Source organism: Stylophora pistillata, chromosome 2, assembly GCF_964205215.1.
Source record: "Stylophora pistillata chromosome 2, jaStyPist1.2, whole genome shotgun sequence".
In the NCBI taxonomy this organism is placed as follows: domain Eukaryota; kingdom Metazoa; phylum Cnidaria; class Anthozoa; order Scleractinia; family Pocilloporidae; genus Stylophora; species Stylophora pistillata.
In genome coordinates this window covers 48,243,897-48,386,210 of record NC_142520.1, presented here as the reverse complement: position 1 = coordinate 48,386,210, position 142,314 = coordinate 48,243,897, and the positions used below count along the sequence as shown (strand labels likewise).

At 38.8% G+C, this 142,314-nt stretch overlaps 10 protein-coding genes, 1 long non-coding RNA gene and 1 pseudogene across 16 annotated transcripts in view; 8 read left to right on the top strand and 4 right to left on the bottom strand.

Moving 5' to 3' along the window:
* The first annotated feature begins 837 nt into the window (after positions 1-837).
* LOC111336378 (cartilage intermediate layer protein 1) lies at positions 838-23,219 on the top strand. The gene is made up of 9 exons (XM_088749622.1): positions 838-1,400; positions 1,817-1,879; positions 13,127-13,333; positions 13,819-13,992; positions 14,280-14,591; positions 14,741-14,846; positions 16,365-16,519; positions 16,764-18,831; positions 21,366-23,219. Exons 1-9 carry the CDS (start codon positions 1,154-1,156, stop codon positions 21,916-21,918), a joined length of 3,885 nt encoding a protein of 1,294 aa, XP_088605748.1. The 5' UTR covers positions 838-1,153; the 3' UTR covers positions 21,919-23,219.
* On the bottom strand, positions 8,803-10,578 carry LOC148739993 (uncharacterized; annotated as a pseudogene).
* An 8,735-nt stretch (positions 23,220-31,954) lies between the features above and the next one.
* Positions 31,955-41,323, top strand: LOC111336399 (cartilage intermediate layer protein 1). The gene is made up of 6 exons (XM_022942487.2): positions 31,955-32,297; positions 33,357-33,668; positions 34,436-34,541; positions 35,487-35,644; positions 36,238-38,226; positions 40,401-41,323. Exons 1-6 carry the CDS (start codon positions 31,955-31,957, stop codon positions 40,403-40,405), a joined length of 2,913 nt encoding a protein of 970 aa, XP_022798222.2. The 3' UTR covers positions 40,406-41,323.
* A 16,182-nt stretch (positions 41,324-57,505) lies between these two features.
* LOC111336395 (cartilage intermediate layer protein 1) lies at positions 57,506-77,501 on the top strand. 2 transcript variants are annotated; one of them, XM_088748830.1, is made up of 11 exons: positions 57,506-57,640; positions 59,880-60,084; positions 60,194-60,295; positions 60,577-60,708; positions 61,593-61,826; positions 69,821-70,009; positions 70,824-70,997; positions 72,052-72,363; positions 72,575-72,680; positions 73,030-73,184; positions 73,756-77,501. In XM_088748830.1, exons 2-11 carry the CDS (start codon positions 59,895-59,897, stop codon positions 75,753-75,755), a joined length of 3,594 nt encoding a protein of 1,197 aa, XP_088604956.1. In that variant the 5' UTR covers positions 57,506-57,640; positions 59,880-59,894; the 3' UTR covers positions 75,756-77,501. The 2 variants fall into 2 exon arrangements, with proteins under 2 accessions (XP_088604956.1, XP_088604957.1); XM_088748831.1 differs by lacking the exon at positions 57,506-57,640 and adding an exon at positions 57,677-58,932.
* Positions 77,502-78,534: 1,033 nt separating this feature from the next.
* LOC111336405 (protein phosphatase 1K, mitochondrial) lies at positions 78,535-82,225 on the bottom strand. Its single transcript, XM_022942499.2, has 2 exons — positions 81,644-82,225; positions 78,535-79,849 (listed from the first exon to the last, which is right to left on the bottom strand). The coding sequence occupies exons 1-2, from the start codon at positions 82,176-82,178 to the stop codon at positions 79,266-79,268; spliced, it is 1,119 nt and encodes a 372-aa protein (XP_022798234.2). The 5' UTR covers positions 82,179-82,225; the 3' UTR covers positions 78,535-79,265.
* A 1,042-nt stretch (positions 82,226-83,267) lies between these two features.
* Positions 83,268-92,021, top strand: LOC111336403 (uncharacterized). 4 transcript variants are annotated; one of them, XM_022942498.2, is made up of 4 exons: positions 83,268-83,523; positions 87,208-87,427; positions 90,406-90,705; positions 91,227-92,021. In XM_022942498.2, exons 1-4 carry the CDS (start codon positions 83,377-83,379, stop codon positions 91,346-91,348), a joined length of 789 nt encoding a protein of 262 aa, XP_022798233.1. In that variant the 5' UTR covers positions 83,268-83,376; the 3' UTR covers positions 91,349-92,021. The 4 variants fall into 4 exon arrangements, with proteins under 4 accessions (XP_022798233.1, XP_022798232.1, XP_022798231.1 ...); XM_022942497.2 differs by having other exon boundaries at positions 83,269-83,523; positions 91,224-92,021; XM_022942496.2 differs by having other exon boundaries at positions 83,269-83,523; positions 91,221-92,021.
* On the top strand, positions 84,836-86,802 carry LOC148739992 (uncharacterized). Its single transcript, XR_015996934.1, has 2 exons — positions 84,836-86,160; positions 86,603-86,802. It is a non-coding gene; the product is annotated as an uncharacterized LOC148739992 (long non-coding RNA).
* A 218-nt stretch (positions 92,022-92,239) lies between the features above and the next one.
* LOC111336402 (leucine-rich melanocyte differentiation-associated protein) lies at positions 92,240-98,927 on the top strand. Its single transcript, XM_022942495.2, has 6 exons — positions 92,240-92,379; positions 94,268-94,368; positions 95,226-95,352; positions 96,296-96,435; positions 96,666-96,795; positions 97,572-98,927. The coding sequence occupies exons 1-6, from the start codon at positions 92,338-92,340 to the stop codon at positions 97,731-97,733; spliced, it is 702 nt and encodes a 233-aa protein (XP_022798230.1). The 5' UTR covers positions 92,240-92,337; the 3' UTR covers positions 97,734-98,927.
* Positions 98,928-101,493: 2,566 nt separating this feature from the next.
* Positions 101,494-121,291, bottom strand: LOC148739991 (cartilage intermediate layer protein 1-like). Its single transcript, XM_088748040.1, has 10 exons — positions 121,090-121,291; positions 120,427-120,522; positions 120,144-120,281; positions 118,700-118,921; positions 117,945-118,118; positions 116,579-116,890; positions 115,186-115,291; positions 114,484-114,638; positions 111,568-113,599; positions 101,494-101,651 (listed from the first exon to the last, which is right to left on the bottom strand). Exons 1-10 carry the CDS (start codon positions 121,277-121,279, stop codon positions 101,636-101,638), a joined length of 3,441 nt encoding a protein of 1,146 aa, XP_088604166.1. The 5' UTR covers positions 121,280-121,291; the 3' UTR covers positions 101,494-101,635.
* LOC111336396 (leucine-rich melanocyte differentiation-associated protein) lies at positions 102,020-107,305 on the top strand. Its single transcript, XM_088748037.1, has 6 exons — positions 102,020-102,205; positions 103,955-104,055; positions 104,529-104,661; positions 105,067-105,200; positions 106,282-106,411; positions 106,708-107,305. The coding sequence occupies exons 1-6, from the start codon at positions 102,164-102,166 to the stop codon at positions 106,867-106,869; spliced, it is 702 nt and encodes a 233-aa protein (XP_088604163.1). The 5' UTR covers positions 102,020-102,163; the 3' UTR covers positions 106,870-107,305.
* A 5,775-nt stretch (positions 121,292-127,066) lies between the features above and the next one.
* LOC111336381 (cartilage intermediate layer protein 1) overlaps positions 127,067-142,314 on the bottom strand; it is a 20,279-nt gene continuing 5,031 nt past the window's right edge. The window contains exons 7-10 of the mRNA XM_088748041.1: positions 141,344-141,449; positions 140,643-140,797; positions 137,567-139,598; positions 127,067-127,224 (exon numbers count right to left, since the gene is read on the bottom strand). Of these exons, the coding sequence (XP_088604167.1) occupies positions 127,209-127,224; positions 137,567-139,598; positions 140,643-140,797; positions 141,344-141,449 (2,309 nt within the window). The 3' untranslated portion in view covers positions 127,067-127,208. The remainder of the gene's footprint in view (positions 127,225-137,566; positions 139,599-140,642; positions 140,798-141,343; positions 141,450-142,314) is intronic.
* On the top strand, positions 127,191-133,524 carry LOC148739990 (leucine-rich melanocyte differentiation-associated protein-like). 2 transcript variants are annotated; one of them, XM_088748039.1, is made up of 7 exons: positions 127,191-127,299; positions 128,136-128,181; positions 129,930-130,030; positions 130,506-130,638; positions 131,043-131,176; positions 132,261-132,390; positions 132,687-133,524. In XM_088748039.1, the coding sequence occupies exons 2-7, from the start codon at positions 128,140-128,142 to the stop codon at positions 132,846-132,848; spliced, it is 702 nt and encodes a 233-aa protein (XP_088604165.1). In that variant the 5' UTR covers positions 127,191-127,299; positions 128,136-128,139; the 3' UTR covers positions 132,849-133,524. The 2 variants fall into 2 exon arrangements, with proteins under 2 accessions (XP_088604165.1, XP_088604164.1); XM_088748038.1 differs by lacking the exon at positions 127,191-127,299 and having other exon boundaries at positions 128,012-128,181.

Below are 142,314 nucleotides of genomic sequence, written 5' to 3'. Positions count from 1 at the left end.
AACACTCGACATGGAGACTCATTACCAATCGGCATAATTTGTTTAGCCTGTTTACATAAAGAAAATGAAAGGGCTCAATCAGATCAAAAATAAGCGGTTAAGCTAGTAATGGGAGTTTTCTAAGCTCAACAAAATCTGTTCGACAGTATGGTAACTAATAACGGTCTAGAGGTCAATCCCCTAAAAAATGACTCGGTTTACATAAGAATTACTTTTCCGATTTTCCCAGACGGTTCTTAATCAGATAGAGTTACCCGAAAAGTAGAATCACATAAAAAAGATCAATAGCTATGTTCTTAAAGGGATGGCTAGCTCGATATACCGTATTAAGTTAGATAAATGACTTAATTCGACGTCTACTCTTTAATAAGCGTCTCAAATCAAGTAAACAATAACAGCACTCCAAAGAAATTCACTCTCTTAGCTAAGGGGCTGACCATTTACTCTTAAGGGAGGGGGTGGGTGATTTTGAAAAAAACTTCCTGCAAGCGCTTGTTGGAAGAAAAAAATTGCATGCAGCCCAAACGTAACAGAAAAAGTGTAGCAAAAAAAAAAAAAACCGAAAGAATATCCTGCCCAGCAGATTGCTACAAAAAAAAATTTCTTGATGACCAGAAATCACCCACAGCCCCCCCTCAAAAGTTCAATGGTCGGCCCCTAATGTTCCCTTAATTGATTGATAATGAGGTGAGACTCATTCAAACAATTAACATTTCTGTTTCGTTCTTAAAGCAACTTGCACTTACAATCAGTACGTGCTATGAGGTGTTGCTGCTGGTGAGAGAAAATGAGCCGAGTATCCTTTCCCGCTGAAACGCTTTTGTCACGTGACCTGACTCTTGAGGCTTAAAAGCGGTGCGTACATAGCAAATGCAATGGACAGTTAAAAGGCCAATTTCCTTTTTGTTTAAAGGAAAATAGGATGAAAGTTTTCAAGGTAAACAACTTTATTACCTTGAGAGAGACTGTCACTACTTTAATTAACTTCCACATATTTAAGATCAAATGTCTTTTCCAAGCAAAGCTGATGATTGGCTGATGCATATGATGGCGGTGGCTCTCTTATTTCACTCCGCTTCATGATCATATCAGAAATACTACACCCTGCATTGCAACGTTGCTGAGCGAACCGCCCATCTCTGAAAATTTACTGATGGAGTCATCAGAAAAGGAAATCATTCCTTTGAGTGATCTGCCCCCAAAACATGACTCGGAAAGCATCGCAGACAAACCTTCAACATCAGGCGCCACCGATCTGGTGCCTGCTAAGTTTCCATCCAGACCCAGGCGAAAAGTTGTGATCCTCGTCGTTGTCATCGCAGTGGTTGTTTTTGTTATTATTGCAGCAGCCCTCATGGGGAAATACATTCCTGAATATCTTGGCAACGCTAACAGCAAATGTAAGTATACTGATATGTGACTATTTAAGTGAGTAATGGGCCAAGAAAAAAAATATACGTCCAATTTCGAAATTTTAAAGTATATTGGATCGTGCACATATACCAAATCATTTTTTTGCCCTGATCATTATTACCGCCAGTCTCTCGTCAATTCTTAGTATAAGTGAAAAAAAAAACGGCTTAAGTATGTGTCGAGGTACACCCTGAAGAAAATGTTGACAAGAAGTTACCGTTAATTAAAGGGGTATTTCATGACTCGGCACGATAAAAGCGAGGAAGCTGATTTATTTGGATTCTATTTGGATCCGGAACCTCTTTTGTAGCCTACAAAGATGGCCGCTGATTTTCTGCTGTTATACTATAGTGAACTTTTTAGTCATCAATCAAGTTCTTTCTTATTTTTTTACATTAATTAGCTAAACAAGAGTCCGGAGACCCCGAAGGAACCACTTCCACTGGAATTCCCTCCTATTCTAAAGGTATATATATTTTTAGAATCAGAAATCTATATGTTGAAGTGATAAACTATAGTGGAATATGGGGAGTAGAGCATTACGTTACCTTTGAATGAGCATGCTGGCATTAATTTTTTCTAATCACATAAGACTCGCATGCTTTACGACTCATTGGAAAAATCCTAAAAGAGTCACCTCTAATTATCATGCAATAAATATCTACCCTTTGCAAATTTGCAAACAGTTGCGGTTGTAAATTGCATCGAGAATAGCAAATTTTACATCAATCCACGGTATTTTCCTAGATTCCGCCGTTAAGTTAAAAGAAACACTGAACGTAGAAGTTAGTATCTTTTTCTGTAAAGATCCCAGGTATATACATGCATAAGCTCTGGGTAACCATTTTATTTCGAGTGCAATTTGGAATAAGTAAGCACGAGTAAATTTTTTCAAAGACTAACAAAATTGTGGTCCTTGAAAAAATTTACAAGTGCTCATTTATTCGAAATTTCACGAGAAAAATCATATGATTATGTATTAATAATTTACCTGAGAAAATACGAGGTAGCTTATCGTAATTATGAAGAGGAAAAGCGTGCGCAACACGTGCAAAAATAATTTATACAAACCCTGTAAGTGACATTGTGCGTTCGGTCAAAACAACTGCGTACGATCAAAACCGCAATATATAAGACAAAATGAAATTGTCACATCTTAAGGTCGCAATGTCTGGTTTGTTACTTTCTTTGCACTGAATCAACTCTCTTCTGCACTGAATTACCTGAAAACTGCATTTATCTTATCAATCAGAACTGAGTAATTTTTCATGTATATTTTTAGAGATGAAACAATACACAAATATTACACTCTCCTGTTAGAGAGTGAGAGATAATCGACCAATGGGCTGCTTACTAGCTAGCCCTTTAGATCCATTATTCAAGCCTATTGCTCAGTAGAGTTAAATTATGATTGTAACCTCCAAAGGTTACTGGTATAGCGGAGAAGACAATTCGAATGCACAATGGAAATCACAGTTTAAATGCGGTAGGTAATCACAATTACGAATGAAAGTAAAGGGTGAATCACGGGTAAAAAGGACGAAGTAGAGACTGAAGATTGCGACTGAAGATTCCGAATTTGTGTAGCTGAATTTGCGTGGTTCGAACTAAAAGAAAATACAGCAGAAACTAATCTAAAGAAATATCCCTGAGAAATATAGCATTAGCCTAATCAACAATAAAGCAATTTGAAAGTGAACTGAAAGAGAGAAATAAACCAATGATACAGACCGAAAAATATTTAAAAAGTAAAATCAAGATAGACTTACTTTGGTCTAGCGCCTAAGTTCTTATTAAGATATCTCTTAATGACTTCCCTTTATATGCAATCGAGAACAAGGGTTTTTAAGATGTCATTTCCCTATCTGTATATTGTTGGGGTTTGGCAAAGCCGGATGAGATTGTGTTACAAGAGGCAATATTTTTCTTGTGCGCGCGCGCTATTTTCTCTGTTTAAGTAATATTTCTCTCATGCAGAGAATAACTTTAGAGATATTTTTCTAACTGTAAGTCTTGGAACACTTAGGTAGATGAATCACTAAGTTATGTCTGACTCACTATCAACAGAATGTGCCGCAGCATCACTATTTAGGTTACAGGCTAGTCATTATAACTAACAAAGGAATAATTGTTATTAATAGACCAGAACAAACATAAGAGGAAAGTAAACGAGCTACGCGTTTCGAAGAATAATGATAAACAAAAGGGGTTTATTCAGCTGTTGACAGCGGAGTGAGTTCTAATATTTCATGCATGCAAAACTTGCGGCATGAAGTTTTCTAGCTGATAAAAAGCGACGTGTTCTTCAGATTCTACTCTTTTTTCGTAGCTGCTTCGGTCAAGAGAATCGGGTTTCGTTTATTCTCAGTTTCAACTATGGAAAAGTGTCTACATTATTTCGCCAACAAGGACGACCTGAGGAAGTAGTGCAATTACGAGTTATAGATCTAGGCTGAAGCATGCCACATTTGAACTGAAAACTTAGGGCACAGAGAGGTATTCTAGTTTTAATAGAGAAGTATGGCATTCAATTCAGCGCGAAAGTGTAGTCGTCTTGGATCGCCGGCTGATTTTATGACCCTTTAACATTCAGTTTCTAGTGGCATTGTATTATACGTTTCATCCAGAATCAAACCGCATCTGGTTCAAACATTTGCTCTTATATACAAAGTGAATGGGAGCTGAAATCAAAATAAACAGCTCCCATCATTCCGCACATGTTTACGTTGTTAAGACCTTTGAGTGCGATCGACATCATCGATAGAGCAAATATTATGAAAGAAAAACTTTATCGCGAGCCGGGCTTTCAAACTTCATGTCTTCAATTGTAGAATGAATAACTGACCTGTGTTCAGTCGTCTCTGGTGAATTACAGACATGACGGATGAATTTCTTACTCTAGTTTAATCCCTTTTAAAAAGATTTGAGCCTGATATGATTACTTCCTGGCCCTTCCCGAATAACTCAGAAAAAGCAAAGAGAGCAAACTATTTGTCTGAAATAGAAGGCCATTATGGACCGTGACGACAGACGTACTTAAACTCATCCTCAACTGTTATTTTCCCCTGTTTTTTCCCTTTGTTACCCCTTACACTTCTTTCGTGCCCCTGAATTATCATCCTCTGGGACGGTGATAGGTTATAGGTTATAAAGATATTTAATAAAATTCTAATAAAACTTGATAAACTTGATAAAACTTTATTTAACACTTTAAGACGGTAGTAAGAAGATTTGATTAATAATTCTCCCCTCTAGCCGTTATACACTCGGCTGGTGTATTAATTTTGGGTATCGTTTAGAACTCCTTTTTTCGGATAAATTGTCTCTTAAATATTCTTCTATAAATTCATATCTCATTCGCCGGTGAAGAGAAAATTCAGTGATAATCTCGTTTGTCGGATATAAATTGTTTTCCCACGAAAATCAGTCTCATAAAAGTCACGTTACAGCATTTGGCACTGAATGACTGAGTTGCTGAAAGATTGACCGACAAATAACTATTCATCCTGACCGACCACCGACCGACTGGTCGATTGGCAGATCAACCTGCTTTCGGACTGACCAACCAACCAACATGCAGCTGACCAACTGACTAACTGACTGACCACCCAACAGAACAGCCGATCTTCCAACCGACTGACTGAGCGACCAGCTGCGTGATCGACTGATCGAAGGACTGATTAGTTGATTCGATGGACCGACATCAGAGGATCTGGATGGGGTTAACTAACAACTGACAGATGGCCAAAATTTTAACTGACAACCGACAAATCGCTGAAAATCTAACTGACAACTGACATTGGTGGGCTTTTACTGACAGCTGACAAAGACCGGATCACCCTAAATATCTTAAAATCTGGATGTAAAATAAGGATATAAACTTGATCTATCACTTTGTTAATAACAGTACGTTTTTTTTTACCTATCAGTTGGAATACGCCAGCAGAGTGTTATATTTCGTTAATAATTACCGCATGGACCATCCAATCAAGGTCATATGTCACATATCTCTTATATGATCTTTGATACTCAACTCGATCGTCAATTTAATTACGCGATGGCCGTCATGCTGGTATTTTAAAGGCTGTTGTAAGCTTTTATCGAATTGATTCGGAAAAGGTATTTGAGCGTCACAGAAGCTGCATTCGTATCAATGATGCAAATACCGTCCTGGCGATGAACAAGCACCTTATTTCGTTCCTTGGTCTAATAGGTCTGTCCAGTAAATATGGCCATGGAGGTGTGAGGTATTGAACTCTGTGCAATGTCATTATGATACGGAGCGCCAGGTGGTTAATTAATGATTTACTATGCTTGAAAGACCTTTATCCGATATATCAATTTTTAACTCGCCTTTGTACTGTTCCGACGTTGCCTTCTCCCACCCGCCCCTACCCGCGGACCGCATCAGGGGAAGGGGGTTTATTCAGCTTCTGCGCCTCTGCGCCTCTGCTACTCCCTTGGTGCGGATCCTCTCTTACCGCCAAACAACAAAGTTGATTTATGTTACATGTATGTATCACCTTTATTTATCGTCAAAATAAGATCATATTTTGTTTTATGAAACTTTATATAATTATCACATGGCTCCGAAATCAGGAGGGAAAAGCGAATTCGGAAACTCGAAGCTTATCCAAGTTCGCCCGCTTCAATCTATACTGCAAGTGAAACATTCTGTTGGGCGCAGACGATGCCCAGAGATCGAGGAATTAAACCAGTGGCATTACATTACAAAGGAGTTGGCATTGCTGGTACCGGAGTCAAACTCGTGACCTTCTGAGAATAACGTTAAAACCTTGATGGGCTATTGTCAGAAAGGAGCAAGTGATGGAACGGTTGAAATGTATTCTTTTGCGCAAGTTCATGACATCTGTTCGATGGAGAAGGTCCCATTCGTATCGGATGCTGCTACAGGTTGCATGAACCTAGCATCGAGGCTCAGTGGTACTGTGTCGCTCTTGCAAGTCCCTGGAAGTCTCTTTAACAGTTTTGGTATCAGAGCCCAATAGTTCCGAGACATAAACACTCTATTGTCTTTATTATTCACCACTAGTAAATTTTCTTCCGCGCGCCATTTAAAAAACAATCAAAACCCACTAAATGCAGATCAATCAAATATTTATTCATGTATACAGCCTGTCACAAATGTCAATAGTTCGCAACCGTACGTTGGCCAAATAATACGTTATACCTGTCAGAATTAAAAAGTCACTGTTTTTCCGATCTGCCTAACTTCGCGGCCGTCAAACCATTCCAAATTTTTCACGAATGAGTACTATCCATCGAGGTATTTTCCACGGAAGGGCTCTATCCAGCTGGGTATCATCCCGCGCACGGGCACTATGGGCTGATAGTGTCTCTTCACGGATGAACACTATCGCACCACGTGATCAAATTAAACCAATAAGAATAAGAGAAAATTTAGTGGTGAACTATAATGAGTTATGGATGCACTTGGGAGGTTCGCTAAGCACTCAAGAAGCTAGAATCGCGCTCGGCTATCGCCTCGCGTGGTCGACTCTTACGTTTTTTAGTGCTTAGCAACCTCCCGCGTGCATCCATAACTCAATAGTGTACGCAACAACAGCAACAACAAGGTTTATTTGAACTGTACATTACCTTAACTACAAGTTAAACGAGAAATAAATGAAATTACTCACAGTTGCTGGTCGCCCAATATAACTAAAGAGCTAAACTAGTTGGGTGACCACAATATATTAGTTATATATAAAGGAAAGGTCAGAAAAGAGGCATTATACACTCTACATTAATTTTAAACTCTTATCAAGTAAATAGATTACAGAACAAATAATTCTTAAACATATATACAATAAAAAAGGAAATGAAATAAATATCTAAATAACAAAAACACAAAAACATACCAATTAGCAATAAAACTTAATACAAGTTAATGAAATGCATAGATAATTCTCTTTTAAATAAACAAGGTGATAGAATCTTAAATCTCTCATCAGTTTCATTCCATAATCTAGGTCCATTAAATTGAATATTAAATTTACCATAGTTTGTTCGAATTTTTGGAACATGAAAAGTAGTCATAGTTGCAAAGCGAGTGTTGACAGTATGCTTATCTGAAGTTTTAATAAAAAATGAGTCAAATATCTTTGGTAATTTGCCGATAAAAAATTGATGCACGAAGGAAAGAGTTTAAAGTTTAATGTGATCCTGTAGTTTTAAAAGTTTAAGTTGAAAAAACAAAGGACTTGTATGGGTATCAAAATCAGAAAAAGTAAAGAGACGAATTACCTTCTTTTGCATTTTTTGGAGTGGTTTTGTATTATGATCATAGGTGTTACCTTAGACTATACAACAGTTTGAAAAAAAGGAAAAATAATGGCATGATATAATTGAACTAATGTTTTGATATTAACATAATGCCTAATTTTACAAAGAACACCTATACCTACGCTTTGGTGTTTACCATTTGTTCAGTAGAGAATCGATTCGCAGTTTCCCTATCCTAAGCATGAGACCTTCACTGCATTTTAGTATTCCCAAGACTTTGGAATAATTACCAAGGAGTCGCTGGTTTAAGAATCGCATTACAGTAGTCCAAGTTAGTGGTCACAAAAGCATGAATAATTACTTCAGCAGATTCACGATCCAAATATGTTCTGATCTTACTACTATTAGCTAGATGGAAATGACATGTTTTGCATATCTTTTTCATGTGGTCTTTCATATCAGCAGTGGGATCAAGTATCACTCCAAGATTACGAACAGAAGAGAACGGTTGAATAGTTTCCCCCCCAACACGAACGAATTCCAATGAAGGACTGGGCCGATACGTTAATGCAATCTTGTTGCGTCGTGTAGACGACCAGTGGTAAAGCCCCCCCTCCCTCTATCCTTGGTAGAGTCCTCCCGAACTGTCCTTAACCTCAACGGACCATACTTCTCCAAAAACTCTTTCATGGCACTTTCAGTCTCAGGTTGATCTCTTCTGAAGTTAGAGGTCGCATAAAAGTTGACATCTGCAAATTCCGTGCTGGTCTGAGGAACAGGATGGTAGGATTTTTCATGAGTAAAATACTTGGCTGCCCATTTTGTTACTGTCTTCAACGACTCTTTGGGAATTATTCCAAAGTCCTGGGAATACTGCATAATGCGGTGAAGGTCTCATGCTTAAAATGGGAAACTGCGTGTAGATTCTCCACAGCTGTTGTGAGTGATGTGCAAAGATCGATAGTAATAATAACAATAATAATAATTTAGCAATAATTTCCATAAAATCCTCTACAGTTAAAAATATTAACAGCGTAAAAAACGATCCATAATAATTCTCTTTCGGCTCCCATTTACTCCTTTTTTTATATATATCAAAGTGTCTGGAAAACCGTAAATAACGGAGTCAAATCTGAACAGATTCAAAGTCTAATAATCTGATAAGTAAAAGCATATTCTAAAACTACACAGAAAAGAGAAAGGTTAGTGGCAAATCCAGAACACTATGAACAAGGCTGCTAAGAAGCATTTAAACACTGTCAATGGCTCCCTCATCAGCTGCGATTTCAACGTCACAATTACTATAGTCAAACGTAGCGCGGCGCTTCACAAGCGATCCTCGAAGGCAAACTAAGGCCGACCGAAGAACGGCAAAGAATGTCTTTGCTCGGATCCAGGAAACTGTTTGCGAGTATCTTTCCCCTTTCTTGGCGGCTTTCCCCCACACGCACATACTGATGGAATGTCATCGAACGACCAATCATAGCGTATGTTAAAAGCATCACGGAACTCTCTCTTGCTGAGGTTGAAACTATGTTCTTGAAGGGGAAGAACTTTGACCAATACAGAGGAGCCTTTTTCTTGCGCTAGTTCTAGAGCTCGCTTGGTCTTCCTTGAAACAATTTGTTTTAGATTATCTGCGATCTCTGAGAGTTCTTCACCTTTTCCACGTTTGACAACCTGACGCCCTGACGAGGTAAGGGACTCGTAGGGTAGTTGATGAGTTTGAGCCATGATAAGTTCGACGAGAGAAGATGTCACCTGCATGAATAGATGAGGCATGTTCGCGTGCCGCCTCGTGACATGGGTTGCTCAAGCTTAGGCCGCCTAGGCGCACTGGTAGTGCTAGAACGTCTCTATCCAGTTTGCTACACTTGCGCCCTACGATTGCTGGTATAAGGACCTGGGAAATAGCCTCTTCAAATGGCTCTAGAAGATCTTGGACATCAGGGAGAGTTCTTAGGAAGTACGTCCAACGATGTTTTAAGCCAAACGGGTGGGCGGCATAACTGGCCTACGGTTGAAGCTGTGCAAATTCAGCAAGCTGAACAACTTCATTGATCCAGCTAGTTACTTTCTCGTTGACATAGTCCTGCAGATAATCTCTTGAGCAGCTCCAAGATGCTTCTGCCCCTCTACTGTCACGTTAATGACTGTTTCTTTAAAGGCTTCTCTAACAAGTGCCTCCTTTTCTGGCTTTGCAAAAATCCGGCACTTTTTTCCGTTTGGAAAGTAGCCAATGTCTGGATTGAATGCATTAAGACCATCCCACCATTGCTTAATTTCTGAGATTGTGCCAGCTCCACAAGTATCATCTGCTAACCAGCATTGCTTTGCATCTAACATGGCCTGTAAACTTGCTATTAAGAGCTGGGTGCTGAGGGCATATAGTCCCATAGCAAGTGGGTCGACTTGAGTTGTTCCCTCGACTGATGTTATTTCTTTACCACCGGTGATAAATAACCGGGAGAATTGGCGATAGGTGTTTCTGGCGTAGACTGCAATTACAGGACAGAGAACGCGGATATTGCGTAGAGCCGCTGCCCTATTAAGGGCATTAAATGCATTAGACGCATCTATCAGCAGGACCAAGTCGGTGTCATCTGCTTCGAAGATTCTATGCATAGCATGCATTGCAGCCTCGCTCCCTAATTTCTGCCCCGCGCACAATTGTAACGAGCCAGTTGCCTCAACAACGTCCCGCTTGACTATGTTCATGACGCACTTCCCGCATATTCTCGTGATCACTTCTCCGACTCCTATTGGCCTCAGAGCACCCTCTCCCTCATCTAGAGGAATGAGGCGACTCTCTACCAATGGCTCTATGGTCGAAGGATCTATGTAATGAGTACATAGAGTCTTTGCCATTGTAGCTATCGCCTCACACAGCTTCGTCGTTGACTGTATGAACGATTTACAAGCCAGCATTCGTCTGAAGCCGTTTGCGTCAACACCACAGGGAACCCCAAAACTTTATGTCCTTAAGCAGCTTGTCGACGTCTGATCGTCTCACCGTTGATCCCAGTGTAAACTGATTCGGGAAATTCGTCATCAATCGGCCCAAACAGGAGTGAGCCCAATTTGGCTGGTTGAGGATTGGGGTGTTTTTTGCTGTAGTCGCGCCATAACTTCATTGGTCAGCGGTTGTACGCCAGCACTGGTACTCTCGCTCAGGAAGCAAAGTGCTGAATTTATCTGACCCTCGAGCACAAGTTTGGTGAACACTTTCGATTTATCAGGTGGATCTGTAGACCTGAGTTTGCCAATACGATTTTGAATAATCCGACCTTCGCGCAGCAACTTGTTAATTTCCCCGTCTTTCCACTATACAAGACGGTTTGACAACAGCTCCTGGTGCTCTTTGGCTTTGGACTTGGGACCAGGCTTCTGAAGGCCTACTGCGAGGAGCACAAAGGCAGCTTTCAGAGCTATGTGTCGGCAGTTAGCACCGTTATTCCAGTCATTAATGTGCGACGTAACTTGATCTATGAATTCTCTCCGTGAGTTACCATAGGGGACGAGAAAAACATATTTTTCCAGGTCGCAATTTCATTGTAGGCATCCGTTATGACTGAAGTCTGCAAAGCAATCTCGCTGTCGTCTATCCACTTACCCCACCTTATGTTTTCTGGTCATGATAATGATAATAATAATAATAATAATAATAATAATAATAATAATGATAATAATAGAGTATAGGAAGCACCACGACAAGGTGGCCCTGCAGGTACACTGGGGGATGTGCAGAAAGTATGGAATAGAGTGTACTGACAAGTGGTATGATGACCACCAACCCTTGCCACTCGCAGAAAATGGAGAGGTGAGGATTAACTGGGACATGACTATCTACACAGACAAAGTGCAGAGGCATAATCGACCAGACATTACCCTAATTCATAAAGACACACAGAAGTGGACGCTTATTGATATGGCTGGGCCAGCAGATCAGAACATCACCCGGACCGAGGAGGAGAAGGTGGAAAAGTATGAGGAACTAGCATACGAAATCAGGAGTATTCATGGAGCCTCGAAAGTCACAATAATACCTATCGTGATTGGTGCTCTCGGAAGCATATCGAAAAGATCAAAGGCCTGGTTTTGCAAGCTAGGTGTACCTGACTTCCTTGGAAGTGTTCAATTATCGGCCATCCTTGGAACTGCTCATCTGTTGCGAAAAGTGTTGTGTCTCTGAGCTACGGGAAAATGCTGAGATACAAACAACGTTACCCAGTGGAATACCCGACAACTGGAGAGAATTGAAATATAATTGAAATATAATATACGCTAATTGAGGCTCCCCCATAGAGGCTTTTCAGCCACAATACAGTTTTAACTAAGTGCTAAAAAATCCCCACTGGAAAGAGAAATTCTGAGTGCTTATACATCGGTATATAACGGGTGTTCTGTACTACAGAGTAGGCTTTTAACTGATAACAAACCATTCCAATATATACTTTAAATTCGCTTCCTGTTCCAGCCACCATAGTCGGAAGCTCCACATTCCATTGCTCGCCCGTAGTTAAGGCAAAAGTGTCACCTTTTCCCTCCTGACCTCGGAGCCATGTGATAAAGTTTCACGACAAAATCTCTGAGGTCATATTTACTGGACAACTCGTTTCGACCAAGGAACGAGATAAGGTGCTTTTACGACGCTAGGTTTGTGTTTACATTAATGATAGCTAATGACGCTCAAATGCCCTTTTAGAATGAATTCGATAAAAGCTTAGAAAACGGAGTGACGATCGAGTTGGGTATCGAAGATCATATAACCGATATGTGACATATGAACTTGATGCGGATGGTCCATGCGGTAATTATTAACGAAATATATGTGGTACTCTGGCGTACTCCTACTGATAAGTAATCAAAAGCCTACTTTTGTTGGACGAAATAAGTCAACACTCCTTATTTTACATCCATTTTTCAGGATAATTAGGGTGTTACGGTCAGCTGTTAGTAAAAGCCCACCACAAATGTCAGTTGTCAGTTAGATTTTCAGTGATTTGTCAGTTATCAGCTAAAATTTTGGCCATTTGTCAGTTGTCAGTTAATCCCATTCAGACCCTCCGCTTAATGCGTAAAGGAAATCATATCACAAGGAGGTAAGATGAACAGCACTTCTTGATATGACTTGTAAGGTATCCAAAGTAATTCAATATGTGAACCTTTATAATTTTTTATCCCTTAACCATGACGCCCTCAAAAAGTAATGTAATACATTCTTCTTTGCGAATTATCAAATCCTGCATTATACAAAACACACAAAAGGTGGCATTATACGAAAGAGAATCAGGGAATAATAAGGGGTTGGTGATACTGGCCCAAAACTTAGTTTCTCGGTGACTGGCTTGATGTGGAAAAAAATCCGAATTTTTAGATAAACTAACTACTATTACATTAAAGGAAGCCAGAGGAATTTTGGCAAGAGTTGATCTTTGTCTTTACAAGTTTCGAATTTTTTTTATAGCAGCCACGACAAAACCTTCCCTAATTGCCACATCGGCAGACTACCAGCAGGGAAAAACATTTTCACTTCCGAATGCAGCAACGTTAAGCACAAATGCAGTTAAAGCGAGTGACTCGGCAATCATGCCGTCCTCATGGAGCAGCATCACTTCGGAGAGCAGCAAAGCTACCCATATGTCAATCATAGCAAATCTTGTTCTTAACACAGGTGAGGTCTTCCGTAGTCATTTGATATAAAAGAAACAGTACATTTTCCCCAGCACACGAATGTCTTGCTTCACCGGTGATACGTATTGAAATTTTTCGACGAAAACTGAAAATAAATCATGAAAATGGTGCCACTGACATAATCATCACGACTGAACCCTTACTCTTTAAATACACTGCACATCCTGAGAAAGTACCCCTTGAACCGTTTCGTGGGGCAGTGATCGTGGCTGATACTTCATGGACACAGCTGGAATAACAGATATATTTGTTGGGGTGATATACTTGTGTTATGAATGACTTGACTGAATACATCTCTTTCTGAACGTTATAACATGTTAGGTATTATGGACATTTTCCTTCTCACGTATCTTTTAACAAATTAAATCCACAACTTTTTAGCTAAAGTTCTACGTGATGATGGATAATTAGAGAAAACGTAACGTTTCTTCTTAAATCTTTATCTTTTCCGTTCTTGGCTGGCAGAATCCAAGTGGTCTCGTTGGAGTTCTTGGAATGACTGCTCCAAAACATGTGGTATTGGTTCACGATACAGAAACAGAACATGTTTGGCAATTAATCCAAGATCAGTTTTTGCTCCAATTACATGTGCTGGAAAACCTGATCAGATCAAACCATGTGCAGAGTGGAGCTGTCCAGGTATATACTTCAAAAACGGCCTCATTTTAGAAAAAAAATTCAATCAGCATTTATTAAAGAGGATGAAACCTTTTAATTAGAAGATATACAAGTGTACACTTTCCGAAGGTTCTTCTCTTATATCCTCTTTCATGATTTGTTAGCCCTTATCAAGCCCACTTTGCCCACCAAAAGAAAATTAAAAGTAGGATGATATGGGAACAAAGGACAGACTCAAAAAAACAATTGTGTAAAGTTTCCAAAGGTCTTCACATATGGCAACTTCCTCTGTTACATTATTTTTTCAGATTGTTCGCGAAATTGTACCATTGGAACACTGAATACCGCATGTGATGCATGTACATGTGATCATCACGTGCTCACTGGACGAGTTTTGACAGTAAATGACGCACCTCTGTCAGAAGTGAACATATCACTGGCAGAAACACCCTACAGAATTCTTGCACAAACAAATGTCAGCGGATATTTCACAGCACCTGGTGTCTGCGCGGATGTGCAAGAGCTATTAGTGACAAAAATAGGTTTTGTTCCCGTGACACAACGAGCCAATGTTCTGACTTCAACAACGGCCACTATTATCGCAAAGATGGAATTTGCAGGTATTTCCCTCTCACAAATGTAATTTTGGGGCATTTCCTCCACAGGCTGCTACTTCCCACCTCTCATCTTGCATAATGACCTTACCTCAGGTTTTCGTAAACATTTACTGCCTGTTAACCGACTTATCTCTGATGTTTTCATCTTCCAGTTCCGCCATTTGTGACAGTTCATCCAGAGAGCAAGATTCGTATGCCTGGCCAGAGTGTCACATTTTGTTGTGAGGGACAGGGAAACCCTCCACCAGAAATTGAATGGTAATTAGACATTTCGGAAAATTTCAGAGCTGAATGTAGAGTTTCCGGCAATATTAATGGTCGATTCCTTATATGATGCCATAACTACTACGCTAAGAGGCATCCGTGCCCCCCTAATTTCCTATTCCTTTCAGAGCAAATCAAAATTTCTGCCGGTAACTCCTGGGTTGTTCAAAGGTGGGTTAAGATAACCTAGGGATATTGTGAAATCTGATTTGCGATCTCAAAGCTTTAAAAGAAAATTCAATTTAATTCCACAATTCATCGATGGAGTGCTCTGAAAATATTTGGGAATTTTTTCCAAAAATGGCTTTTGAACAGAGAAAAATAAAAAGCTGGATTAAAATTTAACCCTGGGTTAGCGCTAATCGGCCTTTGAACAACTGGGCCCTGATGTTTGAAAGTGATTTAAAACTTCGTCTCGAGGATTGTTGGACAAAATTCACTTTGCCTTGATAATGAAATATTTGCACCCGTTGAAATATTTCCAGGGCTGTAGCCAGACTTCAGAAGAGGACGAGGCAACTTTCGGGTCAGTGATGCCTCCCCCCTCCCTTCAGAAAAGTTTGAAGTTGAAGTTGAAGTTCATTTATTTGTTTAAGCAGCTTGATTAATTCCCAGCTGTAATAGCTGATGTGGACCTGCTGTCCTAACCCACCCATCCCACCCCAGGGGAGGACATCCATCACACAGTAATCTCGTGTGTGTGAAATTAACGTCTCCTGCCCCAACCCTGCAGGAGACGGGACCTCCATTTATTCGTCCCTATCCGAGAAGACTAGAATATCTAACCATTTCTTGATGTTATAGAAAGGTAGCAAATTCTTCTCAATTATTTTAAGACTTTGAGTGTTGGTCCGGCCGGGGCTCGAACCCTCGACCTCCCGCACTACAGTCCAGCGCTCTATCCATTGAGCTAACCGGGAGGTTAGTGTAGAGGCTCACAAATGCTCTTTCAAGCATTTTCCGTGGCATTTTTCTTCTGAAAAGTCAATCTTGGGCAAGTGTAGAAGTTCACTTTTTTATACTGAGCGATACTGGTGCTAAAAAAATGGCCAAAATCAAGACGAGGCAATTGCTTCGTCTTGCCTCATACTAGCTACGGCCCTCATTTCAGTTAATATTTTACTGAATCTCTTGAAATGGACATGAGTAAACTAGACGTTAAGGACTAAGTTAATTTCCAAAATTTTTTTTCGGTATCTTTGCACAAATAAACTACTTTTTTTGCTTCTGCGTGGCTTTTAATGATAAAATATTTCATCCTAAAGAGGATGAGAGGAGAAATTTGCCTCGCTGCCATTATCTACCACTATTTTCTTTCGACTGGGTGAATGATTGTTAAATGTTCAGACTTCTTTTCTTTTTCGTCAAAAATTTAACTTATACTCGTCTAAAGGCTAAAGCCCCAATCACTTTGAGCATCATACGTTAAACAGATTGCACCTAAATTGTAGGTTTAGTTGCATATAGTTTCCTAGTTGAAAAGAAAAAACCTTTGTATTTTTTATCTCTTAGGTTAAAGGAAAACAACATTATCGACAAAGAAATTTTCAGTTACAACAACAACCTTGAAATCGTCGCTGACCATGGGCTCAATGGAAGTTATCGGTGCAGGGCAGTTAATAACTTTGGATCTGAATTCTCTGACACAGCTACCCTAACGATAGTTGGTGAGTATGTGCCATATGTACAACATTTCTGGACAATTATCGCGTAAACTGGGAACATTTTAAACAAATAAATGGTAAAAGCGTCAATAAAGAACTTATCAAGAAAAAGGTAATTCCGACCCAAATAATAACTCAAATGAATAGATCTCAAGTGGCTATGAAATATTTTCATCTCAAGCTAACAGCAATGTTACAATCACAAAACGAAGTTGAATATTAACATAGTTTATTTTTTTCTCTTCAGGGTTAGATGTCGATTCCTGTCCTTCGGCACCGAAATCCAAAATTGTTACTCTTCCTGAGGGATGTGTTGAAAATGCCACTGGCGGTAACCTCTTGGACGTTGGCGAATGTGAGCCTGTTGCATGCTTGAAAAATGACTCTTTGTTCAATTCTTCATGTCAAGATCCGACTTTCTGCTGTGGACCTGGAGATACCATAAGTGTTTTAGTTGACTGTAGAGGTATTCTGTCGTTTGATATCTCAAAAGTAATAAGTTGTTCATGTGGTAGTTGTTCTCAAACGGCAACGAATCTACAAGGCATTGTAGTCGGTGGTCCAGAGGAAGAACCCATGAGATATGGTGATGTTATTTATGATAACAAAATCGTCACTTACACTGACGAAGACGGAAAATTTTCCTTCGAAATCCCGAGAAAAGTTAACCGAGTTGCAGTGACCTTCAAGGATTCGTACTACAAAGAATTTGAGGAGAGAACCAAGGTTTTTCTATTCAATGAAGGAAGTACTGGCTTCTATAAAATCACACTAAAACGAACGCCCTCCCCGGTCTCATTTAATGCTTCAGAACCTCTTGAAATTCCTCTACGAAATGATCCAAATATCGAAAGTTTCGCCGACCTCGAACTCCCTGAGGAATCATTCCTCTCAGAGGATGGTTCTCTCTTTCAAGGAAATGCGAAGGCGATCGTAAGTGTTACTGATTCTCGTAACCTTTCAGATGTCATAAGTGCACCTGGAGATTTTACTACAACTGATGAAGAAGGCGAAGAAGAAATTTTAGAAACGTTCGGCATGATGAAGATGAAATTTGAAGATGATAATGGAAAGCAGTTAGCCTTGTCAAAACCGATGAAGGTCTATCTTGATCCCGAGAGACTCAATATAAGCGTTCCAAATGGACCAAGCGTCCCTATGAAGCTTTACTGGCTGGATAAGAAAACCCAGCGGTGGAGAGAAGCTGGGGACTTTAAGATTGAAGACGGAAATAAACGAAGAAGGAAGCGCTCCAACAGAGTATTTTTCGTCGGAACAATCACTCCCGTGTTGGCACAAGCCACAGACCTCAACTTTGACTGGCCTCATGTAAGAGTTGGTTTAAGAGTAACAACAGATCCCCCAAGAGCAGGTGTTATTGTTAGAGTAATTCGAAAAGAAGAAGGTGCTTACAGAGGGTTCACCGAAAAAACCACCACAAGCTCGGGTTCAACTTGCATTCCAATATGGCGCAATAAGCAATGTGTTCTACAAGCTGAATCCGGTGGTCGATATCTCATGCCAGTGCAAAGCAGTGTTAATAACCTTCCGAACTACACAGAAGCCCGCGTGGGTCAAAAAACTGATGAAAACACACGAGCAACAATCTGGTGGATTTCTTTTAAAAGTATATTATATGAAAATAGCGTAGAGAGAACTCCAATGTACAAAGTAAACGTTTCCACTGAACAGAACGCATGTCAATCTCCTCAATACCTGGAAGGAAGTTCTCAGTTCACTTTTCGAGATGCTGCAACATCAACTGATAATTCTTCCATTTTGGATACTACAAAATCTTGGATTCCAGGAGGCTGTTATATTAAGGTGAAAATTTATGGCGAAAATGCCATATTTGCCGCGGAAAGTTACCAGGAAAACAAATTGAATGAAAAAGGAAGGTCGGGTTTACACCTTTTAATGTCGAGAAATATTTCTGCAGGCGACACGAAGATTGCTTGCCTTCAGATCAGCTGCCCTAGCAAAAACCAGTTTACATATGTGAAGATCGCACCTCTTACTCAAACTTGCATATTTCGAAATGTCCACGAAGGATTGAAATACGTGCAGTATCCAGAGTGCCCAAAAGATTTCACAAGACCTGTGTGTGCAGCACCACCACCTGCTAGGCAAGGACAAGCAAAGTGGGTCTGGATACCAGTGAGTGGTAACGGTCAGACAATTTATAAGATTTTTCGTGGTGAAGGAAGGCTTGGAAAATACGGTGAAGCAAGATGCCTTGAAGGACAGCAGAGTGTTCAACATTCCAAAGCTAATACAATAACTGACGGCGGAGAGGCTCTGGAATACGACTGCAGGTAGTGCGTTCTGCTTAAAAATTACATATGGTATAGTTTAAAGGGTACAGTTATTTTCTATGTTTCAAACTTTTGAACTGTGTGGGAAACTCTCATTTGATTATAAAGACAAAACATCACAGCTAATTTTAAGAAACCAACGCTCTAGCGGTAGAATCGCGTCAGAACAAAGATAACACAGTAGGATCAAAGACGAAGGCTTTAACGTTAACCAGTTTACAATTAAATTGGTAATCAAATGGGTGTTTCAATCAGTTTGTAGGCCCTCATACTTAGATTGTGCTAGTAAAAGTAACTTATCGTGCTATTTTGTTAAAATTATGCAACTTTTTCTAAAAGTGTGCTTTTAAAAAAGAAACACGAAAACAGTCTAAATTTTATATTTTATGAATATCTTCATATTTTTATTTTTTTTTTTTTTTGCAAATTATTCAAAATGACCGCTCAATGCTAGATTTTTTCAGCCAAACCTTCGTCAGTTTTGAAAGGCTTTAAGTGTTAAGCGGAACTTCAATTTCAGGTTATAGTAAACTTCACAAATTAAAACATAGAGAAGAAGCTGTTATAATTTCTTGCGTTGGAGCCACTGTTTTTGTGCAACGTTGCCCTGAACGATCTTACCACCTCACTATAATTCTTTGATTGTCGTATGACTCATCTGATGGGCTCGTGCATTTCATGTGATGTTTGAGGTCGCCTTCATGTTTTCTAACTCTTCAAAATAGAGGTGGGTCTTCTAAAGGTGAAAAGTCAGTTTTATCTTCAGCTAAAATAACTCGTCATTGCTATTCTGACTTTGCTGCAGTTCGTACTGAGACCTGTATGTAAGCCGTCAGAAATGCAAATAAAATTTTTTCCCTTGTTGCACACATTACACATGTTCACGACACAAGTTGACGACACAATTTTGGCCCGTGTGACTCGCTAGGCTGCTGGCAAATTGGTTGTTAGTCTCGCTGAGTTTGCAATGGGCTAACATGACGGGCATGTTGAGGGGGTAGATTTTTCAAAACTACAGAATGATCTTGAAACTTATCGATGTATGTGTGTTTGACAAAGTATGGTGTGCAGCGCTTGTATTCGAGTAGGATCGAAGATGGAACTCGCATCTGCCGAGATCTTTGATACATTTGCATACAATATAGCGTCATAAAATTCACTCTGCTAAATTCGCAAATGGATAAGTTTTAAATGTTTCGAGTCGGACAAAGCTTTGTAATAATCTTCTTAAAGGTGTGGTGGAAAGTAGACAGAAATCTACCTTTGAATTTGAAAAAGTCTCATTTGCCGAAAAGGTTAAAAATCTCCCCTATATCTTTTCAGTAATGAGAAGATCAATTTCTCGGCTCGAAAAGGTGTCAAGTCTTATCTGCATATGTCGATTCGACCCTTCTGGCCAGCTGCGATGGATTGCGATGCAGTTTTGAGACAGTTCCTGAACCTTTTTTTCACAGTTGAACTGATTTTATCTTAACGCTACTAGAAATGGAAAACAGAACCAGTCTCTTTAGCTAGCACTTGATAACTGGCAATGCGTAGTAAGGAAATGGATTTATTTATCTGACCTGATAGGTACTGATAAAGAGCTACTAATACAGCTTGTCAGATCTGTACGGCTGTAACTGGTTAGATTCTAGAAGACTCCAAGTAAATAAAGCTTCATTGCGTTGAATCTCTTTCAGTCGATCAGCGGGAAACCAGTTTGCTGATCATGCAAACCGAAGCCCAAAATACTTGTTAAACCGAATGTCACGTTATTTACATTTCATAAGAACTATACAACCAAAAAAACATACCATCCATTTTAGCGTCGGGTTAGAAAGAGATGGAAAACTTTAGATCGCGGGCCTTGGATCTAGTACATCTCTTTGAGAGCTTTTGAAGTTATTAAGCGTCCACCCTGACTGACTCATGGGAAGCTACGTGACGTAATTTGGCATCAAGTTGGGCACAGTTGGCAGTAAGATGCCGCTGGGACTAATTGAACCGCCCTAGCTTCGCACCTATTGTTCTGATTTGGAAGTGTCAGCTAGATTATTAGCTATAACTTGGCGCAAAACAACGTATCCTATCAATAAAAGCGAGATTCCGGCTTGCGGAAAATTTACGAACTACTCGAAGTGTTCGCTGCTCGTCGTCTGTAATTTTCTAAAGTGCTCGCTGCTCACCATCTGTATTTTCTAAAGTGCTCGCTGCTCGCAAGAAAAATTTTTGTCAACTGCTCGTGCTCGCAAAAATAAACAGACTGCTCGCATGCTCGCAAATGCTCGCAAAGACCATTTGGTAGGCCTTAGCTTTGATTGGGGACTTTGTCAAAAGTGAGACTCGTGGCTGCATTTGTGGACTTCTTCGTCGTGTCCCAAATGCGAAAGCGTCACTTACCTTCCCCTTTTGTCAAGATTTGGCATTTTCATTGCCTATAGTTTACTATCTAAAACAAAGTCAGCGAATGCGACTTTTTTATAAAGAAGGGAGCCATATGTATTTTAGAATTTTAGGTAAATAATGTGTTTTTTTTGTTACAAATTCTGTAGGTTGAATGACGATGGTTTTAAGAGCACGGTAAGAGCATACAACTGGCCAAGTAATGGGGATAAGTGTTTTGTAAAAATTAAAGTCACCGGACGAAGAGCAATGTTCAGAGCTGAGAGTTATGCACCGAACAAGCGAGACCTTTATGGTAACAGCACTGATGTAACTCGACCGACTCTGCAGTACGGGGAGCCAGACGTTTCTGTCGCCTGCCTTGAGTTTAGATGCAGTGATGTACTTAGTAATGGATCTCTAATCAATAACACGTATATTGTAGTCAGGCCAATTTCGAATGACTGCAAATTCGTGAAATTAGGACGTAAGTTCAATTTTTATCAGAGCCAATGCCCATATTCCATGCCCCCTCAACAGGGAGAGGTCCGTTCTTTGTGTGACGTCCCAATACCGTATGGTAGCGATCCGTCTCCAGGTTTGTATAACAATCGGATCTTGTCGACGCCGGAGAGCAGTTGCAGAGTTGGATATCTGGGTTCGGGGATAACTCCCTCTGGCACATATTCTAAGGGATATGCTTTACATTTTCAGTGCTCTTAATATAAGCATTTAACTTACCTAACGGACTTTCTTCTTTTTTCTTCTTTTTTCTATTACCAAGAGAGGATTTCCTCTCTTGATAATACTTGGGAGGGGGGAGGGGTTACTTAAGGAAAGTTTGAGTAGAAATATTCAGCTGATGATGTCTTTGAATGGTCTTTATACTAAGCGCATGTGGCCTCTTAGACTAAATTAGTTTTCAGACGGACAAGTATAGTGTTTCTAAGAAAGCATTCAGAAAGCTTGTATGTACCAGGCTTAGAGCAGCTGCTATGTATTCAGCTAAAACTTAATTTGAACAATAGGAGTTTTCTATTCAATTAGCTTTTAGGGGGGAAAGAATATATAAGAAAACATACTCACAAGGTTTTTGCTCCTTTTGGAAGTTCATATACCTATGTACTGCCTTATAGAATGTTCATAACTTTAATGGCTTAATTTCTTTAATTTCTGTGGATTACTTAACTTCTTTGCGCTCTGCTGAAGGTCGGCGAAATTGTGACGCTTTGAATATGAAACAGTTGTCAGGAGGAAAAACAGCTTAACGGAGTGCAAAGATAGCAATTCAAAAGGGTGTCAATTATAACCCACATTCATTAATTTGGCTTTAAAGAATCAAGGAGGTAGAGTGCAAGGGGGTTCTTGAAACTTACCGTTTAAAATTTTTGCATACTAGAGGAAGTTGTTTTTCATTTATTTTGATTGTTTGGCAAAGAACAAGTCTGAGTCCCCCATGAGAAACGCGACTTCGAAGCTCACCAACTGAGCCTCAAGGAACTTAAGGACAGCGAGGCCATGACTGGGTAGTATGGGTTTATATGGGACAAGGAATCTGCATATATGTTACCCGTACTCCAAGAACCACAAAGAACTCTTAATAACTAACGCTTCTAGAAGAATATATTTCTTCTTTCTTATTTTTCAAAAACTACAACAACCGCTCTTTTTTAACTGTTCCGGATGTTGCCACGTCACAAGTCACATGTTGCCATTACGTTTACGCTCTAACATATAGCGCTAGAATCAGCAATGTCGTATTTGATTTACTCGCACAATGTTGTCGACATGACCAATTTTTCGCGGCGATATGAATATCAGCCATCTTTATCCAATAACGAGATCTTGAATTCCACCGTGTTTCCTTTTACATAGATGCCCCGGTACATTCTTTTACATATCATTACACTGAGTTAAATGATAAAATGCAACTTAGCAACACTTTGTGTTATTCACGAATAAAGGGAATTCCATTTTCCATGGCTTTCGCGAACTTTGCAGTACAATTTTCTGGACCAGTACCCTGGTCCAAGAGGTTCTCTTCTCTCTACCGGAGTACGAGAATTCGGCGCGAAGCGCCGACCAACGAGCTGCAAAGCAGCGAGCGGGAAGAACCTCTGGTCAGGACCGTCGAGAATCTCACTTTCATGCCACCAGGCTTCGGGTGACAGCCATCAATCACGCCCCTTTCCGACAGCTAATCAGAGGTATTTTACACTCAGAGGTATTTTAGTACTTTACTCTGATTGGTTGTCGGAAAGGGGCGTGATTGATGGCTGTCACCTGAAGCTTGGTGGCATGAAAGTGAGATTCTCGACGGTCCTGACCAGAGGTTCTCTCCGCTCGCTGCTTTGCAGTTCATTGGTCGGCGTTTCGCGCCGAATTCTCGTACTCCGGTAGAGAGAAGAGAACCTCTGGGACCAGGGTACTGGACCGGTCGATGTGTACTTAGAAAGAATGATAGAATTTTGTACGAGTGTTGACCTTCACGTTAAAGACTTCATTTCAAAGATTGCTTACGCACTCATCAGACAGATTTAAAACATTAAATCTGTCTGGTGAGTGGAAAACTGGAAACTCCGAGTAACAGAAACCATGTGTCGTCTTTTTTAATCGCTATCTACTATATATATATATATATATATATATATATATATATATATATATAATAAGTTAAAAGGCCTCGAGCCAACAGTGTCGCCGCGCCAGAAGGATCCAAAAGGATTCACAGTCCAAACCTCGATAAATGGTAGGAGAAGTAGTGTGGCACACGAGGACGGACAACTTGTACACACATTTACACATATATACATATATAAATATATAGATATATATGTATGTGTATATCTATATAGAAAGTTTAAAAAATGCGAGGATGGACAACTTTTGACCAACAAAAGATAAAAAATTTTAATAAAAATGTTTCGGTCAGAGACCTTTTTCAGTTATTTACAACTTTTGAGATAAAAAAGAGCTTTAAGATCAAAGTGCTAGTGATTACGTAATTACAGGTGACGACTAATGAACTGGTGCTAATAAAAAGATGACAATTTGTTATTACGTTTAATCCAAACTTGCCCGACGTAGGCAACATAATCAGAAAGCATTTGTTCATTCTGCAATCCAACCCTAAATTAAAGGAACTTTTTCCTCTAAATTCTATTATGCCATCTTTTCGTCCGTCGAAAAATCTCAAAGATTATTAGTACCATCTCGTTTTAAAACTACCAGCGAGAGACAAACGATTCCTCCTAATAATGGCTGTTTTAAATGCGATAGGAAACTGAGATGCGACCCCTGTCAAAATTTCTTTGTTGAATCTAAATCATTTCTCAGCTTTCAGACAGGCAAAAATTACACCATTCATTCTAGACTTTCCCTTGATTCTAAGAATGTGATTTACTTGGCTTCTTGCAAGAAAAGTCGCCTGCAATACGTGGGATCTACTACTCCTCACTTTAAAGTTAGGTTTCGAAGTCACAAATCTGCTATGCTCACAAACAAAACAACTTGGGAAGTAGCGATATACTTCAACAGAACCCCACACACCCTAGGGGATTTCTCGTTCCCCTTTGTAGTGATCAGGTACAGGCCCTAAGCGGCTCTGAAGAGATCGATAGGCTTCTAATCACAAAAGAGGCTTATTGCAGTGCTCAGCTGTTCTCTTTGGCACCCCATGGTTTGAATTAAAGAAAGGAATTTCATTCCAAAAACAGAATTTGCCAAAATTAATTTTCCATCTTATATTAGGCGTTACTAATTAATCGTTCAAAGGCCCTTTTCTTGGATTTTGTCAGCCTTTTAGGTGTTGATTCGACTCAAAGGCCTTGCCAGGGAATCTTATTATGATTAGTATCATTTAAGGGCCCCTCCAGGGATTGTGTTGCTAAAAAGCCCTTTCGGGCTCCAAAGGCCTTGTTGCTACCGTTTATAGTTGTTGTCAAAAGTGGGTCTACCCTTTTCTAATGCTTGCCGCATTGCTTCTGCGGTTGCGCCACTCGTTTTAGCGTATTTGTTTTTTTTTTGTTTCTTAGTTTTTAGGTTTTATCTCTTGTACTTTGTCCACTGTTTTCATTGTAGCTTAGTTTTTGTCATCTTTCAGTTCATAAGTCGTCACCTGTAATTACGTAATCACTACCACTTCGATCTTATTTAAAGCTCTTATTTATCTCAAAAGTTGTAGATAACTGAAGGTCTCTGATCGAAACGTTTTTATCAAAATTTTTTATCTGTTTTACATCAGAAGTTGTCCATCCTCGCATTTTTTTTTAACTTTTTACGTTCGTGTTTGCTGTGAGGTTTGGACTGAGAATGTTTATTGATCCTCCTAGCGCGGTGCACCATAGTTGGCCTGAGAGTTCTCCATGTCGTTAGTGGAACTCTCAGGCCAACAAAGGTGCACCACGCCAGGAGGATCAATGATGATTCGCAGTCCAAACCTTACAGCAAACACGAACGTAGGAAGTTTAAAAATTGCGAAGATGGACAACTTCTGACGTCAAAATAAAAAAAAACATTTAATAAAAAACGTTTCGGTCCGAGACCTTCTTCAGTTATTTACAACTTTTGACAGAGTCACTGGACACATATTTTGGAATAAACTAGAGGCTCTTATATTTCAGTATCTTTCAATATTTTATCGTAATAATTTTTCTCCTCTTAGGATGCGACCTAGTGCTCGTTTTGGAATGTAGTATATCATTTTGTCAAACGGATATGCGCAAGTTACATCTACTTGTGAGACGTGATTTCTCAGGCGCCGTTTTAACTAACTTCCTTCCGACAAAATTATCTTGTTTGTTTTGATATAATTATCACATTTCGATAGCGAAACAAGTACAGGACGTCCTTACCGCGCGCTGCAATACGGAAGGGCGAAGTTTTGGAAACAAGTTGTAGAATCTTAAGAATGTTGTCCTACGCTACCGGCAGTCTAAATCCCACAGGGATCAATGAACGCTTTTCATTCCACTAATTTATTCATGTTTTTCTCGTTGCCATGCACCCACCAATAACGTAGCTCCATTTTCTGCCTTTAAAAGCACACACAACCCACAATTCCTCTATTCGCTCCGACAAAGGGCTAACGCTCGAAACGTCAGCTTTTGTAATCATTACGGTGGCCAATTTACCATTTCAACTTTGTTGATATATCCAAATTATTTCGTTACTCCCACCGACGCAGCCCCAAACAGTTTCTTTCGAAACTATCAGCCTTTGTCCTACGCTTGTTCGTTTCACATAAATAGAGGCTGTTTTAGTTAGTCCTTCAGTTGGTTATTTTGAGCTACATTGGATCACTTGTAAGAAGACGAAGACTTTCTCTGTTCGAGGGTTACTGTATTCTACTCGTTATTCCCGTTTATTTGTTTATTCATCTATCAGTTTGCCTTCAATAAAGTATTTTAGAGGTATATTCCTTGAATCCTTCTCGTTCTTGCGCGACCACTCATTCCGTCTTGTTACATAGAATCAAATTATGATGCATTACATGCATCATAATTTGATTCTAAGTACCCGAAAAACGACTAAAGTGCGATTGCTTGGAACTGCTTCGTTGTTAAGTGATCTGCATGCAATTTTCCAAAGGTGTAACTTGGCCTTCGTGCCCAGTAGATACACGTTACAAGTCAGCAAATGTCATAGAGAAGGGGCATTTCTATTAATAACTGGTTATCGGGGTTACAAGTCATAATTTTGCTTTCCACCCTGTCCTGCCCAAGTAATCTAAAATTCTTGGTACAAGTGGTGGCGAGAAATGGTCTGTTTATGTTCGCGTGGGCCTAGAATTTGTTTTTAAACAAAGATGGAGGATCGAGGCATGAACAATGTCATGAAAAAGAAAACCTTTAATTGCAAATGTTTGAAGAATAACTTGTCTTGGGTTGTGCTCACTGGTAAGTCTCATTACATACTTTAGGTTTCGTAAAACAGTTCAACCACTCGACCAGCATCCTTAGCTATAAGCTGAAATATTACGAACTAAACTTGAGCAAGTATTTTCTCGAATTGTCCGTCCACCAGATTACAACTTAAATCATTATATGTTTACAAGACCGGTTTACGGATTCCGGTTTCCGATTTCTGGATTCCGGATTCGAGGTTTTAGGGTTGCCCCGTGTAAACACAATTTCTGTTGTTTTCCCGCGTATGACATGGTGCAAGGGTTCAACACACTTTCTGGTGAATGCATTCAGAGACATGCGCCCCTTAAGAGGATGAAGGTCACACGCCCACCCGCACCATGGATGAACTCCGACCAGATACGCAAGTTGCAGGCGGAGCGTGATAAATTGGGACTTGATGCTCATGAAAAGAACACTGATTATTCTTGGGATACCTTTAGAGAAGTGCGTAACAAACTTAAATCAACATATGATAAGTCCAAACGGTCGTTCGTAACCAACGCGCTCTCTTCAAAACGACCTAAGGAAGTCTGGAGAATTATACATCGTATTCTCCATCCCAGTCCCAAACGTCTTCAAGCAGATCCGGATAGACTGAACGAATTCTTTATTAAAACTAATGAAAGATAATAAATAATAATAATAATAATAACAATAACTTTATTTATCCTGGTAAGAAACAGGTCAGTCGATCAAGATATAGATCGACTAGTATTAATCGCGTTTCAAGCTGGAGCTGCTTTAGTGGATTCACGGTTTAGAGTTATTCTTGTTCTACGAGCCCGGTGTGTTTATTTGGCGACTGCATTGGATTTTCGCGAAAAAATAATAATGATAATCATAGTGATAGTAAGGCGAATTTATGGGGGTCAGCTCGGGAACCTCACTGTTCCTCTACAGGTTCTTTCTCTCGGCTTCAATAATGGTTAAATTATGCAATATTGCCTTCTGATTACAAATCATGAGTTCCTTTCTTCACAGCAAAATTTTCTATTTCTTGTGAGACGACTGTTCTATCATTCTGTCAAATAAGTTCATTCTGTTAAACGTATTTCGGACCCTGTTCGCTTTGCAACTTTAGCGGCTCTTTTGGCCATTAGACGCTGATTGAAATGGTAAAATCCTCTATCTTCAAAAATGAAAATTTTTCCACAATGAGCAAATCAAACTTATTTAGGTGTTTCTCCAAAGAAAAGTGTTGTTTTCTTTCACATACCATCCTGATATTATTGTGAGATTTTTATCTTGTTGTGCAGTACTCCAAAATAAACAATTACTGGGATCGTGGAACAAGGTGATCACGTACTAATTCCGAGTAACATTGAAAGTGCTTCGAAGACATAGAAGAAATCGTGACTAAGCGTTAGACGAACGAAGATGTTCCGAAGCAAACACTAGCCAAGAGCGAGGAATATCGGGTAAAACGTGGCCGACTTTGTTGTGGGCGAAGAGATCGTTCTATTGTTACACTCACTTACTCAACAGGACAACATTATGGCTTTACCTCCATAGGAGGCAGTTGCCATAAAACGAGCCTTTGAGCACTGAAGCGATTTTCGCTCGGAAGAAGATTATATTTTCAATATTTCGAAAAACCAAGGTGGTTTCGATTACTGTTAGACACAGACAGAACGCAAGAATGCTTTTATTCTCAAATACCGTGGCATCGGCCGCTCTCTCGTCTTTGGCACAGTTGGTACCAAACGCAGGTAACTGAAAACAATAACATTTTGTGAAGAATCAGTTGATTCTAAAAAGAAAAATTAAATCTACTAATCCAGTCAATATACAGGCATCTCACTCAAATAATAAAGCGGAAAAGGCTCATACACGCCTCAGGTCTTGGAGGGAAACCAGGGGACAATTTTTCTAGCTACCAACCTAGGTGGGAGAGATGCAAGTCCTTAGCGTTTTCAAGTCGGCTAATTTATTCACCCTTTCTAATAAAGTTGAGTCTAATAACGCAATAAGGAGCAGTTCATGGAGCTAGATATCACAGTCCAATACAGGACGTCAAATGAACGCTATGATGAAAAAATATCGAAGTAAAAGATTGATCAATCAACATTAATAAATACAGAAATGCTTTTTGCCGGCGGGCGTTCATCGGCAGAAATGAAAGAGCGTCCCGGTCGGCCTAAGAATACAAATGGCGAGATATCCTATCGATTACACTCCTAGTTCATTTTCTGTAGCTAACCTGTCTCCAAGCTAACCGTCGGGAATCTCCACCTTAATTCACTCTTCAAGAGAGGTGAAAGTATTTATGACGTTCTAAAAGAGTTTTTATGGTGAAAGCAGCAAATAAATGGCTCAAAAGGAGCACTTTGAAAGTCTGAGATTTTTTACTCAACAAGCTACCTCCAGAGGGGACGATTTGCTCGCTACTTCGATAATTTCTTGAAACTCTGTTTAAACTGCTTTCTGAACCCCCTGAGTTGTACCTAGATTTTGCATGCACGCATTTGGTTGCAAAACACCATTTCTGGCGTATTCTTTTAAATTTATCAGAGAACTTGATTTGAAGAATGAACAAAAGGGTAAGTTTCTACAGAAACTGTGGTGCTGCGTGGGTGGGGGTGACAAGGTAATTTGGTTTTATAAGTTAATAATGTAAATTGGCCACCGTAAAAAGTTTAAAAGCTGACGTTTCGAGCGTTAGCGCTTCGCTCTGACGAAGAGCTAAGGCTTGAAACGTCAGCTTTAAACTTTTTACGGTGGCCAATTTACATTATCAACTTTACGTATGATGTGCGATCCTCGCAGTAGATAGCGCTATTTATGCAATAGCGAAAATCAGACCTGAAAAAAATCAGGCCTGTACGGGACTCGAACCACTGACCTCTGCGATACTAGTGCAGCGCTCTACCAATTGAGCTAACAAGCCAACTGGGAGCAGGCCGTTAAGTTGATTCGTAATAAACCCGTGAAAGTGATAAATGAGATGCAATGAATATATGAAGTTCATATATTTTTGAACGGCCTGCTCCCAGTTGGCTTGTTAGCTCAATTGGTAGAGCGCTGCACTAGTATCGCAGAGGTCAGTGGTTCGAATCCCGTACAGGCCTGATTTTTTTCAGGTCTGATTTTCGCTATTGCATAAATAGCGCTATCTACTGCGAGGATCGCACATCATAAGTATCTAATACCGCAGTTAAAAAATATATGAACTTCATATATTCATTGCATCTCAATTATCAACTTTATTGATAAAACCGAATTAGCTTGATAAGAAGAGCGAGAAAACTAAGAATACTGTTCACATACTTCCGCACTTTTTTGAGGGCGGCTTGCGCGCAATTGAAAAAATTACAGCAAGTATCTTCAGAGACCAAGTTAAGTAAAACAACCCGTCTGTAAGTCCAGCCAGTTTAAGAGCTCAGAGAAGTTATTACTCTAATCCAGTACGAGTCTCTTATGAGTTATCGACACTTTGGTTCACATAGGTTGTGCGACAACCACTTGGCCTATTTGCTTTACACTAAAATTACGCTTATATCGGGGTCCATATAAGCCGGAGTGTAGAATGAGCTATAACCTTTTCTGAGCGTCCTTGTGACATGTATTCACTGATTCGCTTCCTCGATTGATCATTTCATACACGTGGCTCTCTGCCATTATAAACCCCGGCCAGAAAATGTAAGCTCCTCACTGAATGCCGAAAATATAGAGTGCGTTCACTGCAGAATTCGTCATTGGTTATATCCTAAAAATTAACGTTCTTTAGTAACTCTTTAATGTTGAAGATCTAAGATTTTCATCCGATTGAGCCAAATAACGTACTTGCCATTTTCCTTGACCGATCAGGAAGATCAAATCGAATCAAATCAATACCAAATCAATACCAAATCAATACCGAATCAAATCAATACCAAAGGTAATCAATACCAAACAATACTCTGATATAGGTCTAAATCACATTTCGTTTCTTAATGGGGTGTTAATGAAGGTGTACCAATATTTTACGTCATCATTAATTTCGTAATACTTATCTACATTTGTTTTCACCAGCGACAACCGAGACAACAGTTTTACTGCAAACCACTTCAAGTGTTGTTCAACATACCCCAGTATCGCCTCTACCAGAACTGACCTCGTCTGCAACAGTTACACTTTCTTCAAAAAGTGATTTCAGTGCTTCCTCAACAAGCAGCGTGGTGGCTGACTTGTCAGTCATTGCAAACCCTCTGCCAAACATAGGTGAGCCTTATTCAGTACTTCTTCAGTTTACTATTCTATTCTTCTTGTAAGTGCATCATAATTAATTAGTGTGTTTTTTTTTTTCTTGCCTGGGCGAGGAAAAAGAAAAAAGGTGTGTGAAGTGAATTTTGAAACTTACTCACTCAGCTATCTCGTATTTTTTCTTTCTGACCAAGCATTAGGAGTTTTCAAGAATTTTTTCGATTGACAGTGTGAGCAAAACGTATTTATATGTGTTTTTCCCGACCTCAGTGAAGGGAATATGATCCAAGTTTCAGATCACAAGAAATTCCCACATGTTTAAGATATTGTTTGATATGAATTATCACTTTGTAGTAAATGAGACAGAACAAATGACAAAAAAAAGATGCTAAAGTGCTACCACATACCCTTGTCTCCCTTCAAACGGGAGCTGGTCTATTATTTCTAAAGTTTACATTTTCTACTTAGTAAATTTCCAAAGGTGTTATAGCTTTCCTCATTCAGAAAAATAGTAATCCCGAAAAGGAGATGAGTGGGTACGAAATGTGCTCTTAGTTGTCATAAAGTCTCCTTCAACGAAACAGCTATAACTGGTACATAGGTTTCACCAAGCTGACGAGCATATCTTAAAAAATATAGGTAACATCCCATTCGAGGTACGGAGAGGGGCAATGTTCTTATTCAGTTTCTGTCATAGATATTGCGCCAAAACATTGAACGAGTCTATTTCAGTGTTCATTATTTTTCAGTATTACAGTCACTTTCTTTTTATACCGTACATCTTCACCCTTAAACTCAGCTATTACCTGTCAATTAATTTTATATATGTCGTAACCTCAGAATCCAAATGGTCTCGTTGGAGTCCTTGGAGTGACTGCACCCAAAGATGTGGCGCCGGTACACGACATCGAAACAGAACATGCGTGGCCATCAATGATAAAGCAGTCTTTGCCCCAATTTCGTGTGCTAGTAAATCTAACCAGATTAAATCATGCGCAGAATGGAAATGTCCAGGTAGGCATCTTTCTACAAGAATTGTCAATCATGCCTAGTTATGATTGTTTGGTAGAGAGTGCTGAAAGCACTTGTTGTGGGCTAAAGTAACATACATTTATGACAGACTGAACGGAATTATAATCACATGACCAGATAGTCGAAGGAAGAGCTGCGATGAACAGAAAGTGTTTTTTTTCTCTAAATTCAACAAGGTCTTTCCCAGAGCAGACAACTGTATTCGCTTGTCTAACTTTCAGATATCCGTCTAGTGAAACATATATTATGAAATATTGCGTTGCCAATCATATAGCAAGGTATAGTAAGTCAGAAAAAATAGAGTTCATCAACAAAAAGAATCTTGATAAGAAATGTTCAACACCTAACGTGGCTGGCCATATGATGATTATGTTGTAGAGTATTTTAAAGGATTGCTGTTTTGAGTATTTTTAGGTTTACCTTTTGTTTTGTGAGGGTTCGCTCTTTGCGTCGACGCGTTTTTTTTTTTTTTTTGTAGTTCTTTTGCCTTGACTTTATGTTTCTAGTATGTACTTAAACTATTCTTAGTCCACAGATTTCTCTTGTTACCTTGTTAGACTTGATAATCGCTTGTTATGGTTGGAAATGGTTAGTTTGATAGGTGGTCATGTTTGAGTTGGTAAAACTGACCTTGAGTTTTACCCACACTGAATATCCTGTTTGTGCGCGTGATTTTCATGTGCAGCTCGATCATTGGCGTTTAACTGGTTCCTTGGTGCTCGCCAAGTGCTTCGGAGCGAGCTACCCAATTTCCCCCTTTGCAAAACAACGAATGCATTGTGGAAACTCCCACGGTCAGCAGCTAACCCACACATGTCTGTGATTTTTGCATTTAATGCGTGGGAACTCCTTGCTAAAAGTAGAAGAAAAGTAGCAGCAGCAGCAGAGGAAGAAGAGACACGAAACGTTGTAGTAGGAAAGAATAAAAAGAGAGAAGAGTCTAGAGTCTCAGCACTTCTCGTTAAAAGCCAAGCGAGTGGTAAAGACCCCCAACAATTATATAATTGTGATAGTTAGATCTATATCTCATTTTTTGATTAGACTGCTCAAGAAACTGTTCCATTGGAACACTAAATTCCGCTTGTGATGCGTGCACATGCAGTCACCACGTGTTGAGTGGCCGAGTCTTGACAGAGGATGATATACCGCTCTCAGAAGCAAACATATCACTGGCGGAGACACCCTACAACATTATTGCACAAACAAATATCAGCGGATACTTTGTGACTCTGGGAGTTTGTGCAATCCAACAAGAGCTGTTAGTTACCAAAGCAGGGTTTGTCCCCGTGAAACTAACGGCAAATGTTACGACATCAACAACTGCTAATATTACAGCCAAAATGGAAATGGCAGGTACGCTCCAAATTACTATTTCGAACCATCACAGGTCCCTGTAAATACTCACTCTCCATCTTTCCAGTTCCTTTTATATATATAATTATACTTCAAGATCTAGGTTACTTGAACTTTTACTGCAACTCTGGGTTTCATGCCTCTTGCGAAACAATCGTCAGGCAACGATGAAACATGAAGCAAACTTCTAACTGTTCCAGCTTTAATGTGGCGATGTTTCGGCCTTCGGCCTTCTTAAGGTGGAACGTATTTACATAAAAACTAAAAACTAAAAATCCTAGTAGGTTTACAGAATAACCTGAATTTATACTAAACCTAAGAAATATAAATCATATTACGTAATGCACTACATACCTAAATTATTAGACATAATAATGAGTAAAAGGCAAGAATGCGCAAGGGGCGAAATAACCAGGATTGGTTGCGAAGAATTCAATTGCATTGTGTAAATGAAGCCCTAATTACGTTTTATAGCGAACGCGATTTTTGGATCTGAATTCGCGTCTTTTGTTAAGTCCATGGGGACTAAGTGTACAAAGCTGTGCGGTCCAGTACGCCTCTCTCGTAAGTAATAATCTATCTATATAAGCCGCGTCCCCTTGGCTTGTAATTTTCTCTATAACAAATCTCGTGTTTGATACAATTGAAATGGACTGCAAGCTTGTACGTTTTTTTGTTTGTTCGCATAGACGACTTGTGATTACGAAAACGTTTTTTTTTTTTTTTACTTGTTGTTACAGTAGTTCCTCTTTCGTTTATTGTTCCAGTCGCACCATTTGTGACAGTTCATCCAAAAAAGAAGATACGCATGCCTGGTCAGAGTGTTACATTCTGCTGTGAGGGAGAGGGAAATCCTCCACCAGAAATTGAATGGTAAGGTAAAATTACAGAACGCAATGGGTAACTACATTATTTTTGTAGATAGTTTCTAAGTTTCTAGTCGGGTTTTTGATTCAGAAGGAATCTCTTTCACAGTAAGTAAGGATTATTATTATTATCACTATTATTATTATTATTATTATTATTACTATTATTATATACGTTTTCTGCACCCTTTGTAAGTACAAGGATTTGGATTTTCTGAGTAAGTGCTGAAGAGATAAACTTGAGTTAAAAATTATTGTGACTGTTGCCGATCATTAGTATACAATCATACTTATAATTATTAATTATCCTTATCAGCATCATTATGATTGTTACCGTGTAGTGTACCATAGGTTGATGCACAGGAATTTAGTCTGATAGGACGCGAAGAGTAAACTTTGTTGCTCCATGACACCGTCTGAGAAAGTTGATAACTTTTAGATCATTATCATACCATTTTTTCATCAATTTTATCATTATTACAGCAATCAATGTTATTATTATTATTACTAATACTAGTTTTAGTATTACAATCATTATTATATATTGTTATAACGTTGCATCCATAATTTGCAGAGGTGACTTGTCAGGAAAACAATGGTGTTGCGCCCTATATTGGGATTGGCTCCCTAATCCTACAAATCTTTGTGTGTTGTGTGTGTGTGTGTTGTGTGTGTGTGTGTGTGTGTGTGTGTGTGTTTGTATGTGTGTGTGTGTGTGTTTTCATACCCTTTGAATTAGTAAATTATGGAAAGCCTCTGTTGGTCAGTCAGTTCAAAATGATTTTTAAACTCATTGAACGCCGTGCATAGTCAGGTTTACAAAACCAAACGAAAGAATTTAACATAAAAGATTTCCAAACCAGTTATCTCTACTAACGTTCTAAGTAGTTTTATAGTCGGTAGGCATAGTTTGATTTTTTTTTGATATTCTTATTCAACGTTTCTTTGCTAGGTTTAAGGAAAACAACGTCATCGACAAGAGCTTCTATAATAATAACAATAATACTCTTGAAATAAACGACGTTCAGGGTCTAAATGGGAGTTACCGCTGTCGAGCGATTAATCAATTTGGATCAGAGTTTTCAAACGAAGCTGATTTAATGGTTTTAGGTAAGAACTCCATTTCTCCTGAACTTTAAAAAAAGATTTAGTGGTAATAGTCGTTGAAATTAAATCTTTTTAAGATAATACTAGGTGCCAAGGAAAGCGTGGAATTTAATCACTATCTTAAGGGGGAGCGGAGAGGGGGGGATTCAAAAACCTTTCCCATTTATCCCAAGCAAAAAATGTTAGAAAAGCAATCGTTGCATCTTACTGTGTAGTGTTCGTGTAAGAAAGGAAAAAGTTAGACTCGAACACAACGTTCACTCTTGCTTCTAAGACGAAAAAATGATCTTTATTGCGCGGATGGACGAAATAAATGATTTCTTAGAGTTGAATTCGACTTTATAAGCATACATAACACCGAGATGGTTTAAAAGGAGGGGATCCTACCGTGATGCGCATGAGACTCAACAGCTCAGTTAGACTGGAACTTTAATTTTGTATCTTTTAAAGTTCAGGCTAGGAAAAGTGTTGAGGAATTTCACCATCAGTTACAGGTCTAAAGCTTTTTTATTACTACTGATTTGGGTTCTTAAAACCTACTGTACTTTGGATAGCCAGTGAATAAAATCTTGTCTTTATTTGTTTCCTGATGGCAGAAAATTCTGAGGATTCTTGCTCTTCGATACCACTTTCCAGTAATGTGTCTCTACCACCTGGTTGTCTTGTTAATGGTACAAACTCCACCACAGTGGACGTCGGCGAGTGCGAACCTATTACATGCGTAAAGAGAGGTGTTAACTTCACTTCTTCTTGTTCTGATCCTCCCCTTTGTTGCAGTCCTCTTCTCTTTGAAAGTGTTGCAATAAAATGCGGTGTCACCATATCTTTCGAAATGTCGGTGGTGAAGAGGTGCGGTTGTGGAAAATGCAAGGAAAAACAGACTATCATCAGTGGTGTTGCTATCGGTCAAGATGGCAATCCTGCCACTTCAGTTGATTTAGTCTTCGGTGGAAAATCTGTGGGTAGTACTGATGCAAAGGGAAAGTTTTCATTTCCTGTCCCAAAAACCACGAAAAGGGCAATTGTTACTTTCAAAGACTTGATACACAAAAAATTTGTGGAAGAAGAAAAAATTTTTGTTGTGGAAGAGGGTCAAACGGCTATTTACACTGTGAAATTAAGAGAAAAACCAGCGCCTGTTATATTCAATGCCTCCGAACCACTTGATGTACCATTGGGTAGTGATTCTTCTGATGGTTTTGCTGATCTTGAGCTGCCTGAAAACGCCCTGTTGAATGAAGATGGTTCTGTTTTCGAAGGAATTGCCAAGGCCACCGTCAGTGTGACTGATCCTCGCAACCAATCTGATATCGAGTCCGCTCCTGGAGATTTTAGTGCAATGAGTGAGGATGGCGAGGAGGAACTACTTCAAACATTTGGCATGATAAAGGTTAATCTGGAAGACGACAATGGGAAGCCGCTGACCATGTCTAAGCCCATGAAAGTATATCTAGATCCAGAAAAGCTCAATTTGACTGGATCTGATGGTAATGTCTCTGTGAAACTTTATTGGCTTGACAAAAAAACAGGACGCTGGAGGGAGGCCGGTGAATTTAAGCCAGAAGATGGAAAACACCAAAGAAGGAGGCGTTCTAAGCGAATGTTTCTTGCAGGAACAGTGACGCCCTATTTGGGAAAGCGGAACCTTAACTTTGATACCCCAAATGAACAAGTTGCTTTGAGAGTAACTGTCCCAGACAGTAAAAACGATAAGGATGGCGCTGTCTTAGTACGAGTAGGTTGCTTTAAACCCCCAAAAGGGTACATAGAGAAAATAACCACTTACGGTGTAGCCTGCATTCCAATTTGGAGAGATGCTAAATGCTTTGTCCACGCCTCAAGAGGTAATAATTATTACATAACTGATATAGATGATACGTCTGCACAGAAAATATTCGATCATGTTAAAGGCAGCGTTAAGTCGATTACTGGAAGAGGAAACACCATCACATATTATTCTTTTGTGAGCAGTTTACAAGACGATACAAGCATTGACGGACCGACGTACTCTGTAAATCCACCGGGAAAGAACAAATGTGAAGACTCCCTGAACAGCTCACCACCATCAAACCTAAAAAAAAGTCGTCAGTTCGTTTTTAAGAAGCCGGCCGACGACGATACTAAGCCACTTCAACTACTTCACAAAACGCAGGCTCTGAATTGGGCTACTGAAGTTGACGAAAAGTGTTTTATTAAAATCAATTATACTGGAAAAGAAGAAGTGGTATTCATGGCAACGAGTTATGGGAACAAAAACTTTGAAATCAATTCAACATACGGCTATAACATTAACACAACACAATTCATCTCTGGCAAGAATGTTGTGTGCTTGCAGTTTAAATGTCCAAATGCGGACGAAAAAGGAGTATTCCTTATTCTGACGCCAATAAACTCGAAGATCAGTGGTAAATTTCATATAGATGATAATCTTCAACAAATTATGTCCTGTGACAAAGATGTTCCCGTTGGTAAAGGCCAAGAGATGAGGCTATGTATCACTTCCAAATTGATACGATTGTTTAAACACGGAAGCTATAGCATTTGCCTCAACGACCAAGAGGATCCTCAAGTAACATTTAGGAAAGGTATGTATTAAAAATAAATATAGGCTGATAGCTTCTAAAGAAACTGTTTGGGGCTGCGTCGATGGGGGTAACGAAATAATTTGAATATATCAACAAAGTTGAAATGGTGAATTGGCCACCGTTACGATTATAAAAGCTGACGTTTCGAGCGTTAGCCCTTCGCCCTTCGCTCCGCCGAAGGGCTAACGCTCGAAACGTCAGCTTTTATAATCGTAACAGTGGCCAATTTACTATATCAACTTTGTTAATATATTCAAGTTATTATTATTAAAAAGTTACACAGCTATACATTCAGACGTCGGATAAATAGGATCAACATACAGCCGGGCCAACCAAAAATGTTCCACTCCTATCACTATTTTTTAAAGTCTGTTGCTTCTATTCACAAGGTATCTGAGTCACTGAATCTCCAAGTCGACCCTATTAGGATCTCTTGCATTTACCCCCAAAATATATATGCACCCTCTTTCTGTCAGCCTCTTTCCACATTGTACACAAACAAACAAAAAATTACAAAACATTACAAAAATTCAAAACAAAAGAGCAAGAAAAGGAAAGAGAACCATAAAAGAAAAAAGAAACTTGCCACAGCTCTGCCAAAGGCAAAGAAGAAGGACTGGAAGAGAAAACTCCCGATACCCCGCCTGAAATTCAGCTGGAACCCTTGCCAACTTTAAACAAACGTCCAGTGCTACGTACTGCTTGTCATAAGAGGAAAATCGCAGAATCACACACAACTCTTAAGCTACAGTTTTCTGACCTATCCCAATCCGATGGAATTTGTTGAGAACACATTACATACCTGAGCAACCCGGTTTTGAAAAATAACAGCTTTACACATATTTGAAAAACGGGTTTCTTAATCTTCTAAAGTAAGAGGGCGAGGAGAACGTCAGGCCAATTTCCGGGGTACAACCTAGGAGAACTTTTTTACCATAAATAGCAGTAATACGCAATTTGCCGTTGTCGGTATAGGGTACAATCAACAACTTTTGCGTCAACGTGTCACGCAATTGTCACGCCCTGAAAGAATCGAATCGTCGTATTTGACGTCGATGTGGTAAAAAAAAAAAAGAAAGAAATATCAGCAGTGGTTTAGCATAGTGTTGTGACCTTCCGGGAACTGCCCGGCAGTGGCTTTGTCCCATGTGGCTTTTCGGGCAGAAATAGGTTTTTGAAGAAGAACATTTTCGAATCGATGTTTAAGGATTTTACAGTAAATAAATTTCTTGGTTTGGTTAATATTGGATTTATCACATAGTCTGTACTCTTATGGGCAACGATATTTGTCATCACAGTGGTCACAATTTGTTGCGGACTCACCAGGCCGCGCCTCGTGAGGCAACATTTTGACAACTGTGATGCAGTTTATCGTTGTCAATTGCATTACAGACCACGTGAAACCATTGTCAATTAGTTAATCAGGGGCCAGATCTAAAAACGGATGCGGAAAAGGCATATCAATCGTATGAAACAGGATCAGGATTTGGTGGGCCGGATGGCGTAACGTCTACCAAGAATCTCGAGAAGTAATATACTCTCCTTAAGGGATAGATCAGTTTGTTGAAAGACCATTCTAATATTTTTGTTTCATTTTGCATGTAATTAGTGGGACTTCCGTCAAGTAGCGAAAGAACCTTGAAAATTTTTTTTTTTTTTTAACCTCTTAGTTTAGAATAAAATCCATTCTGGTGAATACAGCAAGTTTTTAGTCAGATCAGCATTGGCTTGTAACGAGCGGGATAATAAGTCTCTCTCTCCTTCTTTTCCTTTCTACCCCCTTCTCTTCTCTGTTCCTCTCTGCCAATGTCCCTCTCTTCTTCTGTGCCTCTGTCTCTCTGTGTCCACTATTCATCTGTGGCCACTGTATCTTTAATTTCCTTTGCCCACTCTGCCCCTTTCCCTCTTTGTCCACTCTTCCTCCGTTCTTCTGGTATGGTCCTCTGTGTCCACTACCCCTCTGGGGCCTCTGTGCTAACTGTGCCCTTTGCTCCTCCCTGCTCCTTGTGGCTTTGCTACTGTCCCTCTGGTCGTCTGTGCCCACTGTCCTGCTCGGCTTCTGTGTCATCAGTTCCGGCTGAATCCAGTAAACAAACCCTCTGCAATGTTTTCGAATGGTAATCTTGGGCTGCAAAGGAGATTGCTGATTAAATATTACCAATTTTGTCTTGCAGAGTGAACAGTTCTTCCTGGGGCAGCATCCAATTCCTGGAAGTTTACCTAACTGGTAAAAGTAACTTATCCTAAGCCTATGGGGAATAATGCTTTTAATGAAAGAAGAATCACACTAGTTCTAAACGATTAATCATAGATATATTCTGCATAATTATATAGATTATCCTCTAAATCATTTACATAAATAAAAAAATATGAGTACAAGTAAGCGTGCAAACAATGATAACTTAAAAACAGTGGTTGTAAATGAATATAATCCTTTAAAAAATTTACTAATTGGATTAGCTGGAATTCTTGTTCCAGCACATATCTTCTCTTGAATTTTTAAGGTTATATTGGATGATGTGCATAATAATGAATTCCACCATGCTTTTCTTGACAACAATGGATGTGCCAATTAGAAGACCCCATGGAATGTAATACTCAGTACAAATGTTAGTAAATAAATATATCCCAAGATGACTTCAATTCTCCCAACATGGTCCAAGCAAAGATGGCACTTGAATTTAGCACCAGAACATTTAAATGTAATTAATTCTCATGTTTTTCAAAAAGCTGTGCTCCTTTGATACTTCCTGTTTGAGTTTTTTGGTCCAAAGTCTCAGAGGAATAATTATTGCCGTGATATTGTCTTCTGAACCATACTGTATTGCACAATGTGTCAGAATGTTAGCAGCATGTTCAGCATCAGGACAAGTCTGTACAAGGTCAGTTATTTCCTCATCTGACATGACATACAACATGCCGTCAGTGTGCAAAACAATAAAAGAATCTGTTTTACAATCCACTTTAAATTGCTGTACTTAAGGAATGGCAAAGAAAGCCACCAACTGAGCGAGTTCTTGCAAGCTTTCCATTAACCTTTGGTGAATTTAATCCCCAATTGATCCAACCATTAAACAGCTTTATTCTTTGCTGCTCATCCTCCCTAGATGGGTGCATGGTGTAAATTTGTTATTGAGACTGCTTCACCCATGCGGCACATTAAACCACTGCTGTCTCCAACACTAGCTACTGTGAGATCAGTGTACCTGAATTTGTAAAAGAGCAACAGTCACTGTGGTACCGTAGTGGTTTCTTTCATGACCGATAAAAGAAAACATGAGAACAGCTTATTATTACTTCAAAGCTTTTAAGCCATGAGTGACCAAGAGAGAATTTCTCATCACAATACCAATACAATAGCGAGCAAACTAGTGATAAGAATAGAGCAAAAAATCAACTACGGGAAACCTGATTATTAATTGATCCAACACCAAATTCTCCAAACTAACATCAAAGAATTTTGTGTCAGACAACAAGGAGAATTACTCAAATGAGATCTTGTGAGTAAAGAGATTAACAGGTTTAGGGTAATAGATGCATAATCTAAAATCATATATCCGCGTTTTAAATTTCAAGAGGGCATCATCTCTCTGAGCCCCATCTTAAAAAGGTTACCCTGCCTAAATTAAAAAAAAACGCTGAAACTGCAGCTGTACCAAGATTTGTTAAAAGATCAAGCGACTGAATATTTTGCCAAAACAATTTCATGCTGCCCTAGAACAAAATTCTACATGAATCAGGAAAAAAAGGGGCCTGCAGCCCCACCTAACCTCCTACCCACCCCCTCTTTATACAAGTTACTGACACTTTGTCTTTGCTAAGTAATTCCTCTGTAAAAAACAAAAAGGAAAATGATGAAGAACAAGTAAACTTTGTGCCATAAAGAATGCTTCAACCCCTTGCTGAAATGCTAATCTGAAGATTTCCATACCAAATTTGCATAGAGGTGTTTGAAAAAGGAACAATGGCAAAAAACGAGCTATGGGACCTGAAGGCTTTGTTTTAGGATAGCATGAAGTTAGCCTGATTTATTTCCAAAACACTTTCCAACCGAATGCTGTCACTTTGGCAAGCATTTATCCCCCCCCCCCCCCCCCATGAATGGGAAGAAGCACCTGAGGGGTTAAGTCGTAATCATTACTTTTTCACTCTAGGAAATTTTCTGCATTAAAAAAAACGGTATCCAATAACTACCTCTCCATACACTGAAAATTCGCGTACTGAACAGTTACATAACTATCCTGGCAGTATGCGAGAAGTTCGTCTCTAGAGGCCTAGTTAAACGGCCAAAAGTCTGTCACTAGTCTCCTACAGCTCGGTGGTAGCTAGAACATCCGAATTACTGATCATATGCCTGTTTAATCCGCTTAATACATCATCTTTCAATTACACAACTGTTCTCCTTAATTAAAGCTCGAAATCAGCAGACCCACCATATTGCCTAATAGTAGAGTATGAAATATATAAGCAACTCCCACTGTGCCTCTTCTTTAAATCACTTGGTAATTTGGTAATATCAACTAAGTTGAAATTGTAAATTGGCCACTGTAAAGAGTTAAAAAGCTGACATTTCGAGTGTTAGCCCTTCATTAGAGAACTTGCAGCTATTGGAAAAAGCTATACCTCGGCGAAACAGGAAGACGACTAGGTGACCGATCCCAAGAACACCTTTGCGACGTAGAAAGGAATGACAAGGATGCATCAAAGCCAGTCACTAGACACTTAAATCTACCTAATCATTCTAAGCAACATGTGGCAATCTGCTGTCTTTCCTTACATTTAGGGAGCATTCATTATTTATGGAGGGGGGTGAGCTGGCAAGATTTTCAGTGAGACTAAACAAAATATCCTGACCCTGCTCTATATGAATTAAAAACTTCATGACCCCTCAGTGTAGTTGTAATTGCAAAAATAGCTAGCCCCCTCCCCCCAAGGACTATCAAAGCAGCTATGTTAAAAGAAGTGAGAAATATATAATATGGCCGATAGTAGAAAAGTTCTACAAACTTAAACCCACATTTGTAGATGATATGTAACAACAAAAAGCTTTTGACCCCCCTACATTATTCCCAAATTTTTCTAATGAACCCCCATTTTAGTTCCTGAATTTATCATGACCCCCCCCCCCCATTATTCTTGGCAGCCCTCCCCCCGCCATAAATAATGAAGGCTCCTTTAGATAGATGGGAAAGCCGCAAAACTCTCGAACAAAAGTTTATCTTTGAAATCGGCACTCTTAATCTCACAGGTACAGGGGTGTAGCCTGTGACCACCTCTGTGACTAGGGGTGGTCACAGAGGCTACTCACCATTAACACCACTGCTCTTCCACGTGTATCAGCTGGCTCAGTCGTACTATCACAGCATGAAGGCCCATATCAATGGCTTTTACGGCCAAGATATTGTCATGGTGTTTTCGCCACCTGAATATTGTAGGTTGTTTGCTCTAAAGAAGACCTACCAAGGGGGGGTCGCGGGCACCCCAGGATCCCCCCCTGGCTACGCCCTTTAGGTATCAACGAACGCTTTTTATTCTACTCATTTATTCGTGTTTTTCCCGTCGCCATGCTCCCACCAGTAGCGTAGCTTCACTTTCTGCATACAAACCCACACACAACCCACAATTCCTCCATTCGCTCTGACGAAAAGGCAAACGCTCGAAACGTCAGCTTTTTAACTCTTTACGGTGGCCAATTTACAATTTCAACTTAGTTGATATTACCAAATTATCTTGTTACCCCCACCGACAAAGAAACTTACCGTAGACGTAGAAACTTACCCCCTTTATTTAAATCACTTGGTTAATGAATAGACGTGGATAAATATGAACACTCGGAAACGTTGACTCAGTGAATTCGAAATCGCGCCAAACGAATGCAGATCGAAACTGTAACCCCGAAAGGTCACATGTATAGCGAGGGTCGTAAGAGACGGATTTGGAGACCAGACAGTTGTAACGCACAACGTAAACTTTAATTGAAATTGCGTAAAAGGCAGCGGCTTGTAGAATAATGGATAGATGATTCGATGTATAGCTTTGCGTAGCGATAAGGTCTTGTCGCATTGAGATTTGTTGTGGTTCGAACGAGAAAGCAAAGAAAGGAACCTAAATAAGCCCACGCCTGTGGATGGACTTATTAACCTAGACGCACGTGGCATAGAATCGCGAAACTACACAAGCGCTAAAGATAATCATGCCAATTAAGATAATGAAGCTAACTATAACAATGAAGTAAATAAAATGGCTTACTTTAGTCTGGCTCCTAGCGGCAATAGGTAGCTGATATGTGGCGGTGAAAAAGAAAGTAGCATTTATTCAACAAGTAGCGTTGCAACAATAAACCTCTCAAATAACTACGTCCCTTACACACTGAAATCCGATCGCTAAACCTGTCACGCAAGTATGTACAGTTGTTCAAGAAGTAGATAATCAACGAGAACAAGAGAGGAATCACGGCTAAAAATAAACAGACGAGCTATTATGGTATGAAAATAACAGAAACTTCGAAGTAATGACGCATGTAGAAACTAATTTCCTTCCCTGGTATTTATGGTATCAGCAAGCAAACCATATGGGAAAAGGTGGAATTTCATTCCACTCAATATTAAAACAATTGGCAAAGAAACTTGTGTCATTTAACGAATCCAAACAATATTATAATGATTGCAAGAGTAAATGATACGAGCTCGTGTAATTTTTTACAAACCAGGGTCGAGTTGTTTAAAAGTGGGTTAAGATAACCCAGGGTTAGTGTGAAATTAGATTTCAGATGCGAAAGCTTTTAAAAGAAAATTCAGTTTATTTCCACTTGTTTACAATTTGATGATTGAATGAGCTAAAAAGAATTGGGAAAATTATCACAAAACAGCTTTTGATCAAAGAATGTAGAAACCTGGATTAAAATTTAACCTTGGATTAGCGCTAATCGGCCTTCGAATAACTGGGCCCAGAATAAAAATGAAATTAGCTGTTTTCTCAATAAAATGAAGAATGATCAAACAGGTGAGAAAAGTCCTTTACAAACTGTAAACTTGACAGTTATTACTAGAATATCTAAGCTCCTCCAGTCAAAAGATTTGGGGCGCCTTAGAGAGGACGATAGGTAAAACGTGTCCAAATTCCACATAGTTTTCCGCGTGTAAACGGTAACCCTAAAACCAGGAAATCGGAAACCGAAAACCAGAATTCGGAATCCGGAATCCGGAATCCGGAATCCGGAATCCGGAATCCGGAATCCGGAGTCCGGAATCCAAAAATAAAGCAAAAACGAAGTTTTACAAATACACAAACGTTAAGTTGCAAAGTTTTCACCTGGAAATATAAAAAGGTCAATAACAAATGGCATCAATAATAATAATTTACAATTATATAGCGCAGACCTCTATATGAATATATTCAGTCGCGCTTCACAATATCGTAGGATAAAATTATGGCAATAGTAACTAAGATATAAGAACCTATTGGAATTCGAACCTACGAGTCTATGGACTCAAAGAGAAAAATAGCCTAGCTAAGTGAATAAGAAACATTAGTAAAAATAAAAATCTATTTGAAAGCTAGGTAAAAAAAATTAGCTTTGATAGCAGTCTTGACAGTGTCCAATATCTTTATGTTACGAATTGTCGAAGGTAATGCATTCCAAAGATGAGGTGCAGCTGATTGGAAGGCACGGTCACCAAGGGTTGGACGGGTCCTGCTGCTTGATATTTCGAGTAATAATAAAGACTCGTTTGACCTAAGAGAGCACCTGGATCGCTTTTTGATGCTAATTAAATCAGTCAAATAGTTAGGGGCTAGACCATATAAACAGTTAAATGTCAAAAGGAGAATCTTAAACTTTATACGGTAACTAATTGAGAGACAATGAAGGTGGAGAAGTAATGGTGTAACATGGCAGTATTTTGGTGATCCAGTGACCAACCGAGCTGCGGCATTCTGTATCCGTTGGAGTTTCATGATATGTGAATTCGGGAAGCCATATAGTAGACTGTTACAATAATCTATTCTACTGGTTATAAAAGCGTGAACTAATGTTTCAGTGACTGAACGACTCAGATATTTCCTAATTCTACGTATGTTGTAAAGATAATAGATTGCGGATGAGCAAGTTCTGTTAATATGACTAAGCATACTCATCTTCGAATCAAACCAGATTCCTAAGTTTCGAACTTCAAATGATGAAGCAATTTTGGAGTCGCCAACCGATAAGATGCTGATGTTACTGACTTTCTGAAGTTGTTGTCGCGCTCCAATCAGAACAAATTCTGTCTTATCCGCATTCAGTTTTAACTTGTCCGTTTGCATCCACTGACTAAAGTCAGCGATACATGATTCCATGGCAGCTAAGGCAGCGAATTCTTCCATGTCATTTCCTGATCTAAACGCGATGAACAGTCGTGTGTCATCTGCATAACAATGGGGATTAGGAAGATGTGTTTCGATGATCCTAAAAAGCTTCCTGGCGTAAAGAGAAAATAATAACGACCCGAGACAGCTGCCTTGTGGAACTCCAAATTCAAGATTAAAGATATTCGATAGGACTCCGTCTATAGAGATAGGCTCGTTGCAGTGAAGGAAGAAGATCATTCCCGTTTAAGTAGCACTGGATCTGATCAGCTGCTACTCTCCGCGCGGGTCATTCCACTTTTTAAAAAGGGAAAGGCTGATGAGATGGACAATTATCGCCCGATTTCCATTTTACCTGTTTCATCTAAGGTTTTAGAACGGGCTGTACATATCCAACTCTACAAATATCTCCAGCAAAACAAGATCTTGAGCCCTTATTAGTGCGGATTTCGGAAGTGTCACTCGACAGAATTCGCTTCTCTTAGTTTTTCTGATAATATTCGTAGGAACATGGACCAAGGGCAATTAACTGGTGCTGTGTTTATTGACCTTCGCAAAGCTTTCGACACTGTGGATCATGCGGTACTTCTGGACAAGCTTTCCAATTTAAGGATTTTGGATAAAGAGCATGGCTGGTTTACGGATTACCTGTCGAGCCGCACCCACGTTGTAGAGTTTCAAGGGGTGACTTCTACTTCAGAAGCCGTCTCTACTGGAGTGTCTCAGGGTTCTATCCTCGGACCACTATTGTTTATTCTACACATTAATGATTTACCGGAAGTAGTGTCCGATTGCAATATTCTAATGTACGCTGATGACACTGTTTTATACTGTTCATCCTCTCTAGCATCTGTCATTTAAGACAAGCTGAATGCGTAACTGTCTAAAATTGACCACTGGCTTTCTTTTAATAGTCTGTTTGTTAATGGAACAAAAACTGAAGTTATCTGCTGTTAACTCTTTTTCTATTACTTTAAATAACAATGTAATTAAGCGGGTTTTTCACTAATAATAATAATAATAATAACAGTTTATTCACAGTATATCCACATAAAAAGGTGTGGCTCTTCATCTGTGAAGGCCTACGATACAAAAATTTAATATTAAAACTAACTGATAATGACTAACTAAATTGTAATAAAAACTATACCTGAAAGTAAATATGCAGAATATATTGGTTGGTGGTGGTGTTTGTTTCTATATCTTTGCAAGGAAGACAAAGCGCGCGCCTTCAAGAACGCCTTGCAGAGCCTGCAGTATTCTTTAAAATCTGTGCAATTCCTTATATTTGCTGGCAATTCGTTAATAATCATGGCTGCTGAATGCTGAAAGGTGCCCTGTACAAATGGAACATAAAGCCTTGGAGCAACACTGGAACGGAGATGCCTAACGGGTTTAACGACTTGCAAATTTAAATGGGAGGGCCAGTTATCAGAATACAGTGCTTTAAAAATAGTCTTTAGTAGTGAGTATTCCCTTAGCTCCCGGATAGGTAGCCAGCCAAGATCCAAAATGGTAGATATACTGTTTACATATTTACAAGTGATGAAACTAGCCATAGCGAACTGGAGCCTTTGTAGTCTAGCTGAGAGGAACTTTGGTAGTGGATAAAAAACAATGTCACAGTAGCTTATTTTAGACAGAATTAATGTTTCTACCAAATGTTTCCGTAGTTTAAAAATAGTAAAGTTCCTTATTTTTCTTAAGGTTCTCAGAGTCGCATAACAAGATTTAAGAATAAAATTGGTATGAAATTCCCATTTAAGATTTGAGTCAATGTGTACTCCCAGGAGTTTTGTAACATTTATACGTTCCAGTGGTTTACCGCAGATTTCTAATCCCAACTCCAGATTTCCGAGAGTGAACATGAGCCATCTGTGGAGTTGAAATAAGAATGGCCTTGGTTTTCTTAGAATTTAGGGCCAAGTTTGAGTCATTTGACCTGGCGCCGAGGCCTGCCAGGGTTGCATTCATGCTTTCCGCTTGAGATGTGATCTGCGTTGTAGAACAGCTAGTGTATAATGTTGTATCGTCGGCATATTGGAAACTTTTGACTGTAGGTGGAAGAATATCGTGAAGATCCGCGACGTAGAGATTGAACAACATCGGTCCAAGGATTGAGCCTTGGGGGATTCCAAATTCGGAGAGCACAGGTGACGATTTGCGATCATCAATTTGAACGTAATGTCTCCTGCCGCATAGGTAATTAGCCAGCCATTCGAGGACATACTTTGAAAAACCGAGGTGATGCAACTTGGTTATCGCCGTTTTAAAACAAACGGTATCAAATGCTTTCGAAAAGTCTGCTAGTACCATAAGAGTTACCTCTTTCCTTTTCATGGCACTCACTAGGTCGTCCCTTATACCTAAGAGTGTCGTAGAGGTCGAATGCCCCTTACGAAAGCTCGAGATGGTGTCTCTAAGGAGAGATTCTCTAGTGCAGAAATCAGTCATTTGCGAAGCAACAAGCTTCTCAAATACCTTAGAAAGTACGGGAAGAAGCGACGCTGGACGCAAGTGATCTTCCGAGACAGGTGTGTCAACTTTTGGAATGGGGCTGATACGCGCGAGTTTCCAGGCATGCGGGAAGTACAACTTTGAAATACAGTTATTGATGATAGTTGTGAGTGGGCCGGCCAAGCATCCAGCAGTCAGCTTTACAAACTGGGCAGGCAATTGGTCAGGTCCAGTCGAACAGTCACTGCGTAGTTGTTTAAGGGTTCGCAGGACTTCTCTTTGTGTAACACTTTCCAGGTGGAAGGCGCCCTCTTTATCCGTAAGACCGCGGATGAACTGGAAAAGTTCATCTTGGTTGGTCGATTCAACATCAAGCGTTCTCCTTGCGGTCGTAGCAAAATGAAGATTAAGCTTGTCTGGGTCGAACCTTAAAGGCTGTCGACAGGGGTGGAATACGCGGTGAACCATGCGCCAGACTTCCTTAGATTTGTTGTACAGCAAAGCCTTTTCCATGAAAGCTTTACGAGCTTTACGTATAGCGCTCTTTATTTTATTTCGTACTTCCCGGAAAGCAGACCAAGAAGATTCTGAATTTGACTGATGCGCTTCTCGCCTAAGTTTGTCTCTTTGTGACTGAAGGTTAAGTATTGTTTCGTTATCCATCCACGGGGCGGGAGGGCGTGTCACACGGCACCTTCTGAGGGGTGCGTGCCTTTCAAGGCAGTCGTTAAACAAAGTGTTGAGAGTCTCTAATTGATCGTCAGGGTCATCAGTTGATGTTATTAGCGAAAATGGTAGTGCGGAGAAGTCCTCTAAGAAAGCTGTCTCATTTAAGTTCTTCAGGTTTCTGATGTACTTATATCTTGGCTGATAACGAGCTATGCGGATGTTTACACACGCGAAGGGGCCATCGTGGTCACTCACAATACTGCACGGTATCACACCATGAGATGTTAGTTTGGATGGATCATTGATAATAATGTGATCCAGTAAGGTTCGTGCTGTTCTTGTTGTTCTTGTAGGTTTGTCAATGATTTGCTTGACATTAAGGGTGTCAAGTAGGGAAATATATCGCCGCGTTGGGGCGTCCGGTATGCCCAACAGATCGAAATTCACGTCGCCTGTAAGAAGGAGAAGACCATTCCACTGCGCAATAATGCAACCGATGAGATCTTCGAACTTGTCCGGCCATACCGAAGGTCTGTGCATGGCTTCTGACCGGTAAAAACTCCCCAGCAAAAGTTTACTGTGCTTGTCCTTTCCTTGAATTTCCAGCCAGAGGTGTTCCATGTCAGGTTGGGTGTTCTCGATGTCCTTTCGGCGCTTGTATTTTATATTGTCTCGAATATAAGTCCCCACTCCACCGCCCTTGACATTGTCCCGATTCCGAAATTCCTTCGAGAAACCAGGGAGTGAGACATATTCTAGTCGATCCTTATTGTTCTTCATCCAGGTCTCACTTAGAGTTATGATATCAAGGGGATATTTGTTGACTGTCAAAGCAAATTCATTAAATGTAGAAAGCATACTTTGCGTATTCAAGTGCATCAACTTCAGCGAGCTGGATTTATCGATCAATGTCTCTAATATCTCATCATTAGCTTGCATTTCGTTACAGGCCTCAGACGGGCCTGATTGGTGTAGATCACATTGACCATGGAAAGGCAGCATTGATAGCGCACAGTTACAACAGATCCACTTTCCGGGCAAGTTTGCCTTCACATGGTTAAAACTTGTTACACCAGCACAACGAAGATGAATTAAATCAAAGCATTTTTCACATTCCAGGCGTCTATGATTTCTCTGTACAGTTTTCTCGCAAACTGGACACTTTGGCATCGAGGATGATTTTGGTTTTGGTTTCGTGGATGTTAATGTAGGTCCCGGTTGTGGATGGACGTCGCCACAGGCCATTAACAGCTGGTAAGTCGCCGTACTATTAGAGTAATACGGAATCCTGGACTTTCCGTACTTTGTCTTTGTGTTATCAATGTAGCGCGACGAATTATGACGACAGTCGATCGACAACAAGAACGACAACTGCTCGCGAGGGAATTTGACTTGACTTCCAAGACACCTTTGCGTGAGGCATGTATGCTTATATTCCACGATACACGATTTATCCGAATGCGAGACAATAGCCCGCGACCGAGAAGGCATTTTAATAAATGCAAAAGCAGACGGTTGAGTGAATTCGGCTTCCACACTGATCGGTCTGGTCTTTGGCGGAAAACCGCCTGAAACAACGTAGAATCTTGTTTTCTCCAATCCATTTTGTGCCTCAGTTACCATTAGGCACAATAGCAAGATACTGATGCCTGAAGAAAAGGCCATGAGCATAAATAGATGATAAAATTCGCGTAAAATGTCGGAGCTCTAACAAGCACGTCTGCCGTAATTAAATATTCGGGAAGTTGTTCACTTATCTGGGTATAGTGTTTGATGACCGCCTTAGCTGGAACGAGCAAATAAAGCACCTAATTTCGACGGCGGGAAAACGCGTAGGAATGCTTAGCAGGCTTCGTAGAAGCCTTACTAGAGAGAGTGCAAATGTAGTGTATTGTAGTCTAATTAGGCCAATTTTAGAATACTGCGTATGTGTGTGGGGCTGTTGCGGGGAAGGTCGCAAACAAGACCCTGAAGCCCTCCAAAACCGGGCTGCTAGGATAGTTGCTAGAACCATGCGTAGCAAGCAGGCAATGGACGTTCTGAAGTGGCCCACGTTGGAGGAGCGCCGACGTAAATCTGTTTTTAAACTCTTTAAGAAATGCCTGCAAGGTCAATGTCTCCAGTATTTAAACAATATTTTAAATTAAACGTAATAATACAATCCATGCGCGCGCTACTAGACAAAGCAACCTCTTACATCCGTCTGCAATCGAGAACTGAGATTGCGAAAAGATCCTTCTATTATTATGGTTGTTCTCTTTTTAACGAATTATCTTAATGATAATTCGTGTTATACATCTTTTAATCTTTTACCTGTAAATAGTTTTCTATTTATATTATTACCTGTATGAGTGTAGTGTTTATATGTTTAGTGTGGTTTTTGTGCGTTGTTGCTCAGGGCTCCCATTGATAACAGACAGCTTTTTGCGTCTGAAGGGGCTACCCTGTGTGGTATAAATTAATAATGGTTCTTCTTCTTTCAGCTAATTTTGAAATAGAGGAAAGATTGCTGATTGGTCGAAAATTTTTAAAGACTAAGTCAAGACCTTGTTTTTTTAACAGCGGTGTAACAACTGAGTCTTTCCAATTATCGGGGGAAAATCCGGATTCAAGCGACAAGTTTATCATGGTTGATAATATCGGGAGTAACTCATTAAGGCAATCTTTCATGATGTTGGTAGGAACGGGGTTAAGTGAGCAAGATTTCGTCGGCGCTCTAAACACAAGTTTCCATTAATAGGCCACATCTACACGGTGAAAAGCAGTAAAGGACGAAGAACAGTGAGGGGAATGGTGGTTAATACTGCTGTATGAATTCTCAGTTGCGTCAAGGTTAACACGAAGATCCAGTATTTTCTTGACAAAGAATGACCCCTCTTTTGATAAAAAAGATTCCCGGCATTTCAGTTCAATAGGCGACCGTTAACCCTTGTGAGGGCTATGCATATACCAACCTAGATGTGACAGAGTCACTAGACACATATTTTGGAATAAACTAGAGGCTCTTATATTTCAGTATCTTTCTATATTTTATCGTAATAATTTTTTTCCTCTTAGGATGCGACCTAGTGCTCGTTTTGGAATGTAGTACATCATTGTGTTAAACGGATATGCGCAAGTTAGACCTACTTGTGAGACGTGATTTTTCAGGCGCCGTTTTAACTAATTTCCTTGTGACAAAATTATCTTGTTTGTTTTGATATAATTATCACATTTCAATAGCGAAACAAGTACAGGACGTCCTTACCGCGCGCTGCAATTCGGAACGGCGAAGTTTTGGCAACAAGTTGTAGAATCTTAAGAATGTTGTCCTACGCTTGTTCGTTTCACATAAATAGAGGCTGTTTTAGTTAGTCCTTCAGTTGGTTATTTTGAGCTACATTGGATCACTTGTAAGAAGACGAAGACTTTCTCTGTTCGAGGTTTACTGTATTCTGCTAGTTATTCCCGTTTATTTGTTTATTCATCTATCAGTTTGGCTTCAATAAAGTATTTTAGAGGTATATTCCTTGAATCCTTCTCGTTCTTGCGCGACCACTCATTCCGTCTTGTTACATAGAATCAAATTATGATGCATGTAATGCATCATAATTTGATTCTAATTACCCGACAAACGACTAAAGTGCGATTTCTTGCAACTGCCTCGTTGTTAAGTGATCTGCATGCAATTTGTCAGAGGTATAACTTGGCCTTCGTGCCCAGTAGATACACGTTACAAGTCAGCAAATGTCAAAGAGAAGGGGCATTTCTATTAATAACTGGTTAACGGGGTTACAAGTCATAATTTTGCTTTCCACTCTGTCCTGCCCGAGTAATCTAAATCCTTGGTACAAGTGGTGGCGAGAAATGGTCTGTTTATGTTCACGTGGGCTTAGAATCTGTTTTTAAGATGTTGTCGAACGGTTTCAATCTCCCACTTTAATGATATCCAGTCATTCTTGTCTGAGAAAATCCTGGTGTACTTCAACAGACTTTAAAAATCCATCCAGAATCAACAGCAAGGGAATTTTTGAACTGAACAAGCAAGGGGCCATCGATGAAAATTTCAAGTTTCATGATCAAAAAGGCTTTACTTTCTCGTTATGCGTTGAGGAAATTTATTGTTAATTGCTACTACCCAAACATCCTTATAGAGAGACACCCAGCTCAGTGTTACTCTAACAAAGTTAAGGCCCCATTTTCATTTTCTTCCGCTTTATGACTAACATTTAATTCAGTTTTGCCTAGCTTCAAGGACAGCAACTATGGCTTTCGTTTTACTTTATCCACAAACATTGCTTGAAGGCATATACGCACTGCATATCTGGTTCCCTAAGTAGCGGGGTCTATATCCTAGAACTCTTGCGATACAAACTCATCGTTTCCTTTCATAAGTGAGTATTTTAAATCTAACGGATCGCTCTCACTGATCAACAAATTTTTGGAGGGTAGTCTGTGTGCTTCGACAGTGCAAATGAAACATCAGCAGGTGCTCGGGAAGAAACGACTAAAAAAAATTTTTCTTTAAGGATGTCTCAAAACATGTTGTCGCAGTTCTTGTGCGCATGATGATGAGAGCCAAACTCGTTCATGTTCCTGCAAACAACCGTGGATTGGAGATATCTGTAAGAAAATTGGTACGGCCAGGCAGGTATTTATACCTTGTCAACACTATTGGTAGACAAATAACCTATAATGAAGCAATTTTTTAACAGCATTTATTCTTTAACATCTTGATTTAACTAAGGTAATCGAAAGGTTCTTTACCAAGTACACCCTCCCACAGCCATTATCCGTAATCCATGCGTGAAGTGACAATTTTTAGTTACGTGATGAGTAAAAAAATCCTTCCCATCGTTTCTTTCGTTGCGTCAAAAGTATTCCCCATTCTATTGCAGACAATGTCGGACAGCGGTGTAGTTGTAATAAATTAGTGATTGGATTGGAAACTTGTATAAGTTTTGCAACGCAGTGCGATCTCTCGGAATCTTTTCGCTATCATTTACATTTGAGATTTTCTTCTATGAAAAATGCTTCACCGTTATTCTATGATAACTAGTCTTAGATTTATTTCCTTGCGAAGTCGCTAGGCCTTTATAGATTATGCTAGCATAATTTTTGGCATAATTTGAGCAAACTGGTATAATTTCTGCCAATTAGCAATGCTAGCATAATTCGCATATTTTGATAATCATCGGATCATTTTTTTATGCTACAATTTGATCGTTCATCTCTACTCCCAAGCACTTGTTGACGTTATTCGATGTTTTAAGTCTTAGTTCAAGTAGTAGCATGTGTAGTTCACTTTGAATCACTGAGCGGCGTCTGAAACGGTCTGAGCCCGGGTCTGGGGTGCACCGGAACCGGAAGTCACATTGTAGGCCATGTTGGTCCCAGTAGCTCTCATCAGGCAAGGCTACAAATTACAAAATGGCGCAATCGCAGATAAGCTACATGAGAGTATGGTCTAGTACGAGTGTGCATGTTAGCATGAACCACATGTTTATTTGAATTTCATTGTGGATTTGTTGCATTTCTTTCTTGTAGACCAACGGCTTCTAATTAAAAGATGTATTTTTTGGACTTATTTGCAATTTTTTCAAAGAGCATAATTTTAAAAAAAGGGCATAATTTAGAAAAAAGAGAATAATTTTTGCATAATTTCGCCAAAAAAAGCAATGCTACTAGCATATGCTACTTTTACAAGCATAATCTATTAAGGCCTAGAAGTGATTAGTCTTTGAGTTGGATTAAATTTTCTTGTCTGCAAAGGAAGTAGTGTCGTTTTGGCCAATTAACTCGGACTCGTCAAAACAAAATTGCAGCCGGCCCCAGCGCTCCGGTCCTTTATTGAGCTGCCGACCACATATTGTTCATTAAACAACGAATTAAACCAATTAGAGCAGAAATATTCGGTTGAATCATGTCGAGAAAATAGCACAAAACTAATTTGCGTATCAATTGAAGATGAAATTTATTTGGACCGTATACGAATGATGACCGACTTGAGCAAAAAGGGGTCGAATTAAAGACTAACCATTTAAAAACTGAACACTGAGCTCACCACTCGACATTTGGAAAACGATGGTGCACCGCAGCTCTAAAGAGTGCTTTAGACAGTCTAATGTTAATATAGCTTCGCTTCGGTGAAAATGATTCCTCTATTTCTCCTGTTTATTCACGCAATGCGAATGTGCACGAGAATACGTCGTCACCATATTCCGTAAATCAACACGATGGTTACATCGCGTCCATATCTGAAAAAATAAACTACCTCGATTGCGCTTTAAGAATGTGCAAATACAACCTGAGCTGAAATGCATCGAAGAGAATTTTGATATTAATTTTCAGAGGAAGTAAGAAGCCGAATTCAAAAGAAACTTCCTGTTGTGTGCGTTTCCCATGGTTTCCTTGCAAATAATTGAATTGTTGCATAGACAAAGAAAGATGAAACAAACCAGAAATAGACCGTTACAGGGTAAACTGACAAAATAAGGGGCATATCTTGATAGCTTCCTAGGTGAGCTTTTCTCAGTCATTATCATGTTAGGTATACTTGCAAAAAAGAAGTTTTGCCACACGTAACTGCCAGCTGTAATGTAAAGTCACTGTTTTATTGAACCAGCATCTTTAAAATTTTTGTTAGTAATAATATTATATCAACAAAAATTTTTAAAATAAAAATAACAGATAATATACGCATGGTCTAAAGGAATGTTGTCCAAATCAAACGACAAATTAAATAGATGATGATGACTTGCTAACTTTCTTATAGACCTTTGGTATTCTGTGTGTTGAAATGACCATTAAATTGCAGAGGAAACCAAAAATAGATTTTGCACGCATATCAATTAATTCAGTAGAGCATAAAATGCCTAAGAGCACGTAGAAGTCAGGAAACTTTTCTTTAGGAAATAACATTGTCAGAAAAAAAACCTTTGTAGATCCACTCAAATGACCAGTATGGATCCACTAACTAGTGTAAAAATTACTTTTGAAATTAGGTATTTTCGAGATAATGATTTTACCTTCAGCTTCATCATGCCCGGCTAGACTTTAACAGTTAATTCCTATTTCAAACTCAGTCTACGAACTCGCACATCGTTACTGCTATTAACTCATATATCACATTGCTTATTTTACATCACGGTCCCAACAGTTTTGGAAAAGAAATGAAAGTTTTGAAAGGAATGGGTTTGCAGGGTTTAACTCCCCACCGGAGGCAACGCTTGATGTCTCAGTTATTTTTTTTAATCAGCTCGATAGAGTTATTTGAATATGCTCGTTTTGATGCGAAATGATGCAGAACATTTTTATTTGTCATTTAAACCTATCAGGCCAACTTCCTTGCTAACCTTTAACACCGCTTCAACGATTACTGAGAAAATAAACGCGTTTACAACAGAATTTTTGCTTCAGAAAAACTTCCCTACAGGAAGCATCCAGAACGTTACTTGATTTTTAGAATATTTTAATCTCGTATTTGCTGAAAAACAACCATAACAGATGTTGTATAGGAATCGGAAATAGCGTTTTGTACAATGTGAAATTGAAGACTGAAAACTGTCGCCAAGGATACCAATTCCAAATAAAAGAAATCGCAGATGTGTCTTCTAACTGATAATTTACTTAATGGAAAAGTTGCTCAAACATAGAATTAGATACAACAGTCGCTTTTCAAAAAGCGGTGGGCATCTTTTGACATCACTACGTGCACTCAAAAGATCGAGTCATAGATGTTGCGCTGTAATGCGCAACTATAGACTAATCCTATGCATGACTGAATACCTATATATATATATTACAATCATCTCTGTGTCAGCTGTAGTCTTAGAACCGAAGGAAGTCGACAATTCCAAATACACTTTGAGCGTGAAGAAAGTTTTATTTTGCCAAGGATTAGAACAGTACGTAGCCGCTTATTTGAGTGTACTGTGTACACCTGATGATTTGATGCCAAAAGGTAAATACAGTGTTTTATAATATTCTTTAATGATTGTAAACTCAGCAAAATAGACAGCATGCATATTTTCCTAAGCTAGGGGAATTTTTGTGGAAGACTAGCATGATTGTTTGAAATGTCGTTGAGAAAGAATGGACTAATTTGGCGGGTCTTGGCTCGCATGGTAAATTAAAGGCTCTCGGCCAGCTGGAAATACTAAGATGGCCGACTTCTAATGACACTTAAGAGCAAGTAGAAGTTAGGAAACTTTTCTTGAGGAAATATCATTGTCAAAAAAAAAACCTTTGTAGATCTACTCAAATGACCAGTATGGATCCCATTTCACTAACTGGTGTAAAAATTACTTTAGAGATTAGGTATTTTAGAGATAACGATTTTATCTTCAGCTTCATCACGCCACTAAACTTTAATAGTTAATTCCTATTTCAAACTCAGTCTATGAACTCGCACATCGTTACTGCTATTAAATTCATATTTCACATCGCTTATTTCGTCCCAACAGTTTTTGAAAAGAAATTAAAAGTTTTGAAAGGTACTGGTTTGGAGGTTAAACTCCCCACTAGAGGTAACGCTTGATGCCTCAATTAATTTTTTTTATTCAGCTCGATAGAGTTGTTTGAATGTGCTCTTTTTGATGTGAAGTGATGGAGAAAGCTTTTCATTTGTTATTTAAACCAATCAGGTCAACTTCCTCCCAAACCTTTCACACCGCTTCAGCGATTACTGAAAAAAATAAACAAGTTTACAACAGAATTATCGCTTGGGAAAGAACACGACTTCAGGAAGCATACATAAAAATCGTTGGTTTTTAGTATGTTTTAATCACATATTTGATGAAAAACAATCATAAAAGGTGTTGTGAAGGGATCGGGAACGAGCTTCTTGTACCATGTAGAATTGAAGTCTAAAATCTGTCGTCATGGATACCAATTAATTGATTTAGGAAATCGCAGATGTGTCTTCTAACTGATGATTTACCAAGTGGAAAGTTGCTCAAACATAGAATTAAACACAACAGTCGCTTTTCAAAAGTCGGGGGGAATCTTTTAACATCACTAGATGCACTCAAAAAGATTGAGTCATGGTTGTTGCGCTAATATGCTCAATTACAGACTAATTATATGCAAGACTTTCTATATATACGTATCTGTTACAATCACCTCTGAGCCAGTTGTAATCAAACTACCGAAGGAAGTTAACAATTCCGATCACACTTTAAGCGTTCAGAAACTTTTATTTTTCCTAAAGGTAGAGTAGTACCTAGGTTCTCTTGAGTGTTTTGATGCCAAAAGGTAAGTATGGTTGAGACTTTTATCATATTCTTCAGTAATTGTAAACTCAACAAGACAGACAGCGTATAACTTTTATTCGGGCCAGGGACATTTTTGTGGAAAAATTAAATGATTAAAATGTCGTTGTGAAAGAAAGGACTAATTCTGGTCTCAGCTCGCATGGTAAACACTGTGGTTCTGCGCAGAGGGGACTGAATTACATGATAATATGAATTTTATTAACTGAGTTTCTAATGTAGATTGCCCACTGTAAAGAGGGTCTAAAGCTGAAGTTTCGAGCGTTAGCCCTTCGTTCAGAGCAAATGAAATTTCTCCGCTCTGACGATGTTTGAACCTGATTGGTTGAGGGAGTGACATGAGTTTTGCTAGACCGATCACTGCGCGCAGTCAAGTGGTGCTGGTTTCGCAACTAGTACGGGATAAGTTTCGAAACTCGATTTAATATTCTGCTATTTACTTTTCTAACAATTCAACTGAATTATAGTGCTCTAATTTTCCACTCTATCTTTTCTGAATAATTGCATTACAAAAAAACTATCTAGGCTATGTACAATGTTTATTGACATTATTTCAGAAGATACATTCAGAGGTAAAACATCTTCGAGACATCAATGCGATATGCAGGATAAAACTTGTTAACAGCAAAATTCATGAACCTTGAATGTGCGCAATTTATCTTGCTAGTTTCGCTAACGACATGCGAAAATAATCATTCTAAATATAAAAATGTTTACATAATTTGTGTTGAACAAAATCGATTCATGCCACGGCTACAGGCTTAAGCCAGGTCCTCTACTGTTGAGCTTTTCACAATAATTTTCTTTTAATTGCTGCGGAACGAAGCTATCAAGTACAACCTAAAAATCTAAATTTGTTTAGCTGTTACAGTGCTTCAAAGTAATTTTGATTTTCTTTTATTGTTTGAAAATATTATTCACTTCTGAAAGAAGTACAAGTTGGTCATGCAATCCGGAAGCGAAAGACATCCGAGTTCGAATAAATACAATGTGGCGGTGTTACCGTCCTCCAGTCCAAATCGGCGCGTGCTTGTAGCAATTCTGGTTGCTATTACTCTGGTAGTGGTGGGAGTCCTTCTTGGTACGTTGATTCCCACTTACATGAAAGGCAAAGGGAACAATAAAAGCTCCAGTGGTGAGTTATATTATCTTTTCATTGCTAATATATCGCAAGAGTGGCCGGCTTGTCTAAAACGCTGGCATCCTAATTTTCATAGCTAATACGTGTCCGGCTTATTTTCTAGAAAAGGAAATAGAGCAGCAACGTGGTGAAGATTTTAATATAAATCTTACAACAAGATCAGAAGTTACTCTTCATTCAAAAACTCGATCGTCGGTTCCTCCAGGTTGGTATTGTTAATAAGAGGCTAACATAAGGTAACAGAGTGTTACTCGTGTTATCTTCTGCTGACTGAGTTCACTTCTGCTTGAAATATCAGTCTTTTTCGGAAGCAATCGGTGTAAGACATTCAGTTCTTCCAGCTCAGTCATTTCTCCTGCCTTTTTTTTTGGATCTAGTTTCCTACTGAAAATATTGTCTATGAATAGCTTTACTCTTCCCCCCGTCGATTCTATCATCGCAACAATTTACTATTCACCGAAATAAATGCCAAGCAAAATTATTCAGATTTCTACAGCAGCCCAAGCCAGTCGACACCAGAAATCAGTGCTACTTCAAGACCAAGAGGCTCAACTTCAACCGCCGATACCAGTCTAAGAATGACGTCAAGTCTCATGATTAGCCATTCATCTTCTTCAGGTACAAGAATATGATTGACTCTCTAATTGCGATTTGCTTGTCACGAGTCGTAAACATTTTCTCGAAAAATTGTCATCCATTGTGATGTTTTTCTTTCATCGTCCACAAAGGGTTTTGCAGCCCTTACTATAAATATTTTCTTTTCGTTCTGAGGTTTACCATATCATCATCAAATCAGACCAGCTAATTACAAGCTTCTTAGACACAAGAATCAATATCCCTTTGATATTTCAGAATTTGGCAGAAGATATCGAAAACGGTGTATCAAACTCCAAATACCGCTTGAAGCGAAAGGATTCCACATAACATGATGCCGAGACAAACACAAGTTTTAACTCTTTACCGTCCGGCTCCTTTCAATATATCGCGTGATGTACCCTTGAATGACCAGTTGATAATTAACTTAAAAGTGTTAGCCAGAACACAAAAAAATTGGAACTAAGGGCTTGTGTACATGGAGTTGGGGGACCCCGAGAAGGTGACGTAACCCACCTGCAGACTTATGGGATCTTCAGAAAAAACCAAGTAGTGTCCGGTGCAAAGCTCCTCAGCAGCTCAAAATCAGCTAATACCGATATGAAACCGTTGGTTCCCAGCCAGAAACTAACTCAGGTTTCCTTCACATTTGCCTAAGTTTACTTTTACCCACACTTATGATCATGATTCACGATTTTAGCTGTAGTAGACAATTAAAATCTAGCAAAGGTTTCAAGTCTGCTTTTGCACTGACACTACAGAGGTCACGGACGATTAAACGACTCATGCTTGGCAGAGTACTTATTTCAGTCAAGTGGGGTTACTTTTACCTTTCAAAGACCTGTATGGATTCTTTACTGGTTTGTTCCGTACATATTTAAACTTTTTCCCTTCTATTTCACGCATAGAAATTGTCTCTTCTTCATTGTTGAGACAATCGGAGCCGAGACCATCAGCTTACATTAAGGAAACAACGGTTGACTCACGACAAGTTAAGGCTTCTTCATCCTTACAAATGGTGCGGTTAACAACAACCACAAATGTGATAAACTCCACCATGATCTCCTCCAAGAGTGATATCAGCTCAGATGGCAGTGCAGCTGCTGATCCTTCAGTTATTTCCAATCTTTTGCTTAACACAGGTGAGAAACTCTTTTTAATCACGATTATAAATTTGCAAAAATTTTGGTCTTCACGATTGTGCTGAGCAACTTCGAGCACTTTGTTTTCAAAAACTGAATTTTATCATTTTTTTTATAGCATATATTTTTTAACAATTTGCAAAAGAAGACACTTATCTAAATTGCACACATATCGAGCGCCTTTGGCATCTGTTGTGAATGGAAAGTCTGTTATTTTCAGCCCCTTGCCATGGCGGCAAAAGTATCTCGAAAAGCACTTTTCTTGAAGTGTTATAGGATCATCAAAGTTATAAATTCTACACTTGAACGGCTTTCGATGGTCGTTTTCTGCCGGAAAAAGCGGGTTTCTCCTCAAACTTCGACAAATCCCACAACAAACTCTGCTAGTAATACTTTGTTTGCCTCGGCGAATTCTGGGTCTTTGACAATGTCAGTTCCTTTTGTCTTAGAATACCTGTTGAGTCCAAGTCGTAAAGAAATCATGGAACTTTTCGAGTACGGGTTGCCATCACTTTGTCTTCTATTGTGAAGAGCCGTGAACTCAGTTTGTAGTCGAACTTAGTCTGGTCACGTCCGAATTGATTTATTGAGATAAGAAGATATTAGAAATAAATACATGTTAAAAACGTTTTCAGGCTCAAATCGAAAAAAAAGAAAAAAAAAACATTCAGCCTCATCCCCAGAAGTAGACGTTCGTATAAAACAAAAAGAGTTTGGTTATTGACCTAAAGATCTAACTGTTAAATAACAGTAAACCATACACAGTAATTCTGCTTCATTGTCTGCGCCACCTTTTGTTCGATTACTTGTTGAGCGAGTTTTTGAGTAAATTTTACCGTACATTAGTGATCAATTATGGCATAATTGTGTTTTTTTTTCACTTTTTTATTTTTATTTTTGGGAAATGACGGGGTGACTACTTACCAAAGGTTGACCTCATAATACAGTTTCCACAGATTGGGGGTATCATAAAAAACGATAAACAACACAGTGACCGCTTTGCACCATAACTGACCAGGGTGACTCGGAGGTAGGGCTGTCTCGGATACCCGAGACCATATAAATGGGGCCGTAGATTGATCCGAAATGGTGTTTTTCACTTATCAGGCCCCATTTACATGGTCTCGGGTACCCGTGACAACCTTACCCCTCGAGTTACACTTGGCGAGCTAACTTTTCAACTTTTTCTTTACAAAATTCAGCCGCCCGTTGACATGTGGTTGTGAACTCGTCTCGGGTAAGCGAGGTAACTCGGGGAGGCGAGTTGTCTCACCTCGGCAGATAGGGTAACCCTGGGAGGCAGGACTACTTTTTCTCATGTAAACACCATGTCTTGCCCACCCAAGACGAGACAACTCGAACTGAAAAAGCGTGAGCACGCTATAATCTGAGCACGTACGTATTACAGCTGCTATTCTTTTCCTGTCGTGCACCACTGTCGAATATACAACCTGGCCTGGCCGAAAGAGGGTTAGCAGATTTCAATTTCATATAAACGCTCCGTTGAGTTGCGATAGGGGGAGGGTTGTCTCGGGTACCTGAGACCATATTAGTGCCATTTAAAACTCTTCTGTTTGACAGATGTCAACTGTTGGCGTTATCTGGGAATTCTTTCGCTTGAAATCCTTGGATCAACCTATGTTTCAGTGTCCACGCTCTAATAAAAAAATTTGAGGAAAGCAATGTTTCTTTAAAGAGGAGTCATCAAAGAAAAATGATAAAACACAACAAGAAGTTAGCCAAATTCTTATGCAAAACTTTCCAGAGGTTAGGGACCTAACTTTATTTACAGGGAGGGGGGGCTGGTGGAAATGAGAAATAAACTTCTCAAAAACTTTAAGTCCCCCCTTTATTGGGGACACACTTTTTATTGATCCCCCCCCCCCCCATAATTCTTTAATTTAATTTTTTTGGCACTCAAAAAATGATCTAAGATACTATACCAAAACATTTTATGTAAACCAAAATGAAACGTTATGAAGAATACCATCCTACCTTTTTTAAAAGTGATGCACAAGGAGATGAAAGTGACAGAGGGGAAAGCAGTGAATCTGAGGATGAAATACTTTAGGGACTTTCAATTGTCAACCGTTTGTTTAGATTTAGACTGAGATTGAGTCTTGTTTATGAGAGTCTCCAATTAAAACATAAAAAGTCAATTTTGCTGGTATTGATATTGCAGAATTTTATTTGGTCCCCCCTTTTTATGTACATACAAAGTTTTGGTCCCCCCCCCCATTTCCACCAGCCCCCCCCTCCCTGTATATAATGTTAGGTCCCTTACGAGAGGCTTTTTAGAAAGATACGGACGACTGCTTTGTGCTAAATGTGGCATAAGAAGGATGAACGTGTACGAAGTAGATTTCATCCTCTAAGATTACGTGAAAGAAGTCGGTTTTTTATCTTTGCCTTTTGAATGTTCGCTTGTCTCTGATTCCGTGGATGATTTTCAACTTGGATTCAAATGGATGACAAGTGTAAGTCAAAAAGCGTTTCAAGACTTCTGTGAAGGGAAGAGAGAAGTGCAAGCTACTGTCAGGAGTTGCAAATACTTTCATCAAATACAATGGCGTCAATAGTTGACATCGAAGGGTTAACAATGGGTTTTCAATCACAATAAAGTGAAAAACGCCATTTCCCAACACTTTTCATAACACCCTTCCTTAGTACAAAAAAAGTACCTTTTTCGTGCTTTTGATAATTTCTTTTATCAAAAACTAAAAAACGATAGAATTTTTTTGGACAAAAAGGTGCCTTTTTCAAATTTCCACCTTATCAGCTATAATTCACGAAAAAGGCAATGATTTCGCATTTTTTCAACTTAAAAAATAAACCCAGAGACAAGATATTTCGGATTCTCAGCTGTTTCAAACAGAGTGCATTTTTTATCGAAAAGTAGAATTGCCAGAGTCTTTTAGTGATTCACTGGTGTCCAAAGTTCCAAAATCGGACACTAGTGTCCAAATCCAAAATCTGTCACTTATCTCCAAAATCGGAGATCGGCTACTAGTGTCCGAAATCCAAATTCGGCCACTGTTTCGAAAATCATAAATCGGCCATCAGAGTCCAAAATCCAAAATCCACCTTTAGTGTTCAAAATTGGAAATCGGCCCCTAGTGTTCAAAATCAGAGATCGGACACTAGTGGTTAAAATTGGAGAACGGGCACAAGTGCTTTAAATCGGAGATTGATATCCCATCATATTTATGAGTACCTTGTTACACTGGAGAAAGCACAGGCGTCCTAAGTTCACGTCTCGAGAAAAAGCGAAGAATTATCTCTTGAAAGCGTCACGCGTTGTGTGATATGGCGCGCCGAAGCGGACAAAAATACTTGTGTATGGATATATAAGACTTGCTTTGTAAAATATACGACTCTTTGCTAAAATATAAAACTTCTTTTGTAAAATATACGACTTGTTGCGGAAATAGAGACTTGTTTTGTAAAATACAAGACTTGTTGCGGAAATATAAGACTTGTTTTGTAAAATATACCACTCGTTTCGAGAAGACTTGTTTTGTAAAATATAAGACTTGTTGTAGATAAGACTTGTTCGCGGAGAAAAATAATACTTTAAGGGCGCCCACTGTCTGTGATCAGCTGCTTTGCAGCAGGGCGCATACTGATTTCTACTGGTAGTTGTCTGCTTGCAATGACGAGTGCGATGATGAGTTGAACAGAGTTATTCCTCAGTTTTTCAGCTGCTTCTTTATCTGCCACAAACAAGATTTGTCTAACGTCCTCGAAAATTTGTTTTCCAAGTTCTACCACTCAAGGAAAAGCTCCTAACTCATCCGCCATCTTTTTTGAGGCTTGAGGAGCGGTGGGCTGTGTTCCGCTTACCGCTGAATACTCAAATCGCTGACGCTGTTAAAGTATTATATTTATACAAAAACAGTTATGACAAAGCAAGCCCAAAATAGCAGAAATCTTAAAAAAAAAACACGACGGAAACAAAAGGAATGAGTAATTTTTATTAATCTAACGTGTAAAATATTCATCTTTCGGAATATTAAGTGTTTTAACTGGACCATATTTTATTTCCCATACTATTCCTTATAACGCATTGAAATTCTCAACAGTTGCCACAGGTAACCCAGGCTCACTGTTTGTGTCACTGACGTACACATGGTTAAATAGAGGTTAAATAGAGAGAACATATGGCGCGAAGTTTAGGTCTGGAAATTTGCTTGAAAATGGAAATAAAAATCAATGAAACTTACCATGTGGCGATTTGTTGTCCTTAATATGTACACAAAGTTTCGGGAAAAATACTCTTCTTCACCTTTCCTTCATAGTAGAGAGACAAGGTAGGAGACTGACGGCAGCGTAGGGAACCGATCGACCCTCAATCCAGCACCTTTTTTTCGCGAAAATCCAACCCAGTCGCCAATAAACATGCCGGGCTCGTAGAACAAGAATAACTCTAAACCGTGAATCCACTAAAGCAGCTCCAGCTTGAAACGCGAAGCCAGCAGGCTCCGTAAAACTTGTACGTCAACCCACTAGAATAGCGGCCCAAAGCCGTTGCCATCACAATTCGTCCAATTCAAACTGGGACTGAGCTCGGGGCACCTGGTGACGAGTATAATAAATCCCCTTGGAGTAAGGGGAGTCCCAGATTGCTCAAAGGGAAAACTCACCATCCGACTACACCCTCGGGAAAATTGGCCAGAATATGATTGGCTGTTGGGAAAGAATGGATTCTGGCCAATATTCCCGAGGGCGTAGTCGGACAGTGAGTTTTACCTTTGAGCAATCTGGGACTCCCCTCACTCCACGGGGACTTATTATACTCGTCACCAGGTGCCCCGAGCTCAGTGCCAGTTCGAATCGGACAAATTGTGATGGCAACGGTTTCGGGCCACCATTCTGGTGGGTTAACGTACAAGTTTTACGGAGCCTGCTGGCTTCGCGTTTCAAGCTGGAGCTGCTTTAGTGGATTCACGGTTTAGAGTTATTCTTGTTCTACGAGCCCGGTGTGTTTATTTGGCGACTGGATTGGATTTTCGCGAAAAAATGTGCTGCATTGAGGGTCGATCGGTCCCCGACGCTGCCGTCAGCCTCCTACCTTCTCTCAAGAAATAATCCTTCGCTTTTGCTCGAGATGTGAACTTGGGACGCCTGTGGAGAAAGATGATTCAACAATAAGTGACTGATTGGCACTCAACTAACTATTTTAATCATTGGTTGAGTGTAAATTTTTTGTCATTATTTTAAAATGGTAATAAATAACCATATTAACAATAGTAATGATAATAATAATAATCATGTTAATCATAATAATGATAATCATAGTGATAGTGATGCTAATTTATGGGGGTTAGCTCAGGAACCTGACTGTTCTTCTACATGTTCTTCCTCTAGGCTTCAATAATGGTTAAATTATGCACCTTTCAATATTGCCTTCTAATTACAAATCATGAGTTCCTTTCTTCACAGCAAAATTTTCCATTTCTTGTGAGACCACTGTTCTATCATTCTGTCAAATAGGTTCATTCTGTTAAACGTATTTCGGACCCTGTTCGCTTTGCAACTTTAGCGGCTCTTTTGGCCATTAGACGCTGATTGAAATGGTAAAATCCTCTATCTTCAAAAATAAAAATTTTTCCACAATGAGCAAATCAAACTTATTTACGTGTTTCTCCAAAAGAAAAGTGTTGTTTTCTTTCACGTACCATCCTGATATTATTGTGAGATTTTTATCTTGTTGTGCAGTACTCCAAAATAAACAATTACTGGGATCGTGGAACAAGGTGATCACGCACTAATTCCGAGTAACATTGAAAGTGCTTCGAAGACATAGAAGAAATCGTGACTAAGCGTTAGACGAACTAAGATGTTCCGAAGCAAACAATAGCCAAGAGCGAGGAATATCGGGTAAAACGTGGCCGACTTTGTTGTGGGCGAAGAGGTCGTTCTATTGTTACACTCACTTACTCAACAGGACAACATTATGGCTTTACCTCCATAGGAGGCAGTTGCCATAAAACGAGCCTTTGAGCACTGAAGCGATTTTCGCTCGGAAGAAGATTATATTTTCAATATTTCGAAAAACCAAGGTGGTTTCGATTACTGTTAGACACAGACAGAACGCAAGAACGCTTTTATTCTCAAATACCGTGGCATCGGCCGCTCTCTCGTCTTTGGCACAGTTGGTACCAAACGCAGGTAACTGAAAACAATAAGATTTTGTGAAGAATCAGTTGATTCTTAAAAGAAAAATTAAATCTACTAATCCAGTCAATTTACAGGCATCTCACTCAAATAATCAAGTGGAAAAGGCTCATACACGCCTCAGGTCTTGAAGGGAAACCAGGGGACAATTTTTCTAGCTACCAACCTAAGTGGGAGAGATGCAAGTCCTAAGCGTTTTCAAGTCGGCTAATTTATTCACCCTTTCTAATAAAGTTGAGTCTAATAACGCAGTAAGGAGCAGTTCATGGAGCTATATATCACAGTCCAATACAGGACGTCAAATGAACGCAACGATGAAAAAATATCGAAGTAAAAGATTGATCAATCAAACATTTATCTTCGAAACACATTGATAAATACAGAAATGCTTTTTGCCGGCGGGCGTTCATCGGCAGAAATGAAAGAGTGTGCAGGTCGGCCTAAGACTACAAATGGCGAGATATCCTATCGATTACATTCCTAGTTCATTTGCTGTAGCTGACCAGTCTCCAAGCTAACCGTCGGGAATCTCCACCTTAATTCTCTTCAAGTGAGGTGAAAGTATTTACGACGTACTAAAAGAGCTGTTTATAGTGAAAGCAGCAAATAAATGGCTCAAGATGAGCACTTTGAAAGTCTGGAGATTTTTTACTCAAAAAGCTACCTCCAGAGTGGACGACTTGCTCGCCCCTTCGATAATCTCTTGAAACTCCTTTTAAACTGCTTTTTTAACTCCCTGAGTTGTACCTGGATTGGGCATGCACGTATTTGGTTGCAAAACACCCTTTCTGGCATATTGTTTTAAATTTATCAGAGAGCTTGATATGAAGAATGAACAAAAGGGTAAGTTTCTAAAGAAACTGTGGTGCTGCGTGGGTGGGGGTGACAAGGTAATTTGGTTTTATCGACTAAGTTGATAATGTAAACTGGCCACCGTAAAAAGTTTAAAAGCTGACGTTTCGAGCGTTAGCGCTTCGCTCTGACGAAGAGCTAAGGCTTGAAACGTCAGCTTTAAACTTTTTACGGTGGCCAATTTACATTATCAACTTAATTGATAAAACGAAATTAGCTTGATAAGAAGAGCGAGAAAAAGAAGAATACTGTTTTCATACTTCCGCACTTTTTTAAGGGCGGCTTGCGCGCAATTGATCTCCTATCAAAACAGCAATTATCTTCAAAGGCCAAGTTAAGTAAAGCAACCCGTCTGTAAGTCCAGCCAGTTTAAGAGCTTAGAGAAGTTATTACTCTAATCCAGTACGAATCTCTTATGAGTTATCGACACTTTGGTTCACATAGGTTGTCCGACAACCACTTGGCCTATTTGCTTTACAATAAAATTACGTTTAAAACGGGTACATATAAGCCGGAGTGTACAATGAGTTATATCCTTTTCTAAGCGTCCTTGTGACATGTATTCACCGATTCGCTTCCTCGTTTCATTATTTCATACACGTGGCTCTCTGCCATTATAAACCCCGGCCAGAAAATGTAAGCTCCTCACTGAATGCCGAAAATATAGAGTGCGTTCACTGCAGAATTCGTCATTGGTTATATCCTAAAAATAACGTTCTTTAGTAACTCTTTAAAGTTGCAGGATCTAAGATTTTCATCTAATTGAGCCAAAAAACGTGCTTGCCATTTTCCTTGACCGATCAGGAAGATCAAATCGAATCAAATCAATACCAAAAAAAAGGAAAACAATACTCTAATATAGGTCTAAATCACATTTTGTTTCTTAATGGGGTGTTAATGAAGATGTACCAATATTTTACGTCATAATTAATTTCGTAATACTTATCTACATTTGTTTTCACTAGCGACAACCGAGACAAAAGTTTTACTGCAAACCACTTCATGTGTTGTTCAACATACCCCAGTATCGCCTCTACCAGAACTGACCTCGTTTGCAACAGTTACACTTTCTTCAAAAAGTGATATCAGTACTTCCTCAACAAGCAGCGTGGTTGCTGACTTGTCAGTCATTGCAAACCTTCTGCCAAACACAGGTGACACTTATTCAGTAGTTCTTCAGTTTACTGCTCTATTCTTCTTGTAAGTGCATCATAATTAATTGGTGTTTTTTTTCCTGCCTGAGCGAGGAAAAAGAAAAAATGTGGGTGAGGTGAATTTTGAAAGTTACTCACTCAGCTATCTCGTATTTTTTCTTTCTGACCAAGCATTGAGAGTTTTCAAGAATTTGTTCGATTGACAGTGTGAGCAAAACGTATTTATATGTGTTTTGCCCGACCTCAGTGAAGGGAATATGATCCAAGTTTCAGATCACAAGAAATTGCCACATGTTTAAGATATTGTTTGATATGAATTATCACTTTGTAGTAAATGAGACAGAACAAATGACAAAAAAAGATGCTAAACTGCTACCTCATACCCTCGTCTCCCTTCAAACGCGAGATGGTCTATTATTTCTAAAGTTTACATTTCTACCTAGTAAATTTCCAAAGGTGTTATAGCCTTCCTCATTCAGAAATATAGTAATCCAGGAAAGGAGATGAGTGAGTGCGAAATGTGCTCTTAGTTGTCATTAAGTCTCTTTCAACGAAACAGCTATAACTGTTCCATATGTTTCACCAAGCTGACGAGCATATCTTTATGAAAATAGGTAACATCCCATTTGAGGTACGGAAAGGGGCAATGTTCTTATTCAGTCTCTGTCATAGATATTGCGCCAAAACATTGAACGAACCTATTTCAGTGTTCATTATTTTACAGTGTAACAGTCACTTTTTTTTATACCGTACATCTTCACCCTTAAACTCAGCTATTACCTGGTAACTAATTTTATATATGTCGTAACCTCAGAATCCAAATGGTCTCGTTGGAGTCCTTGGAGTGACTGCACCCAAACATGTGGCAGCGGTACACGACATCGAAACAGAACATGCGTGGCCATCAATGATAAAGCAGTCTTTGCTCCAATTTCGTGTGCTGGTAAATCTAACCAGATGAAATCATGCGCAGAATGGAAATGTCCAGGTAGGCATCTTTCCACAAGAATTGTCCGGCAGTCATGCCTAGTTATGATTGTTTGTTAGAGAGTGCTAAAAGCACTTGTTGTGGGCTAAAGTAACATACATTTATGACAGACTGAACGGAATCATAATCAGATGAGCAGATAGTCGAAGAAGAGCTGCGATGAACAGAAAGTGTTTTTTTCTCTAAATTCGACAAGGTCTTTCCCAGAGCAGACAGCTGTATTCGCATGTCCAACTTTCAGATATCCGTCTAGTGAGACATATATTATGAAATATTGCGTTGCCAATCATATAGCAAGGTATAGTAAGTCAGAAAAAATAGATTTTATCACCAAAAAGAATCCTGATAAGAACTGTTCAATACCTAACCTGGCTGGCCATATGATGATTATGTTGTAGAGTATTTTAAAGGATTGCTGTTTTGAGTATTTTTAGGTTTACCTTTTGTTTTGTTAGGGCTCGCTTTTTGCGTCGACGTGTTTTTAATGGTAGTTCTTTTGCCTTGACCTTATGTTTCTAGTATGTACTTAAACTATTCTTAGTCCACAGATTTTTCTTGTTACCTTGTTAGACTTGATAATCGCTTGTTATGGTTGGGAATGGTTAGTTGCATAGGTGGTCATGTTTGAGTTGGTAAAACTGACCTTGAGTTTTACCCACACTGAAGATCTTGTTTGTGCGCGTGATTTTCATGCGCATCTCGATCATTGGCGTTTAATTGGTTCCTTGGTGCTCGCCAAGTGCTTCGGAGCGAGCCACCCAATTTCCCCCTTTGCAAAACAACGAATGCACTATGGAAACTCCCACGGTCAGCTAACCCAAACATGTCTGTGATTTTTGCATTTAATGCGTGGGAACTCCTTACTAAAAGTAGAAGAAAAGTAGCAGCAGCAGCAGCAAAAGAAGAAGAGACATGAAACGTTGTAGTAGGAAAGAATAAAAAGAGAGAAGAGTCTAGAGTCTCAGTACTTCTCGTTAAAAGCCAAGCGAGTGGTAAAGACCCCCAACAGTTATATGATTGTGATAGTTAGATCTATATCTCATTTTTTGATTAGACTGCTCAAGAAACTGTTCCATTGGAACACTAAATTCCGCTTGTGATGCGTGCACATGCAGTCACCACGTGTTGAGTGGCCGAGTCTTGACAGAGGATGATATACCGCTCTCAGAAGCAAACATATCATTGGCGGAGACACCCTATAACATTATTGCACAAACAAATGTCAGCGGATACTTTGTGACTCTGGGAGTTTGCGCAATCCAACAAGAGCTGCTGGTTACCAAAGCAGGGTTTGTACCCGTGATATTAACGGCAAATGTTACGACGCCAACAACTGCTAATATTACGGCCAAAATGGAAATTGCAGGTACGCTCCAAATTAATGTTTGCTAACGATTAGATAATAGGAACTGCAAACGAAAAAAAACTCAGAATCACTCAGAAAGATGGTAATTAATATTTGGAGTCATCACAGGTCCTGTAAATACTCTCTATCTTTCTGGGTGATTCTGAGTTGTTTTTTTTTTTCCTTTGCAGTTCCTATCAATTAATAGTGCTTCTTTCGTTTATTGTTGCAGTCGCACCATTTGTAACAGTTCATCCAGAAAGCAAGGTACGCATGCCTGGTCAGAGTGTTACATTTTGCTGTGAAGGAGAGGGAAATCCTCAACCAGAAATTGAATGGTAAGGAGGCTAAATTGCATAATGCAATTTGCAGTGACGTGTCAGGAAAACCATGGTATTGCACCTGTTGTTGGGACTGGTTCCTGATCCTACAAATAAATTCTTTTTTCGTGTGTATTTTTATACACTTCAAATAAGTAAATTATAGAAAGCTTCTATTGGTCAGTCAGTTCAAAAGGATTTTAAAAGCCATTGAATTCTGTGCATAGTCTGGTTTAGAAAACCCAACAAAAGAATTTGACATAAAGATTTCCAAACCAGTTATCTCTACTTACGCTCTATGCAATTTTGTCATAGGTGGACATTGTTTGATCTTTATTGCTTGTTTTATTCAACGTTTCTTTGCTAGGTTTAAGGAAAACAACGTCATCGACAAGAGCTTCTATAATCACAATAATACTCTTGAAATAAACGACGTCCAGGGTTTAAATGGGAGTTACCGTTGTCGAGCGATTAATCAATTTGGATCAGAGTTTTCGAACGAAGCTGATTTAAAGGTTTTAGGTAAGAATTTCACTTTCATACTGAACTTTAAAAAAATTTAGTGTCACTAGCGGTTTGAATGAATCTCATTAGGATAAAACTAAGTCCGAAGGAAAGCGTGCAAAGGAACTTAATCATTATCTTAAGGGAAGGATTCAAAGCCGTTCCCTGTTATCTCAGGAAAAGGTGTTAGAAAAACAGTTGTTGCATCTTACTGTGCAGTGTTTGTGTAAGAAAGGAAAAAGGTTGGACTTGAACACAATGTTCACTCTTGCCTCGTAAATGATCTATACTTCACGGACGGACAAATGATTTCTTAGAGTTGAACTCGACTTTGCAAATATACATTACACCGAGATGGTTTAAAAAGAGGAGATCCTACCATTATGTGCTGACACTCAACAGTTAAGTTAGAATGGAACTTTAACTTTGTATCTTTAAAAGTCCAGGCTAGGAAAAGTGTTGAGGAATTTCCCCGTTAGTTATAAGTCTAAAGCTCCATGATTACTATTGATCTGGGTTATCAAAATCCACTGTAATTAATGGCTAACCAGTAAATTAAGTCTTGTCTTTATTTGTTTCCTGGGGGCAGAAAATTCTGAGGATTCTTGCTCTTCGATGCCAAGTTCCAATAATGTGACTCTACCACCTGGTTGTTTTGTTAATGGTACAAACTCCACCACAGTGGATGTCGGCGAGTGCGAACCTATTGCATGCGTAATGAGAGGTGTTAACTACAGTTCTTCTTGCTCCGATCCTCCCCTTTGTTGTGGTCCGCTGTTCACAGAAAGTGTCTTAGTAAAATGCGGTTTCGCGATATCCTTCGGCCTATCAGTGATAAAGGGCTGCGGATGTGGAAAATGTTTCGAGAAAGAGACTTTCATCAGCGGTGTTGTTATCGGTCCAGATGGCAGTCCAGCGACTTTTGTGGATCTGGTTTTTAAAGGAAAATCTGTGGGTAGTACTGATACCGATGGAAAATTCTCATTTCCTGTGCCAAAAACTACGAGAAGAGCAGTTGTGACATTCAAAGACCAGATGAACAACAAATTTGTAGAAGAAGACAAACTTTTTGTTGTGGAAGAGGGCCAAACAGCCGTTTACACAGTGAAACTTAGAGAGAAACCAGCACCTGTTATATTCAATGCCTCCGAACCACTTGATGTACCATTGGGGAGCGATTCCTCTGATAGCTTTGCTGATCTTGAGCTACCTGAAAACGCCCTTTTAACTGAGGATGGATCTATTTTCAGTGGAAATGCCAAGGCCACCGTCAGCGTCACTGATCCTCGCAACCAATCGGATATTGAGTCTGCTCCCGGAGATTTTAGTTCAATGAATGAGGATGGCGAGGAGGAACTACTTCAAACGTTTGGCATGATAAAGGTTAATCTGGAAGATGACAATGGAAAGCAGCTTACTATGTCTAAACCTATGAAGGTGTACCTGGATCCAGAAAAACTCAATTTGACTGTGTCTGGTGGCATCAGACTTTACTGGTTGGATAAAAAGACAGGACGTTGGAGGGAGGCCGGTAAATTTTTGCTCGAGGATGGAAAAAACCGAAGAAGAAAGCGTTCTGGTCGGACATTTCTAGCTGTAAACGTGACGCCTTCCTTGGCAAAACACGATTTAAACTTTGATACCCCATCGGAACGAGTAGCTTTGAGAGTAACCATAACAAAAGATACAACAAATGATAATTATGCAAGTGACAAAGTCCTAGTAAGAGTAATTTGCCTAAACCCAAACGGATACATGGAGAAAGTGACGGTCAACCGTTTGGCCTGCGTTGTGATTTTGAGAAATGCTGATTGCTATGTCCAGGCTTTAAATTTGAGGGAAAATATTTTTTATGAACCCTACCCAAACTCAATTGAAACAAAGGATATATTTAAGAATGTAGGAGGGAGCATAGTTTCAAGTAAAGGCAAGGGGACTACGATCAAATCGTTTCGATTTAACAGCATACTGAATGGTAGTGACGGACCAACATACTCCGTAAATTCAGCTGGTGAGGAAAAGTGCACAGTCTCTCTGAACAGCGCGCTAGCGCCACAAACAAAAACAGCTCAGTTTGTTTTTAAAATTCCGGAATCTATTTCTAGTTATAATCTGCTTCGAAGGGTAAACAATTGGCCTGAAGAGAGCGATAAGAGTAAGTGTTTTGTTAGAGTCGTACACGAAGGAAAAAAAGCGATATTCATGGCATCTGGTTACAAAGGAAAAAATTTTGGTGATGGAGAATTGTACGGCTATCATGTTAAAAGTTCAGAACCTGAAACTCCGGGCAGTTCAAAGCAAGTTGTATGCCTTCAGTTTCGATGTCCTCCAGAGAATACACGTAATAAAGCTGTTTTTCTTTTAGTGACGCCATTAAGCACGACGAAGAATATTGACATCAAATTTAATGAAATGAACAGTAGATTAAAGGTTGTAGACATCTTTCCGGAGTGTTCAGGTATTACACACCCTAACAATGCTCTCGGGAAGAGGTTTTGTGCTCCTTACTGGTTAAAAGCCTTGTTTACGTTTAAAGATTCAACCAGATGCTTTCAAGAGCGGAACTCAACTCACCTAACATTTCAATAAGGTATGTAAAAGTGGTTAATACGATTTATGTGGTCAAACTTCCGTAAGATAGGGCACACGGAAGTTATACCATGCTAACAACTAGATGCATAAATGACAGCCCTCTAGTCCCTTAACTCCGTAAGTTCCACTTTTAAGATCGGCGAAAATGTATCCATGATCGTATTTAGATCGATCAGGCTCTCTTCACATATCGCACATTCTTTACACATTGATCAGTTGATCCAACAGTTTTTGACAACTTTCTTACAAATATGCCAGATCATTTTCCTCCATGAAGCTACTTCGCCAGCATCAATCAATTTCGGCTCCTGGTATTCATTCGTCCGCGACTGAGAAAAGTTTGTTTAGTAAATGCCTCATAATGGCAGCTAAAACATAAATATGAAGAATTGTATTCTTAACCCCCAACAATCAGCAGTAACCAGCTCAAAAATTTTAACCTCATTCCCACGAGTAACCTATTGAATAAATTGAGTGTAGTTATAATCAGCTCTGTGACACCCTTTTTGATAACAGGAGGAACAAACCGGTTGTTTAAAATATTTTGATCGTAAATTATCTTTATTTCCTTCAATTTTTTTTTTTTTGCTACACTTGTTTTTGTTTTGTTTTCTGTTTTATATTTTGTTTTGTCTTTTGCTTAACTTTTTAACAAATTTGTTTTCTGCCGTGTTATGTTGTTTTTTTGGTTTGTTTGTCTTTTTGTTTGTCTTTCTGGCTTAATTTATGGTCAAGAAGATGTAAAACCTGAAGGCTAGGACTGATGAAAAAGGGGAAAGGAGGTAACAATTTCGTTAGTCTGAAAAATTTACAACACCGGCTGAATATATAAATCTGAGGGTCTTAATAGGGTTAACCGCTGGCCGTAGTACTGCCAAAATATTTACCCGTTAGGCGCAACTAAAAAAAATTCTTTAACCGTCAGTCAGTAAAGAATTCAACCGTTAAAAAAGTTTCTGGTGACAATAATGAAAATATATTCACTATAGCCGTAAAAGCTATAACCCCATTAGGACTCTCACAACTTTGATTTCGTCGCGAAAATATAAATGTTATGTTTATGGATATAGTCGAAGCTCTCTTAACGGACACTCTCGTAAGCGGACAGCTCTACTTACGGCCGCCTTGTTTGAAACCCCGTTTTAACTCCCATAAAAACTCTGTATTTTTACATTCTCGTAAACGGACATTCCCGTAAGCGGCCGCGGACACTTTCAGGGATTACGACTTAGACTTTTTCTTTGTTTTTAAGCTCTCGTAAACGGACACTCAAAAGAAAATCAATCACCTCTGTCTTGTATCTTGTTTTTATCAATCAACCATTTTACATTGCCGTTCGTCACAATGATTTTACAGTACCATATTTATCGTAGGATTGTATAGGGCGCAATAAAAAAGTGTCATTTAATACCGTGGTACTTTTTTGTGTACCAATATTTATTGTTAGCTGGGCAAGCCCCCGTAAGCGGCCATCTATCCCCTACACCTCTAGTGGCCGCTTGCGAGAACCATACTCGTAAGCGGCCAGCCCCAGTTACGGACATTTTTATCCCGTCCCGAGGGTGTCCGCTTACGCGAGCTTCGACTGTACCCAGTCTGATCCACACAAACTTTATTGACATAAATCTTTACAAACAGCGTACATTATACATGTAAATATGTTAATCCTGGTTTACTTTTATACCTTAACTTGTAGTAGCTATTGTGGCATAAGCAGTGCATTTCTAATAAACGTATGTTCAGAAATAACGTGTTCTATTTGCATTGCGCGCTTCTCCCTCTCCAATTCCTCGCTAATATCGGAAACAAAACAGATGGGATTCTAATATTTTCATTGGTATAATAACCGTGACACAATCCAGATGATTAACAGTATCATTGGCGGAGGTGCAAACCTCTCTCTCTGTCTCTATCTACTTTGGTTTTAATTTAACTTATTCAGTGATTGGTCTAGATAGCTCGCTTGAGGTTGCACAAGTCTACCATAAAAATGAGCCCTCTGCACTGCAAAAGTTTACTCTAGTCTTAGAGTGTTGCTACTTAACCGACTGCCTCCGCCACAGGCTTTCCCAAGGCGCTCGCGATCGAATATTTTGGAGAAAGCGTGGGCGAAGGGAGTGATGGGAAGGGAAAGGAAGGGGAAAGGGGAAAGCCTTCTCTCCCCATCCCATCATTCCTTTCGCCCCCACTTTTCTTAATAATTAACCCAAATATTCCCAAAATAATCGCGAGCGAGCGACTGGGGACAAGGCAGACTTAACCGATATCAGTATAGGGGATGCATATCCATCTCAGTGACAACGGTTTCATGTTTCCATGTAAAATCCACTGGTATACCCATTCATTCTCCTGGGTGGAGAGGGGAACTCAGGGTCAACAGTTGAACACATTGCCAAAAATTGAACGCGATCATCTAGAGGGTTGCGCTACTGCACTAGGCCACCCAGTAAATCCACACTTGCCAAAAAACAATGGAAAAAACAACAACAACAACATTCAGTGAAAAAAAAAGATTTTTGGTTAATTTTGAGAACATTAACATTTTGAGAACATGTACATACAGATGATATTGAAATCATGCTTTGGTTATTTTGGACGTATGAGCTGGCACTTTGCTTCTAGGTACAGCAACTATTCTAGGACCATAAAATCAAATAAGAACATTTGTAAGAAAAAAAAAATGGTAGTGAGCGTAGTCCCAAGAAGGACTGTTTTCAGTTATGGGGACTGATGTTTCAACAACCTGACTGAAAGTAAAAAAAATAGCTCTTGGTGCTGTGGTTTATAGTAATTTATTGGTATGGAAAAATCTTCCAATACATGTCTTCACTGATCAGAGAAAGAATTTTTAACATCATAAAATTTACAGACACTGTGTTATATTACAGTATGATTTACAACCATTGCAAGAGGACTCAAGCACAGAGCATGCTCTTGTAGAAATATTCTCAATATTATTTACATAAATAACAAAAATATGAGTACAAGTAAGTCTGCCAACAATAATAATTTAAAAACAGTGGTTGTAAATAAATATAATCCCATAAAAATGTTCTAATTGGATTGGCAGGAATTCCTGTTCCTGCAGGTCTTCTTTTGAATTTTCTAAGGTTAATGGAGGATGGGCAAAGTGGTGGATTCCACCATGCTTTTCTTGACAACAATGGATGTGTCAATAAAGAAACCCAGCGAAATCTTACACAGTCGCCAAATTATAAAATCTATTTCAAAGAATGTAAAACTACTCTCAAAATTCCCGAAATACTTATTACGTGCAATGTGGGAAGTTACTCACACAATATATAGGGGAAGAATTTGTAAAGAATCCTGTGTATACTGATCAAAATATTGGGCCAAATTGCTGAAAAATCATTCTATGATGTCAGAATTTAATACTCAACACAAATGTTAGTATAAAAAAATATCCCAAGATGACTTCAATTCTTCTTCTATCTCCCAACATGGTCCAAACAAAGGAGACAGCACTTGAACTTAGTACAAGAATATTCAAATGTAATTAATTCTCATGTTTTTCAGTAAGCTGTGCTCCTTTGATATTTTCTGTTTGAGTTTTTCAGTCCAAAGTCTCAGAGGAATAACTATTGCGGTGATATTGTCTTCTGAACCATACTGTATTGCACAATGTGTCAGAATGTTAGCAGCATGTTCAGCATCAGGACAAGTCTGCACAAGGTCAGTAATTTCCTCATCTGACATAACATGCGACACGCCGTCAGTGTGCAAAACAATAAAAGAATCTGCTTTAAAATCCAGTTTAAACTGCTGTACTTCAGGAATGGCAATGACTCCATAGGGCTTCAAATGAAAGTCACCAATTGAGCGCGTCATTGCAAGCTTTCCATTAACCTTTGGAGAATTTGGTCCCCAATCAATCCATCCATTAAACAACTTAATTCTTCTCTGCTCATCTTCTCTAGATGGATGGTGTGCATTTGTCATTGAGACTGCTTCACCCATGCGGCACATCAAGCCGCTGCTGTCTCCAACACTAGCTACTGTGAGATCTGTACCATTTTGTAAAAGAGCAACAGTCGCTGTGGTACCACAGTGTAATATGTTTCTTTCATGACCTACAACAGAAAACATAAGAACAACTTATTATTACTTCAAAGCTTAATTTTAAGCAATAAGTGACTAAGAGAGAATTTCTCATTACAATACCAATACAATAGCAAGCAAACTAGTGATAAGAATAGAGCAAAATATCAATTAGGGGAAACCTGATTATTAATTGATCCAATACCAAATTCTCCAAACTAACATCATAAGAATTGTGTGGCAGGTAGTAAGAAGAATTACTAATGAGATCTTGGGTGTAAAAAGGATAACAGGTTTAGGGTAATAGATGCATAATCTGAAATCATATCACCAGATTTTAAATTTAAAGAGGGCATCGTCTCTCTGAGCCCCATCTAAAAAGGTTACCTTGCCTAAAATAAAAGCGCACTGAAACTGCAGCTGTACCAGGATTTTTTAAAAGATCAAGAGACTGAATATTTTACAAAAACAATTTTCATGCTACCCTAGAACAAAGTTCTACATGAATCAGGAAAAAAAAGGGGCTTGAAGCTCCACCTAACCCCCTACCCACCCACCTCTTTATACAAGTTATTGACATTTTGCCTTTGCTAGGTAATTCCTCTGTGACAAACAGCAGGGAAAATGATAATGAACAAGAAAACTTTATGCAACAAGGAATACTTCAACCCCTTATCGAATGCTGATCGAGATTTCCATACCAAATTTGCATAGAGGTGTTTGACAAAAGGAACAATGGCAAAAAACGACATGTGGGACAAAAAAGGCCTTGTTTTAGGATAGCCTGAAGTTAGCCTGATCTTATTTCCAAAACACTTTCCAACCGAATGCTGTTACGTTGGCAAGCATTTATTCCCCGCCATGAGTGGGAAGAAGCACGTGAGTGGTTTAGTTCTAATCATTACTTTTTCCCTCTAGGAAATTTTCTGCATTAAAAAAACGGTATCCAATAACTACCTCTCCATACACTGAAAATTCGCGTACTGAAGTTACATAACTATCCTGGCAGTATGCGAGAAGTTCTTCACTAGAGGCCTAGTTAAACGGCCAAAAGTCTATCACTAGTCTCCTGTTAAGCTCAGTGGTAGAGCATCCGACGTACTGTAAGTTCGACTCCAACTGGGGACACTCTGAGTCCTTTTTCTTCGAGTATGCCTGTTTCATTTACTGAATACATCATCTTTCAATTACAAAACTGTTCTCCTTAACTTAAGCTCGAAATCAGCAGACCCACCATAATGCCTTAGTACAGTATCAAATATAAGAACAACCCCCACTGTGCCCCTTCTTTAAATCACTTTGTTAATGAATAGACGTGGATAAATAAACAATCGGAAACGGTGACTCAGTGAAATCGCGCCAAACGGATGCAGATCGAAACTTCGAAGTAATGACGCACGTAGAAACTAATTTCCTTCCTTGGTATTTATCGTACCAATACGCAAACCATATGGGAAAAAGTGGAATTTCACTCACTCACTCCACTCAACACTAAAACAATTGGCAAAGAAACTTGTGTCATTCAACGAATCCAAACAATATTGTAGTGTTTGCAGGAGTCTATGAGACGAGCACGTGCAATTTTCACAACCAGAGTAAATATAAAATTATAACTTTTTTCTCAACAAAGTGAGAAACGATCTAACAGGTGAGAAAAGTCCTTTACAAACTGTCAACTAGACAGTTATCACTAGAATATCTAAGCTCCTTCAGTCAAAAGATATGGGGCGCCTTAGAGAGGGCGATAGGTCAAACGTGAGTAAATTCCACACAGTTTTCCGCGTGTAAACACAATTTCTGTTGTTTACAACTACTTCATAACTTACCTTTTTCAATAAGCCACTCGCAGTATTCCTTCAAATCACTGTTACATTTAGCAAAAGCGTCCAATAATACACTTTTGATACTTTTATCGCATCTGTAACAGTTCTTTATACAATCATGGAGATGTTCGCTCACAAACTCCACAGCCACTGATCCCCCATGACCGTCGAACACAGCGAAGTAGTACAAGTCTGGTTCTAGTTCTAAAATTTTGTAGCAATCCTCATTCGCTTCTCGTTGTCCTTTCGCAGTACTTTTACCAACAGTATCTACTGAAACGCTGTGAAGGAAAGATCTGGCTTCAGCGTCGTGCCAAGCACCTAAATCATCGAAAGGATTCGAAACAACATGATCACCGCCGCCATCACTCCACAAGCGAAAGCTTGATATTTCGCTGTTAGAGAAAGTTTGGCTTGAGAAACATCGGGAAATTTTTGTCAGAACTGTGGTGTACTGAAGTCTGTAACTTCTTTGAATAATTCTGGGAAGACAACGCGTTCCGATTCGGGCAAAACCCGAAATTCTTCGACAGAACATGCTGTACTTTCTGAAAGAAGTTATGTTGTGTTTTGGATGACGAAATATTAGATTTATACATGAATAGCATTGTAATAAGATTTGTGATTGGCTACTTCATTCTTCCATAAGAAAATAGTTTTGATTGGTCATATCTTGAGACGACGCCTCCTTCCTTCCTTCATGCCCCAGTTCACGTCGTCGTGCGCGACACTAGAGTTGCACGAGTGTTTTCGTAAATCAACTTCTACTTTATTAATATTGATAAAGCGTATCAACGCATCGCATCAATATACATAAATAAAATAATAAATAAATAAATAATAAATAAACACTAATAATATATATATATATATGAGATGATAGATAGCCAACGAGGTGCGTAGCGTCGAGTTGGCGATAAACATCTCATATCCAACAAGCGCAAGTGGAATAATTGTTTTATTAAAACATTAAATTAAATTATTAAATTTTATTAAATTTTTTAGCTCCTTTTAATTTTAAGCTGATGCGTACGCTTACCATATTTGTAGATTTTGGTATATTGGCTCATATACCATAATGGCTAAGCCAATAAAAAGTATTGAATTGCATTATCCAGTGATCCAGTTTTTAATAAATATAGATAGATAACCACAGTTCCCGGTTTCAATAAGGTGGTCCCGCAGAGCGGCCTTAAATTTTAAATTACCCGGCTCAACTCTTGCAGCTGTGCCATTACTTTAGAAAGAAAGAAAGAATCAATTGCCTTCATCTTGAGGAAAAAATCCTTTGAAGGCAATTATGAAAAATAAACAAAAAAACTACCTTCTTTTTATGGCGAGACTTATTGCAAAATTTGATTTTTCTTTGCGCTAATATGTTGCAATCAGACCAGGCAGAGTCAAAACTTTTTTTAAAAAAAAAAAAATGGATACTTGATCATTCTTTTTTATTGTCTAATTCTAAATGATACCATATCCCGATATGATTTGTTTGCTCATTTTTGAGGATGTATTAAAAAACTTTGGAGAAAAGTTAAGATCACAAATGAAAGCACCGATCTTAATACATATCGGTAATACCGTACACGACATTTCTTCGTGTATACTGCCCGCATTGCATTGGTACAGCGGGCTTTGTAGTCGTGGTTACAGGCTTACGAAGAGACACAAGTAGAGATTTTGTAGCAAGTAATTCAGCATTTCTGAGGACTTCTCTCACTTTTGTCGTCAAAAAAATGGACTCTGAATATCTCAAGAAACACGTCGGAAAAGCTCTTGCTTCTGGTTTAGCCGAAATAGCAGAGAAACGACCAGTAGATCCAATTGAGTATCTCGCTCACTGGCTGCGAAAGTACGTTGAAAACGAAGAGTTTGCAAAGAAGGTATTCTGTGAGTCTGAGTTGGTTTTATGTGATGATAATAATCTTTATTGAGGATATCAATTTCACTGATAAGTGATTTACAAAGGAGTCCTCAAATGTTGTGTTAGGCAGTCTAAAACACTGCTGTTTTGTTCTTACCCAAGAAAAAATGGTTATAGCTGTTTCAGAAGCAAACAGGACGTCTTTAATCCCTTCAATAGTAAAAAATGGCAAAAGTTTTTAGGTAATAAACGTTGTGTAAAATATTGACCTCATTTTGGGAATAATTTCTAAATATTTTGGCGACATTTATTTGTATAAAGAATTTTGCCATTGCTTTGGAACGGAGACCCTAAAAGCTGGAACGACGGAATGACGAAACGACGGAATATGACCCCAAATCCTAAAACCTGGAACGGATGTCAGGACATATTGACAAAGACGATAACGCACGTGACTAAAACTAAGAGTTGATTTTTTTTCCTTTACTGAGTGTTATGAATAATTATGAACCATTGCACATGCAAGGTACCTGCGATGTAAACCTGTTTATTTACCTTTTGATCTGCTAAATTTGCCATGAGTTTTAGGTGCAGCATAGGAAGTCGCACAGCATGTGAAAACTAACTTGACCTACCACATTGCAATAAACAATTGGAACATACCTTTCGTGGTCACGTCGGCAGTATTTAATGAAACATATGCTGGTAAGCATGAGAAAATCACGGGAACCTTTCCACGCTTCTCAAAATATAACGACGTTCAGTCACAGCCCCAAACTTAGACTAGCGTAATAGTAAGCCCTTAAGTTGCAAGCCCTTTAATAAGAGCTTTTTCTTTGTCCCGAATACATTTTAGACCTTGAGTAACACTAGTTGAAGAGAGGTTACATAGGGTCATCGCGTGGGAATTTCTCATGGCATTAAAAGACAAAGAATTACTTTTCCCTTGGAAGGCCAAATTTTAAAAGCGTCAGAGAGTTGAAGATTTGTAATTTGCTCAGGAAAAGAAGAAATCTTGAAATTCTTCTGGATGGCTTCCTTCTGCCAACTTCTTTTTGTCTTTTAACGCCACAAGAAATTCCCACGTGATGACCCCATGCAAACTCTCTTCAGCTAGGGTTACTCAAGGTCTAAAATGTACTTGTGGATGAAGAAAAGCTCTTATCAAAGGGCTCGCAACTAAGGCTTGCTATTACGCCAGTCTAAGTTTGGAGCTGTGACTGAACGTCGTTATATTTTGAGAAGCGTGGAAAGGTTCCTGTGATTTTCTCATGCTTACAAGCATATATTTCATTAAATACCAGGAAACGTGTCCACGAAAGGTATGTTCCAATTGTTTATTGCAATGTGGTAGGTCAAGTTAGTTTTCACATGCTGTGCTGTATGGGTCCGCAAATGATCCCAGGACTGCAACTGATCCCTATACTGCAAATGATCCCTAAATTGGACCGCAACTGATCCCTATACTGCAAATGATCCCTAAATTGGACCACAACTGATCCCTATACTGCAAATGATCCCTAAATTGGACTGCAACTGATCCCTATACTGCAAATGATCCCTAAATTGGACCGCAACTGATCCCTATACTACAAATGATCCCAAAATTGGACCGCAACTGATCCCTATACTGCAAATGATCCCTAAATTGGACCGCAACTGATCCCTATACTGCAATGATCCCTAAATTGGACCGCAAATGATCCCTATACTGCAAATGATCCCTAAATTGGACCGCAACTGATCCCTATACTGCAAATGATCTCTAAATTGGACCGCAAATGATCTCGGACCGCAAATGATCCCCACACCACAAATGATCCCCACACCGAACCGCAAATGATCCCGACTAAAAAATAAGGAATAGCATGGATGCTGAAATAGTGTGGATAGGGAATTGGCGTGAACAATAGCATGGATGCTGAAATAGTGTGGATAGGGAATTGGCGTGAACAGTGATTATCATGGCTCACAACTAGCATCTTTTCCACACTTTGTGCTGAATTTTTTTTATTAACTCTAACAACTGACGACTGACAAATAAAACTGCTGATTTGAGTTGCAGGCCAGAAGTTTTGTATTCTTTGCAACCAGTAGCCCTTTAACAGATTTTTTTTAATAACGCAATATACACCTCGTATCTCTGCTCAGCTAAACATTGTTATTTTGGTGTTACAGTATCTTCAAATCAAATCTAATCAGTCCATTAATGCCATATGACTGATAACAACGGCAGCAACAATAACAAGAACTTAATGTTTTAGACAATAAGATTCCGTCCAACATATGTAGCGCTGCTTGCTTTTTCGTTGCCATGTGTGTCTTTAGCTAAAGTTCCTAACTAAAAGTCCACCAGGAGGTAACTGTTGCAAAAAATGCTGTCGTTTGAATAAACCTCAGTAATAAACTTTCACTGCTCTGAAAGACACGGTGTGAGTAACAATCGAACTGCCTTCCACTTCTGTGGCAAATTTCTTTAGCTATTTTCCCCTCGCTGTATTTCTGCTTTAATTCCTGAACAACTGCTAGTTGGGAATTCTGTGTCGATGCTGTTGGTTCCAGGCTATGGTAATGAAGCTCAGCTTCATGGCCCAGCAAGGCCATATCCCCACTCTGGGTACTGAGGATGCTGAACAAAAGACTTTTAGTTCAACAGGTAATCGGTGAAATCAACTGTGGAAATTTAATTTTTTTACAGCTATCATACTATGTGTGAATTTTAATTCTCCGTTGTCCTTGTGATTTTTACATGCTTGATTTCACTGAAATCACACGTGCACTGGAAGCATTGATCATATGCAACAGAAATGAAATCCACTTAAGCATGTTCTCCAGCATTCTACACATTCAATTAACAGAAGATTCGCAGCCCGCGATCACAACAAATGTCTTTAGAAAATTATTGTACTATGCTAAAGGTCTTGAAATGGACAAAATCTTTGGCCCTTATACATAAAACGTTGTGTGTTACCTGACAGAACGTCATGCAATGTCACAGATTTTCTGCTAAAATCAAAAAACAAATCAGCTATGGAATATTTCTTATAAAATAATAAAACGTGTTTTCATATCAGTCCATGCCATTCCTTATTTTTTAGTCGGGATCATTTGCGGTTCAGTCTGGGGATCATTTGCAGTCCAATTTGGGGATCATTTGCGGTCCAGGATCATTTGCAGTCCCGGATCATTTGCGTTCCTGGGATCATTTGCGGTCCGGGATCATTTGCAGTCCGGGATCATTTGCGGTCCTGGGATCATTTGCGGACCCATACAGTGCGACTTCCTATGGCAGGATTAAAACTTATGGCACATTAAGCAGAACAAAAGATGAATAAACAGGTTTACAACGCAGCTACCTTGCATGTGTAATGGTTCATAATAACACTCAGTAAAGGAAAAAAAAATCAACACATAGTTTTATTCATGTGCGTTATTGTCTTTGTCAATATGTCCTGACATCCGTTTCTGGATTTTAGGATTTGAGGTCATATTCCGTCGTTCCAGGTATTAGGATTTGGGGTCATATTCCGTCATTCCGGCATTCCTGCATTCCGGCATTCTGGCATTCCAGCATTCTGGCATTCTGTCATTCCGGCTTTTAGGGTCACCCATTTGAAATCCTTGTCACTAATTTTTGGTTCCACAGATAATGAGCCAAGAAAAAATTAAATTCATTTTTTTCCTTGATGTAAATATTTTGTAGAAACAAGAGGAACAAAAAGCTCTTGAAAGAGAGAGGCAAGAAGCTGAAGAAGAGCTCATAAGAGAACAAAAACGGAAAGAGGAAGCTGAATTGATTGTGCGGCAAGAAGCTTTTGAGAAGGCTGCTAATGAGGAGGTTGTGCCTGTTCAAACACCAAGGCCAATTCCACCAGAAGTCACTGAAACATTGGCTCCAGTTGCAGAGGGAGATGAAGTTGAAGGTGAGTAAATGCAGAGTAATACTATGGCGAAAAATGTAGAGTCAGTGTCAATTGAAGACTGGGACTTCTAAACTTCTTTTTGCCAGTCTTCACCAGGGATTAAGGGTGAATGAGTATGTTGCATTACTTGTGCAGTATATTAATTTTATAGCTGTGAAGCATAATCATTCAATTATTCAAAATCTGATGGAGACATGCAAGGAGTGTCGCATATGAAATGTCATGAACTGAAAAGATATGCTGTGAGCCATGATTATTCAAACTCAGTTTGCCAGGCAAAAAAGAAAACATTAGTACAGTTTGAATAAAGCGAACTCTAACCTTTTATATCCTTCTAAAATTGTTTTTTTTTTGTCTTTAATGCCCTAAATTGTCAGCAGTTAGACTTAAAGGCAGAGAATCTGACATGGGAATTTTTCATGATTTCTCTTTTTCTGAGCTTTGTTTTTCCTTGCCTTGCTAGCAGGTAGTGTGGGTCAGGGTCTACACTAACAGTTAGCCCACTAGCCACAGACTAGTAGAATTCAGTTTTGGCTAGTGGTTTTCAATTTCCATGAGCCAGTTTGGCTAGTAAACAGACTGAAATTGTCGTAACATCTAAAAACATCTGACTAAGATGTCAGTAGCCTGACTTGGCTGGTAAGTTGAAAAGTTAGTGTCGAGCCCTGGAGGGTAATGGGTCAAGTCACCTAAAAGTCATTTTACCTGAAATTATAAATTGCCCAAAATTAGAGTTTCTCTTAATTTAACCCCAAATTCTCCTAAATTATGAGGAAATATAAAGCAACTATAGACAGGAGAACTAGTCATCAGATAATTTCCTTGTAAAGCTTCCATAATGATTGTAAATCATTGTAGGCTGGGATCTATGATTAAAATTTGCTGCATATAATGCTTTAATTCTTTGAATCACTATCAACCTACAGATCAATTTACAGTAAATGTGCAAATCTTTTGATTTAGATGTAATTTGTTTATTTATAACAATTAAATTATCACTGTGATACTAAGATTTTCTGTTTTATTTGTAATACAGCTGGTGGAAGGATGCCAGAAAATGAATAACTCAGATGTATGATTCATATAAAAACCACCAGGATGCCTTCACCATTGTTGATAATGTTTTTAAACTTTTCCCAATAAGATAATTTAATTTCAAATTTTTTATAGATTGTTTTGTTCCTAACATTACAAGTCATATATAAATTTTGAAGATTTTATAATTATGATCTTTATTACATTGTAAAGATGTTAATTATTATAAACTTATCCTCAATTCAAATTTTATTTGAGAGGTAATGCAATTTATTAGAGAATTATGCAATGAAGATGTTATTATGAAAATTGTGGAGAATAATACAGATTCAGAAATTTTGAAATATGCATTAACAAATGAATATGTTTGTACATACTTTTAAATTCACTCTACACTATTTAACTTAAAGTAAGATATTGGCTTTTTGACCAAATATTATCATCATCATCATGATAAATTTTTGATCTGAGAACTTTGTAATAATTAGTTTGTTCAGCGACATGTTACATTTTGTTTTCAAGTGAATTGACATTATTTTCCTATTCAAGCAAAGTTAAGTTTCTGATGCGATTAATAAAGTGATCTGAAGTGCCTCTACTTGACTGTGCAAATTGAACTTTTTTTAATAAATTATAACTTGGATTAAAGAGAAGCCATTTGCTACAATCCCATTAAACAAGAAACACCTGGCAAATATTGGTTGGAAATTCCATATTAAATGCTTGCCTTTTGGATTTACTTACATGTAAATATTTCTGTTTTGAACCCTGCTCTGAACTGACCTTTCTTTTTCTTTGTTTTACCTTTTGCTTTTTTGGTTGGTTCTCCTTGGATTTCTTTTCATCTTTTTAACACCACTGGGTCGGCCTGTTTCTATGAATTCAAATTTGTCTATATACATGCTTCATGCTTACTGAGAAAATGAAAGTATATCTTTAATCAACCGATAGAAGTCGTTTATCCCCAACAATTACTTTTTAGCACTTAATTGTGCTCAAACTGTCGCAAAAGGAAGGGTCTAAGAGAAGCATGCATTTTTGCAAGCAAACTTTAAGTACTTGTCTGTGAATGGTTAAAAAATGTGCAACAAGCTTTGTACCTGTTCCTTGAAGTACCTCAAGCATATTACTGGGATGTTTCAGTACAGAGCAAAATAAAATAAATTAATTATTAGTACCTGTATTGCATGAGCTAAATTTAGTACCATACAAGATCTATTTTGGAGCAAAAGAAAACAGAAGTGGCATTAAAATTGCTTGACCCTTTAAATCCCAAGATCTGATTGTTAATTCTCCCCTCTGGTTGCTGTGCAGTTCCTTGTGGGTTATTTACAAGAATTTGCTGTTAGATCAAGATAACTTATACCTGATAAGTTTGAGTATATTCTCATTACCTCTTTGGTGGATAATGTGTGGACCTTATAGGGAGAAGTTCCTTGTTAATCACTTCTGGGAGTGAAAGGGCTAAGAGAGGGATCAATGTAGGATTAATCATGAATAAAGGCTGACAGTTTCTAAAGAAACTGTTTGGGGCTGCGTCGGTGGGGGTAACGAAATAATTTGGATATATCAACAAAGTTGAAATGGTAAATTGGCCACCGTAACGATTACAAAAGCTGACGTTTCGAGTGTTAGCCCTTCGTCTTTTGCTCCAACGAAGGGCAAACGCTCAAAACGTCAGCTTTTGTAATCGTTACGGTGGCCAATTTACCATTTCAACTTTGTTGATATATCCAAATTATTATTTTGGAGTATAATCAGATCCATGTTACATTGGAGATGCAGTCTCTCTGTCGTATTAAATTGTATCCTTTCCTGTTGGTGACTTATACTTTCCCTTCCCCTTTTTCTTTATCTTTGTTGATGCTTATACAACCTTGTGGATGTAAAAAGCTTTCCGGTATTGACTAAAATTCCTCTGTTTTCATCAATCAATAAAACAGATCAAGACAATAAAGTAGAGGAAACAGAAAAGACCACTGAAGGAGCTGTACCAGCTGGTGAAGGTGAAGATGGGGAGGCTGCTGCAGCTGCTGCTAAGAAGACTGACGAGGAGGTAAAGCCAGAGGGAGAGGAAAATAAGGAAGGGGAGGGGCAAGAGCCAGCAAAGGAGACAGAGGGGGAGGAAAAGCCTACAGAAGGAGAGACAAAGCAGGCAGAAGGGGAAGGAGAGCAAGCAGGGGAGAAGGGAGAGGGGGAAGCAGCTGAGGATGAGAAAAAAGAGGATCAGCAAGAAACAGAAGGTGAGTCAAATTGAGAAAAAATTGGTAATTCTCTTTTGTAATCTAGGAACTGGGTTTCTGAATTCACAACAAGATATCCAGAATCCAAGACTGATGTACCAAGGGGTTGAAAAGGCTTTGCTAAACTGGGACTCACACCAAAAACACATCAACAATAGAAAGAAATTGTTCAAAACCCCAACCAAAAAGAGGTCAATGTGATTCTACTTTTTGGGAAAAAAACTTTGCGACAATGACAATGACCTAACAATATTTTCACTGTAAACTGTTTTGTGCTCTGAAAACTCCCTTTTCAAATCTAGTAGTGTCACCCTTATCAAGTTTTATTGCAAATTATCTACTCTCACCCACTTTGACTCAGAAAAGTTGGAAAATGTCTCAACAATTTTGACAAGGATTGTGGTTCTCTTCTCTTCTTATTTGTGCTTAGTCTTCCCTTATGTTCCTTAATTTTTAAAAACAGAAACTTTTTTTTGATCCAAATATCTCATCTCTGACAGCCATGTTTTCTTCAGCAGCAGAGCCAGCACCTGCAAATGAAGAGAACAAAACAACAGATGCAGAACCAGAACCAGTGCCAGCTGCTGAAGAACAGGCAGACCCCCCAACTCAAACGGAAGAATCTGAAGTGCCTCAGGAATAGGAATTGTGTAAATTCCATTAAATCTTTTTATTTAAGTCATGTTTTCCCATGCTATACAGGTTCATTCACACAGGTTTCCTATGACTGCAATTGTTATATCTCTGGTTGCATTTCTATAATCTCTGTAATAGTTGTTTTGATTCTCAGGTATTTATATAGTCTGAAAAGAAGCATACTGTTTTTACAGCATTTTTGACTGTAAGAGGATTGCATAACAACTCAAATGAGAGTTCACGTGGAAAAAAAGTAACAGTTCACTTGGGTTAGGTGAGACAAGTGTAAATTAAAATAGATAGTTTACATGATTTTTTGGCAAGATTTTTGCCACTACATGGGTAAATCTTAAGTGGAAATTAAACTGTACTTATATAGAACAAGTTATTGCATTGTCTAAATCTAAACAACTGATATCAGAAAATACCTGATCATAAACATATTTAAGGAGGATCTCGATATAGCAGGGTCAAGTTCAAACCATTCAAGATAAATGTCAATTATGCAAAAATGCATAGACTCATGCAGCATTTAATTAAGTCAACTTGACTTGCATAATGTCAAAATATTGTACATATATGTATGAATATGTTCTTTCCGGTAACAATATATTAACCTAATCAAGACAAAATGTCTGTACAGTACGTATGGTTTGATAATAAAATCTTGAAGTGGTGAAGTCAAGACTGCACGTGTTTTCGTAGAGTCCATTCAAAGAACGATTTTTGATTTTTTTCTTAAAGATACGTTATGATTGACCGATGCGCGTAATTACAGAAAAGAAGAGAAAGGGGGCAGATTCATGGGTGTGTGTGCTTTGACTCCCGGCGTCCCGATAACAGGCCCCCCAGCACCCCCTCCCCCACCCCCCCGACCTATCGGACTAGAGCCTGGTACCGAATTCATAATATTCTTTGGCAAACATTGCAACGTTCACAAAATTTGCGCACTGGATATGTAATATTGTACCCTTTGGAGGCCTTTTCACCAGAAGGATGGATAGTGCCGAGGCAGCTGTGGTGCTTAATGGTTCCCAGGTAGGGACTGAAATTTATTTACTGGCGATCTCGAACCAACAACAATTTGGCACTCATATCAACCGTGCATGTGTAGCGTCCTGCTTCCTTTCCGAATTTTGATCGGTATTCGCTGATGCAATTTTAGATTTCGTGATCGATTCATTGAGTAAGGTTATGTTTCATCACTGTCTTCTTGATTGCGAAAAACGTCGATAAATAATTGTTTACTTCACTGAAAAGTTGCTGACCACTTGAATTGCAGTTTATCACATATGTTAAAAAAATTTCGGCTGTACACATTTTCTCCTGTCCAACTCGCCCAGGGCGATCACATTCGCTGAGTTTTTTAATGATATTCGGCTTTTTGCTGTTTTGAAGGGTTTAGAAACAAAAATAGTTGATTTATCACTGCTATGAAGTTTTTCTCCAATTATGATTCAAATAATTATAATTCAAACCACCAAGTATTAGCAAATTTTGACGGTTTTTAAACCTCTGAACTCCGAAGACCAGATCGCTAATTATCCCCTCTAGCTGTTACATATTACCTTGTTAGTAAGTTACAAGAATTTGGTGCCAGGTCAAGATAACAACTTGTACCAGATATGTCTAAATTCTCACTACCTGATTCATAGATAACATAGGGATAAATTACATGGTAATCACTTCTGGGAGGTAAAGGGACATTTGATGCCTTTAAAAATGTGCCCTTCACTACAAGGCTGTGATCTAGCAGTGCCCGGTGGCCTCTGGCACGTTACTTTTGCTCTTGGGAAACTCAAGAATTTTAGTTCTTTCACAAAAAGCATATGCTGGGCACCCTGGATTTCACAGTTTCAGAGTATTGGGCCCCAATCAATTTTCCTCAGAGCGCAGCTTTGTATTACTTGCAAAATTTCCAAGTATCAACTTAAATGACAAGGAGTGTGGGGGATAGGTTTCTAAAGAAATTGTGATGCTGCATCAGGGAGAGGTATCAGGGCTTGACACTAACTTTTCAACTTACTTACCAAGTGGCTAGTGAAATCCTAGATGTTACCACAATGTCATTTTGTTTACTAGCCAAACTGGCTGATGGAAATTGAAAACCACTAGCCAAAACTGAATTTCTACTAGTAAGTCTGTGGCTAGTGGGCTACCACCAGTGTCAAGCCCTGGGTATTACAAGATAATTTGGTTTAATCAACTGACTTGATGATGTAAATTTTTCACCATTATTAGAGTTTCTAAAGCTGACTTTCAAGCAGTAGCACTTTCTTCTTTTATCAGTCAACTCAGTTGATAAAACTAAATTATCAAACAGAAAAGGGAATAGTTATACTTTGACTGCATTTGAACTTAGAAGCCATTAGTGAATTTCTCAATGTCAGTCACAAGTGATCTTGTGAATCAATTAGTGGATCAATCTGCTAATCAACATGTTACAGTCAATCAGTCACTTCAATGCATTCATTTTGTATAGGTAATTGCATGGGGCAGAGTAAAATTAAGGATTAATATCACACGTGTTTTCGGATCAAGTTGCTGAGATTGCCTGAGTCACAGCGACGAGGGCAATTTCTGCAACTTCCGAAAACACAAGTGATATTAATCCTTAATTTTACGAGGAACCATGTGATTACTTCTTTATAATATAAGGAGCAAAATGTTTTCTTACTGATCTCGAGCAAAACGGGACGCCATTGTTACAAAACAAACAGAATTTTCCTTTACCTTGGCAGCCGTTGCTAAGCGATTTTCAGCCATCATTTTCAAGTAATTTTGCCCGGGGCAATTATAAAAATTAAGAAAAAAATGCCCTCTGTCTTGACCAATCACAATTCAGTAATTTTTCCCCCTTATATGATAAACCCGGAAATGCATACAAAATTTGCAATATGAATGCGATGTTTTTTTGTTTAAACAGTTATCATTTGTTGGCCAAGAGGTAGAAAGCATACCAGGGATTTTTGGAAGGAAATATGGGAAGGTTGTTACGAGATTGGATCTGAGTTACAACCAGCTAAGGTGAGGATATTTATCTTTAGTTCAGAATAATCCACTGAAAACAGGAGCTGACTGAAATAGGTTTCTGTGACCATCTACCCCATGTGCTATGTGTGCTGCGACTACTTAGTCTACCTTGAACTTCTTGCTGTGGTCATTTGCACAAATTCAGATCATTTTGAATTTGTGCTACTTGTCTCAGAGGAAAAAAAAATCACCTTACAAAGGTCAAAGTTTTCCTCAGAATTTTTAATTGCTATATTCATGGCAATTAACTCATTTGAAATTGGTGTTATCCTTTTTACCTAGACATTGGTATGCATATTCTCCAAACTGTTCCCTAGACATTTCTTGAGGTGCTTACAAGGAGAAATTGGTCAACAATCAAGAGCTTTTTTAGTTGGTGATTATTTACTTTAATCTCATGACCTTGATGTGTGATCCAGGGCTGAATTGGTAGAGTGCCGGACTGTTGTGCGGGAGGTCGTGAGTTCAAATCCGGCCGGACCAACACTCAGGGTCTTTAAACAAATGAGAAGAAAGTGCTTCCTTTGTAATAATATCTGCAAATGGTTAAACTTTCTAGTCTTCTTGGATAGGGACGATAAATGGAGTTCCCATCTCCTGCAGGGTTGGGGTAGGAGACTTTAATTTCCCACACAGGAGATTACTGTGTGATGGATGTCCTCCCCAGGGTGGGATGGGTGGGTAAAAAAGGGGTTAGGTGTCAATTGGAATGAAAGTTCTGTTCCTTTCTCCTGCCATTCTTGTGGCAAAATGAATTAAACTAAACTAAACAGGGCTGATATTGTAAGGAGAAATTAGGTGCTAGTAACTGTTGGGGTGAGATGTTGATCCACTTTCTTCTTTTTCCATAGATCACTTAATGGTCTGTACAGTTTCGAAAGGCTGGAGGAACTAATCCTCGATAACAACCAGCTTGGAGATGATATGGATATTCCTGAAATGCCCCACTTACACACGCTGACATTGAACAAAAACAAAATATCCTTTTAACCCTGTCTAATTTTATCAATTGAGTTTTATTAAGAAAATTATTCTGGGATGGGGGGGGGGTATCCTGCAAGGGAGGGGAGGTAGAAAAATGTCAAGTCACTTCATTCCACTGAAACCAGGATAAGGTTCTACAAGATAGACCTTCTGACCAATAAACTGCTTGACCCTTATCACCCAAACATTAGCATACAGATCCTCCATACTTTTCTCCAGGGGTTGACATTAACAGTAGCCCACTAGCCACAGACCAGTAGAAACTCAGTTTTGGCGAGTGGTTTTCAATTTCCACAAGCCAGTTTGGCTAGTAAACAAACTGAAATTGTGGTAACATCTAAAAATTAATGTCACTATAGCCACTTGGCTACGTAGTAAGTTGAAAATTCAGTGTTGAGCTCAATGTTCTCTATACATTTCTGAGGGTGGTGACAAGGAGGATTTGTGGGACACCAATGTGTGTGATTCAAGGGTGATATTGTAAGGAGAATTTGGTTGCTGGTCACTCTCATGGGTTTAAGTGTTAATGATTTATAGGTTGGAATCTAGATTCAGATCATGCATGCTCTAATCTCCTCTGAGAATTCAAGTTCGAGGTGATGAAATTCCCTAAATTGCGTCAGTTTTAACACATGACAAGTCTGCATAGTTTAGATCACCCTGTATTAGGCCTTCAGTCAGTGAAAAGGAAGGAAACAGAATGTGAACAGCAAACAGTGGCTGGATATGTCAAGAAAAATGTCTGCAGAACTCCACTATTTTTTTGCATCCAGTGACCTTTTTGGTTGTTCGCTTTAATCAAGAGCCTGTCACAGGCTAAGTTGAGATATCTCAATAGAAGAAAACAGTACTAAATTATTATTGCAGACCATGATTTTCCTGAATTTTAACACATAGCCAATCTAGATGTAATTGTGATTTTCCTGAATTTTAACACATAGCCAATCTAGATGTAATTTTGGACAAAATCTCCAAGAATCTACCCTCTCTGAAGTACCTCAGCATGCTGAGTAACCAGGCCTGTCCAAATGAACTGTCTTTTTCACACAGAGATGAGGAAGATTATCAACGATACAGGTAGACTAATATATAGGTATTTTATTAGGGAATGTGATCCTTGGTTGGATTTTCATTTCTCCTAATTCTCATATTCTTTGCTTATTTTGGCTGTGGTCTTCTGAATCAAAATTAAGATGCCCCCTTATCGAAACCTCCTGGATCGCCCCCCCCCCCCCCCCGAGAGTGATGCATCCAAGTCTAATTTGATAAAAAAATATTATATAAATTATGAATGGTTCCTCCATCAGATATTATGTCATTTACCGCCTGCCAAAGCTAACCTTCCTTGATTCAAGACCTGTGAAAAAAGATGAAAGAGATGAAGCTCAGAGAGTTGGTGCTCACATGAAAATTATGGCTCCCCCTGATGAAGATCTGGTTAGTAATGCAAATTCTTATTTCGATTACTTCTTACTTTTTCAGAGAGAAACCTTTATCAGGGTTGTTCATTCTTCCCATGTTTCCTCTTTTTTTTTTTCGCCCCAACTCTTCAGATTGTAGGCGCTCGCGCGAGCACACGTAATTGTCAGCGGTAGCTATAACAGATCATGAGCAAATGTCGATCTTATAGAATCCAGATTTTTATATGCGCGAGAACGCGCGTGGAAATTGCTGAACTCACGAAAGCTATTGCATGAAAACAAGTCCGGTGACCCCTCCTTTTTATTGTTCCAATATGATAATAACGTCGAAAGGAATCATCAGAAAAAAAAATTAGAAAATCCTACGCAAGGAAATTTGCGAGGTGTGAAATTGCCTTTTTTCTAGATTTTCTGAAATTCCGCTCCGTAGAATTTTTTTAAAATCTTTGTGCATTTTCCTTTTCAAGTGCCAAATGCAATCACTGAAAAAAAATACGGGGTCACCGGGTTAGTTTTCGAATTATTTAAGCCACAAGCTAAAAAATGCGTCTGAATAAGCCTATGATAGCGTTGCCATGGAAACTGCTGGTGACAAAATGACACCTAGTTTTGAATAACCAATCATTATTTAATTCAACCCTGTAAAAGTGTTCAACTGACCTTGGTCAGTCTTTTTGTTGTATTCTTTTAAAGTCACAAACCATCAAAAAGATGAAAACTGGTACCAGCCACCTTAAGCCACCTGAAAGAGTTTTTCTCATTGAATGAATTACGTTGTTCTTTTTCGACTAGACCGCTGAACTGCAAGAAAGCATGGTATCCTCAAACTACACCCCGCTACCGAGCAATTCAATCCCTCCAGGAGATCACAAAGGAACATTCGGACGTTGTCGATACGTCTACTACGGAAAACAATCGGAAGGCAACAGATTTATAAGAAACAACGAACTTTAATAAAAATGGTAAAGATGATTATTGAATTTGTTAATTTTTGTGCTTTTGTCATTGCAAGAGCAAGAGAAAATGTATATACAGCGCTTAGTCTTGGACTACGGCACGTCAAAATTTCAACGAACAAATTCACCTCGAGCGCTTCTTCGTCTGCGTGAATATATGAAGCCTTGAGCCACGCGAACAGGTAAACCTCTCCTGTCCAGCGGTGCTTATAACGAAGGCATGCCCGAAGGCTAGCCAGAGATTTACCTCGTAATCAATGTTCAATATTCAATCTCTTACCAGTCTTTCTGAAAAAAAAAAATTGCTACTGGAGTGAGAGAAAAAGAACCAGCTATTTCTTCAGGTGAAGCAGACCCACTGGCTTCAAAAGCAAACCCGAACTTCAAATATAAAGGCACTTCCTGTTTTTGAAAAATATTTCAATGAACAAAATTGATAGGGTTTCAGTGTCTTATAATGTTTGAAGGAAGTCCGTAAGCCACATACTGGCGTCTATTAACTTACGATTTTGGCCGGTGTTGTATGCTTCATAATGTTATGCTTTAACCGTTTCGTAGTTCTAAAAATACGTTAAGGAAGTAATTATAGTTTTATTGTGATATATCAGTAAATATAGAGTTTTATTGGTCCAAAGTAACCTTGTTGTGAAACAGTTTAGAGTATAAGTCAAAACGACATTTTATTCTGACTTTCTGATGATAAACTAGTATTCTTTTACTTAAAGTATCTTTTTGGATAAAGTGATATGATCACTCTTTTTTAATATCTTGAAAGAGAGATACAATTATTTAATACACAAGTCGAATTTCTGTTTTAATCTGAATGGTACATGAAAGCCTTTACGTTGTAACTGAAGTTGCTTTTTTGAGATTATTATAACTGTTTATTAAAACGGTTTTAACTTTTCTCCAAAAGTGGGCTCACCCTTTGATCCCAGATGTTACTAGTAATTTGCCTTACTGTCCGCCATACAATTCCTATGCTGTTTGGAGAATTTGGAATTGGATCAACTACTTATCCCTAACTTGGTATTTTTCTCTGTTCTCATTACTTGTCTGCTAGATTTTGTATTGATATTGTTAGGAGAAGTTCTGTCTTGATCACTCATGGTAGTTCAAGGTTTTGGTGAATGTGAAATCTTAACCACAAAAGTCACATTGAAGTACCCATAATAAAATATAATAACAACTATTGAGTAGTATGCTACTGTCTACATTACAAATTATTTCCCTCGTCAATTCAGCTTGTTTAGATTAACCCTTACACTGCCATGATCTCCTTAGCAATTCTCCTTACTGTTTGCGATACAGTTCCTATGATGTTGGTTTGGAGAATTTGGTATTCGATCAACTGACGATCCCCTTATTTTATACTTTACTTTATTTTCATCACTTGTCTGTTTGATATTGTATTGAAGTGGTAAGGAGAAATTCTGTCTTGATCACTCATGGGAATGGAACGGGGAAGTACTCGCTCACTCTGACTGTAACCGTGTGCCTCGTTTTTGAAAAGTTTTTTTTTAAGAGAATCCTTTCGTTCAAAATATGGAATGATGATATTTAGAAGAGGAAAAAAAACTTCTTCTATCAACAACCATAATCGAGTTTTGTTGAAACATTACATTCCATTTTAATATTGCGTTGCTTTTTCAGGCGGTTTGGAGAATTTGGAATTGGATCAACTACTTATCCCTAACTTGGTATTTTTCTCTGTTCTCATTACTTGTCTGCTAGATTTTGTATTGATATTGTTAGGAGAAGTTCTGTCTTGATCACTCATGGTAGTTCAAGGTTTTGGTGAATGTGAAATCTTAACCACAAAAGTCACATTGAAGTACCCATAATAAAATATAATAACAACTATTGAGTAGTATCAACTGACGATCCCCTTATTTTATACTTTACTTTATTTTCATCACTTGTCTGTTTGATATTGTATTGAAGTGGTAAGGAGAAATTCTGTCTTGATCACTCATGGGAATGGAACGGGGAAGTACTCGCTCACTCTGACTGTAACCGTGTGCCTCGTTTTTGAAAAGTTTTTTTTTAAGAGAATCCTTTCGTTCAAAATATGGAATGATGATATTTAGAAGAGGAAAAAAAACTTCTTCTATCAACAACCATAATCGAGTTTTGTTGAAACATTACATTCCATTTTAATATTGCGTTGCTTTTTCAGGCGGTTTGGAGAATTTGGAATTGGATCAACTACTTATCCCTAACTTGGTATTTTTCTCTGTTCTCATTACTTGTCTGCTAGATTTTGTATTGATATTGTTAGGAGAAGTTCTGTCTTGATCACTCATGGTAGTTCAAGGTTTTGGTGAATGTGAAATCTTAACCACAAAAGTCACATTGAAGTACCCATAATAAATAAATACCCATAATAAATATGGAATGATGATATTTAGAAGAGGAAAAAAAACTTCTTCTATCAACAACCATAATCGAGTTTTGTTGAAACATTACATTCCATTTTAATATTGCGTTGCTTTTTCAGGCGGTTTGATTTTCCCTTTGTCAAAATTGTTAAAGCGAGGGCATGGGGAAGGGAGGAGAAATGAAAAAAAACGTTTTTTTTAACAAAGTTTAGGCTCTGGGTAACAAACGCGATCTAACCTATCTTCATTTTAGCCGAACCTTTGATCAATTAGATAACCAGCCCTTCTTGTTTTCATACACACTCCTACCGCGATCATCAGAAAATTAGGCTTCACTACATCCTTTGGCTTGCATGCGATATGGAACTATGCTATCTCGCCAAAAGGTACAAAGAACAGTGTCGTAAGCGTCTTCGAAGAGCTCCTCTTTCAAAAGATTTTCCGACACAAGTTAAGTCTCCATAAAGATCTTTTTGGAAAGGTCTTCGGTAAAGAGCTAGTGAAAAGCTGGCAGAAAGGCTACATGTTCGTTGGACAATCGGAGTGACTGTAGAGCAGTGCAGTAGAAATAAAAATGCATGTGTTTTTCAACGCTCGGATAATCACGCGTAACCACACTCAGCACTCTTAATTATGTAACCAACAGACATGCGTACCGGTGTCTTGTGATCGATAAGGTGCTTAGTGTGTACTTATTGCGCATTTAACATTGTCCAAGCTAATGCGTAATGAATCATGTGTGTTGTCATGCTGGATATGACTAAAACGTGGCACTCCACTGCCGAAGAATAACGTGTAAAGCTTGCATGTAAAGTTGCGACAACCATCTCCATGACTTCACCGATTTTATCAAATGCATCGAGCCATTTTTCCTGTCATAGACAACCGTCTCTCACCCTTTCACTGCCAAGATCTAGATTCACCATTGCTTTACTTATTCTGGTGGTCCATTGAACAATATCCCGCCAGTTGATACAGTTGATTACTTTTTAACTTCTCATGACCTTTCTGCTTAATTGAGAATGTATTGTCGACGTGAGGAGAAACTCATTCTTGGTCACTCTTGGAAATCGTAGGGTTGAAAAGAACAATTTCTTAAAAAAATAATCGTCTTTTAAGTCAGGGGCCGATCCCAAAAATGCCAAACAAGGAAAAGATTGAAAAGGAAATAGTATGGGTGAGCCAGATGGAGAATTTTAACACAAATAACACCAAAAAAAAATGTGTGAGGGTTTGTCTCCCTATATTTAAATCACGGTGTCACGAAAATCATATATGAAATGTGAAAATGTGCCAAATAGTTGATTTTATTACTCTGAACAGTTCGGTACTTGAACATAAGTGTCATCGAGGGTAGGGAAAGAGATCATACGCATCTATTTAGAAATCTTTATTTTCTTTGAGAGTTAGATAAAAGGGGAAATCCAGGTTTCCGGTGCAGTCAGATGACCTTCCTCTGAGCTAGTGAGTTCTCCTTAGATGGCCTATGATGTTGGTGAAGGCGTGACGTGAGTTCTGTTCACAGCTGAGATGGACTAACCAAAGAGAAAGACAAAATATGGTTAACTTAATGACTCCCGTCTATCAAACTTAATTACGAAGAAAGGAAGGTCAATTTTATGACAACTTCCTCTGTAATATCTATTTAGATCACTGTTGATCAAACTTAAAACAGATGCTCTGTATATGACGCTAAATACTGCAGTGATACGATAAAATAAATCTTCGAAAGTCATGTGCTTATCATGCCCTGTGGCGAGTTTTCCAAAGGGCCAAAAGAGCGATTCATTCTTGGCGGGTCGAAAAATGATTGATGTGGAGCATGTTCGTGGAGTGAGTGGTGTGTGATTCACGCGGAACGCGTGACTTCCTTCTGACAGTAACAAGACTAAATTAGACGCGCAGTTTTACTAAAGATAGGACAGACTTGGCACCGCGTTACAAGCCAACCTTTAGATGTTGAATGGATTCCGCACGTTCATCAAGACAGGGTCAACCCAAGAATTAATCCTGAAAAAAACTTTTTTCCTATTTTTCGAACAGAACAATGGAAAATTTGGACGCAAGTTTTATAATTAGTGATATCCAGGTAAGAAGAAATGTACTGTCTCGCCTTTTTGCGCTCTGTGTTTCATGTCGAGTTTGTTCAATTTGCCGTTCCGAATCATCTTTCTGTCACATGATGTCTCAGATTGTTTGAACTTAAATTGGCCCTATTTCATATTTTAATTTTTAAAGTTGAATTCGATTCAATGTGTGCAGTTTTCTGTATCACATCTTCGAATAATGTAAATAGTTCAAATTTGATTTCAGTGCAACAGTCTGAAAACCCTCTTTCTGTTTACTGTAATGTGTTTGATTTTCACTACTTGAGGATTCGCATTCGATAACAGCCGACACTTTCTGTGGACTCTGAGACCGGCGCAATTTCAATCTCTAAAGCTGGGACAAAAATTTATTTCCATGCACGGGTTTAGCGCTTATAGAATACAGCATATTTTTCCAGAAGTTTCTTGTAATAGGGGCGAAACCAGGAACTTCTTCGATGTGTAGGGGGGTTAACTGTGATTCAGGAAAAAAAAAAAAGACAGATTCTTTTTATTCTTTATCTATGTACGTAGCCATTCATTTATCTATTTAATCATTTTTTTGTTTTTAAATTAGATGATGAATAAGCTAAGAAATATTTCAAGACAAGTGAAGTTGAGAAGTCATATGCGATACTGTCGTTTGAAGAAAATTGGGTGCAAACAATTAGTGAAAAAAAACCCCACGGGTGATAGACCCTCCCCTCCCGGAACTTGCCAATAGAGAATTCAAGGGCCCAATGGGGTAATGGGTTTTGCAGCTAACGGTTAAAATTTTGGCCATTTTACGGCTAACAGTTCATATTATATATTCCATTGTTGTCACCGGAATTTTTTTTTACGTTAAGTTTTTGTACGACTATCGGTTAAAGTATGTCAAAGTTTACGCCTAATAGCTAAATTTTTGCGCCGTTTTACGGCTAATGGTTGACCACACTGAGACCCTCATTGAATTCAACTTTAATAAAAACAGTTTGCGGTTTTATTTCATCCATTTTGAAATCACTGGTGGTCCCTGTAATCTGATTTGCTCTAATTGGTGCGAATTATTCCCAAATCGCACCATTTTTTGCTCTAAATCGCACATTTTACCCTTGACTGAGTTTTTGACAGATGACTCAAAGTCGATGTTTTTCTGTTTTGCATACAAAATAAGATGTAAAAGCCTTTTGCGGTTCCGCTTTTTATTTAAAATTAAAACCGGCTCAGTACTGCATCAGTAAAATATTTGAATTGACCAAGTCCTGTATTTGGGCGAATTCAAAATGAATGTAATAAAGTGGTAATTGAACCTCGTGTGGTGCAATTTTGGTCTGAAATCATACTTGTGATTTCAAATCGAACGAGCGCGCAGCGCGAGTTCGACTTTGAAATCATACGTATGATTTCAGCCCAAATTGCACTCCACTCAGTTCAGTTACCATTATTTATCACACTGTGTGGATCAGAAGTTGAATTGTTTAAATGTTAAAAATTACAGTAAGTCAGTTGTAATATGAGTCCTCAGAAAGACTCGATTTTAAGTCAAAATGTTTTACGTGACCAAGGTATGAAAAACAAAATTTCGTTATGTAACTTGATTCAAGTTAGCTTGTGTTCAGTTCATAGTCCCTTCTATTTTACTTCACCAAAAGATAGAACTGATTAAGTTGAACTTAACAGATGCCGGTTGGTATTTTTAACATATAATTCCAGTGGCAGAAGTCAATTTTCAGATAAATCTGATAGTATTATCCTTTTGTTTTGGTCAGTTGTCGCTGGTTTGTCGGGAAGCAAAGAACATACCAGAGACTATTGGGAAAAAATATGGAAAAGTAGCCAAGATCTTGGACCTAAGCTCTAACGAATTAAGGTAAAAAAAAAAAAACAAAAACAAAACAAACGTTGTTTTTGTTGCCGTTCTGAATAAAATTAATTCAACCTCTCCACCCCGCCTTATCTCCCACGTTTTTCCATTCTCTGCTACATATCCATAGCATTTGCACAGCGCCCGAAATTCTCAATGGGTGGTGACATCCAGCGGTACTCATAATCAGAGTAGTCATAAGTAACATAAGCTTAGTCTCTCCTCTTGGTCTCGTTACCGAGATGCGCTGACCGAGAAGATCTGGGAGATGGTTCGACAAGGAACTTCAGCTGGAATTCTATGCCCGGGATTCTATGCCGTCCCTGGGGAGACCCGGCCCTTTTTAACGAAACAAACACATTGTGGCCAAAAAAGAAAGTTCCCCAACACAAAGTTGACCTTTTGTTACCAATCAGAATCTTATTTTAATTTCTTGTATTTTAAAATATTCATATATATATATATTTATTCATTTACAGATCGTTGAATGGCTTGTACTGTTTCGAAAATCTGGAGGAACTTATTCTTGACAACAACCAGCTGGGAGATGATGTGGAAATTCCCGTAATGGCCAATTTACACACTCTAACTTTAAACAAAAACAATATATCCTTTCCATTTTTTCTTCTACCTGGGATAGGCCTGCCCAGTAACTTGCCACGCCTATGTCGTTCGAGCTCTTATAACTTGCATCCTTCCCACTTGTCCAAGTTTGACAAAAGACGAGTGAGTTTCAACGCATTTTGCTGAATTCAAAACTAACTCAAATGGAATTAAGTGTTGTCCATTTTAAACCCGCTTGCACAAATTTGATTTAGAGACGTGAAGATGATACTGATGTATTTGGTCATAACTCGAGCGAAAGGCCTTTACGTGTTCGTGTCACGTGACCCTGTCGGCCATGCAAGATAACAAAACATCAGAGGGTAATATAAACCGTTTTTATCAATTTTTTGTTTTTCAAGGAGTTCTCTTTTCACTTTTTTTTGTTTGATCCTTAACTTTTAATACATATCCAATCTAGACGTATTCTTGGACAAAGTTTCTAAGAATTTACCCTCTCTGAAATATCTCAGCCTGCTAAGTAACCAGGCCTGTCCAAATGAACTGTCATTTTCATACAGAGACGAAGAAGATTATCAACGATACAGGTGATTACTTTTTACTTAACTTGAATTTCTTATTTTGCCATCGTTTAACATCTGGCTTCAATTTCATTTTTATTGAACTTTCTTAATCCCTTTCATTTTATCTTTTTAATTAATCTTTTCCCTATTTCATTACGGGCTACTGCGGCTGCATTTCCATTTTTACGAGGTTGGGTTAAGAACGAGTTTCTCGAAAATGTTTTGAAACTTCAGCAACCTTGCTTATGATTTCTCTGCAACTTTTTGGCAATTTTTAGCATATATTTCCATAGATCTATTGAGAAATGTTTTATCATCCTTATAATGTGAAAAAACTATCTGAGTGTTATTCCAAGATGCCCGGGTGTTCGAGATCTCTCTCTTTCAGTGCAAAGACTTTGATGTCGATGTAATTTTCATTCTGAAAGATAACAACTCTCGCGCAAAATGATTTTCAGGTTATCGAGTAATTAAGGTTTTCTGATTTGGCTCTTTGTCAATTTTGAGGGGGGTTTATCCATCTCAGTGTAACCTGTTATGTTCCAGTGTTGTCATCCGTATGATGCACGATCCTCGCAGTAGATAGCGCTATTTATGCAATAGCGAAAATCAGACCTGAAAAAAATCAGGCTTGTACGGGACTCGAACCACTGACCTCTGCGATACTAGTGCAGCGCTCTACCAATTGAACTAACAAGCCAACTGGGAGCTTGGTTCAGTGGTTCGGGCCCCGTACAGCCCTGATTTTTTTCAGGTCTGATTTTCGCTATTGCATAAATAGCCCTCTCTACTGCGAAGGATCGTGCATCATACGTATTTAATACCGCAGTTCAAAATATATGAACTTCATATATTTATTGTATCTCAGTGTTGTCATCATTGTTAACGGTGATGATGATAGCGCTGATGATTGTGATCTTAATGACGCAAATGATAACGACGACGATGAAAACAGTGTTGCCCTTGATGATGATGGTAATGATGATATCAACAACGATAACGATAACATGACCACAATGCTAACATTAGAATATATGATGCCGTTAATAATGATTATATGACTTGTACGACATGAATTATCTTTTATCTCTACTTTATCCTTCAGATACTATGTACTTCACCGGCTGCCAAACCTAAAATTCCTCGATTCCAGGCCTGTTCAAAAAGCAGAGAAGAGAGAGGCACAGAGAGTTGGTGCTTATATGAAGATCGTTGCCCCTTCAGTAACCGACCTGGTAGGTTGCAGAAAATTGCAACATTGATTCGCGTTGTCTCCACTTGAGAAAAACTAAACCCCAAACCTTAGTCCTTCGCTCCGACGAAGGGCTAACGCTCGAAACGTCAGCTTTTGCAATCGTTACGGTGACCAATTTACCATTTCAACTTTGTTGATATATCCAAATTATTTCGTTACCCCCACCGACGCAGCCCCAAACAGTTTCTTTTACAAACTATCAGCCTTTATTCACTAGAACGTGTTCTGTAGCTGTTAAAACCAATTTCATTGCGTTATGATTTTCTTGATTGACAGAAAGCTCAAATGCAAGAAAGCGTGGAAATATCAAGATTCACTCCGCTGCCCAGTGCTACAAAGGCTCCAGGTAAACACAGGGGAACGTTCGGACGAATTCGGTACAATTACTCTGGGAAGAACTCTGAAGGCAATAGATTTATTAAGAATGCTCAGCTTTGAACCTGGAAAGTGTTCTACAATTTTCATTGTAATTTAAGACCTCGTACCGTGAGATGCGGACCGAGATTTTCGCTCGTATCTGTAGCCCGCGCGTTCGCGCTTGGGCCATGGATCAGAGCAGAAAAGGAAACAAGGTTCCGTAATCAACATCAGGGACCGAGCAAACGAGGTTAGTTATTTTGAAGGTAGTTATTTTGCCTCTGGGTTCCAACAGGAGGGTCTCAACGGGGTAAACTGTTAGCCCTAAAACAGAACACGCGTTGATAGTTTCGTTGTGCTTTAAATTGTTGCTGGTTTGTCGTATCTTCCTACTCAGCCTGTCGAGGAGCAATAAATCAATAAATCATTTAAAACCTATTGGATAAAGTAGAGTGGGAAATATTATAACAGAAAGAATGTGTAAAGATCAATAAAACCTTATTACTGAAAATGAAAAGGCAGTATTGTTTTTATCTCCCGTCTCTCCCCACCCTTCGCCTTCCCCTCCCTCGCTCCCTGTGTACTGTCTTCTTGATTTGACCTGTCACAGTTTAAGATTCAGATGACCTAATGCAAAATCCATTTTTATTTTTGATTACTACACTCGGACAGTTTATGCTTGTCATATGCTATTTCTAGTATTATTTTCTTAAAAAAAACTGTTGTTCAATGCGTTAAACAAAAAAAAAGCAAACTACAGCGGTAATGCTTAGCCACAGTATACACTGAGCAGCAAGGATCAGTCCACGTAACATAAGTTAAATAAATGAGGCATTTCTCGTTCGTTCATGTCTGTTAATGATAAACTTAGGCTATCAACAGCATTGTATAGCGCTTGTTGTCTAAGAAAAAAAAGTTTAACATAACAAAAATAACTTGTTACCGAAGCTGTTTTGTTCAGAAATTAAGGACACAGCTGATTAAACAATATGTATATAACTAAATGCAATAACAAACATTCGCAAGATCATCTCTCTTAAATAAGTCGAGGAAATGTAACATAAAGTCAATAGTTGAATATCACTTAAGCGTCAATCGATTCGAGGCTTCAACATCCATCCGCAGGCAACGAGTTCAAATTCCCTACCCCAGCCAGGTAAGGTTCAGATTCGCCATCCCCGGGCTGGGCCGGCAACAGTCAAATGCTAGTGGGTTGCCCGGGGGGGATGTTGAAGAACGAATTGATCGATGCATTATGCACTCAGAAATCTGGGCTTGATGCAGAGCAATTTTTAACGAAATTTCGCAGGTAATTCGAGATTTTATAGATTTACCTTAACTGTGCATGCGCTCATCGATTGACCTATAAACTCACGCCATCCTAAAAATCAATCCGATGCAAAACAAAATCCAAACACGAGTTAGCTGAAGCGCGCTATCCCATGCTCCAGGCAGTCTGCACTTTTCTCTTTTGAGTTTGCAGCGGATACTTTCCATGTATCTGATTGCTTGTTGATTTTACCCACTCTGGTTTGGTCTTACAACACTCAATGGAAAAGCGCTCTGACTGCGCAGGTACCGTGTCGCTACTATCTTTAAGCCCTGACAATCAAATAATATCCGGATAAGAATGAGTAACGCCAAGCGTACTTGAGCTAACCTTAAAAGCAGTCATATGGCTACTGAGCAAAGTTTTTATCGACTTTGTACCTATAAAATCTCTATTTGAAAAGAGGCCCCTAAAGGGAACTAAAAATTAAAATAGAAATTGATGAAAATGTCCACACCTAGAAGGACCCAAGATAAAAAGAGCTTGTGTCTAGCACCCGAAGATGTAACGACAGGATTTCTACACTCCCCTACCCTTCAGGAACCTCTGAGTTTCATATAAAGTGAACAACTTAGGAACCAGTCAATATTTATCACCTGGTGCTGTTTTGGGGGATTTTAAGGGGGGTCACTAGTTTTTTTAGGGGGAACGGAAGGGGGCATCAGTCTTCGCTGACAGAGTAAAGAGGGGGCACTAATGAAAATTGACTGTCGATTACATGCATTTGAGGGGGATTATAAGGATATTTCAGAGCCTTATGGGGGGATTAGGTAAATTGAATAGTGACACAATCAACCCCAGGTGACAAATAATGACCGGCCCCCTAAGGACTTTGTAATCAGCTTAGATAAACGAATTTTTCTACATCAGTAAAGAAAAATTAAAGTAATAACGTTACTTCTTCTTTGCTGAAAGAGCGACATGAAAATACCAGGATGTTTTTTTTTCCTATATTTTAGTTGGCCTACACTGCGCTTATTAGTTCATGTACAATCGTAATGTAAAGCAAAGCCTGAAGAAAACGTACCAGAGAATAGGAACCCTAACCTTGGGTCTCCAGTTTTGCAACTACTCTCTGTGGTACCCCATGGAAAGTACTGGCTGTTATATAAACCCGGGACAGGAAGTACAAAGGATGGCAGTGGTACGTCACATATGGAACGAGCCACTCCTTGTTGAGGGGGCAGAGAATATGGGCATTGGCTCTGATAACGATCCAAGTCATGTCCCAATTTCACAAATTGGCAACCATCCGAAACTGGCCTGATTGCAATATACGTGTTGTTAATTAAAGATCCATTATTCATTACATCGCTACATCTATATTCAAGGCAAGTGGCCGATGCTGTTTGATTATCCAAAGTCGCTCTTGTTATGTCAGTACTGTAACCATAGAGGTCTTTCTTGTTTGCTGTGTAACTTTCGGCTTTGAACACTGATCTCCTCCCGGTGACTGTTATTTTAACATAACATTTATCTCCATCACTGGGCCAGTTGTAAGTTCTAACTGTGCTCTTATAACTATCGTCAGGCAACCTAAAGGCCCATGGGATGATATACGGATCATTACATCGCACGATTACTCGTTGTTTTAGGAAAATCCTTAGGAATTTTTTGAAAATTTAAGACAAAATTTCCTACATTTACCTTTCCGAGGATACAACTGGTAAAGTTCTCTGAGCTAGTTTCTTCGCATTCCAGCTCTGGCAGATTAAGTTTGCAAATTTAATCCATCAGATACAAATCTAAAAGGATGATTATGATTTGATTTGATTTTGCTTTTGGATCGTTTCCAGCTGACCATACTACATAGTTTTGTTCAACAACTATCGTCTTAAAATGATTCATCGGAACGAACATCAGGACAACAAGTGTTAAGAAGCTATCGCAATTTTGCAAAGGATGCAATGCACCTCTGTTAATTATTGGTGAAACCTGATTCACTTTATTGGTAACGAATTATATACTTTGCGAAGAAACGTATTTGACAGATATTTATATAAATATGAAATAGCTATTTATCTTAAAATGGCCAACTGCTCAGAGCTAAATACGTAAAGTAACTAGAAACAGAGTATTAACTTGACGGAAGCAAAATAATCTGGTTAAAGTTAATGGAAAGATTACGCAAATGAGGTGTGCTAGCCATGTCCACCTGCTACGTCACTTTTACTATCAGTTGTAAAAAAATTTTCACTGTGAGAGGAGGATCGCTAAAAGGAGAGGACGAACTTCCTTTCGTAGTGAAAAGTAATACGATAATGATGTCAGTCTTCTGTAAAATGTCAAGTCCACGTCGAATTTCCCTCAAAAAACTCACGTCATGGTTTAACTGTAGAATGAAGGCAAACAGTCAATTTTAGGTATCACATCAAAAATGTTTGAGTTCAGGCAAAAAAATAAAATATCGTAGTTCATCTTTGTGTAAACAATCTATGTTTCTCCCCTTTGTCTCGTCTACATATATAAAACACTCCTTTCCCAGCGGGTCAAAGAATAGAATGACGCGATAGCAGCAGATTGTGCAATACCGACCTTTCGACTTAGAGGGTCATGCATTGATTTAACCCCGGGACCTCTGGGCACATCCCGGGATGCTGTCACGCAACAAGTAACACAAGACAATTAAACATTAGCCGGATTGCCAGGGGAAAAACATAAAAATCCCCTTCGCAACCAAACATTTCATTTATAAAGATAATAGTTGTTCTTCAATTTATCTTTGGTTGATCCTTTGCCTTAACCTCCTCATCAACCCCTAGACTGACAATTTGAACATAAACGGAATAAGGCTGTTACAAATTTTACTCGGAAATTATGTGAATACATTGACATCAATTAGATGATTTCAGTTATCACAGTTAAATCTTCCATGACATAAGCACCACATACCGCTGGTTATAATGGTTACAATTATCTAACTGAGTCGAACTTTCGTGCATCGAATCGAAATGATGCAAGTAATGAAAATTTATTTCTTTAGAACCAATCTGTTTAAGATATGTTCAAAAGAAAAGATTGAATAGACCAATCGCAAGAAAACTCCCCACTCGAATAAACAGTAGCAGAAACTATGAAATACCATATAAGCCAATTTTTTCAACCAAGGGCATGATTCTGCAATACATCAGACACGATTCGATAAGGTTTACTCTGAACTACGTTTTGATATCAAATTTCATCAACTTATGGAGAGCCGTCCGTAAAGAGTATTTAATGGGTAGTAAAAGCAAATGCGTCCATAACATTTTGTTCAGAATGATTTTTTTCAATAGTCACACCTATAATTTTTTGCCGAACTCTTAAACTGAGCAAAGAGGACTCTTCGCAATGTGAAATCTTCGGAACTTTCTAAACACTGAATTAATGGCGTGTTGAATGAATGAATGAATGAATGAGTGAATCAATCCATCGAATGTACAAAGAATGATAAAAATAGATTTACATACCTGCATGTATACTCCACTGATGCCCCATCGGAATGTATCTCTGACAAATCTTGTCCATTATAAAGTTGGTTATTTCTAAGGCATCGCGCCTCCCCTTTTTCCTTACTAGAGTGCGAGAAAGTAGAATACCCGAGCATCGTGCTTGAAAACGGAATGCACAGCCACTTTTCCTGGCCTGCAGCGGTGGGCAGAGCTCCCTTAGGACACAAACTTTCGTCTCCCTGAACAGCATTCAAAGCATGAGCCGTTTTATCATACTGGCACTTAGCACTCGACGTCATTGGAGTCAAAAGAACAACGGCTCGATTTCCACTTGTCGGACACCTGAATTGGAGGCAAGTAACGCTGCCCGAGCCCGAGGTAACGTTTTTTGACATTCTGATGTGAAAGCCGAAAACAGTTTGGGCATCTGTTTCATAGCTAGTGGCCATGAACAAAGCATTAATGCCAGTAATTTTAACTTTGATAAAACAAATATCGACCCTGGCCGACGAAATCCAATCAATGTAATCAGGAGGACTGAGTAATGCGTATTCCGGAAGGGTGTTTTTATGTGGCTTAAACACAAATTGTCCACCCTTTTCCGGCCTGTTTGGATCATTCAAGGACATTTTACACTTCTGCATTTCACTTCCAAAATTCCAGGAGTCGTCATAGTAAATTGGCCCGGTTTGACCCACCCGGGCACTATGAAACTTAAATAATCCAATAGTCTCACCATCACCTTCAGTTGATTCAATATCACCTTGAACGTGTTTTATGTAATCTTCAATATCTTGATCAGGATCATAATACTTGGAATCCTTTTCCGCTTGAAGGTAGTAGTCCTTATCTTTCCAAATCGCCATGCAAACTACACCTTGATTTGTAATGCGCTGAACGTATCCCTTGTTGTCTTTACGGATGGCCGTTATGATGACGTTATCCTCTGCTGAACTGACCGTTACTCGTACGCCGACTCTCATTTCTGGCCAATCAAAGTTGAGAAATTCCTGAGCTATGGACGGTGTCACAGTTCCTACTAGAAAGACTCTGTTGGTTCGTTTTCGTCTTCGTTTGCTTCCATCTTCGAGAGAAAAATCACCAGCCTCCCTCCACCGTCCTGTCTTCCGGTCAAGCCAGTAAAGTTTGGCGGAGGCATTACCTTCAGACACGGTCAAGTTGAGTTTTTCTGGATCTAGGTAGACTTTCATGGGCTTTGACATAACTAGGGGTTTACCTTTATCATCCTCCATCTTAAGCTTAATCATACCATATGTCTCAAGGATTTCTTCATCACCGTCTTCACTCATGGTGGTAAAATCTCCAGGAGCTGTGAGGATGTCAGAGAGGTTACGTGGATCAGTAACACTAAGTGAAGCCTTGGCATTTCCTTGGAAAACAGAACCGTCCTCCGTCAATAGAGTATTTTCGGGTAGTTCAAGGTCAGCAAAGCTATCAGAATCACCTCCTAACGGCAAATCCAGTGGTTCAGACGCGTTAAATATGACAGGCTGTGGTTTTTCTCTAAGTGTAACCTTATACATTGCCTTCTGTCCTTCATTTAAAATAAATGTTTTGTCTTCTTCTTGAAATTTTTTGAAAATTTGGTCTTTAAAAGTCACTATTGCTCGTTTTGTATCTGGCGGAACAGAAAATGAAAACATTCCATTCAAGTCGGTTCTTTCGACTTGTTTACCATTAAAGAGCAAATCCACAAATTTTGCTGGTTCACCCTCCTGGCCAACAGTAAAGCCCTGTATAACTGTTTGTTCATCGAAACATTTTCCACAACCGCAGGTTCTTATTTTGGAAAGAGTCAATGACATGATGGAGCCACACTTTGCTAGAACGCTATCAAAGGAGCGAGGCCCACAGCAATACTGGGAATCTGAACAAGAAGAATTGAAGGTGTCATTTCCCTTAACACATGCAACACGTTTACATTCCCCCACGTCCAAGACTGTGGTGTTTGTGCCGTTTAAAACGCAACCAGGAGGTAGTGTCTGGTTCTTGGAAATGGGAGCTGAGGGGCATGAGTCCTCTGATCTTGCTGAAAACAAAAAGATTGTAACATTACGATGCATCATGTACATAACGCGAGATGCATAATAAGGAGAGCAATTTGAAACCCTAAAGTCCTACATGTTACACCATTTTTCACGAAACGTTCATGAAGATGACTTACTGCTTTTGCATCTAACTCAAGGATTTTTCTGATCTATCTGGAGTCTTGGAAAGAAGTGGCAGCATATATATATATATATATATATATATATATATATAACTGCAAACAGTACCGTTTCGGCCTTCTGGGCCTCATCAGTGCAGTGCTGATGCTAGGATGGGGAAGAACCGTTATGATTACCCCGAACGATCCCACATTTGTGGTATCGTCTAAGCCATGCCAGAGTGCTCAAACTAGGAAAGCCTAGTGAGCTATGTGCAATAATAGCGGCAATGACTAACCCCACAGTGCTCAATTTGGGCATGAAAGCAGAGCTTTGTATGCCAAAGAGCTATATCCTGTATTTATCATATATATTTTTACATATATATATATATATATATAAAGTGTGACTTGATTTTCGTAGAACAGTGCTCAATACATAGAAGTAGAGCGAAGTATATATTGTGGGAGGAAAAAGACAAGTAAACTACAAGTTCCCACAACATATATATATATATATATATATATATATATATATATAGATATATATATATATATATATATGTATATATATATATGATAAGTTCAGGAAAATGCACGAACTTAGGAACATTTCGTTATTAGTGGATACAAGCACCGTTTTGGAAATATTTCATACAATACGGGTGAGATGGAAGCTTATTTGCAGTTATGAACGCGATCATAATTAGCTGCATCTCTCTAGTTTTGCACATTTATCATGCTGATTATGGACGAAGAAACCTTACCAAAGACTTTCAACTCCGCCACTTTGGAAAATTCGGAGCCAAACTGGTTTATCACCCGACAACGGAAACTTCCATTTAAACCAGTGACGTCACTTATTTCAAGAGTGTTGTTGTAATTGTACAAGTCTTTGTCGATGACGTTGTTCTCTTTAAACCTGTAAATAAAAAGAGCGTCGCATATTAGTATTACGCCAAATCTCATCAAGGTTAAAACTGTTTTCCTTCATATGTATGAGAAGTATTGCTCATCATATGTAGGAGAAGTATCGAAGGTGAACTTTGACCTCAGCTTTCCTTTATTTCCTCACAAAATAACTGTCAAGGGGTGCGCCATACATCATACATGAAGGGAATACTGAGCATTGAGTCTTACACAGCCATACATGATCACTACTAAGCTTACTTTATGGGAATTATGCTAACAGGTAACGCATTCATACTTCTCCTGCTCTTTGTAACCGAAAAGTTAGAGAAAGAAATATTTGGTGATACAAAAAAGTATGGACCTCTACTCAATTTTCTCAATAACATGGAGCAGTTATATACAGGCAATTGTTTTAGACGCCTGAAGGTAAAATAACTCAAACTATAATTCCAAAAATTAAAAGTTAAAACAATTTATCGAGGTAAAAAGAATATATCATTAGCCGATCAAAATGAAACAGATTTCACAATCAAGTTATAAGGAAGTTACTAGCTTACCATTCTATTTCCGGTGGAGGGTTTCCTTCCCCATCACAACAAAATGTAACACTTTGACCAGCTATGCGCATTTTACTCTTAGGATGAACTGTGACAGATGGTGGAACTGTATAAAAAGATATATCGTGCAAAATAAACTTTGCGTTTCTTCCTGTCCTAATTTTCATTTTTTGACTGCATTTTTAAATACTATCGCATATACGAACGACTCTTTTTCAATTATCTAATTCTGTTAAAAGAAGTGTTCACTCCTCTACCAAGTCCCTCCATATCTATAAGCTCCTCAACTATTCACTCATTAATTTGATCAGTCTTTCGGTCAGCCAGTAGTTTCATAGGTCGTAAAAGGTCTAAGCCAGTTATTCAGTGCGTCAGTAGCTCATTTGGTCAATAAGTCAGCAAGTCTGCTGGCATGTTTGTTATCAAGTTCATTAGTCTCCTCGGTAAGTCTTTACGTTCGCAAGCCCGTTTGTAAGTTGGTAAGTTTAAAAATCTGTACGTCAGTAAGTCTGTATTTTTGTACGTTAGTCGGTCAGTAACTGTTGGTGAGTCTATACTACTCTAAATGAAAAGTACAAAGGAGTCAGTTACTCGGTAATTCTGCAAGTTGAAAATTTTACAACTCCACAAGTAAAATATTCAATTGGTCAACTATTCCGCCTGCTAATCTACAACTGTGTCAGTCAGTAGGTCAGTAAGTCAATTCGTTAGTTCGTCATCAAGTCAGTAATCCTGTAAGTAATGAGGTCAGTTGAGTAAGTAAGTATTGAGGTCGGTGGTCACTAACAAGAGTGGGTAAGTAAGACTGCAACTCTTTGTCTCAGTAAGTCTGTGATTCAAACGCTTTATCAGCATGCTGGTTGGTCAATCAGAAGGTAAGACTTAGGTCTGTTAGTCAGTTAGTTATTGGTACTCTTATAACCGTCATTATCCAAGAGATTATAATCTCTTGCATTATCATCATCGCCATCACTATCACTATCCGGTCACCATAGTGATGGTTACCATAATGATTGTAATTATCTGTAATTGTAATTAATTGTAATTATAAGGCTAACTGTTCTGTGAATCAGTCAGTCAGATGGTTATATAGTTCATCAGTGACTGTAATATCCATCAGCCTGCATAATCATTCTATTCAGTCATAAAGGTCGATTTTTCAGGTAGAAGTACGCGTGGCCGAGGTCTAGACCCAACGGTCTAGGTCTAGACCTAAAGGTTGGAGGAAATGGGGAGGACCACAACACACAAAGAGGGCGATGAACCCTTGAATAGTGAGATGAACTAGTCTTAAACTAAGAGAAGACTATTTTTTATATAAAGAGACTGGCTGCATGAGGAAAGGAAAGAATCCAGGTATATGAAATCAAACATTGATGGCTTAGACGCCTACCTGCAAACTCTAATTTCACGATAACAGAAGCTATCGTGGGAGTAAGGACATTGGCTCTTTTCGTCACAGGGACAAACCCATGTTTTTCAAGTAACAGCTCTTGCTTATCCGCGCAGATACCCAGAGTCATGAAGTGTCCACTGGTGTTCGTCTTTGCAAGAATATTATACGGTGTCTCTGCCAATGATATGTTTGCCTCAGACAATGGTGCGTTGTCTATCGTCAAAACCCGACCAGTAAGCACGTGATGATCACATGTACATGCATCACAGGCTGCATTCAGTGTTCCAGTTGTGCAGTTTCTTGAACAGTCTAGAGTAGTTATGAGGTGAAAATTATTTCTTAATTGTGAATTAACTCAAAAATGAAAACCGTCCCACTTCTATTTTTTTTTAAGTCAAGAACATTGCCCTCGGCCAAAACGAAAGGCAGAGAAGCACAGAAACCTAAGTTGACAAAGAAAAACAAAAAATAACAGCCTACACTCTACGTGGTTGCCTTTTTATAAGAAAATGTAAAAAACGCGACATTCAGTATCAATCTGCATCAAATGTTTCTTCTCTCTTTAATTGCTGCGTGTCAACGTTAGCTTGAGAGCCATGAAGGGGGCTTCTTCAACGCTTCACTGGCTCAGCCCTCATATGAAGATGTCAAAACAAAAGAAACAAAAATTAATAAATATTCCATATTTTAGAATACTCCGAGCTGTTATGTATTCAGTACTTGCGTAAATTGTTACCAGCCTAAATAAACACTCTTAGTTAGTCAAAAGAAGTTGGTAGAAAGGTAACTAACAAGTGTTTGTTAAGTTTTGTTTGTTTTGTTTGACATCTTTACATAATCACTGAACCGGTAAAGCGTTTATAGGGTGCAATCTAGGGAGGGGCACATTATCGTATACCGAGCAAAACCTAATCCCACTCAAATTTCCAATAATTACTTTTGCGATCTTTTACAATGCTTAAAACATATTTTTTCACCAACAAATAACATCATTTTATTTCATCCCTGAGTTAGAACGAAATAAAGCAAATAAAATCAAACGTAGAGAAGAAAAAGTGCGATCTTGATGATACGATTGATAGAAAGACCACGAGACTGAATATTGTCTAGTCAATTTTGTACGATCCTGGTAATAGATTCCCCACCGCATAGCAGGTTGCGGGGCTTAGCTTCCAAATTTTCGTTTTGAGGAAGCAACCGGTGTTCCCCCCTGTTGATCTGCCACCTAAAGAAAAATTTGTATGGAAATCTTCACAATCTACATTAAAGGTAATCAGTCAGTAATTGTCCGACCTGATCTTAAATTTAGACAAGCTTTAATTTTAAGCAAAATAATGTCGAAACTCTAAGAGGACATAATTACCTGGGCAGTTCCATTCTGCACATGACCAAGTCTGCGAGGATTTTCCAGCACAGGAGATGGGAGCAAAGACTGCCCCCTTATTAATGGCCACACATGTTCTGTTTCGATATCGTGAACCAATACCACATGTTTTGGTGCAATCACTCCACGAGCTCCATCGAGACCACTTAGATTCTGAAATTGATATAGTTTTAGGTCGCACTCAGAGAATGGGTAGAAGGATGACAGTTCAATGTTATTCAAAGTTATTAGTGTTAATCATATCCTTAATCAACACAGGAATAAGTAAGTTCAGTTTAAATTGAGTCTTTTTCTCGACGCAGCCGCATTTTGTACAGCTTATGATAGTTTCGGAGAGAGAAGGTCAAAAGGGAATGTAAGAACCAAGACAAAACATCAATTTCACTTCAAAAGATGTACGCGCAAGAGTGACCTGATCAACAAGGATTTTTTTGCGTGTTGTTGTGAGACAAGTAAGAGACTTCAATGTCGTAACTAATGGACTTTATTTGCGTGACTGACGCAAGTATATCATCATCAATCAGATATATATATATATATATATATATATATATATATATATATATTGATTTCATATTTTCACGAGTGGGTGTACTTCACCAAATATCGATCCGGGCCTCTTAATTTCTCAATCGTGTGTGTTCTTGAACAGGAATCACAAGTAAAAATGGGCTCCCTTTGCATTTTCACGATCGTTTCCCTCACTCAAAATAATAAAGAATTTCAACTCTCACCTTTGTTGGGCAAAAGATTTGCGATAACTGTCAAACCAGCCACACTGCTCATTGGGCGTACTTTGCTCATCGATGATATAATTGGAGAAACAATCGTTCTCTTTATATTTGTGCTTAATGACACAATGCTTGATAGTGAGTATGTCTGAAGTTGCTCAGAGACAGCCGAAGTAGCTTTTGGTGAAGGCACTGTCTTCGACGATATCAGGGATGAGGTGGCAGCTACAAAGAAATTTGAATATAAAGCGCAATCCTTCGAACTCTAATTTATTACCTTCTCCGCGTATGGCAGGGGAACCGCAACAGCGGGTAGCCAGTTACTGCGGGCCCTGTAATACCCACCCATCGCATCCCAGGGGAGGACATCCACCAAACAGTAATCTCGTAGGTGGGAAATTAACGTCTCCTACCCTTAACCCTGCAGGAGACGGGGCCTACGGTTTACTCGTCCTTATCCGAGGAGAGTAGAATATCTATCCATTTCTTGATATCATGGAAGGTAGCACATTCTCCTAAGTTTTTTTAATGCCCTGAGTGTTGGTCCGGCCGGGACTTGAACCCTCGGTCTTCCGCACAACAGTCCGGCGCTCTACCAATTGAGCTAACCAGGAGGCGGGTCTTTGGCATCCTGTATCTCCTCACTCAGCGAAATTTAAACAAGACACGAACTATAATGGCAGACATAGTATTCATTAATAATAACATAAGTTGCAGATTGAGTTCCAGGCAAAAGTCAACTTAACTGAGTATGAATTACCTTAACGGATATTATAGCACTAGTTTTAGCTGTATATACTTCGATAAGACAACACCAAACGATTATTTCAATCTCTGCAATCGTTCTGCCATATTCCGAGGCACTTGAGCCATATTTCGAGGCACTTGAGCTAGCTCACGACATACTGCCATCTTGTTTAAGAACAAAATAGTATATCTATTCACTTGAATTTGTCGATGCTTTTTTAAGAAAATGCCCTACGAAAGCAAAATGCATCTTTTAAAGAAAATTTCCACCAACAACAATGTTTAAGTTCAAATTTTGCGAGGAGATTCAGCTAAAGAATTTTATATGGTGACTATACCGAGCGGTAGAACAGCCTACTCCTTAGTCACGGGAGTTTTCATTTATAGAATTAATAAATTAATTAATTAATTAACAAATTCGTTGTCAATTCCAGCTGATTCATATGCCATATGGCCACGAGAGGTTACTGGAATCGCTCCCTGGCATGATTTGAAAGTAATTTCTGACCGAAAGTAAAATTATGGATCTTTGTTGCGCGAACTGATTAGACTTGTGGGCAAAAATTTATGGTCTGGTTACTAGACTTGAGATATCGAACAACTCTAGCAGTTTCAGGTATTAAAAACTTGGCTCAGTACTGTGGAGATAATGGTAAAACTATATCACTTGGCAACGATTATCTAAACTCAATAGACAAACCTGATTTCTTCTTTGCTGTGGCATCACTGGCCATGGAAGGTCGACCCTGTGACGTCACTTCGTGAACCGAAGTAGAACCTTCGATAGTCGGTGAAATGAAGCCTTCTTGTTTCGATGCCAAAGTGTTGAAAATGGACTCTAAAATCAAAATTATTGTAATGATGGTTAGTGATGATGATAAAAAGAAGGACAAAAATAATGATAATAGTCATATCAGAACAATAATTTGCCTTATACCCTCAAAATTTCGTAAATTTAGCACCGCTAAACCAATGACACTAACCTTGGAAAATAGTCGTTCGAGTTGTTGAGCCAACAACAACTTCGGATATAGTTCTGCTGTCTAATTTTTTAGCGTTCGGTTGCTCTTGTATATTTTCTATGAAATAAAGTTGGAATTTTTTTTATTACTCTCTCTTTTTGTACTGTGAAGAAGTGGAATATGGCCATAAATAATAATTAGTGAGCTTAGTAATCAGTAAAGGTTTGAGCCATTTCTGCTATCAGTTGTCCTTTGTTTTTGTATCTTAAAGCTGAATTGACAGTAACAATCACACTTTGGGTTTTTACCAACAACAAATTAAAAAATGTTATTGTTTATGCTTTCCATTTGGCTGATTACTGGTTTGTTTGATAGCTTGGGATTTGGAGATAAGTCCTTTCAAAGGATTTTTTAACAGTAACACAAAGGACGCACACGCATAGTTTAGAAGAGAATTAAGTTATCTTTCAAGGTAGTGGGCAGATCCAAGATGGCAAATCAAAGAGTCTGCTACAGAGTATCAGTGCTAAAAGGTCTTTAAGCCGATTAATCACCCAAGTTAACGTTAATTAACCTGGAACGAAATGATTGCTGCACCAAGATCCTTCGTATTAGACAGCCGACCGCAAGAAGATTGGATTTCTTTGTAATGAATATTAGCAATGAAAAGATAACATAACTCACCGTTGGAGCTTTTATTTTTCCCTTTGGCTTTCATATAAATGGGAATCAACGTACCAAGAAGGACTCCCACCACTACTAGAGTAATAGCAACCAGAATTGCTTTGAGCAAACGCCTATCTGGACTGGACGATTTTGAAACCGTCACAATATATTTATTCCTTTGCGGATTTCTGTTCCCCGCTGGCTTCATTTCCTTCTGTGTTTCTTCAAGCGGAAGAGATATAAAGAATAATGATTATCAGTGGAGTTAATTATCTGGTCAAATTCGGGAGCTCAAGCGAGTGAAGTGTATCGGGAAAACTTCTGTTCTTATACTCGCTGAAAACAGTTTCGTGATATTTGACTGACTTAAATTCTCTTTTGGGTCGATTTTAATTTTCTTATAGGTGCCTGATATTAGAAAGGCAAGCTGCTTGAAGACACGTAGTAATAACTCCAAGTCACCTTGAAAACACTTTACAGTTCAAGTGCATCCAAAAAATCTAAAGCTGCTAACGCTGAAGCAGTCAAAGTCAACATGACTCGTAAACATTAACTTCCTAAAGCAATGTGATTTTGATTGCTTCCATTAGCTGTTGTTTGTGTAATATGTGCGAGAAAAAAAAATTGTTCATTCTTGAAACTAGTTACGTTGAAGAAAAAGGGAACGTTTCAATTTCATCATAACGTAGTCTGATGTCATGAGCAAACTTAGACCACTCTTTCTGTCCTAAGCTTGTAAAAAAGTTTTCGGCATCTTTCTTTTTGCGACGTCAGAGCTTAACATGCCTCATCCTTCCAATGCCAGAATATTCAAACTGAAAGCTTTCGACTGACCCTGAAATTAGCAGTATATAGGACTTGTCACCAATGGAACACGAGCTGGCTCACAGACAAGTTCTTTGTACCTCAGATAATTACGCATCCGATCAGAGTGGGATGTGGTAGAGTCTCAAACCTCTCTGTAGGCCACTCAGAATTTTTTTTAAATTCCACAAACGTAAAAAGTGCTTGCCATCTTACCAAATCACTTAAAATTTACCACCCCTCTCCATAAATCATAACATATGAAGTCGATCTTACGAGTATGCAGAACGCTCTTCAGATATAAACTTAGCATAACGTTAAAGCTCAAACACAAATCCTTTAATATGGCTCAGCTGGTAGCTAGAGGAAAGGTGTGCAAATGGATTCACTTTTTCTTTCGTTCCAAAAATACTCTTGAAGACTTGGTCAGCGCCTCTGTATATCTAAACTTTTTTTTTTTTTTTTTTTCTGTGTGTGTGTGTGTGTGTGTGTGTGAAACGTTATGTTGTTTTGCTCAAAATTTAGATGGATGCTTAAAATAGTTCACCTTCAACTAAAGACAGTTCGGAATGAGTGAAGTTAACTACATGATCAAAATTATCTTGGCAATCGAAAGAGGGATTCTTAAATCTGTGCAGTTTGAACGAGACTTCTAACTTACCTCAAAGAATGAAAAGTCTTGTAAAAGTAAAGCGCAGTAACAAATAAATGTCCCCTTTAAGCAAATCTTTGTTTGCGAACGCTCTGATTCCGTCCTAAACGCAACTTATTCTGATCAGCTTTTTGCTCGGGCTTGCTTTAACAAGCAACAGGAAACCTCTTTAGCTTACCGCTACCGCATTCCATCATCACCATACACGAATGCCATTGGCCTTGCATGAAGGAAGTATACGTTGTCAGTTAGCTAGAGAAATCTATTTTTAAGCTATTTCTGCATTTTTCATTTCTTTTTGTTGTTATAGGAAAGTAATTAAAATTGGACCTGTTCGTTGTTTATGTAATCTCCCGCCTGCATTGTTTTTAACTTAATTGCGCAATTCACAAGCGAAATATTTCTGGGTAGTACACTGCCGAGAAGTTTCGATAGTGGGAACCGTGGGAACTTCCAAAACAGGATGTTCAGTGTGGGTAAAACTCAAGGTCAGTTTTACCAACTCAAACATGACCACCTAGCAAACTAGTTATCTTCAACCATAACAAGGGATTAAAATGTCTAGCACGGTTAGTGCTGAGCAGAGTTCAAGCACACACTAAAAATAAATGATCAAAACTATAGATTCATCAAAATAGCACGTAGGGGCGAAAAGGCGAGACTTAATAAAACAAAAGGTAAACCTAAAAATGCTTGAAATATCGAGCCTTGAAAACGCTCTACAACACAATACTAATTTCAGAACTAAGTATTAAATAAGAATAATTACAATACTAATTTCAGATAATGAAATCAAGAAAACAGAGTTAACTAAGATACAAAAGAATAAAAAGGGAGAACAGAATAATGATAACAATTAAATATTGACCAGTAAACTATATGGGAAAGACAAAGATTCACAGGAGAATTAAATAGAATTAAACCTCTCATTAAGTTTCAGCACAGAAACTCAAAATTTTTGCTGGTTTTGTACTCTGTTAATGTAGTTTCAACATGCAAGGAGTGTCAAAGACCTATAAGGAAGTGATTATCAGGCAATGCCACTAATGAACTAATGTCAATCATCGTTTCCACCGATGATGTTGATTTTGTTCAAAGGCGTCCAAGAGTGGCAGCCAGTTTACCTTTAAAGTCTTTAAGCCTTTTTGAAGATGAACTCCAGAGTTCAGCAAAGGCATTCAATGTATAATCCAGAACAATGCAAAGTCCCTGTAATTAATGCAATTCACACGAAAAAGTTTAAAGCTTTGTCTTGTTTGCAAAGGGTTACAGCAGTCTTTCAAACAATGTCAAGAGTATCGCCTTTCAGCAATCAAACCGTTTGATCGCGTGATCAGCACGACGGATACTAGTTTGATTCACTGTACTCTTTCTTTCGCTGTGAAGTTTTGTCCTTTGACTGAATGAAAATGAAAGTGATTAATATTGCAGCAAATTCTTGACTACGTTGCTTTCGTTTGTTACCTCTCGCTGGGTTGTCTGAGGAAAACCCTCAGAATGCACCTTCCTCTCTTCACGAGAAGCTCTTGCCTGTCGTATAATGTGAGTAGCAAACATAAATGAACGAAACTAATAAAGGCCACTCTCACTTTTCAGTTGTCTGTGGCTCAGTTGGTAAAACTTACGATCTCGAAATCGAAAGAGTCACGTGGGAGGACTCGTCGTTTCTTTGTATTTCTATGTTCCACTCAAGGTAATTAACATCCCTCTAAATTTAAGTTGATTTTGTTGTTAAACTTCACATTTTCACAAACTGTAACACGTTGAACTGGCTCAAAATTTCAGTTGACGCTTAAATGACCACGCACACTTTTTAGCTCAGAATGTCTCACCCGCTAGTCTGAATGGAACGGAGCCATTGCTTACATAAATAGGCTGCAAATGGCGCTCAAAAGGGGACTCTTTATTGCCTACTGTGAATGACTCCGAAACAAAATAAATGTTCTCTATATTTCTCGAAGTAATTGTTGTTTTTCCTTATAGTCATCGGCACAAGTAATTTCTGATCAGCTATTTTCCTGTGAGTGTCTTTAATAGGCAACAACAACTTCTCTTGCGTTAAATTGCTTCTTATTACCTCCGCATTAAAAATCACCGCGGAAGCTATTGGCCTTAGGGACTAAAAATTTATGAGGTCTGATTGAGAGGTCTATTTTTAACTATTTTGGCATTTTAGACAGTATTTCGTCTTTCATTCATTTCAGCCTTCAGAGAATATTACTAGTAAAAGAGCTGTTAATAAGAAGTAACTATACGAAAAGACCACTAGTGAACGAATCAGCTTGAGTCAATTCACTCAGTCTAAAAAAAGCCGCTAAATTAACCGTACTCTTCAGAAGCTGAGCAATGTGCACTTATGGTGGTCTACAATATTTATTCTTTTTTGTTTCTTTATTTGCTTCCAAGTCGTCAAAGCTGTCACTTCAGCGCTCGAAGGAGGTCAAAGATCTGGAAGGAAGTTCTTATTACCATTCAGCGAGCCTTACACGTAACGATGTCTGGCTTAATTAAATTTTTTGCCGTTTTTAGGTTAATTGGAAATACAAAGTTGATCACAAACTTTGCTTTGATTTTCCTACACCAGTCCTCCTCAAGGTCAGACTTTAAACTTAGAAATTCTCAATTAAGGGTCGGAAATGTTGTATGATACGCATATATAGTTTCGTTTCGCTATAAATTGGTGCTGGTTTGCCTTATCTTCCTTCTCAGCTTCTCAAGTGGCAGTGAATAAGAGAAAATATTTTAAAACCCTTTCAGATTAATAAAACTTGATCACTAAAAGTAAAATGGTAGTATCGATTTTAGCTCTCATCTCTCCACCCCACCCCCCCCCCACCAACCCTTCTCCCTCCCTCATGTCACGCAAAATGCATTTTTATTTCCTATGAATACGCTCGGACTACGATGACAGCTTATCCTAATCATATAGTATTTGTAGGATTACGTTTGGCCTGAAAACAGTTTTTCAATGCGCCTAACAGCAAAAGGCAAACCACTACAGCGCAGGAGATCATAAACAGGTTATGAAATTGAGTACTGCTAGCATCAGTGTGGTACTACGGACGATGAGAGCTAGTCTACTAAAGGTAATTTTAGTCGATAAAGGTCATCTGCCCTATACATGTTTTTGATATCTATCAAAGAAAATGATTTATTATATAGATACTGATGAAATACCAGGATTTCTCCTTTTACTAAAAAATCATATCTTCACCGCGCGTAGTGAAGATACTATTTTTATCTTTCACGTGAGAGGATATTGGTGTGGCCATGGTTACCAACATAATTACCCAGTTGCTGTATCCCCGCGCGGCCATGTAATGTCCTCTATATATAACACAACATTACTTTTCAACAGCATGGAATACCATTGAATGAGCTATTAACCAGTTATCTGCATGAAATAAGAACCCTATAGTAATCATTGCCAATTTTGCATTTCTCCGGAAGCAGTATCAATCTAGCTATGCGTTGGCTTCTCGAGTGGTTGTCAGCGCTTTTCGATGGAATGCCGTAAAACCAAAACTAAAATATCCGCCACAACGGCCAACTTGGAGGAACGAAAATATGAAAAGCCAATAAGAACTCAAAGTTCAAGCAACCAATCTGCCTAAAGCGCGGGAAAACAACCAAACTGCCTAAAGCGCGGGAAAACAATCAAACTGCCTAAAGTAGGCTTTGGTAGATTGTGCTCGAAAAAACAGCATATTATGCTTTTAGCAGTGCTCATATTTTTTAGAAATTATGCCAAAATTATGCTACTTTCTGAAAATTATGCTCTCTGTCACCGAAATTATGCTACTTACATTTTACACTGACTTTAAGGAAAATAAAGATCATCAGTGTCTTAACTCTATCAATCTTGACTTTAATGAACATTCACATAATCCACCTTCCAGTCTTACATTCTTTAGCATCGCAAATACACATGTGCGCACCTCGAAAAGCCAAATGATTAACAAATGATACGTTCTCTAGAGATTAAAGCTATCGGTACGACACTGGAAGTGCTTGAAGTGGTAGAAGTGGATGTACTCGAGGACGACGCCATCTTTGATCTGAGGCCTGAGGGGCCGAGCCACCGAGCCATAAGCGTGGTGGCCTGAGTCTCCGTCTTATGCACAGGCTGACCTCTGCCGCCTGCCGTATCATATTTGACCATGGGCCTTAGCACAGACTTCATTATTTAACCAAAAACAATACAAAAATAAAATACAAACTGAATTATTCTAGTGCTATGATGGTTTTTTTGTTTTCAACGCATTAAAGCTCGGATCATGCCAGCAGTGCTAAACTGAAATAAAAGCTGAAAATAATGCTCGTTTTGCTGAATTATGCTTAAAATTATGCCAGCACAATCTACCAAAGCCTAGCCTAAAGCGCGGGAAAACAACCAAACTGTCTTTATTTTATATCACGGTGTCACGAAAATCATATATGAAATGTGAAAATGTGCCAAATAGTTGATTTTATTACCCTGAACAGTTCGGTACTTGAACATAAGCGTCATCGAGGGTAGGGAAAGACATCATACGCATCTATTTAGAAATCTTTATTTTCTTTGAGAGTTAGATAAAAGGGGAAATCCAGGTTTCCGGTGCAGTCAGATGACCTTCCTCTGAGCTAGTGAGTTCTCCTTAGATGGCCTATGATGTTGGTGAAGGCGTGACGTGAGTTCTGCTCACAGCTGAGATGTACTAACCAAAGAGAAAGACAAAATATGGTTAACTTAATGACCCCCGTCTATCAAACTCAATTACGAAGAAAGGAAGGTAAATTTTATGACAACTTCCTCTGTAATATCTATTTAGATCACTGTTGATCAAACTTAAAACAGATGCTCTGTATATGACGCTAAATATTGCAGTGATACGATAAAATAAATCTTCGAAAGTCATGTGCTTATCATGCCCTGCGGCGAGTTTTCCAAAGGGCCAAAAGGGCGATTCATTCTTGGCGGGTCGAAAAATGATTGATGTGGGGCATGTTCGTGGAGTGAGTGGTGTGTGATTCACCCGGAACGCGTGACTTCCTTCTGACAGTAACAAGACTAAATTAGACGCGCAGTTTTTTGTAAAACTGGTTTGTAATCAGGTGATTTCAAGGGGGAAGTCCCGATTGGTGCAGTAACCATATGGTGAACCGCCACATATGCATTTCAAAATCTGAGATTCAGGACACAAATATATAGGATACATGATAGTAATATTCCCCATCTAAATGAAAGAAACAAGCCGACAATTAAAGAATCTAGCTGAGCACTCTTAAAAATTATTCGATGCTATGAATCATGCAACAGTGTGCATCATGTAGCTAAGTGATGTACATGCCCTTCAGATCAAAATAAAAATCGCAAACAGATGAAATGAAACGTACACCAGGTAATTGAGTTTTTGCCAGTAACAGGTTTGTACTTGTCCCCCTTAAAATATCACATTGCAGAGTGTGTTCACGTGAAGGTTTTTTGCAGTTTTACAAAAGATAGGACAGACTTGGCACCGCGTTACAAGCCAACCTTTAGATGTTGAATGGATTCCGCACGTTCATCAAGTCAGGGTCAACCCAAGAATTAATCCTGAAAAAAACTTTTTTCCTCTTTTTCGAACAGAACAATGGAAAATTTGGACGCAAGCTTTATAATTAGTGATATCCAGGTAAGAAGAAATGTACTGTCTCGCCTTTTTGCACTCTGTGTTTCATGTCGAGTTTGTTCAATTTGCCGTTCCGAATCATCTTTCTGTCACATGATGTCTCAGATTGTTTGAACTTAAATTGGCCCTATTTCATATTTTAATTTTTAAAGTTGAATTCGATTCAATGTGTGCAGTTTTCTGTATCACATCTTCGAATAATGTAAATAGTTCAAATTTGATTTCAGTGCAACAGTCTGAAAACCTTCTTTCTGTTTACTGTTATGTGTTTGATTTTCACTACTTGAGGATTCGCATTCGATAACAGCCGACACTTTTTGTGGACTCTGAGACCGGCGCAATTTCAATCTCTAAAGCTGGGACAAAAATTTATTTCCATGCTCGGGTTTAGCGCTTATAGAATACAGCATATTTTTCCAGAAGTTTCTTGTAATAGGGGCGAAACCAGGAACTTCTTCGATGTGGAGGGGGGTTAACTTTGACTCAGGAAAAAATAAAAAACAGATTCTTTTTATTCTTTATCTATGTACGTAGCCATTCATTAATCTATTTATTAATTTTTTGTTTTTAAATTAGATCCTGAATAAGCTAAGAAATATTTCAAGACAAGTGAAGTTGAGAAGTCATATGCGATACTGTCGTTTGAAGAAAAATGGGTGCAAACAATTAGTGAAAAAAAACCCCACGGGTGATAGACCCTCCCCTCCCGGAACTTGCCAATAGAGAATTCAAGGGCCCAATGGGGTATTGGCTTTTGCAGCTAACGGTTAAAATTTTGGCCATTTTACGGCTAACGGTTCATATTATATATTCGAGTCACCGGAATTTTTTTTTTTTTTACGTTAAGTTTTTGTACGACTATCGGTTAAAGTATGTCAAAGTTCACGCCTAACAGCTAAATTTTTGCGCTGTTTTACGGCTAATGGTTGACCACACTGAGACCCTCATTGAATTCAACTTTAAAAAAAACAGTTTGCGGTTTTATTTCATCCATTTTGAAATCACTGGTGGTCCCTGTAATCTGATTAGCTCTAATTGGTGCGATTTTGTTCCCAAATCGCACCATTTTTTGCTCTAAATCGCACATTTTACCCTTGACTGAGTTTTTGACACATGACTCAAAGTCAATGTTTTTCTGTTTTGCATACAAAATAAGATGTAAAAGCCTTTTGCGGTTCCGCTTTTTAAATAAAATTAAAACCGGCTCAGTACTGCATCAGTAAAATATTTTTATTGACCAAGTCCTGTATTTGGGCGATTTCAAAATGGATGTAATAAAGTGGTAATTGAACCTCGTGTGGTGCAATTTTGGTCTGAAATCATACTTGTGATTTCAAATCGAACGAGCGCGCAGCGCTCTTTCGACTTTGAAATCAAACGTATGATTTCAGCCCAAATTGCACTCCACTCAGTTCAGTTACCATTATTTATCACACTGTGTGGATCAGAAGTTGAATTGTTTAAATGTTAAAAATTACAGTAAGTCAGTTGTAAGATGAGTCCTCAGAAAGACTCGATTTTAAGTCAAAATGTTTTACGTGACCAAGGAATGAAAAACAAAATTTCGTTATGTAACTTGATTCAAGTTAGCTTGTGTTCAGTTCATAGTCCCTTCTATTTTACTTCACCAAAAGATAGAACTGATTAAGTTGAACTTAATAGATGCCGGTTGGTATTTTTAACATATAATACCAGTGGCAGAAGTCAATTTTCAGATAAATCTGATAGTATTATCCTTTTGTTTTGGTCAGTTGTCGCTGGTTTGTCGGGAAGCAAAGAACATACCAGAGACTATTGGGAAAAAATATGGTAAAATAGTCAAGATCTTGGACCTAAGCTCTAACGAATTAAGGTAAAAAAAAAAAAAAAAAAAAAAAAAAAACAAACGTTGTTTTTGTTGCCGTTCTGAATAAAATTAATTCACCCTCTGCACCCCGCCTCATCTCCCACGTTTTTCCATTCAGTGCTACATATCCATAGCATTTGCACAGCGCCCGAAATTCTCAATGGGTGGTGACATCCAGCGGTACTCATAATCAGAGTAGTCATGAGTAACATAAGCTTAGTCTCTCCTCTTGGTCTCGTTACCGAGATGCGCTGACCGAGAAGATCTGGGAGATGGTTCGACAAGGAACTTCAGCTGGAATTCTATGCCCGGGATTCTATGCCGTCCCTGGGGAGACCCGGCCCTTTTTAACGAAACAAACACATTGTGGCCAAAAAAGAAAGTTCCCCAACACAAAGTTGACCTTTTGTTACCAATCAGAATCTTATTTTAATTTCTTGTATTTTAAAATATTCATATATATATATTTATTCATTTACAGATCGTTGAATGGCTTGTACTGTTTCGAAAATCTGGAGGAACTTATTCTTGACAACAACCAGCTGGGAGATGATGTGGAAATTCCCGTAATGGCCAATTTACACACTCTAACTTTAAACAAAAATAATATATCCTTTCCATTTTTTCTTCTACCTGGGATAGGCCTGCCCAGTAACTTGCCACGCCTATGTCCTTCGAGCTCTTATAACTTGCATCCTTCCCACTTGTCCAAGTTTGAGAAAAGACGAGTGAGTTTCGACGCATTTTGCTGAATTCAAAACTAACTCAAATGGAATTAAGTGTTGTCCATTTTAAACCCGCTTGCACAAATTTGATTTAGAGACGTGAAGATGATACTGATGTATTTGGTCATAACTCGAGCGAAAGGCCTTTACGTGTTCGTGTCACGTGACCCTGTCGGCCATGCAAGATAACAAAACATCAGAGGGTAATATAAACCGTTTTTATCAATTTTTTGTTTTTCAAGGAGTTCTCTTCTCACTTTTTTTGTTTGATCCTTAACTTTTAATACATATCCAATCTAGACGTATTCTTGGACAAAGTTTCTAAGAATTTACCCTCTCTGAAATATCTCAGCCTGCTAAGTAACCAGGCCTGTCCAAATGAACTGTCATTTTCAAACAGAGACGAAGAAGATTATCAACGATACAGGTGATTACTTTTTACTTAACTTGAATTTCTTATTTTGCCATCGTTTAACATCTGGCTTCAATTTCATTTTTATTGAACTTTCTTAATCCCTTTCATTTTATCTTTTTAATTAATCTTTTCCCTATTTCATTACGGGCTACTGCGGCTGCATTTCCATTTTTACGAGGTTGGGTTAAGAACGAGTTTCTCGAAAATGTTTTGAAACTTCAGCAACCTTGCTTATGATTTCTCTGCAACTTTTTGGCAATTTTTAGCATATATTTCCATAGATCTATTGAGAAATGTTTTATCATCCTTATAATGTGAACAAACTATCTGAGTGTTATTCCAAGATGCCCGGGTGTTCGAGATCTCTCTCTTTCAGTGCAAAGACTTTGATGTCGATGTAATTTTCATTCTGAAAGATAACAACTCTCGCGCAAAATGATTTTCAGGTTATCGAGTAATTAAGGTTTTCTGATTTGGCTCTTTGTCAATTTTGAGGGGGGTTTATGATCCATCTCAGTGTAACCTGTTATGTTCCAGTGTTGTCATCCGTATGATGCACGATCCTCGCAGTAGATAGCGCTATTTATGCAATAGCGAAAATCAGACCTGAAAAAAATCAGGCTTGTACGGGACTCGAACCACTGACCTCTGCGATACTAGTGCAGCGCTCTACCAATTGAACTAACAAGCCAACTGGAAGCTTGGTTCAGTGGTTCGGGCCCCGTACAGCCCTGATTTTTTTCAGGTCTGATTTTCGCTATTGCATAAATAGCCCTCTCTACTGCGAAGGATCGTGCATCATACGTATTTAATACCGCAGTTCAAAATATATGAACTTCATATATTTATTGTATCTCAGTGTTGTCATCATTGTTAACGGTGATGATGATAGCGTTGATGATTGTGATCTTAATGACGCAAATGATAACGACGACGATGAAAACAGTGTTGCCCTTGATGATGATGGTAATGATGATATCAACAACGATAACGATAACATGACCACAATGCTAACATTACAATATATGATGCCGTTAACAATGATTATATGACTTGTACGACATGAATTATCTTTTATCTCTACTTTATCCTTCAGATACTATGTACTTCACCGGCTGCCAAACCTAAAATTCCTCCATTCCAGGCCTGTTCAAAAAGCAGAGAAGAGAGAGGCACAGAGAGTTGGTGCTTATATGAAGATCGTTGCCCCTTCAGTAACCGACCTGGTAGGTTGCAGAAAATTGCAACATTGATTCGCGTTGTCTCCACTTGAGAAAAACTAAACCCCAAACCTTAGTCCTTCGCTCCGACGAAGGGCTAACGCTCGAAACGTCAGCTTTTGCAATCGTTACGGTGACCAATTTACCATTTCAACTTTGTTGATATATCCAAATTATTTCGTTACCCCCACCGACGCAGCCCCAAACAGTTTCTTTTACAAACTATCAGCCTTTATTCACTAGAACGTGTTCTGTAGCTGTTAAAACCAATTTCATTGCGTTATGATTTTCTTGATTGACAGAAAGCTCAAATGCAAGAAAGCGTGGAAATATCAAGATTCACTCCGCTGCCCAGTGCTACAAAGGCTCCAGGTAAACACAGGGGAACGTTCGGACGAATTCGGTACAATTACTCTGGGAAGAACTCTGAAGGCAATAGATTTATTAAGAATGCTCAGCTTTGAACCTGGAAAGTATTCTACAATTTTCATTGTAATTTAAGACCTCGTACCGTGAGATGCGGACCGAGATTTTCGCTCGTATCTGTGGCCCGCGCGTTCGCGCTTGGGCCATGGATCAGAGCAGAAAAGGAAACAAGGTTCCGTAATCAACATCAGGGACCGAGCAAACGAGGTTAGTTATTTTGAAGGTAGTTATTTTGCCTCTGGGTTCCAACAGGAGGGTCTCAACGGGGTAAACTGTTAGCCCTAAAACAGAACACGCGTTGATAGTTTCGTTGTGCTTTAAATTGTTGCTGGTTTGTCGTATCTTCCTACTCAGCCTGTCGAGGAGCAATAAATCAATAAATCATTTAAAACCTATTGGATAAAGTAGAGTGGGAAATAATATAACAGAAAGAATGTGTAAAGATCAATAAAACCTTATTACTGAAAATGAAAAGGCAGTATTGTTTTTATCTCCCTTCTCCCCCCCCCACCCTTCGCCTCCCCCTCCCTCCCTCCCTGTGTACTCTCTTCTTGATTTGACCTGTCACAGTTTAAGATTCAGATGACCTAATGCAAAATGCATTTTTATTTTTGATTAATACACTCGGACAGTTTATGCTTGTCATATGCTATTTCTAGTATTATTTTCTTAAAAAAACTGTTGTTCAATGCGTTAAACAAAAAAAAAAGCAAACTACAGCGGTAATGCTTAGCCACAGTATACACTAAGCAGCAAGGATCAGTCCACGTAACATAAGTTAAATAAATGAGACATTTCTCGTTCGTTCATGTCTGTTAATGATAAACTTAGGCTATCAACAGCATTGTATAGCGCTTGTTGTCTAAGAAAAAAAAGTTTAACACAACAAAAATAACTTGTTACCAAAGGTGTTTTGTTCAGAAATTAGGGACACAGCTGATTAAACAATCTGTATATAACTAAAAGCAACAACAAACATTCGCAAGATCATCTCTTTTAAATAAGTCGAGGAAATGTAACATAAAGTCAATAGTTGAATATCACTTAAGCGTCAATCGATTCGAGGCTTCAACATCCATCCGCAGGCAACGGGTTCAAATTCCCTACCCCAGCTAGGTAAGGTTCAGACTCGCCATCCCCAGGCTGGGCCGGCAACAGTCAAGTGCTAGTGGGTTGCCCTGGGGGGATGTTGAAGAACGAATTGATCGATGCATTATGCACTAAGAATCTGAGCTTGATGCAGAGCAATTTTTAACGAAATTTCGCAGGTAATTCGAGATTTTATAGATTTACCTTAACTGTGCATGCGCTCATCGATTGACCTATAAACTCACGCCATCCTAAAAATCAATCCGATGCAAAACAAAATCCAAACACGAGTTAGCTGAAGCGCGCTATCCCATGCTCCAGGCAGTCTGCACTTTTCTGTTTTGAGTTTGCAGCAGATACTTTCCATGTATCTGATTGCTTGTTGATTTTACCTACTCTGGTTTGGTCTTACAACACTCAATGGAAAAGCGCTCTAACTGCGCAGGTACCGTGTCGCTACTATCTTTAAGCACTGACAATCAAATAATATCCGGATAAGAATGAGTAACCCCAAGCGTACTTGAGCTAACCTTAAAAGCAGTCATATGGCTACTGAGCAAAGTTTTTATCGACTTTGTACCTATAAAATCTCTATTTGAAAAGAGGCCCCCAAGGGGAACTAAAAATTGAAATAGAAATTGATGAAAATGTCCACGCCTAGGAGGACCCAAGATAAAAAGAACTTGTGTCTGGCACCCGAAGATGTAACGACAAGATTTCTACACTCCCCTACCCTTCAGGAACCTCTGAGTTTCATATAAAGTGAACAACTTAGGAACCAGTCAATATTTATCACCTGGTGCTGTTTTGGGGGATTTTAAGGGGGGACCACTAGTTTTTTTAGGGGGAACGGAAGGGGGCATCAGTCTTCGCTGACAGAATAAAGAGGGGGCACTAATGAAAATTGACTGTCAATTACATGCATTTGAGGGGGATTATAAGGATATTTCAGAGCCTTATGGGGGGATTAGGTAAATTGAATAGTGACACAATCAACCCCAGGTGACAAATAATGACCGGCCCCATAAGGACTTTGTAATCAGCTTAGATAAACGAATTTTTCTATATCAGTAAAGAAAAATTAAAGTAATAACGTTACTTTTTCTTTGCTGAAAGAGCGACATGAAAATGCCAGGATGTTTTTTTTCCTATATTTTAGTTGGCCTACACTGCGCTTATTAGTTCATATACAATCGTAATGTAAAGCAAAGCCTGAAGAAAACGTACCAGAGAATAGGAACCCTAACCTTGGGTCTCCAGTTTTGCAACTACTCTCTGTGGTACCCCATGGAAAGTACTGGCTGTTATACAAACCCGGGACAGGAAGTACAAAGGATGGCAGTGGTACGTCACATATGAAACGAGCCACTCCTTGTTGAGGGGGCAGAGAATATGGGCATTGGTTCTGATAAAGATCCAAGTCATGTCCCAATTTCACGAATTGGCAACCATCCGAAACTGGCCTGATTGCAATATACGTGTTGTTAATTAAAGATCCATTATTCATTACATCGCTACATCTATATTCAAGGCAAGTGGCCGATGCTGTTTGATTATCCAAAGTCGCTCTTGTTATGTCAGTACTGTAACCATAGAGGTCTTTCTTGTTTGCTGTGTAACTTTCGGCTTTGAACACTGATCTCCTTCCGGTGACTGTTATTTTAACATAACATTTATCTCCATCACTGGGCCAGTCGTAAGTTTTAACTGTGCTCTTATAACTATCGTCAGGCAACCTAAAGGCCCATGGGATGATGTACGGATCATTACATCGCACGATTACTCGTTGTTTTAGGAAAATCCTTACGAAGTTTTTGAAAATCTAAGACAAACGTTCCTCCATTTACCGTTCTAAGGATACAACTGGTACAGTTCTCTGAGCTAGTTTCTTCGCATTCCAGCTCTGGCAGATTAAGTTTGCAAATTTAATCCATCAGATACAAATCTAAAAGGATGATTATGATTTGATTTGATTTTGCTTTTGGATCGTTTCCAGCTGACCATACTACATAGTTTTGTTCAACAGCTATCGTCTTAACATGATTCAACGGAACGAAAATCAGGACAACAAGTGTTAAGAAGCTATCGCAATTTTGCAAAGGATGCAATGCATCTCTGTTAATTATTGATGAAACCTGATTCACTTTATTGGTAACGAATTATATACTTTGCGAAGAAACGTATTTGACAGATATTTATATAAATATGAAATAGCTATTTATCTTAAAATGGCCAACTGCTCAGAGCTAAATACGTAAAGTAACTAGAAACAGAGTATTAACTTGACGGAAGCAAAATAATCTGGTTAAAGTTAATGGAAAGATTACGCAAATGAGGTGTGCTAGCCATGTCCACCTCAGTGCTACGTCACTTTTACTATCAGTTGTAAAAAAATATTCACTGTGAGAGGAAGATCGCTAAAAGGAGAGGACGAACTTCCTTTCGTAGTGAAAAGTAATACGATAATGATGTCAGTCTTCTGTAAAATGTCAAGTCCACGTCGAATTCCCCTCAAAAAAACTTCACAATCATGGTTTAACTGTAGAATGAAGGCAAACAGTCAATTTTAGGTATCACATCAAAAATGTTTGAGTTCAGGCAAAAAATAAAATATCGTAGTTCATCTTTGTGTAAACAATCTATGTTTCTCCCCTTTGTGTCGTCTACATATATAAAACACTCCTTTCCCAGCGGGTCAAAGAATAGAATGACGCGATAGCAGCAGATTGTGCAATACCGACCTTTCGACTTAGAGGGTCATGCATTGATTTAACCCCGGGACCTCTCGGCACATCCCGGGATGCTGTCACGCAACAAGTAACACAAGACAATTAAACATTAGCCGGATTGCCAGGGGAAAAACATAAAAATCCCCTTCGCAACCAAACATTTCATTTATAAAGATAATAGTTCTTCAATTTATCTTTGGTTGATCCTTGCCTTAACCTCCTCATCAACCCCTAGACTGACAATTTGAACATAAACGGAATAAGGCTGTTATACATTTTAGTTGGAAATTATGTGAATGCATTGACATCAATTAGATGATTTCAGTTACCACAGTTAAATCTTCCATGACATAAGCACCACATACCGCTGGTTATAATGGTTACAATTATCTAACTGAGTCGAACTTTCGTGCATCGAATCGAAATGATGCAAGTAATGACAATTTATTTCTTTAGAGCCAATCTGTTTAAGATATGTTCAAAAGAAAAGATTGAATAGACCAATCGCAAGAAAACTCCCCACTCGAATAAACAGTAGCAGAAACTATGAAATACTATATAAGCCAATTTTTTCAACCAAGGGCATGATTCTGCAATACATCAGACACGATTCGATAAGGTTTACTCTGAACTACGTTTTGATATCAAATTTCATCAACTTATGGAGAACCGTCCGTAAAGAGTATTTAATGGGTAGTAAAAGCAAATGCGTCCATAACATTTTGTTCAGAATGATTTTTTTCAATAGTCACACCTATAATTTTTTGCCGAACTCTTAAACTGAGCAAAGAGGACTCTTCGCAATGAGAAATCTTCGGAACTTTCTAAACACTGAATTAATGGCGTGTTGAATGAATGAATGAATGAATGAATGAATGAATGAATGAGTGAATCAATCCATCGAACGTACAAAGAATGATAAAAATAGATTTACATACCTGCATGTATACTCCACTGATGCCCCATCGGAATATATCTCTGACAAATCTTGTCCGTTATAAAGTTGGTTATTTCTAAGGCATCGCGCTTCCCCTCCTTTCTTAATAGAGTGCGAGAAAGTAGAATACCCGAGCATCGTGCTTGAAAATGGAATGCACAGCCACTTTTCCTGGCCTGCAGCGGTGGGCAGAGCTCCCTTAGGACACAAACTTTCGTCTTCCTGAACAGCATTCAAAGCATGAGCCGTTTTATCATACTGGCACTTAGCACTCGACGTCACTGGAGTCAAAAGAACAACGGCTCGATTTTCACTTGTCGGACACCTGAATTGGAGGCAAGTAACGCTGCCCGAGCCCGAGGTAACGCCTTTTGACATTCTGATGTGAAAGCCGAAAACAGTTTGGGCATCTGTTTCATAGCTAGTGGCCATGAACAAAGCATTAATGCCAGTAATTTTAACTTTGATAAAACAAATATCGGCCCTGGTCGACGAAATCCAATCAAGGTAATCAGGAGGACTGAGTAATGCGTATTCCGGAAGGGTGTTTTCATGTGCCTTAAACACAAATTGTCCACCCTTTTCCGGACTGTTTGGATCATTCAAGGACATTTTACACTTCTGCATTTCACTTCCAATATTCCTGGAGTCGTCATAGTAAATCGGCCCGGTTTGATTCATTAGGGCACTATGAAACTTAAATGATCCAATAGTCTCACCATCACCTACAGTTGATACAATATCACCTTGAAAGTGTTTTATGTAATGTTTGATATCTTGATCAGGATCATAATACTTGGAATCCTTTTCCGCTTGAAGGTAGTAGTCCTTATCTTTCCAAATCGCCATGCAAACTACACCTTGATTTGTAATGCGCTGAACGTATCCCTTGTTGTCTTTACGGATGGCCGTTATGATGACGTTATCCTCTGCTGAACTGACCGTTACTCGTACGCCGACTCTCATTTCTGGCCGATCAAAGTTGAGAAATTCCTGAGCTACGGACGGTGTCACAGTTCCTACTAGAAAGACTCTGTTGGTTCGTTTTCGTCTTCGTTTGCTTCCATCTTCGAGAGAAAAATCACCAGCCTCCCTCCACCGTCCTGTCTTCCGGTCAAGCCAGTAAAGTTTAGCGGAGGCATTACCTTCAGACACGGTCAAGTTGAGTTTTTCTGGATCTAGGTAGACTTTCATGGGCTTTGACATAACTAGGGGTTTACCTTTATCATCCTCCATCTTAAGCTTAATCATACCATATGTCTCAAGGATTTCTTCATCACCGTCTTCACTCACGGTGGTAAAATCTCCAGGAGCTGTGAGGATGTCAGAGAGGTTACGTGGATCAGTAACACTAAGTGAAGCCTTGGCATTTCCTTGGAAAACAGAACCGTCCTCCGTCAATAGGGTATTTTCGGGTAGTTCAAGGTCAGCAAAGCTATCAGAATCACCTCCTAACGGCAAATCCAGTGGTTCAGACGCGTTAAATATGACAGGCTGTGGTTTTTCTCTAAGTGTAACCTTATACATTGCCTTCTGTCCTTCATTTAAAATAAATGTTTTGTCTTCTTCTTGAAATTTTTTGAAAATTTGGTCTTTAAAAGTCACTATTGCTCGTTTTGTATCTGGCGGAACAGAAAATGAAAACATTCCATTCAAGTCGGTTCTTTCGACTTGTTTACCATTAAAGAGCAAATCCACAAATTTTGCTGGTTCACCCTCCTGGCCAACAGTAAGGCCATGTATAACTGTTTGTTCATCGATACAATTTCCACAACCGCAGGTTCTTATTTTGGAAAGAGTCAATGACATGATGGAGCCACACTTTGCTAGAACGCTATCAAAAGAGCGAGGCCCACAGCAATACTGGGAATCTGAACAAGAAGAATTGAAGGTGTCATTTCCCTTAACACATGCAACACGTTTACATTCCCCCACGTCCAAGACTGTGGTGTTTGTGCCGTTTAAAACGCAACCAGGAGGTAGTGTCTGGTTCTTCGAAATGGGAGCTGAGGGGCATGAGTCCTCTGATCTTGCTGAAAACGAAAAGATTGTAACATTACGATGCATCATGTACATAACGCGAGATGCATAATAAGGAGAGCAATTTGAAACCTTCAAGTCCTACATGTTACACCATTTTTCACGAAACGTTCAGAAGATGACTTACTGCTTTTGCATCTAATTCAAGGATTTTTCTGATCTATCTGGAGTCTTGGAAAGAAGTGGCAGCATATAGATATATATATATATATATATATATATATATATATAACTGCAAACAGTACCGTTTCGGCCTTCTGGGCCTCATCAGTGCAGTGCTGATGCTAGGATGGGGAAGAACCGTTATGATTACCCCGAACGATCCCACATTTGTGGTATCGTCTAAGCCATGCCAGAGTGCTCAAACTAGGAAAGCCTAGTGAGCTATGTGCAATAATAGCGGCAATGACTCACCCCACAGTGCTCAATTTGGGCATGAAAGCAGAGTTTTGTATGCCAAAGAGCTATATCCTGTATTTATCATATATATTTTTACATATATATATATATAAAGTGTGACTTGATTTTCGTAGAACAGTGCTCAATACATAGAAGTAGAGCGAAGTATATATTGTGGGAGGAAAAAGACAAGTAAACTACAAGTTCCCACAATGTATATATATATATATATATATATATATATATATGTAACTGCAGACAGTACTGTTTCGGCCTTCTGGGCCTCATCAGTGCAGTGCTAATGCTAGAATGGGGGAGAACCGAGACGGTCACCCCAAACGACCCAACCTTTGTGGTATCGTCTAAGTCATGCCAGAGTGCTCAAACTAGAGTAAACCAGCGAGCATGCGCATGCATGTATATATATATATATATATATATATATATATGATAAGTTCAGGAAAATGCACGAACTTAGGAACATTTCGTTATTAGTGGATACAAGCACCGTTTTGGAAATATTTCATACAATACGGGTGAGATGGAAGCTTATTTGTAGTTATGAACGCGATCATAATTAGCTGCATCTCTCTAGTTTTGCACATTTATCATGCTGATTATGGACGAAGAAACCTTACCAAAGACTTTCAACTCCGCCACTTTGGAAAATTCGGAGCCAAACTGGTTTATCACCCGACAACGGAAACTTCCATTTAAACCAGTGACGTCACTTATTTCAAGAGTGTTGTTGTAATTGTACAAGTCTTTGTCGATGACGTTGTTCTCTTTAAACCTGTACATAAAAAGAGCGTCGCATATTAGTATTACGCCAAATCTCATCAAGGTTAAAACTGTTTTCCTTCATATGTATGAGAAGTATTGGTCATCATATGTAGGAGAAGTATCGAAGGTGAACTTTGATCTCAGCTTTCCTTTATTTCCTCACAAAATAACTGTCAAGGGGTGCGCCATACATCATACATGAAGGGAATACTGAGCATTGAGTCTTACACAGCCATACATGATCACTACTAAGCTTACTTTATGGAAATTATGCTAACAGGTAACGCATTCATACTTCTCCTGCTCTTTGTAACCGAAAAGGTAGAGAAAGAAATATTTGGTGATAGAAAAATGTATGGACCTCTACTCAATTTTCTCAATAACATGGAGCAGTTATATACAGGCAATTGTTTTAGACGCCTGAAGGTAAAATAACTCAAACTATAATTCCAAAATTAAAAGTTAAAACAATTTATCGAGGTAAAAAGAATATATTATTAGCCGATCAAAATGGAACAGATTTCACAATCAAGTTATAAGGAAGTTACTAGCTTACCATTCTATTTCCGGTGGAGGGTTTCCTTCCCCATCACAACAAAATGTAACACTTTGACCAGCTATGCGCATTTTACTCTTAGGATGAACTGTGACAGATGGTGGAACTGTATAAAAAGATATATCGTGCAAAATAAACTTTGCGTTTCTTCCTGTCCTAATTTTCATTTTTTGACTGCATTTTTAAATACTATCGCATATACGAACGACTCTTTTTCAATTATCTAATTCTGTTAAAAGAAGTGTTCACTCCTCTACCAAGTCCCTCCATATCTATAAGCTCCTCAACTACTCATTCATTAATTTGATCAGTCTTTCGGTCAGCCAGTAGTTTCATAGGTCGTAAAAGGTCTAAGCCAGTTATTCAGTGCGTCAGTAGCTCATTTGGTCAATAAGTCAGCAAGTCTGCTGGCATGTTTGTTATCTAGTTCATTAGTCTCCTCGGTAAGTCTTTACGTTCGCAAGCCCGTTTGTAAGTTGGTAAGTTTAAAAATCTGTACGTCAGTAAGTCTGTATTTTTGTACGTTAGTCGGTCAGTAACTGTTGGTGAGTCTATACTACTCTAAATGAAAAGTACAAAGGAGTCAGTTACTCGGTAATTCTGCAAGTTGAAAATTTTACAACGCCACAAGTAAAATATTCAATTGGTCAACTATTCCGCCTGCTAATCTACAACTGTGTCAGTCAGTAGGTCAGTAAGTCAATTCGTTAGTTCGTCATCAAGTCAGTAATCCTGTAAGTAATGAGGTCAGTTGAGTAAGTAAGTATTGAGGTCGGTGGTCACTAACAAGAGTGGGTAAGTAAGACTGCAACTCTTTGTCTCAGTAAGTCTGTGATTCAAAAGCTTTATCAGCATGCTGGTTAGTCAATCAGAAGGTAAGACTTAGGTCTGTTAGTCAGTTAGTTATTGGTACTCTTACAACCGTCATTATCCAAGAGATTATAATCTCTTGCATTATCATCATCGCCATT

What these genes read in the sequence shown, in the direction of transcription:
- LOC111336396 (XM_088748037.1), top strand. Translation starts at nt 102,164, where the DNA reads ATGGAAAATTTGGACGCAAGTTTTATAATTAGTGATATCCAG. An exon ending in GAAGATTATCAACGATACAG is followed by an intron (nt 105,201 to 106,281) that starts GTGATTACTTTT and finishes TTTATCCTTCAG; the next exon opens with ATACTATGTACTTCACCGGC. An exon ending in CCCCTTCAGTAACCGACCTG is followed by an intron (nt 106,412 to 106,707) that starts GTAGGTTGCAGA and finishes CTTGATTGACAG; the next exon opens with AAAGCTCAAATGCAAGAAAG.
- LOC148739991 (XM_088748040.1), bottom strand. Translation starts at nt 121,279, where the DNA reads ATGAAGCCAGCGGGGAACAGAAATCCGCAAAGGAATAAATATATTGTG. An exon ending in GAAAAATAAAAGCTCCAACG is followed by an intron (nt 120,523 to 121,089) that starts GTGAGTTATGTT and finishes TTTATTTCATAG; the next exon opens with AAAATATACAAGAGCAACCG. An exon ending in GGCGGAGTTGAAAGTCTTTG is followed by an intron (nt 113,600 to 114,483) that starts GTAAGGTTTCTT and finishes TTTTGTTTTCAG; the next exon opens with CAAGATCAGAGGACTCATGC.
- LOC148739990 (XM_088748039.1), top strand. Translation starts at nt 128,140, where the DNA reads ATGGAAAATTTGGACGCAAGCTTTATAATTAGTGATATCCAG. An exon ending in CTAAGCTCTAACGAATTAAG is followed by an intron (nt 130,031 to 130,505) that starts GTAAAAAAAAAA and finishes ATTCATTTACAG; the next exon opens with ATCGTTGAATGGCTTGTACT. An exon ending in CCCCTTCAGTAACCGACCTG is followed by an intron (nt 132,391 to 132,686) that starts GTAGGTTGCAGA and finishes CTTGATTGACAG; the next exon opens with AAAGCTCAAATGCAAGAAAG.
- LOC111336403 (XM_022942496.2), top strand. Translation starts at nt 83,377, where the DNA reads ATGGACTCTGAATATCTCAAGAAACACGTCGGAAAAGCTCTTGCTTCT. An exon ending in AGAGGGAGATGAAGTTGAAG is followed by an intron (nt 87,428 to 90,405) that starts GTGAGTAAATGC and finishes TCAATAAAACAG; the next exon opens with ATCAAGACAATAAAGTAGAG. An exon ending in GGATCAGCAAGAAACAGAAG is followed by an intron (nt 90,706 to 91,220) that starts GTGAGTCAAATT and finishes TGTTTTCTTCAG; the next exon opens with CAGCAGAGCCAGCACCTGCA.
- LOC111336378 (XM_088749622.1), top strand. Translation starts at nt 1,154, where the DNA reads ATGGAGTCATCAGAAAAGGAAATCATTCCTTTGAGTGATCTGCCCCCA. An exon ending in TGGCAACGCTAACAGCAAAT is followed by an intron (nt 1,401 to 1,816) that starts GTAAGTATACTG and finishes TACATTAATTAG; the next exon opens with CTAAACAAGAGTCCGGAGAC. An exon ending in TGCAGAGTGGAGCTGTCCAG is followed by an intron (nt 13,993 to 14,279) that starts GTATATACTTCA and finishes TTATTTTTTCAG; the next exon opens with ATTGTTCGCGAAATTGTACC.
- LOC111336405 (XM_022942499.2), bottom strand. Translation starts at nt 82,178, where the DNA reads ATGTTCTGTCGAAGAATTTCGGGTTTTGCCCGAATCGGAACGCGTTGT. An exon ending in CGAGTGGCTTATTGAAAAAG is followed by an intron (nt 79,850 to 81,643) that starts GTAAGTTATGAA and finishes TTTCTGTTGTAG; the next exon opens with GTCATGAAAGAAACATATTA.
- LOC111336399 (XM_022942487.2), top strand. Translation starts at nt 31,955, where the DNA reads ATGTTCTTATTCAGTTTCTGTCATAGATATTGCGCCAAAACATTGAAC. An exon ending in CGCAGAATGGAAATGTCCAG is followed by an intron (nt 32,298 to 33,356) that starts GTAGGCATCTTT and finishes TTTTTTGATTAG; the next exon opens with ACTGCTCAAGAAACTGTTCC. An exon ending in CCTCCACCAGAAATTGAATG is followed by an intron (nt 34,542 to 35,486) that starts GTAAGGTAAAAT and finishes TTTCTTTGCTAG; the next exon opens with GTTTAAGGAAAACAACGTCA.
- LOC111336395 (XM_088748830.1), top strand. Translation starts at nt 59,895, where the DNA reads ATGCAATCCGGAAGCGAAAGACATCCGAGTTCGAATAAATACAATGTG. An exon ending in TAGCCATTCATCTTCTTCAG is followed by an intron (nt 60,709 to 61,592) that starts GTACAAGAATAT and finishes TTTCACGCATAG; the next exon opens with AAATTGTCTCTTCTTCATTG. An exon ending in AGCTGATTTAAAGGTTTTAG is followed by an intron (nt 73,185 to 73,755) that starts GTAAGAATTTCA and finishes TCCTGGGGGCAG; the next exon opens with AAAATTCTGAGGATTCTTGC.
- LOC111336402 (XM_022942495.2), top strand. Translation starts at nt 92,338, where the DNA reads ATGGATAGTGCCGAGGCAGCTGTGGTGCTTAATGGTTCCCAG. An exon ending in TGGTGCTTAATGGTTCCCAG is followed by an intron (nt 92,380 to 94,267) that starts GTAGGGACTGAA and finishes TTGTTTAAACAG; the next exon opens with TTATCATTTGTTGGCCAAGA. An exon ending in CTCCCCCTGATGAAGATCTG is followed by an intron (nt 96,796 to 97,571) that starts GTTAGTAATGCA and finishes TTTTTCGACTAG; the next exon opens with ACCGCTGAACTGCAAGAAAG.